General features: G+C 44.0%; 5 protein-coding genes across 6 annotated transcripts; 1 reads left to right on the forward strand and 4 right to left on the reverse strand.

The window, feature by feature from the left end:
- Nucleotides 1-1,705: 1,705 nt before the first annotated feature.
- LOC128438892 (zinc finger and SCAN domain-containing protein 20) lies at nucleotides 1,706-3,730 on the reverse strand. Its single transcript, XM_053421653.1, has 2 exons — nucleotides 3,636-3,730; nucleotides 1,706-2,726 (listed from the first exon to the last, which is right to left on the reverse strand). Exons 1-2 carry the CDS (start codon nucleotides 3,682-3,684, stop codon nucleotides 2,170-2,172), a joined length of 606 nt encoding a protein of 201 aa, XP_053277628.1. The 5' UTR covers nucleotides 3,685-3,730; the 3' UTR covers nucleotides 1,706-2,169.
- Nucleotides 3,731-62,284: 58,554 nt separating this feature from the next.
- Nucleotides 62,285-68,360, forward strand: tmem175 (transmembrane protein 175). Of its 2 annotated transcripts, none has more exons than XM_053420190.1 (10): nucleotides 62,285-62,521; nucleotides 63,182-63,220; nucleotides 63,370-63,467; nucleotides 63,587-63,638; nucleotides 64,221-64,256; nucleotides 64,342-64,425; nucleotides 64,518-64,682; nucleotides 64,810-64,888; nucleotides 65,186-65,321; nucleotides 65,511-68,360. In XM_053420190.1, exons 1-10 carry the CDS (start codon nucleotides 62,321-62,323, stop codon nucleotides 66,181-66,183), a joined length of 1,563 nt encoding a protein of 520 aa, XP_053276165.1. In that variant the 5' UTR covers nucleotides 62,285-62,320; the 3' UTR covers nucleotides 66,184-68,360. The 2 variants fall into 2 exon arrangements, with proteins under 2 accessions (XP_053276165.1, XP_053276166.1); XM_053420191.1 differs by lacking the exon at nucleotides 62,285-62,521 and adding an exon at nucleotides 62,637-62,657.
- Nucleotides 68,361-68,429: 69 nt separating this feature from the next.
- On the reverse strand, nucleotides 68,430-88,504 carry cds1 (CDP-diacylglycerol synthase (phosphatidate cytidylyltransferase) 1). The gene is made up of 13 exons (XM_053420192.1): nucleotides 88,198-88,504; nucleotides 80,468-80,625; nucleotides 78,765-78,861; nucleotides 78,571-78,668; nucleotides 77,332-77,471; nucleotides 75,630-75,688; nucleotides 74,624-74,706; nucleotides 74,176-74,263; nucleotides 73,983-74,051; nucleotides 72,852-73,004; nucleotides 72,248-72,367; nucleotides 71,606-71,709; nucleotides 68,430-71,469 (listed from the first exon to the last, which is right to left on the reverse strand). The coding sequence occupies exons 1-13, from the start codon at nucleotides 88,264-88,266 to the stop codon at nucleotides 71,334-71,336; spliced, it is 1,374 nt and encodes a 457-aa protein (XP_053276167.1). The 5' UTR covers nucleotides 88,267-88,504; the 3' UTR covers nucleotides 68,430-71,333.
- A 5,237-nt stretch (nucleotides 88,505-93,741) lies between these two features.
- LOC128438906 (tripartite motif-containing protein 16-like) lies at nucleotides 93,742-96,174 on the reverse strand. Its single transcript, XM_053421671.1, has one exon. It carries the CDS (start codon nucleotides 96,083-96,085, stop codon nucleotides 94,412-94,414), a length of 1,674 nt encoding a protein of 557 aa, XP_053277646.1. The 5' UTR covers nucleotides 96,086-96,174; the 3' UTR covers nucleotides 93,742-94,411.
- Nucleotides 96,175-109,751: 13,577 nt separating this feature from the next.
- LOC128439039 (stathmin-like) lies at nucleotides 109,752-110,421 on the reverse strand. The gene is given in 2 exon segments (XM_053421860.1): nucleotides 109,752-110,200; nucleotides 110,203-110,421. Coding segments are annotated over 2 exon segments (456 nt in total). The 5' UTR covers nucleotides 110,302-110,421; the 3' UTR covers nucleotides 109,752-109,843.
- Nucleotides 110,422-111,448: the final 1,027 nt, after the last annotated feature.

Below are 111,448 nucleotides of genomic sequence, written 5' to 3' on the forward strand. Positions count from 1 at the left end.
CTGCCATCACATTCAAAGAGGCTCAGTCAGAAGTCACAGAGCAAAATGTCTCTGCATGAAACTGGAGAGACGACAACAACCAGGGCAACGAAATGCGAATCAACAAACACTATAAAGTTTGTTGTTAGTTAAATACTTTCTCAGTAGAATATTCAACAGACCTGTTAACATAAGAAGCAGCCATCTTTGTTTTTAACTGAAATGCTTTAGCAGCACAATGAGTGATGTCTGTCAGGCATCATAGATAAATAGTAGTGATTGGTCCAACCCGACTCAGGACGAATGGAACTCTGGCTGAACGAGGAGCATGGGGGGGGGGGGGGTGGGGGGGCAGGAGAGAGTGAATAAACATGAGTTTGCTGACTGGTCTGGTTTCCAGGCTTATAACACAATACCACCCTGACCAGTGTAGATTACTATCTGGTTTCAGAATTTCCAAAGTTAATGGAAGTGGGGGGCTGTTCCATTTCAGCTCGTTCACACTTGGCACCTCGGGGGGGGGGGGGGGGGCTCATGTTGAATAGTCGAGTGATAGATTCCAGTTTGTCTGTTCAGGGAACTATCAGCACGGAGCAGCCATGGCCCGGAGGTTTAATAAACTGCATTTAAAATGTGAGGGCAACACAGAAAGGGAGGTGGGGGGGGGGGGTATTCCTGTGTAGCTTGTTTTGTTTATATCACTGAAGCTTTAACAGCTCACATCACGCAGTGTGGGCTCGTCAACATGCGACGGGACTTGAAGCCTCAGCTGTTCACTCGTCTGGAACCAGAGCCCGGCTGGAATGTGAGGAGTGTGTTTCAGGACCCTGACGTAACCGTGACATGGATTTGAAATGTTCCTGTAACGGACATAAACAAGGTTTGTGCTATATTCCCAAAATAGCACCTGCAATGCTGTAATGCTGCATGTTTAATGAGTGTGCCACCAGGGTCACAGCCCAGTGTCGGTGTTCCAGTTGGAGAGCAAAGAACCATTCAAACAGACGCCACTGGAGAGCAAACAGTTGAAAAATATCGAGGTTTTAATTTCTCTTAAAGTGCATTGAAAATCAACACAGATGAATCCCAGAACACATGTGGTTCCAGGGTCCAGGGAGACAAACCAACCACCTGCTGTCAGCTGGTGTGAGGGTCTCTGTTCTGTTTCTGGTCCTGTGTAGATCTCAGTCCGAACAACACAGAGTTCACCTGGTTCATGGGAGTGTTGCCGTCGTTGTGAGTTCAGTGCAGGTTTTGGGGGTTTTGCTAAAACTATTCAGCAACTGGCGGAGCTTCCTGGAGTGTGAACCAATCTGCCTCAACGTGGTGGTCTCCATGATCAGAGCCGTTATTTGGTTCCACCTGATCTCACCTCTTCCACTCTTTGGGTCAAACATTAAAATAAATCCTCAACAACCTAGTTTCTGTTTCTGTCCGAGTTGTGACTGGGACCAGTCGCTGCCTCTGGTGCAGTCTGGCTGCCTCCACATTTACAGCCACGCTCTCTGCCCAGACTGGTGAGGAGCTCCAGGACTCGGATCTCGTGCTCCATGCGAGCCTTCTCCCTCCTCTCCTCCCTCTCCGCCGCCTCCCTCTGCCGACGCTCCTCTCGCTCCAGCCACTGGGTCAGGAGCTCCTGGTGCCAGCGGGCCTGCTCCTGCCGCTGGCTCTCCAGCTGCACCAGCAGGCCCCGGGTGTCCGACACCAGCCGCTGGAAGCTCTCCAGCAGGTGCTTGAGGACGGGTTCCAGGCGGGGGGTCTCAAGGTGGTGGCGGCCAGAAGTGGGGAGGGTGTTTGGATCTGGTGGAGCAGGAAGTGGAGAGGCGGCGGGCTGGATAAGAGGAGGAGGGGGGGGAGATGGCGGAGGGAGCACCACAGGTGGGGAAGGAGGGCTAAAGCCAGTTTCCACTGGAGGAGCTGACACAGGGAAATAAAAACCAGATCAGGGTGTGAGACTAGTAATGAGAAGAATATCTTAAAACACACTTCCTTGCATAAAATAATATTAATAGTAGAAATCAATACTTTGTCGTGAGTAAGCAAACAATTCTAACAACGTAATAAAATGGGTGTTAATATACTTAATAGGATAGTCACTACATACCACTATATACAAAATGAACAGGTGATTCCAGACAAACTGGTCGGGCTCTCTCTCTCGGACATTGTGAGAATCCTGCGTCCGTGAACTCAAAGTCGTCTTCTGAATCCTCTCTCTCCTCCAACTTGACGTCGGAGCTGAGCTGCCAGGACTGACGAGCGCCTCTCAGCTCCAGAGAGCTCGAGCGCTGTCGCCCCGTCCGCCCCAGAGGACCAAAATGGTGCCCCCCCCATCTCAGTGCTAGAGTTAAAATCGTGTGGGACGCTTCCTGTCCTGTCGATGCCGTCCGCCGTCTGTTCCGATGAGGCAAACAACAACGACCCCCCCTCCCCTCCCGCCGACCTCCGTCCCAACACGGCGTCCATCTCCGCAAAGTATTTAAAAGTGCACTGCTGCGGGCTGTGGACACCCCTCTGGAGTTTGGCCCTCACGTAATTGGCCTTGAGAGTCTTCACCCGCAGCCGGCATTGGTGCGGACTCCGGGCGAAACCCATTTCACTCATGCGGGCCGAGAGGTGTTTGAAGACATGGCGGTTGCGGAGGTTCTCTGCCAGGCTCTTCTGGACGCGCTCGTCGCTCCAGGCGCAGAGCAGCACCTGAGTCTCCTCCACCGTCCAGTTCACAGAGCGCTCCGCCTCGCGCTTCCCTGCACAGAGAGGTTTCAATGGGTCCTTTAAATGCTCTTAACACTTAAACACATGTTATTTACAGCAAGGAAGTGGATACGCAGTAAGTCCTGACTTTATCAGGGTTAGGGTTTTTAGTTTTTATTATAAGTATAAGGTGTTAATACTACCTTAAGGACCGTTTGAGGCAATCCTTTAATTCCTAATCGTAATAATGAGGTGGACAATACAACTTTCATCTCACTTCTATTACTCTTATGCTCTTGTGTTCGACTATTTTATATAAAACTTGATGCCTACATTTCCCTCAGGGTCCATTAAGTATCTGTCTATTAGATTGTATTAACTTAAGCCGGGTGTATTAATAAACTGGTGTATTTAGAATAGTTTGAACTCTGAGGATCTAACTCCAGCAGTGACACATAAACAGGCATCTGCAGTCTTATATTATTCTACTGTCTTATAATGACAGTTCTATGAGCATGAACCTGTCAGGATTCACCAGTTCACTGACCCCAGAGCTGCTCTGCAGGTTTGTGGGCTCACAGTTGGATTTCATGTGCATCTTTAGCAGAAGTCAAATCCTGACAGTAACATCAGAGAGAGGGTGGTAGCTCACATCTCCACCTGAGAGGCAGACATGCTAGCTAACATGCTAACTCAGACACATCCAGTATAACTCTAGCATCGCACCACAACAAGGGGCTCGTGTGTTACTGGGAAGTTAATATTGATATAAACTAGAATTATACAGATCAATAAACTATTCGCCGGCTGTAAAAGCCCAGAACCTGAGGCATTTCCGCCTTCTGCAAACAACATCCGGAAGCTACCGTTAGCATCTAGCAGCTAGCAGCCCTAGCTACATGACCCCCTGCTGTGTGACGAGCAGCAGGAAACAACATGTCGGCGGCTCGTGCTCCTCTTACTTCTCGTGGTCGACACGGAGTTTGTGGAGTTGATCATCGGAGGATTCATCTCGACGCGCTGCAACCATGTAAACAAACGCTCCTCACTTCCGGGTGACGCAGCACGACGCGTGACGTACTTCCGATTGGGCGAGCCCAGCCAAAATTCATCAAATAAAGGAAAAATTCTAAAAATAGATAATAATACAAAAAACACCGTTTAAAGTCTGAAAGCAGAATTATAATTTTTTTTAAAGAGTGGAATAAAGGAGATTGTAGAGGCAAAATTAATAAAAAGGAAAATCTGTATAAAATAATGAAAGAAAAATAGAATAAACAATTGTATGAGCTGCTAAAATCAAATGTACCTGTCAATACAAAGACTTCAACCTGGTCAGTCCATAATGAGTTGAGTTATTGATGTATTGCCATTAGGGGTAAATGCTGGACAACAGTGGAAACCATTAACAGACCACTCCCCGGAGGTCTCAGGGGTCTCACAGGGTTATACTGGACTAACACATCCTTTATGTATGTGGGAGGAGCTCCATTAAGAGATATTTAGAAATATCATAGTAATCTATTGCCAAGGAGGTATTTCAGCCGGGAAAGTGAAGTGCCAGGAGGTCGTGGGTTTGATCCCCGGCTCCTTCAGTCTGCATTCCTACTAGATAGCCCAGACTGTGCTGTATGAATGTGTATATGATCAGGTGAATGCAGTTATGACTTGAAAAGCTCTATATGAATACAGTCCACTGCGTTTTTCAAAAGAAAATGACCCATAGAGAATCAGAGTGTCAGTTTCAAACGTCACAGAAACAGCATGACACTGTGGGACGGGTTAAGGGAGTGGGGGGGGGGGGGGGGGGGGTAGGTATAAGTCAAATACTAATGAGGTGTAATCACTGAGACAAAAGCACTGCATGGAAAAAAATGCGGCCGCCTCATTCATTTCCATGAAACAGCAGTTGGCTCAGTGGGATCCCACCACAGGGACCTCGGGCAAAGAACTGGGCTCAACCTTCACCACAGGAAAATCCCAGTATCTGTGAGGGGGTCAGGTGACGGACTGGGATTCCAATGGAAACAGAGTCAAAACGCTCACGTGGACAAATTTCAGTTTGAAAAACACTTCTTTCAAACCAAATCGTAGAAACATGGACGTAGATGCATCTCTGTGGATCACTACTGTTTTAAAATTTAAAATGTATTCGTGTGGATGTAGCCCAAGGTGCATCCCCCCCCCCCCCCCCCCCCCGAGTGAGAACAGTGAGAAACTCATCTGCACTCTGAATAACAAGAGGAGCCGTCAGGAGGAAACTGCTCCTGAATGAGGTGATAATGGTTTGTGTCTCTGCTGAGAGCATCGAGACCTCTGGAGCCTCTTCTTCTATTTCACGTCTTTCATCCACAATCACAGCGATTACTGGGGGAGGGCTGGTGGGGCGGGGGGGGGGGGGGGGGTGAGGTTAAAGTGCTGTTAATGATTCAGTCTGCTCCCGTGCATCACATTTGCATGTTGAGCTTTCAGCCTTTGTTCCCTGACACAGTGACTTTAACAGTAATGTCTTTGTCGTCTTGTCTCTCAGCCCCGTTTCCTCTGTCTTCTCATTGTGTTGCACTGAATCATCACATCATACATATATATAAAAAATGAAATTCTCTCTCTTGTCATTTATCATATTTAAATGCAAAGATTCAAAATCTCCTGAGTTTAATGAGCCATTTTCTCACGTGAGAAAAACCATAATTTCACATTTCTGTTCACAGCGACGCTCTTGAATCTCTGGACAACAACACGTCTCACTCCGGTCGATACTCTGAGACATTTTGCACAACAGGCCTGAAAAGGTTTGATTCTGTAGTTTCCCTCCTGGGACCAGCGTCAGGCCCTGAAGCGGCAGGTTCACGACACATCACAGCATTAGGTAATTACAGAGGGAGACGGGAGACGAGACAGTCGACTGGACATTCGTCTCTTTACTCACATGCACCTCTGGGCTGTTCCTCACTGGCACATCACACACTCCTATCTGACACGCACAATATGAGGCTCACACACACACACACACACACAAACACACACACACGATGGCAAAGTCTACGACAAGCACACGACACACATCTGGACAGCCAGGGTGAAGAGCTCCATGCAGCTTTTCTAATTCCATCACTACAAACAGAAAGCCGTGAGTTATAATTCATAAAGAAGCAGTGAGCACTGGGCAGCGTCAATGGGAATCACATTCAAGTTGACCTCATGAAGGGAAATGATGGAGGGAGAATTCCTGAACATTAATTTTTTTGCAGGAGAACCTGGTTCACACCTGAGATGTTTCTATCACAGGAGGAGCTCGAATCAGTTGTCTGCGTTCTCTTTGACTCTAAAGGACGAAGAGTTACCAAAATAATGAATATATGACCCCAGTAAATGACACAGCACAGAGCCGGCACTGCTCCTCAGAGGGAAGCGACAGCCTCTACATCTTGTGTGATCTGTGGAGCAGAAAACCAGGTCAGCGAGCACAGCGAGGTGAGATGAGGGCGGCTCGGAGAGGTTTGCGTCAGGCTGGAGCAGAAGCAAAGTGTCCTGCTGCTCTGGAGGCTCTGGATCGCTGCCTGCACGCTGCTCTCTGGCGCGGCTCCATCTTCAGCCCTTTCATGTCTCCTGACAGCCAGCAGCAGCCGCCTTGTTTAGATCAGACACTCGCAAAACTTTCACACCGCATGCAAACAAAGACCCGACGTGGGAGCTGTGCAGCGATTCCCGGAATCTGTGTTTTCTCTTTCTCGAGCTTTTAGCCTCCCAAGAATCAAAGTGATGTCAACCGGAGCCCTCGTTGCAAAGTGGTGCTCCTGCAGAGCGACAGGCTGTGTAGAAATATTTTATTGATAAGAATTCTATGTTCTACAGTTCTACACAAGTCTTGCATAACTCTGGTACTGTGTATATTTTGTTCGATTTTGTTCAATATTGTTGTTTTATGTTGTTTTTATATTGTTGCTTTTATATTGTTGTTTTTATATTGTTGTTTTATGTTCAGTGCACCAATGAACGACACCCAGGCAATTGCCTGTATGTGCAATCATACTTGGCAATAAAAATAATTCTGATTCTGATTCTGAAGATTCAAAGTATCGACCAAACCTGAACATTTGCAGAACTACAATGTCACTCAAAAGCGCACAAGCCCCGACAACTTGAATTCAATACACCAAATTACACACCCTCATACCCTCACCCTAAAAGTGCCAGATTTTATTTTCATGAAGATCAATGAATTATTCCTGGGAATAATCATGAAAATGTCAACAACACATCATATCTCCTGCAATCTGAGACAAGTGATGATGTAATTCTTAGATTGTGGCTCAGGTCACATCCTTCCACCAGGTTTCATGGAAATCCATTCTGTAGTTTTTGCAATAGAGGGTATTTTTTGTGTAGTTTTTTCAGTTTTGCGCGTCAGAAACATAATCATCTTTTTTAGTTTACTGGAAATGTTTCTTCTGTATTCTTAACTGAACTCATTTTACCAGGGGGCTGCAGGGAAAGTTCTAGAAAATGTCCAGAGCAGCTGACTTGAGTGAAGTTCTGAACTACTTCTGACTTTTGTCGTAAATAGAAATGAAACCAGGTCCACTTCTGTTGTCTTGTTATGTTGCAGTTTCATAAATGAGGTCATTCATGTGCAGGACAATATTTCCCCCAAAACATCTTAACCCTTAATTTATGAATTCACTGCCACACAGCGCTCACCATCACAGCTGGTGGCCTCACACACGGCCCATTTCCAACCCTGCTAAAAAACTTGACAGCGCTCGTTAGCAGAAGAAAAACAAAGCTCACATGTCTGTGGGTGGTGATCACCAGCTTATTATGGTCTGTGGACCCGTGGCTTTGATTTGCAGCTGTGCAGCACCGGCCTCTGCAACAGGGCGGGCCACCGAGCCACAGGATCTCCACCGCGGCAGGTCCCTGATCAGCCAGGAGCGTGGGCTCTGTTGTGATGTGGAGCTCCGAGCTTCACTCTCTCAAGTGAATCACAGAACTCCTGGTCCTGCGCCCGGACGCCCTCTAATTTGCTCGCATTTTTATAGCAGCCACCAATTTGCAGAGGCCACTTTGACCAGCAGCGAACTTATGGCAGAGCATCTGCGCTTCAAAACATTTCCTATGGACACCAGATGCCTGCATGTGAAAAACATCCCGCCCGCTGTAATGTGTTCAGCAGCACAGATCCATTAGAGATGAAGTGCCGGGGAGCATCTGGGGAAGTGTGTGGTGAAGGTTTGGCTGGAAACACCATGTGAACGCAGATCACTCCACAGCTTCTGTGTGAGTGTCCAGAGGTCACAGAGCGTCTTTCTGTTTATCACAACACGGAGCTAATATTAACTCGGGCCACGCCTCACACGTCCTGTACTGTACGTCTCATTTGAGTCACAGTCATCTGACGGGTGTGGGGGACTCTCCATCCATTTCCACCTCGAGCTCCTTCTTCCTGTTTGCACAAGCTGAAACTTCAAACAGGAACCGAGGAGCTGACAGTGGAACAAAGACTTGAAAGGCTCCTAAATATAGTCGCGCTCGGTTGTTGCACATATTTTGAGCTCGTGGAAAAATAGCAGCATTACTCCCGGTTGTATTTTTAACAAACTAAATAGGAAATAGTTACGTAAGAAGCAAATGCCAGAATGGACTGGTGACATCACAGGGTCTGAAGGACTGAACCAGTAAATAACTGAATGAGTGATTCACCTGTCGTGCCTCCACCCCCCCCCCCCCCCCCCCACCTGCTGTGGTCTGAGGCTCAATGACACAGTGGATACAAACTAGTGTTCGTGTTGATATCTTCAGATATTCACTGGGACCTGGGTGGAATGTTAATGGTTTTGATTTGCAGGTCAGGACGTTTAGATTCTGGTTCTGGAACCTGAAGCCTTTTAACATCCAATAAGAGAATGACTCTTCTTCTCATTTGATTAAAACGCCAGTGAACAAAAAGGAGTTTATGTCTCAATCTCTACTTTCAAGTCTTCTCAAAGTAAATTATAGTCCAGTTAAAGACCAATTGACCAAAAAGCAATTGGTGACGAAAGCGTGGATTTCATTCTATGACAGCTCTTCTCCACTGGTTCGTTGATTTGCTTCCAAAGACATTAGATGAGTTATTCTTTTATCAGTTCCACTTTCCTGGGAAATGGGCAAAATTATCCCATTAGCAGAGGATGGTTTCGACCCATTGACCTCTGGGTTATGGGCCCAGCACGCTTCCGCTGCGCCACTCTGCTGACACTAACACACACACACACACACAGACACACACACACACACAGACACACTTCCTCTGGGACTTAAACCAACAATAACTGGTGGACGGAGCCTTATCCATTAGGCCACTAGGGCTTTGATTACAACACAAAACACAACTTAATATATAATTTACCTTGAAAAATCTAATTTTTCTATATATTTTTTATGTTTCCTTCCCCTTAAGTATTGCATGTTACTTATTATTACTTACTGAAACCTATTTTCTGACTCTTACTGATGTAATATCGCAAATTTCCACATAGTGGGACTAACACAGGATTATCTTATCTTGAGAGGAGAATATTATAATTTTTAATTAACCATTTATCTGATGGTTAACGTTTCAGATTCACTTCTTACACTATAAAACCACTATAGCTCAGTATCCACCAGCTACAAGATAAAAGATGCTGCTTAGTCATTAAAACAGTGATAAAATCCTTCATGTAACAAACAATATGATGATATTATTCTGCATTATGATTATGATTGTATTTGAGTGGACACACGAACAGTTTGTGTGTGACAAATGTTTGTGCTCGTGTAGCTCAAGCACAAACATTTGTCTAAACATGAAAATATTCTTGAGACAGACAATGAAACCAATAAAGGTTTTTTTCATTCAGTGATCCAGACTCCAGCTCCAGACCCCCCCCCACACAGCATCTCTGGATTCCAGGCACTGAGTGGAATGCGTCCCCCATAAGTCACCAGGGCGACCCCCCCCCCCCCCACCCCCCCCTCCTGGCGTCCGAGGAATTCCCGGCGTTCGGCTGCTCAGACTGTTTTCACAGCACAGACAAGTGTCCACGCTCCCTCTGGTAAACAGATCCCGACCACACAGGAGGAGCCCCCCCCCCCCCCCCCCCCCCCCCCCCCACCGAACCACCGTCACTCAACACCTAATACTCAGGCCACAGCTGATCGAAGCCACGTGGAGGAAACGCTGCTTCCAATTCGACCAAGAATGTGCTCATATAACTGGAAGAAGAAGAAGAAGAAGAAGGAGAAGTGGATCACTGCCATGGCTGTGGGCCTCCTGTGGATCTGAGTGTACAGGAAGCAGAGTGCGATCAAAGACGGGGGAAACGAGGGCAAGAGGTAACGGAGAGCATGAAATAACACGACGCGTTAAGTGGAACCAGATCTTCGCTGTTAGCTTCTGCAGTGAGGAGTCGTTTGAAATCTCCGGCACCGTTAACCAGCGATATCATCTTCTGCTCTGAGGCAGTTTCACGAGGTCACACTCGATGTTTTCTTTCTGCTTCTTGGTGCTGAGTGTTAAAAGACGATCTGTCAGCTCTCGTCACATCAACGTCTCGGAATCTCACACAAACACTTTATCACTTTCCTTTTCTCATGCAAACATTCTGTCTATTAGTTATTTATGATGTTTTCAGGGTCATTGTTGACATGAGGAGAGAACGATTGTGTTCTGCATGTGGCGGAAGAAGAGGAGGATGGGTTGAGCAACAAATACAACAAAAATACTGTTTAAACTATAGACTGGATATAAAGATGGACGACATGACAGTTCTCCAAAAGTGAAGCCAAAACGTCTTGTTTGCCCCCTTGTGGCTGGCTGTGGTATAGGTCATAAACCCAACTCCTCAGTGTCCAAAAAAGCCAAAATACATCATAATTTTCATCTCACAGACCAGGTCAGACTCTGAGGTTTCAGGGGCTTTGCTGCATTGTTCTCACCAGACAGAACAAACACTTGAACCAAAGAGAACCAACATGAAGTTCTGCTCCAAACCTGCTTGATGGGAACTCTCTGTGTAAGAGTGTTGTGAGTCAGGGATGATAAATCCTGCAACAGAGATACAACATAATCCAGATGAGCAAAGACAACAGTAAGCAATAGAGTCTAAATGAGTTTCCATTCCTATATTGTATATGTCCACAAAGAGGTATGTATGTACTTATTTTACAAGTATTATACCATATACTTGTAATATAAGATATACAGGTGCTAATATTCTAAGTATCTCCTACAAAATCTCAAGAAAAGAAGAAACTAAGTTTTGGGTAAACATGTTTTCTACATGGTTCAGAATTATGGGGCTCACATGCATCTTGGTTTTAATAACACCTTAAAATCAATATCATGTAACATGTGTAAATAAATCTATGTGGCTAATTTTCTGTGATGATTATTGATTCCACATGTCAGCACCACATTTCCATCCTGGTTCATTTTATAATAGAAGAAACATTTGTACGTTCCCGTCGTGAAACACCTCCTGCTCCTCATCAGGTCTCGATTAAAAAATAAAAAGCTCCTGATCCTGAGTGGCTGGAGAACAAAGGTGCTGTGGCATGAAGACGAGCGAGGAAGACGAGCGATGAAGACGAGCGATGAAGACGAGCGATGAAGACGAGCGATGAAGACGCAGCAACGTCGCCAAACACTAATATCATTAACTCCATAAAAACACAGAGGAGCACGGCTGGGGGAGCAGAGGTGACTGGTTAATTAGCCTGAGCAGCTGGTAGACTGATGTGTGTGTGTGGGTGTGTGTGTCTGTGTGTGTGTGTGTGTGTGTGCGTGTCTGTGTGTTTGTTTTATAGGTTTGACACAATGATCTAATACATTGTCAGAGCAGAGGGTGATAAATGACTCATTCACAAAAATCATAAAAATTCAACCCATTCGCCTCCTTTTATATTAATATAGATTTTTGCCTTTGACGCCTTTTCAGATGTAAATATTGAATGTTTTTATTTCCCAGCCACCGACAATAGAAGAATAAGAATAATCATAATTTCTTTGAACATTCGATTTGTTTTAGTTCTTATAGATGTAAAGGGGGCTACACTCAATAAATGAAATGTAAATTAAAAATAAACCACCAATAGCATTAATTGTTTATTGAATAAATTAACTCATGGCCTTTAAATTTGGTGTCTGAGAATAGAATAAAAACACATTTCACATTCAGTGCACACAACAAAGCAAACAAAGCTTATCATCGACTTCCATCCTAAAATATATGTATATATATATGGAACAAAGGTGTTTAACTCCTCCCACGTCCAAACAGAGCGAGTCACATTTTCCCTGAATCTCTATTTATTTCATGTGTTTGCGTTGTGGAGGAAGTGACTTGAGGAAACCAGGGAAACAATGAGACGCCACCAAAACAAACCGCCCCACCCAACAAGACCCAGAGCGACCCCTCCTCCTCCTCCTCCTCCTCCTCCTCCTCCTCCCTTTCTCTCTCCCCTCATCCCGTCATCAGGATGACATCAGCGGGGGGGGGGGAGGCGGCCCCGCCCTGGATCAATAGAAACAGTCAGCGAGTGTTTATGTGCACAAAAGAATAACGAAAAGCAGAAACTGTGTTTACATGAACTGAACTAATGTGAAATCAATGTTCACATGCAAATATAAGTAATCAGATTACTGAGGTGACATATTAAAATATTAGAAAAGGTTTGATTTCAAGAGACAAATAGAAAAAAGGCTGTTTTTGGAGATTTAAGAGTATTTGGAGTGAAATACAGCCGAGGTTCCACCATCTTGTTGCCACCGGTTAAGTCTAATGTTAACTAAGCACATGTGGAGATGTTTATGTTGCCTGTGAGTCAGTTCAGAGCTCAGAGTCTGAGTTGTGTTTCATTCCATTAGTTTCCTGATTGCTTCTGGATATCAGAACCAATCCATCTCTTATTTTCTCTTGGATGAAAACTGAAAAGTGTGAAGCTCTGGACCAAACCCAGTCGATGTGAAACGTCCCGGAGACTCAGAGAATCCAGTTGGACGTCAGTGACAGAGGGTTCCTTATTGAAAAATGAGTTTTTTGGCGGCTGACAGAAGATGGAAGTGTTTCTGTTCCATTCCCCGAACCTTCCGTCCGGGTATCAGAAGAATGGATTTTTCAATTTTCGTCCAATTTTTGAGAGACACATATTTTGTCTCTGAGCTGAACGAGCTGCACGACGCCTCCATCGTGAGTCTGACCTGCTCTTCATGTTGAGGCGCTCACAGCACATATAGAGTTGGGTAAAGAAAATGGTTGTGTTTTAAAAAGAGATAGAAAATGTGGACTTTACCGACTTATAACTGAAAAACATTACATATTTCATGCTTTGTTTTTAAACCCTCCTTCCCAGCCTGTCCACCAGTGGGATGATAAATCATTGTACCTATTGCAAAATGGTTTTAATCACTTATGGGCTCTGCAGATGTTTATCAGTTTATATTTCTGGTCACAGCCGAGATCAAAAACACACTACATGAGGAGCTATACCTCATTTAGAGAGTATTTATTTTTGACCAGATGTGTGTTTCACATTGTTTTTCAACAGACAGTTTAATTTAAGGGAAGAAATAATGGGAACGGTGGAAGAGAAAGGCGTCAGAACCAGTTGCTCTACTTTCACTGGTCACTGATAAATGTCACAAACCTCAGAACATGTCACGTTATCTGAGGTTTCCTCCGGTGGAGCCGCCCTCGTCTGTGAATCACTCATCTGGTGACGCACACACGGAAAAGACGGATAAACAGTCGGATGGAGGGATTCTTCTGCATGGTCACGTCCCCAGTGTGTGTACGCAAGTGTGTAGCGACGTGTAGCGACCTCTGTGTGTGTGTGTGTGTGTGTGTTCATCAGCATTGTGACTAATGAGTCTCAGGCCCAGTAGGTTAGGATTCAAACAACCTCACGACAAACACACACACTCACATGCATGAATTCTCCCGCTCACTCCCTCACTCACTCAGTCACATGCAGACAGTAGGAACGTGATCTGCAGGAGAAGCTCTGGGCCGATGGCTCTTCAGCAAAGTGCCACAGGGAAGCTGGTGGCTGCCGTCGTGAGCTGCAGCTGCACAGGAACACTACAAACCCCGAAAAACACAACAAGCGCAACACTAATCTGCGGATACACAACCTGCACACGGCTCCTCTCATCCACCGGTCCGCCCCGGAGAGATGGAACCACCCACACAAAGAAGATGGAAGAATGTCCAGGATTACATAATCTGTGGGGCTTTATGTAAGAGCAAGGGCGAGTCGGTCAGTTGGAACAGTCCTTTTTAGGGCTCCCCACTCGTTCTCTCTCTCTCTCTCTCTCTCTCCGACTGGGTGACTGGATGGGTGGATGGTTTGTGTGCCACTGGCGATGCCCCAGACCAGTACCCTCTGTGACAAAGAATGGCGCAGATGGCGGCCCAGGGCTGGCTGCCGTTCAGGAAACCAAATGGCATGCCACAACAGGTCCAGATGGACTCGGGCTCTCGGTTTTTTATTATCTTTTGCCTCTGAATAGATGGAGGACAAACAGCGAGACAGACACAGGGGTGAGGGAATAGGAGAGAAAGAAAGAACAGGGGTGGCGGTGGGGGGGGGGGGGGGGGCACGTTGGTGAGGACAGGGGAAAAAATAGACACACGGAAAAAAGGATCTGGTGGAGAAGTGGAAGGGTGAAAAAGACACGAGAGAACCAGATCGATCCGGCTCTCTTCCATCTTATTCTTCACCAGATTCACCAGCTGCATCTTTCACCAACTTCCCAGCATCAGAGCATCTTTCACCAACTTCCCAGCATCAGAGCTGAATCACACAAGTGAAAGATTATCTGACTGAATGAGAAATAGTGTGCCACTTTATATTACTATTAAATATCCTCCTCTCCTTGGATATGGTTATTATAGAAACTACTGTATGATTTGTCTCTGTACATACGAAGGTGAGAAAGGAAAGTACATTTTCCAGAAATAGCCGCAGGTGGTTCTCGCACATTTCTGCTTGTTTCTGATTGGTCCAGTCGAGACGTTTGATTGGATGGATTCAGACCTGAGAACAGGAACAGCATGAGCGAGGGGGGCGAAAGGAAAAGTACTAATTTGAGAAATGAAAGAAAGTCCTCCAGGTTCTTTGTGTGGATTCTAGGTGGAGTGTTGTTCCACAGATCAGCCTTCGAGGCAGCTTCAGACTCATGTGCTAACAAATTACTTTCTCCTGCAGGATATTACATTTTCTATAAAACATACAAGCCACAGGAAATTCTCCAGTGCACTGAACTTAACCTTGGACGACCTTTGAGCTGCTGTATCCAGGTTAACGTTAAATCTGAGGATAGGAGGGTTTTGAAAGACACGTCTGTCCAGAGTGGACATTGGACGTGAGACAACCTTTGTGAACCAGCTCCATGGTCTCATTCACCCGGGGAGGAGGGGAACCCGCTGCTCCCTCATGAACGTCCACACATCACGGAGCAGCTCATTCTATTTTTAGATCAGAGTTTTTTCTCCCTCACAATTAGAGTCAATTGGTTCAGATTCTTTTTAATAATCTCTGCAGCATCATTACAGAATGGATTTCTATTCTGAGGGCAGCAACTGGGTCCAGAAATAAATCCAAAGAGACAGAATAATGGTCGTGAACAACCACAGAGCAGCTGAAGCTTGGACGTCACAGGTCTTGATGGGACTTTTACTGGATATTTAATTACCTTAATTTATGATCAGGATAAAAACAGTCCGTGTCTATGGAAGATGATTGTTTGGTGAAGCAATCCTGGATCTGCACCAACATTTAATAGGTTTTTCCTCCAGCCATTCCGCACTCTTCCACTAAGTTTTGTAGTAATCCATTGGATAGTTTTTGTGTGATGCTGCTATCAGCTAACAACTCGAGGCAGATTTAACGCTAACAGCCTTAAAGCAACATCAAGAAAAGGTTAACGAGCAACAGCGCCCTCTGCAGGTACAGGTAATACTTCATTCTGTTCAGTTCTGAGCGGTTAAACGTTTCTTTGATATGCAGAAAGCTAAATCCTATCAAAGCCCATCAATCAATTAACTTTTATATTGCTCGTAGCACCAGGCTTGTTGGAACCAGCTTTAACAAACATTTAAAAGTTAAGTTGATGAATATTGGAGATAAACTCTGGTTTTTAATGACGTCTCAGTCTTTTCAAAGGATCTACTGTTTTGCATTATACTTAAACTTGCTGGATTAGAAGACGCTTCTCACAGGAGATCAGGTTTAGGTAGAATAGTTTGGAACTTGATGTTATTATAGGACCCGGCATCTCTCTCCCAGGTTAATCTGTCTCGTGTGTCTGAGACCACAGGGATCATCTGCCTCCTCCGAACCAGCAACCTACTGAATACCAGTTCCTAATAGTAATTGGTTCTTATTAATTTGCTCAATGATACGTTTGTGTTGCTCCCCCAGTCGTCAGGTGTGAGACCAGCAGCGGCTCCAGGTACAAAGTCAAAATGACCCAGTAACAACATGCAGCTGCAGCTTGACGGCATCGAACTCACGTCTCCGCTGCAGGACTGCGGAGCGGCGTGATCATGTTCAGAACGTAGACCACACGGAACGAGCCATGAATTATTAAGCTGCAGTAGTTTATCACAGATGAGGCAGAACTAGGGCACATTCCAGCTCAGAGATGGAATGTGTCGTCGGCTGCAGCGGGACAAACTGTACTGTGGCCCAGTGTACCCGTCTGCACTGTGACACGCTGCCTCCTCTTCCTCCTCTTCCTCCTCTTCCTCCGCATCCTGTGTCAACCCTGCTCGAGTTAAGTGTGTTTGTATTGTGTGTTCCAGGCGATGTGGGTCACTGACGTGGTGTTCGGCCCCGTGGAGGGAAAAGGACATGAGTATATATGACATGTGTATTTTCACGATGCCAAAACAAATAATTAAACATGTAAAATAACCTGCAAGAGGCTGATAATTAGTATTTTCTGTTTAGTTTTGAAAACGTTACAAATATTAAGTTTTTTTTCCGAAAAATAAAATTACTGAGAAGAGCATTAATTAAAGATAAAGCTCCGTCATTAACTCCAGGGACGCCTCAGTGTTTGGAAGCAGATGGATACAGGAGACAAAATTACAATAAAGTTGAATATAGAGGACGAGTAAAATGATTCTGGCTGCGACTCAGCTGTAAACTCCTGACTCAGTATTTTTAAACCGCTCCCTCAGTGTGATGATGAAATATTATAAGAACTGTGCTCGTAGCCAAATTCTTAATATTAAAAAAGTTACTTCAAACCCAACTCTGATTCTCTGCCACAGACATCTTCCTCAGAGTTTTATAATAAAAACAATAAAAACTTATAACAACTGTACCAGTTTGTGTGGTTCCCATTCATCCATCTTTATATCCTGCTGCTTCTCTCCTGAGAAAGATGTTTGGATGCAACAGGATGAAATCGGTGCAGAAGGTGAATTCAAACAACCTCCTGTAATTGTGCTTTGTGCAAAATGAAACTTCCATTGTGTGTTTGAACTCTTTCTCAAATGGAGTGTGACTGTGAGACACAATGTAAACAAGCTCCCCGAGGACACGAGATGTTCTCTGCAGTAGGTTAATCCCCAGTAACTTATATAACCGTCAGCCGGAGCACTTTAAAGAAAGAGCAGAGAGGATGATCCTTATGGATTACTGGAGACTCACAATCTGTCGGTGCACAAGCTGTGTGTGTGTGTGTGTGTGTGTGTGTGTGTGCTGGATGAGTTTTAATGTAAAGAAAGGAAACACAAAGCGGGAGTAACACAAATGATCCCATCACCTCAAACTGAGACATTCACCCCGTTTGCCTGCGTGAACTTCCAGGCAGGATTATCTCATCCCAGACGGGGGAGTCGATACTCGTGTCCTTGAGGGGGAAGTTTGTGAGAAGATGCTTCAAAGAGAACAAACTTCCTCATGAAAGAAGCTTCTCTGCTCCCGGAGCAACGTGCACGTCCATTCAGAAGCTGCTCAGACGTGATGATGCATCTCGGTCACAGAACCTCAGGGCTTCACGATATCAAGCCTCCGTATGATGCGTCTTTATTTGGAGATTAATCTCCCCACGATCTTTCATCCTGTCATGTATGAGTCAAGTCTTCTGTTACATTACAGAGACCGTGAGAAGGGGGGGCCAAAGTTCTGTCCCTGCAGAGCTTTGTAGATAATATCCCTCCTAATTAAAAAGACCTTTCAATATGTTGTTTATCTATTTTAGGAAAGATAACAATGATCTATGCATTTTATAATAACATTATAAAAGAATCAGGATCTGGACCATAGTCTTTGTTTTCTTACGTCTTGGACCAAGAAGAAACTAGAATCACCGCTCTGCAGTTTTCTGCCAATCAGGGCAGGTTCCACCCACTTTAACAGAATCATATGAGGTCACCGCGACCTTTGACCTTTGACAACTGAAATCCAAAATCTGGAAAAGCTCCTGAAAATGACTCATTTGCATTTTTCACATCCAGCCCCATTCTGGAGAATCTCAGGAAACGTCTGGACTTCAGATCGTGGAAGCCGAGAAAAGACTGAAGTGAAACGTGCGTTGAGCGACGCCACAGGAAGATCAGATCCTTTCATGAGAAGCAAAGCACCTGATATATATTTTCTGTTTTCCATTTCTCCAGCACGATGGCAGACCCATAATACCCATATCCAGACTCGTTCTGGGGACGAGTCTCCAAAGAGGAGCCGTGACGAGCTGCTAATTGAGAATCCGTATTCTACTTTGTGCTTTATGTCACTTTTCTCCTCATCTCCTCATCTCCTCAGCGTTTCTTCTCTGCTCACCAGGGAATCCCATCCTGACAAGCCCCCCCCCCCCTACAAAGCCAGGGGAAGTTTGTTCTTCACCACAGGGAGAATAATTAGCCTCATCTTCCTCCGCTCGCCGTCTCCTCTCCACCCTCCTTCATGCCTGTGGCGATGTGTGTAAATGAGCTCAAACCTCGCTGCTAGAAAAAGCTCGTGCACGCTTCCGGCTGCATAACAAAGAGTTCAGCTTCTGCTCTGGAGGTGAGAGACGCAGTTTCCCAAACGCCTCAATGTCATTCGGAAAGAAAAACCAACAACTCTCAGAAGTAATCAGACGTTTGAAGCAGCCGAGAGGAGACGAGGATCAGGTCGGAGAGATTGAGCTTGAACATTATCTTTAAATATTCAGTCACATCCAGCGGCTAGGTTTTTTTGATGATGACATGTGATCACATTTAAATATTTCCGTAGCAGCCAAATAAATAGATTTTAATAAAAACAACGATATAAAATATGTAAATATAAAAATAAGGTGTCAGGTCAAGACGAAAATGTGTTTGAGCGAAAACAAAGCTGCAGCTGTGATCTCATGTGAGGTGTATGATGGAGGTTTAACATCCTCATCCTCATCTTCATCATCACCATCTTCACTATCATCATCTTCCTCATCATCATGATCATCTCGATGGAAACTATGGCTGAAGGTTGATATCTGAAAGCTGCTATGTTTGCAATATGGGCTACTGGTTTCAGCAAATCATGGAATAACACACAATGCACTCATACAAATATGTAAATATATCCAAACAGCCTGAAACCACAGGTCACTGTATCTGGTTTGCATACTTAAAATTTTAAGAAATCTAGATTTTTTGAATTACCAATTATTCTCTCGTCAGGATCTTAAAGACGTTAAGAATCTCGACCGTCTGCAGTGATCCACATTTCCCTCCTGCTCCCTGAACCGGCTCTTAGAGTCTTATCCACACTGAGCACACAGAGCAGAGCGCTCCTCTGGCAGAGCGGCAGCTGTGGTCAGCTCTTCAAAAGCAGCATCGTGGAATGATTGTGCTCAAAGCCGACAGCAGGAGGTTCAGATGTGGCCTTTGCAGATCAAACGGCTCCTGTCGCCTCGGGGGGGCCGGGACCCGGCTCGCTGGACCGTGGCATTCGGAGCTCGCACACTGAGATATGAATATGAAGCTGTGAGTTTCTTAAAGAACAAAAAAAAAAAGTCCTTGACTTCCTGTGTGGATATAAGACAAACCAGGACGGGGGAGGTTGCAGAAGGGACAGAGGACGCCTGAAGTCAGAGAGACACACCGGTGACCGGAGGGCCGCTGCTCCCCGAGTCCCAGACCCGACAGAGGAAACTAACTGGGGATTCAGAGTGAGGCTGTCACGCTGCCCTTGAGCAAGGAACTCAATCCTCAACTGGCCGGCTGCAGCTTCAGTAATTGTTGCTCAGCAGTTTCCAGTGCAGCAGGAACATCTAATATGGAGCGAAGGTGCAGGAAAGAGCACAAGCATCACTTCACTAGTTCTGATTGTCATTACCACTGAGCTTCATTAACCCCGCCTCCTCCGTGTTAGGAGACAGGACACGGACCAAACTGAAAACTCAAATATATAAACATTTAGATAATTTTAGGTCATTATCAAACTGATGTATATAATTTTTTCCAGGGTTGAATGCCATGACTGACAGCTGGGACATACTCACGATTGGTCGAGCGAATGTATGGGCGGGGCCATAATACCAAAGCTCTAGCCCCTGATCTCTAGCTCGCAAATTATGGCTCAAAATAACGTCATCAAGATGGCAGCGTTAGTATCTATGATATTTTGGTTTCATTTTCGGATGTGGGAGACGCGTCATCCATGGTTATATACAGTATATGGACTGATATAGACTCTATGGAAGTTATATAGAAACATCCTTAAAATTTAATTTTGTTTTTCCCCCCTGTTAAAAGTCTTTTGATGGTTTTATTCTTGAGGATGTTGCCCCTCGTTATGATCTATAAGTGATTTGTGAATATGGGCTATATGAATATAATTAGTATGATTGATTGACTGATTGAAATGTGCTTAATTGATAAACAGCTGTTAATGCTAATATTAGCTATGAAGCAATAGCAAAAAGCAACATAAAGCTACTTTAAAACACACAAACGCTCGAGTAAAGCAGCACATTTATCAAATTCGCTCCCTGGATCCTCACAACTACATCCTGGCTCCTGTTGTACGATATCTTGGTTTCACTTCTGGACAAATGGAGGAAGTGGAGACACGTCGTCCATCTTTATTGTCCGTCCACGATGCCGCTGGGCGTCTTCTCATTGCATCACGATGCTCCATATCAGGAAAGATCTCTTGATGTCACATCCTGTATCAAACTCTAATCTGTAGATGTGAGGGGTCGAGTGTCTGAGGGTCCGAGGAGGAGCTGCCTCCGGTTCTCTCTGATCCTCACCAGCATCAAGGCTCCGTTAAATAACCCGTGTTTGGAATCTGCACAGCGTGACCCACAACTGTTTGTGTAACTCTGGTTCCAGGGCCTGAGCTCTGAGGCTTCACAGCTCGGTGACATGTTTAAATCTCAGAGCGGCTCGCTGTACGATGGAAAGTCGCCGGGCCTGATATCAGTCTCACCCTTTAGTTCCACCACAGAGAGCAGTTCACAGTGTCACAGGTTCAACAGAGCAGCACTGAGCAGATCTGGAGTCTGGTCTCCAGGAAACACTGCAGGTCTGGGATCTGTTTCGCCCCCTGTCTCAAAGACCAGGATCAACCTGAGATCCATAAACATGTTGTTACCTGGAGAAACCACAACACAACCGAACCGACACACACACACACACACACACACACACACTGTGTCCTGTTTGAATCCTCAGCACCGTGTCTATTAGTTCTGATCAAAGTGAACTCGGAGCTCTGTCCAGGATTTGGTCAGATTTTCAGGCCCGTTCACTTTTTCCTTTGATCAGTTTGATCCCGATTTTAAATAGAAAAAAAAATCTCCCATAAATTATTAAGTGAAAGTTCTATCACGACTGACTGTGCAAACATCACAGTCGCTCAGCGTCACCCACAGCACGGAGAACTCTGGCCTCCTTTGATAAATGAAGACGAGAAGTTTAGTGAAGTTTGAAAATCATGTAATATTCCTCATATATCAACACACTTTATATTGTGTTGTATCTGCACTGCATCCAAACAACACTAACCCTGTGTAGCCCTGACTGAACAACAGTCCATACAAACATGACGAGGTATTTAAATATATTTACGCTTTGTCACGAGGTGCGTTTGGAATACATATTGTAGAATCTTGGGTCGATTCCCTTTTCAGAGGACAATAAGGAAATCAGCATTGACTGGATCCTCGTCTCTCTGGTCGAGCCCCAGGTGTTTATGCTGCTCGCCGCCATCTAATTGGTCAATTATCATGATTGTGTGGTGGGCTGCAGACGCAAACACACATACACACACACACACACACAGACACACACAAAACCCTTCCATTATTCATTCTGCTGTGGAGGCAGACTCTCACCACAGCCCACCTAAGGGAGTTGGCAGAGAAGTGGGAAATGAGTCGATTCCTGATTCCTCTCTCTGTGTTTGAACCCGACCTCCATGTTTCTCACACACACACACACACACACACACACACACACACACACACACACACACACACACGTGCACAGTTCACTTCCAGATCAAATCCATCTGAAGTAAAGAATGGAAACAAGTGACTGTATCTGAAATCTGGTATTTAAAGAGGAAGCTATTTGGGAGTAAAACGTGGAAACAGGTTTTTATTTCTAGTGCGTCTTCGTGAAATAAAACAAATATATTTACTGATCAGAATAAAATCACATGACCATGGAACCAGCCTGTTGAAGAAGCTGTGACCCTCTGATGTGAAGTATGTTCAGAATGTTCTCTGACAGACGAGGGTCAGGAATTCTCCAAAATGAGAGCGAGCATATTTTATTTCTGTGGATAACTAACAGGTCCGACAGATACAGAATCTAATCTGAAGCTTTTTAAACTGTTTGGGTGTCATTTACTAAAAAGACCTCAGCAGCCGCTCGTCCCCCTCTGAGGATTAATAAAGAGGATTAATAAACGGTGGATTAATAAAGACATGAGGCTCCTGTTTGTCCAAACTGTCTCTTTCTGTTCTGTGACTGAGTTTAACATCAGACTGTAAATAAAGAAGAACGACTCGTCTCCACTTCCTCCCACTGTACAAACATGAGGCCAAGTCATCATGGATACAGGAGGCGGATCACGGAGAGGAGCCGAGGTCGAGGACAGAAACCATCTTTGAAAACATCTCCTGGTTCTTGCTCGGCCCATGTCCCATCTGTTAACATGGAGGAGGCTCCTCTTCAGCCCTGATGTGATCATGTGCAGCAGCTGCAGGTCACATTCCAGAGGATGCTTACATACCAGACATACATGGACCCTGACCTCCGGAGAACATGAGCATCCTTCACGCATTGGCCTCAGTGGAAGTGGAGTCAAGTCCTTCACGTGAGAATGTGAAGGGAATTCATCGTTTGCAGGTTATTTTGGGATTTGAAAACACTGAGGCCTCTTCGCACCTTCTCCAGCATGAACGCTTGTGTGTTTTATTTATTAATAATTAGCAGTTCATTGTTTTAACTCGATTAGGCACTGATTTATTTACGTGTGACTCATGATAAACATAAAGAATAATGGCTACAGGTTTAGGTTTTAACGTCACGGCCTTACACCATCACTGAGGTGGAAGCAGCTCTGCAGCTCAACCCTCTCGTTAACATTCACAGGATTCAAGATTTGGTTTGCAAATTAGGACACACACACACACACACACACACACACACACACACACACACACACACACACACACACACAGACACACACACAGACAAACACACACTGTAAAAACCCTGTCAATCATTCCACAGGAAGCAGGAGCAGTGAACCTGAAGCTCCACGATGGACGAAAAACAAATGAACCTGCTTATTAATCAGTTATTAATTATGTGGCAGCTTTACGACGAGGGAAACTGAAAACAATCGTTGTTATTACACCTCAGCAACCGATCGGCACGCTGACCTTTACAAATCAATGACAGCAGCCGGGGGCGGGGGGGGGGGCATTATGCAGATGTGCTGAGAAAAACAGAGCCACACCCACACCTCTGGGAAACGTGATGTTGTAATATATGGTTTTATATCTACAAGATTAAAAACATAAACTGGAATAAAGAATATATCTGATGGAGGCAGCGGATTCGTCTGAAATATATTTGATTTGTACATTTGTGTGGTTGTGAAAAAATGACTTTATTTATCGTATGATGAGCGTCACACAACAGTTCTTCTGCTTCATTATGATTTATCACCAAACAAACATTGAAACGTGGAGCTGGTGACATCATGACCTGATGTTGATCTCGGTGCTGTGACATCATCACGTCATGGATTTCCAAGCATTTCAGTGACTCAGCGTTCACACTGTGTTTACAACAGGGAATGCATTGTCTGATTTTATTTATTTGATTTGAACTGACTCTGTGAAGCAGCCTTGGGTTCTTTGAAAAGAGCTTCATAAATTCAAGTCATTATGATTATTATATAATGTCTTGTTTGTTTCTGTAGAATCTCCAGGGTTCAACAATCTGACTCTTCACCTTATTATAAGATATGATTGATATTATAATGTTTATTTGCTTTGCTAATAGAATATTCCAGTCATGCCTGTTTACATGTTAAAGAGCAGAGTGTGATTATGAATCATATCAACATCATGCCCCACTTCCTGTTTACACTCATGTGTTGTCGAGCAGCGTGTAACTCCGTGAAAATCATAATTAGATCAAGACGTATTCATGTCCACACAATGTGACCAAGGTCAGAATAAACTGAATATCATATTTATACTCTGACTCTGTCACTTTGGGTTCTGACAGATTATAACAAGCAGTTTTTAATATCTCCTGACATTCGTCTGTCTGAGTCTGGTGTTTGCAGCCCTCATGTTTCCTGTCATTTCCTGAGCTGTGTGACAGACGTGACAACACAACCTGCTCGGGCCACACGCTGCGTGGAAATGTACACAATCTAACCCTGTCGCACAATTTAACAACTGACTTAACAAATGTAATCTCACTTAACTGAATAAAAGCAGCCCTTGGGGGCCACGGGCCACGATGTGCCGTGAATAAAACATGAACCCTTGATATTAAGAGAGAATGAAGAATCCCCTGCTCTGACGTGTGTCTCCTTACAGCCACAAACAAAGACTGTTTATTATCTGATATGAAAAATGTCCCGTTAGTTTCACAGCTGATGTGTGCACGCTGCGGCCTGGAGCATCTTGAATTTAAAACACACAGTTTTCTGAGGCTTTGTGCTCGGACTCGATAAGAGGAGCTGCTGTTCCCCTGTTAACCCCCCCCCCCCCCCCCCCCCCCCCCCCGCGGGCGTCCGTCCCACTGCTTCTGAGACTGAAGGACAATTTGAGAGAGGGGACATAGAGACGTTTGCAGGACGCACACACCACACAATCTACATAGGAAATACATATAACTGAGACGTCTGTATGTTCTACACCTATCCTTATTATGTGAATTTCTAATTAAAAGCAATGCAGCAGTTTTTATGATACTTGTAAAGTCAAGAAACCTTTTGATAAATATTAAGTATATTTATTTGAATTGCTCTGCAGCAGAAACCTTCTTCTTGGTTTGTTTCTCCTCCTTTATCTCTTATGTTAAAGGTGATTTATTCCTTTGTTTTTCATCATAATTACACAGAAACCACTGAAGGGATTTCCACCAAACTCGCTGGAAGGATTGGACGTGAACCAAGAAAAGAATTTGGCGTAGATCCGGACGAAGGGCAAAGGGGCGGATCGAGTGTTTCACCCCCTTTTCATTCGGGTGTTTTCAGAGAATCATTTGCGGATCTCGATGAAAGAAAACAGGGAAAATTAGAAGACTGATATTTATGAGCTGGTGCACATCCAAGTAAAAATATGGATCTAGCAGATTGAAGCATGGTTTGATAAGGGGACTGCTGTGCAAAAATCTCTCATTTCTTTGTTTCTTCTCATGTATTTCTATAATTTCTTCATTCAATCATCACTGGCTCGGAGCTGTTATCTCACAAACTGCAGGAACAATCACTCTAATCCCTGTTTGTCTTTCTGAATCCCTCCTGTGCACGACATCACATCCAAAAAACAAAAAAACAAACATATTTAATGGAACGTCTCTGATTGTCTGATTTTCCATCGCAGTGAAAGAAGCAGGAGGTGAAGCTTGACTCTTCCTCTCGTGATGTCAGCTGAGTAATGTGAGCGCACACGGATCACCGGCTAAACTCATTATCCGCACTGATTCCACCGCAGCACGCTGACTGCTCATAATGAGACTGATGCTTTCATCGATGATCAGAGGGAGTCTGGTCTCAGGGCGGTGGTACAGTGTGTCGTACGACCAGGTGCTAATATCTATTTACATATACTTATTAAAACACATTGGCACAGTGATGACACGCTATATATATTGAATTGAATTTGCATAATAACCAGGATTTATTACTTTTTATGTTAATCATGGCTCCTTTTTACTGTTAACATACATGTTAAGGTTTCATTTATTCACACTTCCTCTACGTTGGTGTTTCTGACAACGACAAACATGGCCACGGTTTTTTATCTTTGGGAAAACAGGAAGAAAATGAATTGATATTCTCTCAAGATAAGAATAAATTAATACAAATAAATCAAACCCTGATCTGCATCATCTCAACAATCCCACAAATGCGACACTTATCAGCGTCTGCTTTATTTATCCAATTAGCTGAACAATGCACCATCAGTTTGACTCTGTTGATCAACTAATATATTTCTTATATTTAACAACACAGGATTTCTATCATAAACACAAACAAATATTTAATTTCACACATACTATAATTGGTATGTGTCCCATTTGCTACCATGGAGGAGGCAGGGCTTGAGACCTGTACTGCAGACAGCCTCCAGGGGGCGATCAAAACATTCTGATTTCATATTCCGGGTCTGTCTTGTTGTGAAACTTCACATAAAGTCTACGATCGATATCAATAAGTGTGAGAACGTGTGTCTGTGTCGAACGTACGAATGATGACAGACGTTAGCTGAAAGTGTCGGAACCGTCAGATCCAATAATCTGATATCCGGAGGAGGAGGTGGCGTGAGCTGAAAACACAAGTCGGTGCAACGTAAGCTTTCCAGAGTCAAACGATGTTAATCAGAGCGACTGTATTCACTCATATTCATACGCGCCGCAGAGCCGCGCCTCTGAAGTCGAGCTTTAACGAGATAAACCGACTTATTGGGGTTAATCAGCTTAAACTGTTCACTGCCGTCCTTTGTGACGTGCGCTCCACAGACAGGTCGCACAGTCACTAAGCCAATTTCATCTCCTCGTGGATTACTGCATTAATCGGGGGGGGGGTGCTTGGTCACGTCAACAGGAGCGGAGGTGAGCTACGATTGGTCCAGTGTGAGAGGTGTGTTATTGTTCAGAGATGTTGTTTGTTATTAGTTTAGATTCGGCCGGTTAATGTGAGATAAAGATTTTTTTTGTATTTGAAGTGTTTCTGATCTCTTCTGGTACTTTAATCCTCAGATTCATCTTCAGACTCATCAGACCCCAGGTCAGCAAACATCTTAAAGCTTGTTAGTTATTGTGAAAACCTCAAACTACATCACAGTCACTCAGTAGAGCTCAGACGTCCATCAAGGCCCAACAGTTCAATCGAGTATTTAACATCCGTGGATCTGCACCAGAATGGGATGAGCTCTTCTCTGAACCGTCTTCCATCCTTCCACTGAGTTGTGTTGATATCTGTCCAGCAGTTTTTGTGTAATGATGCAAACTAACACACAAACAGACACAGATTGAACATGATGGCCGTACACTCTGAACCCTAGAGGGTCATGTGGGGGCCGGAGCCAATCCCAGCTGACATTGGCCGAGGGGAGGCGGAGCTCCACCCTGGACAGGTCGCCAGTCCATCACCGAGTTTCTCTTCTACCATCTGCACATCAGAGATAGGACTCTGAAGGTCAAAGGTCAGAGAGCGAGCCTGCCTTTGTGTTCAGGTCCGGAGGTTAAGTGGAGGGAGCTGGTTCAGAGACGTGAAGGTCCAAACGTCAGCTTTTCAACAGAGACACGGACTTCTCAGGACTCAGGACAAATAATTACAGAGGAAAACAACTTAATGGATCTTCTCTGATCTTCTCATGAGGAAAGCTGTTTAAAAACTAATGTGGCTAATAAACTTCTGACTCATGAATGAGAGTTTGTTCACCAGTTGCAGCACGAAAATCGCTCGCTCTCTGTGCAGAAGCAGCAGGTTGGAGCAGAGAGCTGGAGGCCGGCACCCGGGCTCTGACTCAGAATCACAAGACCAGCAGCCGGTCCTGAGACCAGCCGACCCTTTCAAAATAAACTCCTCAGAACAGATCCACCCGATATTCCCCCTGCTCCTCAGACGGCTAATTTCATCACTGTGGCTCAGTGTTTATATCCGTGTCTGTGTGTGTGTGTGTGTGTGTGTGTGTGTGTGTGTGTGTGTGTGTGTGTGTGCGTGTGTGTGTGTGTTTCAGCAGCAGCCTGGTATGACAGGGTTACATAAGACGTGTGTGTGTGTGTGTGTGTGTCCAGTCTGATGCCAACAGAAGGTTACTTTAGACCACACATACACACACATGCACGTCTCTCTATCGTTGTGAGGACACTCATTGACACAATGCAGTCCCTAACCCCCCCCCCCCCCCCCTAACCTTAACCTAGGTCTTGACCCTCAAATGACCTCACTCTTTAGGGTCTATGCCTGAAATGGAAACTCAGGACGATAATGGCCGCTCTGGGGAATCGGAGCGAACCCGATGACATCACAGCGTCTTCACGAACATCTTCCATTAATATAATTGATTCACTGGTGGTCTCTTAGGCGCCATGTGGGTGGGGGGGGGCGTTCACTATCGCAGCCTGGGTCAGGGGTTTAAGTCCCACCGGGGCCACGCAGGTCAGAAGGTCAGCAGTGGTGTTACTGTACTGGGCTGTGGACTAATCCCATCTCCAACTGGTGCTGGTCACACGTGGCCTCTAACGGGATTACATGTTCAATTAGACAAAGATGTCAGTGTCAGACGTCTGTCTCCGTCTGTGAGGCTCACGAGCAGAGAGAGGACAGAAGTGTACAACAACACACGTGGAACCAGGACTTCTGGGCCTCTGGTTCTTCACCTTCACTGAGCGTTAATGAACCTTCGGCCTGAGGGAGAAATGCTGCACTTTGGTTTTGGCCGACGTCCACGGCTCCCACCACTGATTTGCTGATGTTGAAGAAAAATCTGGTCTCTAAAGAAACACATCTTGTTTTTTTTTTTAAACACATTTACACAACCAGTGTCCTTATATCAGTGTTATGCAACCAGCCTGGATTGTGAAGAACGTTCCTGTGCCACATGCTCATCATTCCTCTCTGGGCCTGGTTTATATTTGTGTCAGGGACGTTTCTGGCTCTGTGAGCAAAGAGCAAATGTTAAACACGAACTATGAGCGCGAGCGTGTACATGTACTTTGGCAGCAGCCTCACGGACCGACCGCTCTCAAGTTCAATTCCCTGCAAAGGACAAGGACGTGTCCATCAACAGGCAAGTGCACTTGAAAACAATATGTACAGAGACATTTGAAAAACACAGATCAGATTCCCACCTGGTTTGTTAGGAGCCACTCAAGCTGCAACAAAGTTAGAGTCTGATGTGTGAGTGTGAACGAGGAGACTCTGGTGAGTGGGTTCCATCTCCTGTGAGCAGAACTGACTGAGAGTCACTGACTGTCACAACCAGCTCCAGCAAGTTGAAGAGTGAAGCTGATTGTGGATCAGTTAAAAAGACTCAGAAGTTATTAAAAACCAGATTTATCTCAGCAGGAAAATGATGCCTTCAAGATGGGACGGCCCACTTGTCCCCGGGCTCTGATTCAATCTGAGTTTTATTCGTTTATTCATCAGAATGTTTTTGTAATCGTCAACAAAAGGCTGAAGTTAATTATCCTCATCCTAATGGAAACTGCTCTAATGACTGATGACTGGAATCTACGATCAGTGAATGAATCTTCTTCTACGTCTCAGAATGTACAGACACGAGTCCTCGGCCTGGTCGTGAGCTGCGAGTCGGATTCATCCACTTTTCAAACACAGTTCAACGTCCACATGGGAGAAAAAAATCAATTAGGATTTCGGCACAACTCTTCACTCTGAGATTAATCCCACAAAGAGCTGTGATGCGTTAAGAGAGTTAAGAGGTCGGCGGAGACATCGGGGCGACTCGTCTTCTCCGGCTGCCGGTCCCACCGAGATTCTTTTGTTCACGATCCATAACATTAGCATAATCTTCGTCCAGAGTCTGCCGCCACCTCCACCTGGGCCTCGTGAGCCCAAAGGCAAAAACATCCAGAGGAGGCGTGAAGTCAGGGAGGAGGAGAAAACCTCACCTGAACTCCCTCTGCTCTGGAGAGAGAGAGGGGGGGAGGGGTGAACGATGGGTGGATCGTCTGAAAGACTGAAACCAGCTGGAGAGAAATGAAGCTGGGTTTTATGTGAGGTGGTGTTTTTCTACAGCTTTTAGCCCCTTAACCCTAAAAACCCTGACCTCTGACCCCCGGATACACAGACACAGAGCGAGCTGACGAGTGACAGGGATGAATTTAAGATCCGTGTTGTCTGCACCACTTCAGGAGAACGGCTGCAAATAAAATCAGTTTTCTTTTCTTAGATTAAAAACCTCCTTTAGGTACATGAGGCAGGAACAAGTCGGACCATGTTTGAAGTATCTGTACAGAGATGAAGCAGTGGTAGAATGTGTGAGGAGATTATATTGTATATCCAAATAATCTAGTTCTCTTCATAATCCACGATCACCCTCCAATAAGCTTCTGGCTACAGGCTCAAATGCATGAAATACTAAACTGAAATGATTTAATTTTTTATCAGAAAGAATAAGTCACTATATACAGAGGTTTGCATTCTGACCATTATACGATTATTAAATCTGTCAATATGTTTCTCCCACGTTTTTAAAAAGGGTCAAGAGTTGAAAATCCTCTAATTGTGCAGGAGAGATTCAAATGAGGTGATAACTCAAATATCAAGCTTCTAATGAAAATCATTTATCGGTCTCATTATGAATTGAACCTGGTTTGGTTGAATTAAGGTTTTCATGCTCACGTCACATTAACATGAAGTCAAACCTGAATAAAGAGCGACTCCCTCGACTCGGAGCAGCTGAAGAACCTGGACACATTCCACCAGAGCATCTTTACATCCTCAAAGGCTTTTAAACGTCTTTCATGATCCGCTCCATCAGATGTTATGTGTGTGGATCACCAGTGGTCCCCCCCCCCACCTGCTGCCTTGCTTTACTGGGACCTGACTGAATGAAGCCAGGGGCCGGCGGTCAGAGCTCAGAGAGGCTGCTGAGCGGACCCGGGGCCCTTCGGTGCTTTGTGGACGGAGCATAAAGAGACACGTTCATTGTTTTCTGATCAATGGGAAATGGACGAAACCATAAATCTGCCGGCCCCACTCTGTGCCGCTGGGCTAAGTGATTAAACAAGTGGTGCCAGTTGGCACAAGCTCACCGGGGACTCGCCTGCTCCCCCAGTTGCAGCCACGTAAACAAGAAGCCAGCTTAATAATTTCCTTTCTAGCTGGTTAATTGGCTTTCTGTGGCGTCTGCCATCCTCGTCTGTAGTTCACAGCAGCAGAGACACAAGAGGAAATCCACAGAACCTGGTGTCATCCACAAAGACACAAGATCTCTGCCATCTGTCGAGCAGAGGAAGCTGGAAACGCAGCTGAGACCACGTTCTGTTCATAGTGTGGCAATATTCACAAAGAGGTACATTCAATCATAACACACACACACACACACAGCATGGTGGACATCTGTTGCTGCTTCTGGGAATATATATCCTCAGGAATTTTAGGTTAATTAAAATTCCCACAACTTGCTGTTTTTCCATTAAAGCCGTCGTGAGCGTGACGCCCTCGGAACCCAAACGTCCTGACTCCGCCTGCGTCACGTCCCGGGAGCAGAAAGTTAAAATGGAGGTGACTCACCAGTCTGTTGTCACATCGCACTCGCTCGTTGTTCAACGTCCCAAAAATAGTCGTCTGCTGGAAAGAAAGACGAGAAACATTCAGTCACTTTCATGCAAAACACGGTGAGAAGATGAGATCAAATCAGAAACATCATACAGACATCGTACTGTGAGGTCATTGAATTTCAGGGCCTCAAAATGAATTAAGAATAATAAACACTGCACATGTGGCCTGTTACACAACAACAGGATTCTAAAGGACTTTATGAGGAATCTTTCAATATCTGTAGAAAAGTGACGGAGCTTCATGGATGAGAGGAAAACACAGTGAATCCTTTAAATGACTGGAATTATCAGCTTTCACACGGACATGAGACGAAGCAGCAGGAAGTCTGTGTTCACTTCTTTTATTATAATTTAAATGATCAATAAATAAACAAAAGGAACATGGAACAACTTAGGACAATTTAAAACTAGAGTTAAATATCTCTGCTGCAGGCCCCTCGTGCTGCTCAATTCATCACGTCCTCAGTCGAGTGTATCGGTCAAAACTAATCCAGCAGACCAAAGCAAATAAATCTCTTGGCAGCACAAAGCAGCGACCGAGCAGAAACCTGATGAGCTGTGGGCCGGTGGAGGTGGCAGCACTGACGGCCCGACGGGGGGGGAATTATGGGGCTAATAAAAACGTGTGATTCATTACAGCGGGACAGGAGCCTGCGCCCAGAGTAACGGCCGTCATCTGCGTTTAATGTGCAGCAGAATGTGGGCAGCACATCCGGGCTAATTAAAGTCGAAGCGTTGGACGGAGAACGAGCCGACGGAGCAGAATGAAAGAGCTTCTCTCCCCAGGTCACATGACCACCTGACGCCGACACAACAGACACAGATCAACAGACGAATACTGAGAAAACTGAGGGTCGTGAGGAAGAAGAGAAAGAAGCGAGTGATTCACAGTTTGTCCCGGGATTCAGAGACGATGAACACATATCTCCTTTATGTTTGTGCTGAGGGGAATTATGAGGTGCAGACACAAATGAGTGTGAGGTTTGCTGAGTCACTGGGGGGAGATTCATAACTCTGCAGAAAACTGCTGCTGCACGAGCAAGAGACATATTTTAATAGATGATACGTTTTTAACGAAGATGTTTTCATTAGCGAAACTAGATGGAACTATGGATTCAAGATTTTGTTTGAGTATAAATTGGATTTCTTGATCTTGAAGATGCAGGAATGTTTTTTAATCTGCCCAAAATTTCACAAAATTACTCAGAAAAGCTCAAATCTCTCAGAAAAGCTTCACATTCTAGTTCCATTTGTGAAATTTCCTGCAGATTCAAAAACATTTCTGCATCTTCAAGAGCACGAAATCAAATCTTTCCTCAAAACAAAGGTTTCCAGTCTGCTTCTCTTTATTCCAGCAGAGTATAAACTCGAGCGGCAGCGACGCCGCAGTCAGGGTGGGCATTCACTCAACTTTAATCTCCTCAAGTTGAGCACTGGCAGGGATTCATGAGCCCACAGCTGCATGCTGTTGCATAACTCAGCCTATTAGCCGACATGTTTCTCTGTGACACACAAACAGGAAATCAATGGGAAAGGCCACTTTGATGCTGCCACACTGGATGTTGTGTTCATTCTGCTTCTGGTCGAGTTGACGCGTTAACATGTGCTCGATGGCGTGTAGGTGTGTGTTTCCTTTCATGTGTGTCAAGCTCCTACATTATAAAATATGTTTTTTTTTTAATAATACAATCGAACATATGATTCAGAGAGAAAATGAATAATCTCTTCTGAGGAATTGATGCCATAATAACATATAGAGATAAATCCTCTTAAAGCATATTAGCAAAAAGAGGGATTATGCTGATTAAATCATGGAGGTTTGTATTATCAAGTCCGAGGATCAAGAGATCAACTCATATTTCACAAATTCCTAATAGAGCCTCCTTCTGCTGGACAGAGCAGCAACACGAGCGGCTGTCAGAGCTCCTCAGTCGACCACGTTGGTTCGAATCCTCTCCAAACCCCAAAGACACGTAATGACCGATATAATTTACGAGCTGTTTGGATTACGGTTCATTTCTGCTCTTTATCAGACGACCTCCTGCAGCGGGAGCGTGACCGGCCTAATCTCCGAGCTCTCTGACCCTCGGCTGTGCCAACGGACCGGCTGTTCCCCCCTGTCACTTAGTCCGTCTGGTTATTAATTCAGGCTCAGGCCGAGTTATGTGAGTCGTGTACTGGGCTAATTGAGAAGAAAGAACAGTGAAGGGTCATCAGATTTGTAGGAAGTATGAAGGAGAAGCAGAGAGAAGTCAAACTGCAGCTACTGTCGGTCGTGTCACTGCAGAGCAGCCTGCACTCGACCAATCACGAGCCAGTCTCAGCTGTCAATCACGACATTTTAACCTCTTAATATCATCAAATAACTGATTAAAAACACTTGAACATACATCTGTGTGATAAGAACGACCTGAAATGACAGAAACCATTTTTTACTTTGGTCCATGTCCCATCTGCTAACAAGGAGGAGCTAACTTGTGAGCTACACTGCATTCAGCCACCAGGGGGCGATCAAGACGGTTTGGCTTCACTTTTGTGGAGGTGTCATGTCGTCCATCTTTGTAAAATATGGTTATTAACACGTAACTTTTCATCATGAATAACTTTTATACTTGTTTTGATATGTTTTTATCTGCAGTCTTCAACTTTCTACAGACTTAACCCCTGAGGACCAGGTGGAGAGAATCTGCAGAACCTCCAGAGGTTCTCACTCTGAGGAGGATCTCCTGGAGTTCAGGTCACGTCTGGAAGCAGCTTCACATGACGACTGTAAACGAGTCGCTGTTCAAACGGCTCCAGGTTCAGGAACACATGAACAGAACTGCTGGGTGACAGAGTCAGGAAGCAGTGAACAGACGTCCAGCTTCTCTAACGTCCACTCGGCCTCTCAGCGTTTTTCATTTCCAGTCGTGAGATAATCGCTTTGGGGACTCGAGCCTCAAAGCGGCGCTTCTCCCTGTGACCTTTGACCTGTGACTTGTGACAACTAGAAAGCTGCTGATGGAGGCTGACCACCAGGAAGCCGCCGCCCTGCGACATCTGAGGGAAGCAGGATTGTTATCTTGATGAAGGCTGCTCTGAACTACAGCTGACCTGCTGGAGTTTACAATTTTTTACAGCTGAACGGAGACAGCAAGCCTCTGACCTCCATAACCCCTCCTCCTCCTCCTCCTCCTCCTCCTCCTCCTCATCCTCCTCCTCCTCCTCATCCTCCTCCTCCTGCAGTTGTATTCTGCTGCATAACACTACGTCTAATAAGTAATCAATGTTTTTCTTTTATGCATTTATTAGAAAAGATCCTCGTCTCTATCTGATCCCAGCGTCTGACTGATATTTTCCCTCCTGAGACGTCCAGTAAATCTCGTTTTGTCCTTTTCGAGCTTTGCACGGCCGTCACGTGACTCGGTCACAAAGCCCGGATCACAGTCTGTGTGGTTTCTGGACAGCCGCTGCCCCAGATTGAAAAGACTTCAGGATCATGTGACCCCGGTCCATCCGTCATGAACCAGGTCAGCGTATCAGGCCACGGCGCTGAGGAGCGACCGTGTAGTTTTGATATTTGTCGGAGATTGACTGCATGTTTCATTTGGCCTCTACACCGTTCTCTAAACGCTCACCGTGATTACAGGGACGGCTCAGAAGGAAAATGAATGACCTTTGAATTCAACATCAAATTACACACAGTCGGATTTATTTCATCAAGATACAGGAAGTATTCTCATTGGTTAAAATGTCAGAAATCTTCTGTTTCTTTCCAGACCCTTTTTTTAATTATTGTTTCTTCCTGCTGACAAACAAACCAATAAACAAACAAGGGTGAAAAAGTAAAATATGTAGAATGTCACTCTGCATAAAGTCCTAAGATCTCAGTCTCCTTCTGAAACCACATTTAAATTAATTTAAATGTATCTGCAACAAATTTCACACACACTTGGTTTCAGGGCCTGTTTGTGTTTTTCCATCAAGATCCATGAAAACGTTCTTCGACCAAGTTTTGTGGAAATCTGATTTATGCCCAGGAAATTGTTTATTTCTTTCAGTTTAACTCACAACCTGAAAGAGTTTTTGTTTCACCACCATTGTGAGACCATGATTTCCCAGAGAATAACTCCTGGATCAAGATGAAACATATTTAGAGGACTGATATCTAAGAGAGTGTGAGATTTGGTGAAGCCTGATTGAATCTAAGGGGCTGTTGGACCTGAGCTTTATTGTGAAATTACACTTTTCTATAATAAAAACGATCCAGTTTACCGTCTAACTAATGTTTGTCTAACGTCTGACGGATCAGATCCGTGCAGCTGAAAACTGCTCAGTCCATAAACACAGAAAAACTAAATGCAAACATCACTGAAATGAAACCATCCTCAGTCTAAAACCACCACGTCTGCATCCGGCCTCATCCTCATTAATAAACTGGTCCCTCGGTGAAGATTCAGACAATCAGCACATAAGTGTTTACCTCGTCCTATAAAAGGAAAACAGAGCCGACTACACCGTGTTTAGATTGGATAATAATCCCGTGGGCGTCATCGTGGAGATGGCATGCATGCTGTAGGTCTGCGGAAATTAAAATTGGAATATTCCTCTGGAGGACGGCTTCTAGGAAGTAGATTTGTTAGCTGACGTGGAGAAAAGGGGGGGTGGGGGGGGGGGGGGCATCCATGTCCTGATGCTACATTTTCTGTGCGTTGTGTGTCCAGAGGGAGAAGTGAAGCTGCATGAGCTGCAGTTTGTTTATTGTCCTGTAGGAGGCAGCGATACCTGGAGAAATCAATGTTTGACCCATGAATGACCTCATTTCAGCTTCTGTCACATGACATCTTATGACGGTGAATCATATTCTGACTTTTCTTTTATCACATGATTTCTGAACGATATTAGAGATCGAAGGTCTCTGTTTGCAGGGATAACTTCCCTGTTGACCTTGACCTTTGACCTTTAACCCATCAGCTTTATAAGTACATCACCTGGAGACAAACTCCATGATCATCTGTCCATCTGTTTCTGAGTTATTCTGCAACACACACACACACACACACACACACACACACACACACACACACACACACACACACACACACACACACACACACACACACACACACACACACACACACACAGACACACACACACACACACACCCACACACACACACACACAGACACACACCCTGCTGCCGTCATGCAGGATAATCCACTTCTTGTAATTGTACGACTTCATGTGATAATATGACACAACGTTTTTCCAGTGAACAAACAGACGCAGTCACAGTCTGAACCTGAGGATCTTGTGATATTGACTCAGGACATTACTGTGAAAGATGAAGTATCTGCTGCCTCTGCTGACTTGAGGTCTGTGGGTTTGTGGTGGTTTGTTGTCGTCTCCTCCAGTTTGTGTTTAGTCGCCTGAGGAACTTCTTAACACCCGTGAAACCACCGGTCCTGAGAGCTGAACAGAGTCGGTTCTGTCTCCACCGGCCCTCCGGTGTTCCCCTGGAGGTTCGGTTCATCGATACGTAACAGCTGGAGGTGGATCTAACACTCGTTTCTCTCTTTAACTCTGAGACTGTGACCCACTGACACACAAATGCCTCCTTCCACCCCCCCCCCTCCCACCAGGTGGAACCTTCCTGGCCCAACATATGTATCCCAGGATTCATTGCACTTCTGTCACTGCTTTTTTGATACTATAAGATACATAAGAATGGATTTAATGATGAAAAAGTTGAATATCAAGTTTTCTGTGACACCAGGAGCAGCTTCAGGCCGAGCTGCTCTATCACCACTGGTTCTCCAGGTGATAGAGCAGCAGATTCCTCTCCTGCCTCTCGGTGTCAGTGTCACTCCTCAGGCTTCAGAGGCTCCGACCGGGGAACAAAAGCCCGGCGCTGAGCTCAAGCTTCTCAGATGATCGGCGCCAGGCTCCTCGGATCCTGACGAGGTCACAGCCGGACGCACACAAACACAAACTGCCAGATTACACAATCGTCCGGGGCTTGTTTAATACTCGCAGACTGACAGAGGGAATCAGGAGCGAGATGAAAGACGAGTTCGACCGCGTCCTCAGACGGAGACGGACAATCAGCCCGAGTTCAAGAGGCAGGACGTGTTTTACAGAAATCCTCAGAGTTCTGTTCTCTTGTTCCAACAAAGGTTTCATGGATGAAGTAACAAGATATGATGGAGAGAGAGAGAGAGGACGACATTAAACAAGAAGAAAGTAAGAGGAGAGACAGGGGGGGGGGGGGGGGGGACAGGAGTCAAACAGAGGGAGAAGATCAAAGGGGTGGCCTCCAGCGTTCAGTCCTAAATGTGTGTGTGTGTGTGTGTGTGTGTGTGTGTGTGTGTGTGTGTGTGTGTGTGTGTGTGTGTTATACCATCTTCAAAGTCGTTCAGCAGTTGCCCTCAGCCCATTAACCACTAAAGCTGAAACCTGGTTCTCCATCACAGGACGACCTGGGATGGAGTCGAATCAGTGGTTCAGTCCGCCGCTGTGGTCATGTGATGTTTTGTGCACGCTGAACCAACTCCATGGTACATTCTGTACAGTCTGCTGTGTGTGTGTGTGTGTGTGTGTGTGTGTGAGTGTGTGTGTGTGTGTGTGAGTGTGTGTGTGTGTGCAGAATGTCTCTCAGAGGAACACACTGTTTCCCACACGTCTGTGTTCTAGAAGCATCACAAATTGGATCCAAACATTATTCCCTGAAAAACTCAAACTCACAGCGGATGTAGATCAGATGTTTGTGCGTTCGACTGACACACAAACAAACAAACAAACAAAGAGACCAACAGACGCTGGTTAACACAAAACGACTGACGGAGGTGAAGAGTCATTTCAGGTCTCAGAGGTTTACGTACCCTCGGTTTGGACGGAGGCCTCAGGCCCAGATGACACTGCAGAGAGGGAGAGGAGACATCATCACGTTAGTTATTAGAATGGTTCTTCTCATATTAAATATGAAGTTACATATTTCTTCACTTCTATAGGAACATATGAATGTGGATGTGGACTGGGACCATTATTAGGAACAGGAACTTGACTCCTTTCCAGAGAATTGCGAAATATATTTTTCCTCTCAATATTTTTGTTTACTTCAGCTGCCACAAAAGTTGATTTGAATTATGCAGTCCACCGCTTGATGTGGATCCAAGAAGGAGGAAGATTTATTCTGCTCCTTTAAAAAATAATTGCTCTTCCCCTGTCGCACATTCTCTGTTGCATTAATGCCTCGTCCTAAACGCTGCAAATGCAAAAATGCAAAACAGCTGAACTGCAGCCGTTAAGATGAATGGAGCCATTAGTGATTCTCAGAGACGAACGTGTTGAGTTTCTACACAGAGACGACGACAACCAATCCTAATGAATCTTAAAAAGAGACAAGAGTAACACATAAGATACACACTCAAATACAAACGCACACACACACACAGCTCTCCATGTACACGTCCACACATCAATCACATACATGCACACGTTCATACACACAGTTTGTTGCCCAGTGTAGAGCTATACTTTGATGTACACACACACACACACACACACACACATACACACACACACATACACAAACACACATACACACACACACGCACACACACATACACCCTAACACATATATTATTTGATCCACAGAGGAAGCAGCATTAAACCTCCAGGAGGAAATGGTGGATTTAATTTTACGAGCGGCAGCATCTGGAGATTTTTTGGGGGGTGTTTGGTGGTACAGGAGCGGGGGGGGGGGGGACAGAATCGTTTGACCTTTGACACAACATGTCTAGAATCTGATGTTCACTGCTGTGACTCGTGTTTTCCTTCATGAAAAGCTGAAGAACAAACCTCCAGGAACATGGAGGGTTTCTATTTGTTTAATAAACGGACTCAACACAGTTTCTACAAAGATCGTAAGATGATTATTTATAAACATTCAACAGCCTCAGCTCCCACGAGCCTCAGAGCTTTAATGTTCTAACGTCTTCATGTTCAAATAATTAATGTGTTTATAAATCCGTTGGAGGCTAAATGAAGAGGCTGCTGTTCATTCTTCTTTTAATTAAGGATTTTTCTGCTTAACGCCCGTGAGTAATCTATTAAATACAGTTTTTACAGACTCGTTTGTGTGTTTGTTTGTTTTAATAAAGACGTTTCGTCTCCTCGCTTCACGTGAGCCTTTTTAAATTTGAAAGAAAGAGCCGATGCAGAGATGTTGTAAAGAAAGTCTTGAATCCACCGGCAGAAGAAACGTCTCTGTGGAAATCAGATATCCGTCAAACAGGATTACTGCAGGAGCAAGGGGGGGGGGGGGGGGGGGTAGGTCAGCCACATGTACTGTAACACGCTGCCCCCCCTACAGGCCCACTGCTTCATGTTAGGTTCTCACTTTCTCCAACCAGGAGGACACATACCTGCAGTGAAGACCCACAACAGACCCTGTGAATTCATCCAAGCTGCACCACACTGCACCGACTAATATAAATCAGTTTCCTAATATTAGATATGAGTTATTTTCTTTAATATCCATGGATACACTTCTACGTGTAAGACACAATTTTTCCTGCAGTGAATTCTGTGGACAATATTCCTGCTTTATTCTCACAAGAGTTTTACTTTATCCAGAGTTTTAACTTTGACAGATGACACCTAAAGAGACATTTGTACCTGACATGAAGACAATTTATCACAATTTGATTCAGTAGATTATTACTTCAAATCAGCATTTAAAATTCTCTCTAAACTTTAGAGCAGCTTTTTATCTTTACATGAAAGGAAATAAAAAAGAAAAAATCAAATACTGGAAACAAATTGAGACTCAAACTGCACCGAGTTGGTTCAGAGTAGAATCTGAGTGGTTCTGCTTTCATCTGTCCTGAAGTGATGAAACAGCTGAACACAGATTATAAATCACTTGTGATTTCAGTACAGAGCAAAACAAAGGATTCACTTTATGACCTGGTTTTTAATGAATTGGGAAAAATATCAGAGAGGAAATGACGACTTGTCTCATTTCCACCTTCATCCGCCCAGAAAAGTTGAAATGTCAAACTCTCCCTCCTGACCTCTCTTCACCTCCACTGAGTCATCATCTCGTTAATTCCATTGAAACCAAAGAGCAAATATATCATCCATATCTTATGATGCCGCCTTCCGCCCAATCAGACTTCACAGGCGTCGCTTTGAGTCAACAAGCAGATCGTGTCCCCCGAGTGGGACGGAGACGATCTGATGGTTCCGTGGACGGAACAGACGAGATGCATTTCATTATTTTTGTCCTTTTTTGTTTTTTTACTGCTGCAGACAATGGCCGTGACCTTTAGAGGAGTCGTATACATAAGAGAGAGAGAGGGGAGAGCCTCACGGTGTCTGTGATTGAACACGTCTTTGATGGGGGGGGGGGGGGGGAGAGAATGGCCTGGTGTCTTTGCACATCTGATCATGAGCTCAGGACATTTTGGTTCCTGACATTTCAGACGTCTCATCCCTCTTTTGGAGGTTTCTGATATCTGATGTCTCTTTTCTGAGATTCAGGAGTAAAAACGATATGATCATAAACGGTGTTAATAAATTGTGTGCATGTCAGGATGGTGCAGTCGTTGCATTTAACTCAATATCTTTATAAGTTTTTGTGGTATCAAGAAGTAGAAGAAATGTGTGAATCTGCTGATTCTGTTCTTCAGGATGAATATTCCATGGAGACGTGAAGATGAAGAGAAACTGGAATCAAAACGTCTCTGATCACAAACACGTGAAAGATAAAGAGAGGATCTCAGTTCTGAGTTTACTGATAATTCATATATTTTTTACATTTAACTGCACATCTGCTTCACTTCAGCAGTTTACAGGAAGCTGCTGTGAACAAGAGGCAGTTTAATGTCCGTCCTCCTGAGTCCACCACTGTAATCTGCTAAATCTGTCCCAGTGGGCAGAGACCTCGGTGACCCGTCGCTGCTGGAGCCGCTCGCCCTCTGTGGAAGGTCAGACGTGTGTGTGTGTGTGTGTGTGTGTGTGTGTGTGTGTGTGTGTGTGTGAGTGTTTAAAGGTCACACGGGACCTGGGTGCATCAGTCGTCCTGGAGTAATGATGTATGAGGTGTCAGTGGGGCCGTGGTCTCTCTGTTGGGGGAGTCGCCCTCACAGGTCAAGGTCAACTCCGTGGTCACATGGTTTCACTGACACTAACAGGAAGTCGTAAAAGGCTGAACACTCACATCAGCCGAGCCGACGATGTTTACTGCACAATGACACAATGACTGATCAGAATAACACACAAAGGAAAAGCCGAGGAATATTAAATTCATGGTAAGGGGGACGATTTGAAAAACACACACACTGATCTTTACTGTGCACAACAGTAAGTGTGTGTTTGTGTGTGTTTGTGTGTATGCAAGTGTCCTGATTTTCTGCAGAGACGCAAGCTGCTATCAACAAGCACATATTGACCTGAGGCCCCCCCCCCCCCCTGGTTTGTGCTTATGTAGAATTTTACTTGTGCATATGCAGCGGTTGGCTCTGCAAATAACTGTGTGTGTGTGTGTGTGTCTGTGTGTGTGTCTGCCAATGAGCCGGTGTGTATGAGACACTGTTATGTGCATATGAATGGCGGGGGGGGGGTCTCCTCTTCCCGAATGCAGAGCGCCTCCAGAGCGTCTCATTGCTATTCATGTGAATGAGTCTCCTGGAATCAAACCACAGTCAAAAGCATATTTGCACAGAGTTAAAATGCTGGAAGAGAAATCCAGCAGAGTTTCCTCTCACATGAAATCGGCTTCACTCCATCAAGTCGCCTGATGTTCCCGGTGCAGCTGCACAGAGACGCTCTCCCACCCCCGCCTGTCGGGCTTCTTCAGTCCCACATCTGTACTTTTCTGCTTTGACCTTTTGACCTTAAGCTGCAGAACTGATTAAAAACATCAAAAGCTGTGTTTTTTGATGTTAAGTTGATTTTTCTTCTCATCTGAGAGTCAAAACTTTAGCAAACTTCTACTTATTCCACAAACGTCCTTCTGTATGTGGAACGCATAGAAGTGTTTCTAATGACGACTCAGTGACGGACTCCTTATATAATAACAATATCAAACATGAAGCTCCTTATCACTCGACTTATCACTCCTTATCACTCGACTCACTCCCAGCGTTCTCCTCCTCCTCCTCCTCCTCCTCCTCCTCCTCCTCCTCCTCCTCCTCCTCCTCGTCTTCCTCCTCTCCTCCTCCTCCTCCTCCTCCTCCCTCGTCACGATCACTCCAGGATCATCAGAGGATGTGAGATTTTAGCTCACTGAAGGACTGGATGTCTGTGTTCACACCTTTTTTTCTCAGAAGAGGATTTGCTTCCAGTGAAACTCAGCAGCTCTGAGCCCGAGAGCGACTTAAAGAGAAACCACATCCAGAGCAGATGATACGAACAATATCTGCTTGAAAGCACAGAGCGTCCTCTTCGTCTCCTCAGCGCTCGGCTGCTGTGACGTCCTGAATTCACCCACATTTTGTCAAAAACAACAAAACATGCAACATAAACAACACACGATCATTAGAGTGAGAGTTTAAAGGTTTTTAAATTCAGTAAAAATCATGCTTGTATGGTTATTTGTGTATTTAAACATTCTCAGCAGCAGTGGAGAAGAGTCCTCAACCTGCTGCTGAGAATGAACCTTTAAAAACCAGAAGGTATTTCAATGAGCAGATGTTTATTCTGTTGTTCTTCTTCACAAGATCAGGAATAAAGAAAAAAAATGATGTATTTAAACGTCTGTTTCCCAGAGAGTCGGTGGATTAAATCACTTTCTCTCTCTCTGGACTCCAGTCGACCAATGGGCTGCACGTGGATGTGTGTTGCACGCTGCCCCCTTGTGGTTATATCACATAGTAAATACATGAACTGGATAACTGACAGAAATCATGGAAAACTCCTCAGATTAACACTCATAGTAATAATAATAAAAAATAAACTTTATATAGCCGAGCACAGAATGCAGCTCAAGGTGCTTTATGTAAAACAGAATAGAACCAGCAACCTCTCAGTTGCCACCACACATATTTAAATCATTCATTGTATATAAAAGTTTACATAATAATAATTATTTGCAAGCAAAACAATAATAAAAACTAGTTATAGTTCAATCACATTTGTTTATTTACTTTACAAGTGGTAGAAATGTGAATCTATAAACCTGCAGGTTTCTGGTGAGAAGTTTATTCTCCACCTGGATTTTGTTTGACTTCATCTTTTGCCAATTTCTTCATCCAGAAACTCAGAATCTGATTTTGGATTTCATCCAGAGAGAATTACCCCAAAATAGGATTCTATTCAAGCCTTTAATATCAGTGTGACTGATCAATAATTATCAAAACTCTCAAAAGGAAGCGTTCTTATTAAAACTATTCAAAGTAGCTTTTGAAAGTTGATGAAGATGTAAAGTTCCGTTTTGCTGGCGCCGGTATCCGGCAGCCATTAGAGGACTCGTCCATGAGTCCTCCTTCAGTCACGGGGGGGGGGGGGGGGGGGGGGGGGGGGGGGCACTTGATGAGAAATCGCTGTGGATAATAGGAAATCTGCTCGCTCTTGTGTTTGGCACATTGTGGAGGAAGCGCAGCTGTTTGTCATGAAGGGAGAAGAAGAAGCTTCATCAACAGTCGATCCTCCGCCCGGCAGGAGGAGCCCTCTGTGACGAGCAGCTCTCTGTGACTGACAGCTCGCTCTGATGGGACCTTCCACCCAGTGGCTCTCCTCCTGCAGCTGCACGGCTCAGACTCAATGGTCCCAATTAAACCACTTCCCTGCATAGAAAACCAGTCCTGATGTCCATGTGGAGACGTCCGGACAAACCTAGTGTTTATTTATCTCCAGTGAAATGTTAGTGTGACAAAAAAGCAGCAGAGCATCTCCTCACCAGATTTCATGGTGGAATTGAAAACCGTGGATTAATATAACGCGTGTGAATCTAATCTGTGCCCCCCCGGTCGATCTGCTCCGAGCAGGTCATCGTTTAATTTCCCCAGAAGTTCCCGCGATGATCCTCTCCGACACATTTCTGAGATGATTTTAATACGCGGCCCTCGCCCAGTGTGTGTTCAGCAGATTGAGATGATGCTCGTGGATTAACGGTCCCGCGGCTGCAGTGGATTACGGCTCCTGTGTGTTTGGGGATGAATATAAAAATTTGAGCCTGTGTTACACAACAGGTCTCGATTTTCAACACTAAAATGAATCGTGTTTCCTTTTCCTTTTGTTCTTCCATCTCTGGGACAGTAGCCGGTGAATATGGATTTAATAAAAAATATATATAAATCTTTAGTGACTTGAAGAAGTGGCGTTTGCTGAGATGCTGAAGAAACTGGGTATAATCTAAGATCCTGTTGTTTTGGAGACATCTTCCCTCATTTACCTTCTCAACCCATGTTCTCTCTTTTGCCTTTCGTCAATTCAACAGACACCCATCTATTTTCTATTGATTCTCTGAGCTCAGGAAGCCCAGCCACACTTTCCACCTCCTGGGGGATCGTGAGCAGCTCCCAGTGAAGATGGGATCAGGTTTTATATTTCATTGCAATTTGTTTATTTTCTGCTACGTGCATAAAATAAAGAGAATCCACCCATCACATTTAAAACACAAAGACAAACCTTCAGGGCGACACATCAGACAAGGAGCCAAACAAGTTCAGCAGTTTCTATTTTTCAACAAAAACACATTTCACAGCAGATTTATCCATCAACCCGTGAAGAGTTGAATGAAAGTGAACAGTCCTGAGGCAGAAGAACAAGCAGGTGCAGAGTGTGTGTGTGTGTGTGTGTGTCTGTCTGTGTGTGTGTGTGTGTGTGTGTGTGTGTAGCAGTGTAAGTGTGGCACACTGACCCATATACTTGAGTGTTTCAGCTATTTATCCCCTGAGACTCTGCCTCCTGGCACCAAGTTCCCAGCTTACAATAAAAATCTCAACATAATCATCCTAAAATCATTCTTGGCAGGAAACTGCAAATATCATAAAATCAAATCTGCTCCACGTCGCAGGAGGAGAGAAGAACAAACCCACAAAGTGAAACCAGCTGGTCACAAACTCAGCAGAGAGGAAGCACACGCTCGTGTTACAGGAATATTACAGGTCATTTTTTTCAAATGACCATGAATCCACAGCAACATGCAGGAGAAACATCCTGTGATGTGAGCTCCTGGCAGCTGTCAATCACAGGGAGCTGCCTCAGCCTCCCGGTACCCTGGAGAAGTGATGCAGTGAACATGCGACCTGGTGATGGATGAATAATTGGTGATAGATGACAGATAGATGATGAGAGAACTTCAGCTTCTTACCTCGAACAGAGGCGCAGCGCTCTTGTCTGGAAGCGTGCAGCCCAGGAGCTCAGACAGGAACTTTGCCATCGAGATGAGAGGAAGTGTTCCTGAAGTATTTCCTGAAATCTTCGGTGTGAGCAGAATCAACAGGTGAACTTCTCTGATGCGTTCAAGGACCCTGCGCACATTCCCCTTCTCCTTCTTCTTCTTCTTCTTCTGCTTCTTTTATTCCACTTCTCCTGCAGCTGCTCCAGTAAACCCTGCAGAGAGGAGGAGGAAGAGGAAGAGGAGGAGGAGATGTGCAGCTGGATGCAGGATGAAGGTGTGAGTCCAGCGCAGTGAAGCTCAGTGTTCAAATCCTCTGAGCAGCGAGGTGGTGGTGGTGGTGGGGGGGTGGTGGTGTGTGGAGAAACAGGAAGCAGGTGGGGCCAATGGGAGGGGCCGAGCAGAGGAGGAGTGGGCGGGACCTCTGGTGTCAGGTGGTTCCCTCATCCTCCTGATTCATAGAGAGAATAAAGAAGAAACCAGGAATCACATCAACATGATTAATCCTCACATTCATTCTGTGTCACACGTTTTTTAATAATTTATTTTGTACGGTTCAACACACGTGCAAATCAAGAAAACAATTTGATCAATTTGTTGACACACACAAAAAGTCACAACACGTGCAAATACAGAAACGTGCTGCACAAATCTAAACGACTCCGGAAAACCAACAAATCCATAAATGAGCCTTCAAGGATTTGTGTTTTACATGTGTTGTGACTTTTTGCAGCGCGTTGCTTTATTGTTGAATTATCACTTTTATTATGTGACCACATCTGACAGTGATGCATGTGTTTCTTCTCATGTTTTTAAATGTGTGATTTATTCATCAGAATCTCATAATTCATCTGCAGCCTCTGTGGTTTAGATGCTTCAGCAGGCGAGAGACGATTTTACTTTGTGTTCATTAGATTCAAACAAAAACAAAAGTGATTCATGCAGCGATTAATCTGAAAAAGCTTGTAAATCAGTTGTAAATCTAATTTTCACATTGTACATCAACACGAAGTCGGGGGGGGGGGGGGGGGGGGGGGGCTGCAAAGGGAAAAAGGAAATGATAAAGATTCCCAATAGGGAAGATGTAGCTACAGCATATTACAGTTGTAATTTCAAAATAAGACGTGTAGCATTTAGGAAAATAAGACACAAAAGGGATGAATATATTTAACTCATTAAATATTCATTTGTAATTGTGTTGCTGTGTCTGCTCTTGTCCTAAAGGCATCATATTGTAATCTATTACTTCATATATGTAATAAGGTCCTGTTCCCGGCATCATTCTTTCAAATTATATCGACTTTGTGTTCTCACTTCTTGTTTCTGCCTTCAGCCTCTATCCATCACACTGGTCCACTGGGAGTCTACTCCGCCCAGTAAAGGGTCCCAGACTCTGAGTCCGACTCTTCACACAAACACAAGGCCCCGGGTCAGAATCCTAATTTAATCCTACGCATCATATTAATCTGCTGGATAAAGAAGCAGGTTTCCACTCAGGGATTCGACATCAAAGGATCTGTTCACTTCATCATCTGAGGGAAAAAAACAAGTGATGAATCTGAAAAGGAAATTTATTTTGATGCTGGTTGTTCTTAAAAACCATCATAGTGGGTCAGAAAGAGATTATCAGGTCACGACCCTCTGGAAAAAATAAAACTGCCCCACAGAAATATTAAGTGTGTTAATCCACAGTTATTGTTGAACCCCCCCGTTTCATCACCATATTGCATGTTGTTCCGATCCTTTTTGTAGTTGTAGTTTTATCTTTATTGTATCTTCATCACAGCCTCGTGATGACCTGAGGAAGAAGAGTAAGAGAACATGAAGGGAAGCGGCTCAGGAGAGACGAGTCTGGATCTCCTGCTCTGAAGGTGACGTCCATGTTCCTCAGCCTTCGCTCCCTCGGCTGTGACGGTCACAGATCGGGAGGTGACGACCATCACACGCAGGATTCATCTTCATATTTCCAACGTCTCTGCAGCACTTTGATGTATGAATGTATGTGGGAGTGTAAGAAGTCTGTGTGATGTCACCTCTTTCATCAGGCTGCCTTGTGCCCCCCCCACCTCCCAACACACATCCAGTTGAAAAACTCTGAGAAGGAAAAAAGTTTTGAAGAAGTTTCCAGCACAAAGTACAAAGTAGTGAAGTTCGAAAAGTTGAAATTAAGATTAACCAAAAATATTCAGAACTCATGAAAAAGTCAGAGCGAGTTTCAATATTTAAGTTTGACTTCATGTTCTGAGGGTTAGAGCTGGAACACTTTCACCAGGAACCAGGAACGAAATAGTTACCCCCCCCCCCACCTCCCAACACACATCCAGTAAAAAACTCTGAGAAGGAAAAAAGTTTTGAAGAAGTTTCCAGCTCAAAGTAGAAAGGAGTGAAGTTCAAAAAGTTGAAATTAAGATTAAGTTTGACTTCATGTTCTGAGGGTTAGAGCTGGAACACTTTCACCAGGAACCAGGAACGAAATAGTTACCCCCCCCCCACACACCAAGTCTCAGTTCAGGGGCGTACCTTTGTGGGTGGGGCTTGCAGCTCTGACGATGCCTGATTGGTTGAAAATATTACAGCATTTAAATCCAGCTTTTAAACGTTTTCTTACAAACGAAGTCGAACATTTAGGATATTTTGCACGATTTGAATCTCCTCCATGTTAACTGTTGTTGTGTTTTGTTGAAAATATTCTTCATGTTTGTATTTTGACTTCAAGAGAAAGTGGAGAAGCTTCATTAATCTGTTTTTCTGACTCGACCTGCAGAGGAGCTCCAGAGGAATTCTGCAGAATTAATACGAGGGGGCTGCAGGCGGAGAAGCTCTGGAGAAACTGTGAAGGATCTCCGGAGTTCAGTGCAGGTCTGAGATCAGCTTAATTGAACTTTGTGGAAATCAAAAACCTGCAGCTTCTTCACTTCAACTCCTTCAATCCATTAGAGCTTCCTGTGGGTTTTGGCATGTTTACATTCAGGTGACACAAAATGACTTTGATGTTACCTCCTGCTGTTCCACCTGCTGCCTGGACTAAACACCACAGTACACACACAAACACACACACACACACACACAGACACACAATCATAATTAGATGAATAAACCACATTTATCTTATAACTTCCAACACATAAAAGACAAACTGACAGCGTGCAACAAATTGTCGGAAAAAAAAGAAAAGGAAAACACAATTAATGAAGCAATCAGCGAGCTCCAGCCGAGCCTCTCATCGCCCCCCCGCTGCTCTATGTGATTTTAATAATGCTGTTTAATGACGAGTCCGTGTTGGCTGGCGAACGCGGCTCCATATGTTGCTCCAGCTGTGGGGAGCAGCCTCTACATGGTCCTAGGCAGCTTCAGAGAGCGAGGCCCCCTGCTGGGATGTGAAGCTTCACATGTTTGTGTGTGCGAACCCGTCGGCTGCCAGGACATTTGATTTATCCCCCCGAGAGGATTCTGTTTCCCTCTTTCACTCCATCATGAATGTTTACGTGTTGATGAAGTAAACGCTGCAGACGTGTTAAGTTCACTTCAGAGATCATGATTCTCCTCCACACATCATCTCAGGGTCTGAGGGGCTTTTTCCATTTTACTTATCTCTGGTGCAACTGGAAGAGAATTCAGGTCCAGGCACAAGAAAAAAGATTATTTCTGTTTCGAGAATAAAGAGATAAAACGTGGATTTGAATCCAGCTTCATTCAATCCTGAAACCTGCAGATCCAAACATGTACTAGACGTGTTGTAATGTGCACGTGTGTTACTTACATGTGTTAAATGTGATATTGCAGCGCCTGTGGACACATTTCAAAACACTTTATTTTTCTTTAATAAAATATCAAAGACAGGATCAATAAACAGAGAAACTCACACATGCTCACACCCTGACACAGTGACATTACCCCCCCCCCACCCCCCCACCCCCCTACCCCCTGTTCACCACAGCAGCTGCCTAATGTTGCATCAAAGACCCAGACGCTCAGGAAACTCAGTGATGGAGAGTTTCTTCTTCCTTCTCATCCCTCTCTCCGTGTCTCTGATGGATATTCACAGCGTTGGAGCCACGACGCCCTCCATCATCAACCCCATCGACTCCACAGCAGAGAAGAGAGAGAGAGAGAGAGAGAGAGAGAGAGAAGAGAGAGAGAGAGAGAGAGAGATTCTCTGCACTGCAGCACAACAGAGGGTGTGATTTATCCTCCGCTCGGCTGCAGGGACATCACGTTTCACCATTTAGCAAATGAGCCCTAATTCACCCCGATGGCAGAGAACACACTTCCTCTCGTCTTTTGGTTCTCAGCCCGAGGCCGAGAGCCGGCGCCGCTCAGGAAGCTGAGTTCACTGCGGTGTCTCCGATCCCCCGAGTCCGTCCTCCCGTGCATAACAACACAATCAGCCGGTTGACCAGAACAACACGTTCACCTCCTAGTTGTGGTGTTTCCCTCAGTCGGAAGCAGGAAATGCTGATTTGATGTATTTGAGTTCTTGTCTGTTTCACTCTGAGGTTCACTGATGACACAACCAAAAATGTCAGTAACTTAAAATGCTGTTTGGGGCGTCAGAATCCCAGAGAAGTTTCCTGACAACCAGAGTTTGCAGAATAAGAACTGAGAGAAGATCCCTGAGTCGAATGCTTAACAGTTAAACTATGAAAGTTCTCTGGTGTGTTTTTGAAAGCAAAGTCTATAAGAAGCCCAGATTTCACAAACCTCATCCAGAGCTCCAGATATTTAACATAAGCACTAAACCGATGATGTTTTTCTCCTCTGCAGCTTCTCTCTGGTAAATGATGGATGAGGACGGATGTGTGGCTGAAAGCTTCTCACTCTATTAATAATGTACTTGGGAGCAGACGGCAGGTACGAGGAGTAAAAAGAGTTTCTTCACAATCTGTCCTCTGAGACGCTCGACTCACGTTACACAGGAAAGATGCTTAACATTCTCAGTCAGTGTAAATTGATTTGATGTTGGTTTCTGCACTTTTCAGTCTCTTATTTCCCTAAAATGTTTTTCAGAAATATTAACAATACGTCAGTTCACACTTTAATTGGCCCTGAAGTGACTCAGCTCGGTTGAGGTCTGCAACTCGTGCACCTTCTTTGAACTGTTTTACAATTAAAACCAAAAGTAAGCAAAGCTCTTGCAGGAGAGGTGTGATGTTTTCTGAATGTAATCGCTCCTCAAAGAGAGCTTCAAGCTTTTCAAGTTAACGCTCACATTATCGAAGCTAATTGCATAAATGTCCCCGTGACAGACAAAAGACAGAGAGACAAACAAACACCGATGAAAACCTAACCTCCTCTGCTGATTTAGAAAATGCATTAACTGAATATTTGTCCAGTCTCTTCTAGCAGACGACTCTGGACGTTTTAATTAAACACATTAGCTGCAGAGCTACAACCTCCTCAAACTCCCAGAGTCCCCGTCTGATAAAACGTGACCATCGGGTTTAAATCAACAAAAGAGGTGAAAGGAAACCGGCTTTCAAAGTAAAAGGTGTTTAAAGGTGTTGTAAAGATTAAAAAATGTCAAAGTCTGTGATGTCGTCTAATTTGATTGTCGTTGTTTGTCGTGTTTAACGTGAACTTGTATGATGTTTGTGTGTTAGAACTGAAGGGGGGGGGGGGGGGGGCTGATCGAGACCTCAGATGTTGTGTTGTGGGAGGTGAAATTATTCCCAACATCAGACAGCTGAGCCGACACACACACATACACACATACACACACACACACACTCACACAGACAGAAACGCAATTTCCCTTTCCGTGAAATCGAGAGGCGCTCGAGTCTCGTCCGTCGTCCACAAAAATGAGATACAGGCAATTTGTTGGGTGATGATGTGAATTTTACATTCATTCATGCATCGACTGAAACCAGATGCATCCTCCACCTCATCGTATTCCCCACTGGCTGAGTGACACACACATAAACACACACACACACACACACACACACACACACACACACACACACACACACACCAAGACATGTCAAACCAAGTCAGGATTTGCTGGATGAGAGAGGAGTATTATTAGAAAGCTCACTCTCACACACAGACACACACACACATCTGATATGTCAAAAAAGAAAAAATCTCAGGGGCTTGATGAAAATGTCAGATTCAGATGAGAAGGAGCAGAATCCATCACCTGTTTGTTTTCCTTCATCTCTTCACAGTCCAATGACGGATGAGTGAACTGTAACACAAACTTCAAATCCCCTCGGCCGCAGTGAATCACTCAGTCGGATGCAGGGAAACGTGCAGGAGGAAATCAATAAGAGACAAACGAGAGAAATGACCAACGAGCATCAATTCTCCACGATGAGAACGTGATGACACATCAGATCACAGAGTTGACTGCAAAGTGAGAGAGAGAGAATCAGATCGAGATTTCTGCTGAAGTACACTTAATCAACATCCATCCATCATCCAACCATCATCCATTATCCATCATCCATCCATCATCCATCATCCATCATCAATCATCCATCATCAATCCATCCATCATCCATTATCCATCATCCATCCATCCACCCTAACCCCGATCTGCCTCGAACCTTCTACCTTAAACAACATCCATCCATCATCCATCCACCATCATCCATCATCCATCATCCATCATCCATCATCCATCATCCATCATCCATCATCCATCATCCAAGATCCATCATCCATCATCCATCATCAAACCATCATCCAACCATCATCAATCATCCATCATCCATCATCCAAGATCCATCATCCATCATCCATCATCAAACCATCATCCAACCATCATCAATCATCCATTATCCATCATCCATCCATCCACCCTAACCCCGATCTGCCTCGAACCTTCTACCTTAAACAACATCCATCCATCATCCATCCACCATCATCCATCATCCATCATCCATCATCCAAGATCCATCATCCATCATCCATCATCAAACCATCATCCAACCATCATCAATCATCCATCATCCATCATCCAAGATCCATCATCCATCATTCATCATCCATCATCCATCATCCAAGATCCATCATCCATCATCCATCATCAAACCATCATCCAACCATCATTAATCATCCATCATCCATCATCCATCATCCAAGATCCATCATCCATCATCCATCATCCATCATCCAAGATCCATCATCCATCATCCATCATCCATCATCCATCATCAAACCATCATCCAACCATCATCAATCATCCATCATCCAAGATCCATCATCCATCATCCATCATCAAACCATCATCCAACCATCATCCAAACATCATCCAACCATCATCCATCATCCATCATCCATCATCCAAGATCCACCATCCATCATCCATCATCAAACCATCATCCAACCATCATCCATCATCCATCAACCATCATCCAACCATCATCCATCCAACCTAACCCCGGCCTTAAACAACCATATTTACCTAAATTGTTAAGCTAGGTCCATGACCCATCCACTAACATGGAGTTGGCTTCACTTTTGGGAGCTGCTGTGTCGTCCATCTTTATCAACCCTGTATAAATTGAATAATTCTCTCCAGTTGGATGAAGTTGACTCTCTGAGTGTTTGGCTCTTTCCACCCTCTCAACACCTCTGCTTTGAAAACAGTCGACCAATTAACTCCGCCTCCCTCCCTCCGTTATCTCCGTGTTCCTGTAGATAATAAATCATCCTGTGGTTTCCCCTCTGGAACGAGCGGGGAGTTTATTTCCTACCGGGCCTCTCGCTGTGAAGCAGGTTTAACGTCAAGGACTCGGATGAGTTTAAGACCCGGGAGTCATTTGTTCAGCAGTTCTTACAATCTACCTAAAAGCAGCAGGGGCAGTTTAATAAGTCCCAGACGGAGGAGGTGACGGAGGAGAAGACCCAGACGGATCCTGGAGTCGGTTTTATAGACAAAGTGCTGCACAGGATCTGCTGAGGCGTAGATTTCTTACTTCCTGCGAGGCAGTTTCATACGACTGTACGTTCAGACCTGTCACCTGGAATTGATCCGAGCAAATTGTTCAATCTCCCGAGTCTCAAGACAATTTAAGATCGTCTCATAAAAGAGATGTTTGTTTACTATCACTGGATTTGTCCCAACAAATTACTGCTGCACCGAACATGCAGGAACATCATCTTTCACTTTTATGACTGTTTTATAAAAGATACGCTCACGTCTCACAAATCGGACTCACACGGGCATTTAGAATTTTAGTTTTCAGCCCTTTTAGTTTGTTTGTTTGTTTGTTTGTTAGTTTGTTTGTTTGTTTGTTTGTCAGCAGGATTCGATTGGATCTCGACGCAGAAGCAATAATTCTTATCACTTCCATAAAATTGTGAGATTATTTGACATTTTCACCATTTTCCTAGAGCAAAATTCATGGATCTTGACAAAACAAATCATGACACAATGCGATTATTATACAATATGATACAATATGATGATCCTTTATTTGTCCCACAGCAGATTTACTGTTTCCTTTTCCTCTTCTCTCCTTTCCTCTTTATCTTCTCTGTCCTCCTCTTCTCCTAAAATCGTTTCCTCTCCTCCTCTCTCTTAGAAGTGGGTCAGCATCACATCGACTCCTCTTCCAGTCCATCACTGGTGAAGTAGCTTGTAATTGCTGTTTAATCTCGACACCGCTCGAGTAACTGGTCGAATAGCAGATGTGCACTGGTGTGTGTGTGTGTGTGTGTGTGTGTTTGTGTGTGGTAAAGGCTCAGCGATTTAGCAGAGGCACCCTCGATGGAAGGTAAACCCCTGACCCCGCCCCTAATATCTCCGACCTTTCACTCTCCTCTGACCGATAAGATGCGATCATCTGGAGGGCGAGGACCAGCCGGGGAACAGGATGTGGAAAGAGCAGCGGCAGCAGGGTAAGACAGGATCAACCACCGCAGGATGTTATCATTAAAGAGCATCAGGGGAAGGGTTTTAGCGTCGCGCAGAGTGACTGTCTGTGGCGCTCTAGAAGTGCAAAAGGACCTCGGAGCTAAGAGGATAGAGCGACATCTGATGTCTGGGTTCAGACTCAGGGTAAAGCTGCAGAGATTGTTTGGAAAGAAGAGGAAAATGTGACGTTTACTCTGATTAAGAAAAAACAAGATTATTTAAATATGAAATCTGTGAAATTGTCAGAGATGCCTGATCTCACATTGTTTACAAAATCCTAGATCCGCCTCCGGGATCTGCACCAAAATTCTGAAGTTTCTTTCCCGTCTCGTTCTACCTTCTGTAGTAGTTTTGCATCATCGTGTTTTACCGATGGTAAAAACATAACCTCGGCGGAGATGATAAAGATGGACGATGCATCTCCACTACCCCAGTGTTTTGATTCTGGAAGACGTCACCTCTGACCTCTACAAGGTCAATCAGCCTCGTACTCATTCTGAATGACTTTTCAAATGTGGGTCTTACTTTGACTCAGAAACAAGCTGGGTCCTGAGATCGAAGTCCCCCCCCACGATTGGGTTCTCATGCATCTGGACGCAGAGCTGTCGACTGTTGAGTCCACGTGATCTGGTCAGACCTGTTTGTTAAACCTCCTGAACCGAGTGAAAAGCTTTCAGGTGTTGAACGTGAGTTGATGACTTCTGTATGTTCATCACTGGGATTATCAGCACTTCACTTAATGTCACACAGTGTCACAAATCTGATTTAATCTCTGAACGCCACAACTGTTTTTAGTCAATGAGTCGTGATTTGATGGAGGTGAGCTAAACACACACACAGACACACACACACACACACACACACACACATGCCCACACACACAGAGAGACACACACACACACACACAGATAAGCTACAGTCGTTTCATCCCCTTGAAGAGCAGTAAAGCTCCGTGCTGGGGATAGACGTGAGCGTCATTAAGGCAGAGTTAATGGATTTATGGTTGTGTTAATTGCTACAGATGGAAAAGCTGTGACCTTGTGTGTGGCTTGTTCAGGTCGGTCTGCCTTCAGCCCATGAGCAGGGATGAGAACACTCACCGGAGTCGTCCATCAACAAGCCGTCAGGAGCGAGTCCTACTTCTGCCTCTGATGTCACAACTGGGTGAACTCCTGCTATAGAGAGATGATGTGAGTGATGCTGAGGAGAAGTGTGTGTACTGTTGTGTCTCTGAATGATGGATCACAGTGTAGACAACGTGGGAACAAGCAGAGAGCTCGGGGGCCACTCCCGGTTTTCAGTTCACCTCAATGCAGGAGAGCAAATGTTGCAAATGCTACAACATGACGATAACCACCAGTAACAGTAATGATTGAGATCTAATAAGTTTATCTTTGACTTCACAAACAGGATTTGTGAGGCCGCTGTGACCTTGACCTTTAACCCCTGACCACCAAAATCGAATCAGGTCATTCTTGAGTCCAATTGAACATTTGCACCTAATTTGAAGAAATTCCATCAAGACGCTCTTGAGAAATCGTGTTCACAAGACAGACGGGCCACCTGAAAACACGACGCCTCCTGCTGGCACGGAGGAATAACAAGCTAACGTGAGCCTGACTACAACATCCCAGTGACATTACGTAGTTTTGTGCAGTTGTGTGTGGATCTGTGCCTCATTCAATATAAATAGCTTAATAAATGTCACTGTGCATTGTTTATGAATGTTTGTAGAAGTATCTCTAGTCTCTCTCCCATTTCACACTTACTGTCCCATCAATAAAGACGAACTGCACAAACATATTCAAAAAGTTTGATGACGTTAAATGTTGAACGTTTTTATTTATCTGACAGACGGTTTGAATCCATAACATTAAATTCAGAATTGTTAGTGTCAGCGCCTCCGTATTAGCTCCGACTATCTAGGCCACACAAAGCTTTAGCTCCAATCACATAAACTGCCAGTAAGCCCGAGCGCTGGAGCATCAGAGCCAACATCCAGTGTGTGTCACAATCTGGAAGTGATGGGAAATATTTAAATTTTAAGGTTTTCAGGCTGGAAAACAAAAACTAATCACTAAAACGTGTTATTCTATTTTTCTTCAAAGGCGTAAACACCAGTTATCAAATATCATAACCAGATTATTTTCTCCTGTCTCCTCTTCTCTCGCTCACACATCACAGAACAACATCATTAATTCTGCCCTCCACAGATCATGGAACCGTCTCTTCAGGAAACCGAACATTTGATCTCATTATCACAAATTAATCGTTTTCTCGGTGGAGTTGTTTTAACCAGCGAACGAGGGAGAATATCTCATCCGTCATTCTCCATTTCACCAAACTGTGGCCACGCCTGGCCGGGCGGGGTCACAGCAAAGGCTCCTGGGTAATCGGGTTTGAAGTGAAGGCTCATTACCTCCTTTATTTCCTTCTGACCGGCTATCCCCTCACCACAGGCCTTCTGGGTAATTCTGAGGCACAGAGTGGGTCCAGATGTTGGAGCTGACGTCCACGTTTTCTGCTTTAATTCTGCAGGAAGCGGAAAAAGACAAGATTTTATCAAATGAAAAACGTTAAAGTAATCGTCTGAGGTGCATCCTGCTGCAGATATGATCAGATATGAACAGTTTCATCAGATTTACTCAATTTAACTGAGTGCTACATTTAAAGAAAAATATATTTCCAGTCAATTAATTGAATGTATTTCTTCTGAATTCTACTTTTCAGATTTGATTATTAAGTCATTATTCAATTTGACATTTTAGTTTCTCTCGTCAGAGGATTTGATTTTGCTTGACTGTACGTGTTTCTGCGGCTTATAAACAATGTGTTCAATAATCAATAATCAATAATCAATAGTCAATAATCACGATGTCGATATCAAAAACATGAAAACACATCAGTGTAACAAAAACAACCTAAGATGACAGAAACCATCTTTGAGAACATTTATTTAGAGGGTTCTTTCTCTTTATATTGGTCCATGTCCAATCCATTAACATGGAGGAGGCCAGATTAATCACCTATGCTGCAGCCAACCACCAGGTGGCAATCAAGACGCTTTGGCTTCACTTTTGGGGGCCTGTCCTGTCGTCCATCTTTATTTACCGATCGTCTCTGGCAAGTAAAATCTACTCTGTGTGAAGCTCAAGTGAGAAAATACATGTTTTGCTTGTTTGTGTTGTTCTTTTGTGTCTTTGTTTGTTTATTTATAATTTGGTGAGTGAGACTGTTTTCTAAAGAAAATATAAACCAGCAGAAGAAAGGCAGAAATTCTTCTCTGAGCTTTAAGTCGTGTGTTGAAAACCTGACAGAACATCAGAGACTGGTCCCGACTGTGACTCTTCATCTGTGTGAATGTGAAGTATCGTGTCGATGAAGAAGAAGAAGCTTCACGAGCTCAGGTCAAACCTCTCGTGAGCCTGTTGGTCCATGAAGCTGCCGTCACAGCGTCGAGCTGCAGAATCACAAGTTCTGATCAAGAGAGACTTTCTCTCCTCCGCTCCACACAATCTCCCTGAGAGCCTCAGGCTGAGGCGTGTTGACACTACACGAGCCAGGTGTAATGGAATTGACCTCCACCGCCAATCCTCCGCCACTCGGCAAATAGACCCATCAATAATATGTGCAGCGCTGGGCCGGGCGCAGCACGAACTGTACACTCAGCAGATTGTAAATAAAGGTTGGACAGCAGCAGGGACGAGGCCGCTCTCTCTCTCTCCAGACGTCTGCAGGACGAGCGACCTTCCACAGGTAGGTAAGTTGTGTTTACGTTCAGTAGCCGTCGTTGAGCGGCTCCGGGATTTAAAGGCTCGGTGGTCATTTCTCCAAACGTCATTTTTAATTCTCATCTAACCACTTTTCACCACTTATCCAAGGTCGAGTCACTGAGGAAGGAAAAACACCCTCGGGTATCAAACCACCGGGACGTCACCCGTTTGGTTTGTGAGCTGCAGTTTGAAACCTTGATTTTGGTATTCTGTCCGGCGCCATCTTGTTTTCTTTAAACCACAAGTACCCATATTTGGAAGAGCAGGGGGTGGAGCCTGACTGAGAGCTCGAGGACTCTGCACGCCCACCTCCATCCATTGGACGGTACTAGCTGTCAATCACAAGGTCAAGAGGAAGAAGTTTCCTTGTTTAAGAGACAAGAAGTTTACATCTAGTGATTCTGCATCAATTCAAAAGTGACACAGGAGCACGGGGCAAAGAAATACAAAATATAAATATTACATACAATATTGGGCTGTTTTAGAAACTGTCAATATAAAGATAAATGTTGTTTTAGTGTGTGATTTGTGGATATATATAAATTTATGATTTACAATAGGTGCAATATTGTCGGAGATTATTTATCTTTTGAGACATTGAATAAGAGACATGAATGTAAATGATCATTTGAATCTGATGGTTTTGCAGTTGGACGGCTTCGCTCTGTGAGGAATTTAAAAAAAGATCAAACTTATTTACAAAAGAGCTGCAAGAAGAAATCTGCTGAATGAGCTTCAACAAGATTGAATCTGTTTGTAAACTCGACTGTGACTGTAAATAAAGATCAACGATGATGCATCCTCACTCTGTCATTGACACCATCATGTGCAGGTATGTAAATCTTTCAAAACACATGTTTGAGAAGTTGAGTCTCTTAAATAGATCTTCATTTTATGAAGGAATAATCAAACGTCTCTGTTGACAGTTGACCCTAGAAACCATATGTCCTGTAGACCCGTCCTTCAGTGCGTCGTGTGATGAACTGTGGTCGCAGCCGTCAGCTCCTCCGTTACATCTGAGTTCATTAAGTCAGGGTGATGAGCTGTAGATCCAGACAGCAGAGATGTGATGGCAGCCACTTCTCCTGCCAACGCTGATTAAGGTATCAGGGCTCATACCTGGGGAAGAGGGGGGGGGGGGGGGGGCTGGTTCACAGTCTGACAACAACAACATCCCAGACTAAGTAATGTCTCTATAATGGGATGTGAACACTGGAGATCCAGAGATGGCACAAGGAGGAGAGGAGAAAGGAGGAGAAAGGAGGAGAGGGGTCAGGAGGACAGGAAACGAGCAGAGAAGACTGATGTGCTGTCACGGAGACGAGTCCCCGACAGATGGGCGTCCACCTGGACGTCTCTCCGGGGAAATAGATTTTGATGTGGTGTCAGAACCCGGTGAAGGAGCAGTGGGCTGGAGATCCCTCCTGCTAATGTTCCTGAGGTAGAAGTGTTTGTTGTCTGTTTGTGTGTTTGTGTGTTTGGGTGTTGGCAGATTTACACAACAATCTAATTGAGGGATTTAAGAATGAAACTTGATATGTGTCAATGGAGAAACCTTTTCTATTTGATGTGGATGTAGATCAGTAAAATAAAAGTAAAATGGTGTTTTTCCACATTGTCGCTCTTCAAAAGTGAAGCCACATCCTCCTGATCGCCATCTGGTGGCTGGCTGCTGCAAAGATCACAAACCACCACCTCCTCCATGTTAGCAGACGGGACATGACGGGAACTAAAAGTCACTAAATGCATCAAATAAATCACTCTATGTTCAAGTGTTCACATTTCTGTTAAGTTGTGGTTTAAATTAAATATCTGGCGTTGTAAAAACAGAGCGAAACGATTGACTGTTTATAAAAAGGTTCTGCACACAAATAATAAAAAGTGACATTGCTGTATATCGTAAAAAGGTTTGAAGACGACTCACTAATGACAAGGAATAATTGTGAAGCATCGACGCAGGACAAACATGTTTAAACTCAAAGCATGAAATGATTGTATCAGCCCAGTTTCATGCATCAGAATAAACGATGCTGTGATTCTGCAGCAGTTTGTTCTGAACATGTAAAAGGAGCTCAGGCTGAGACGAGAGGCTTCATGTTCCCCTCCGGTGTTACACGGCAGCTGGCGCCCAGCAGAATAATCCCATCATGCAACACGTCGTGGTGACGGACAGGAGGAGAGAGGAGTGCTCCTTTTGTGAGGTTTAATTTGTATATTTTGGTTTCTCATATGAGCAGAGACACAAAATATTGTGATATTACAGATGTTTTTTTGTTTTTTTTCAGCTGCTCCAGATGTGTGGCGCCACCACATGTTGGGGAAATGAGATTGAATTAATCTGCTGTCTGGTAGTAGGAGTTAAGCCATGAAATCCACAGTCTGCACCGTGTGATGTAATCGTCTGCTCTCTGATGGAGGTCTGTGTTACGCTGCTCTTTAATAAGAATAACCACTCATCACATAATACCATATCTCAACAATAGTGTCAGGAACTTCTTGTATTCTGGTAAAAACGTTCTGTTGCACTCAAAGGTGAACAGACTAGAGTTTGGTGGTTGAGGGTCAAAGGTCACTGTGACCTCACAAATCCCTGTTTTACCTCATGAAGTTGTTTTCTTAAGAATCCTTTCAAATCTGTCACAAAATTCAGAATATAAGAAAAAGTATAAGATACAAGTGTCTATAACTTTATCTATCAGCTGTAAAAAGACAGAGATGTTGTGGTTTTTAGATGTTAATACAGTGTCACATTTAATATAGATTTGTTATCATGTGTTCATGTGGAGTCTCCTGTTCACACCACTACTGCCCCCTGGTGGAAATATGAAGGTAACACTTCAGTTTGCAATATTCTTTATTTTTTTATTGCATCTCATTCTTGTATCTATTTTTCTTTCTTTCTTTCTTTCTTTCTTTCTTTCTTTCTTCATAGTGACTTATAGTCTTTTACACTTTGCTGCTTCTGGATCTTCTAATAAACTACAGAAATATAAATTGAAATGAGACACGTGACTTTTTACATCTTTATTTTTAACGATTCATCAGTTATCTTCTTTCAGGTTTTTATTCTCTGCATGTTTCTTTGTTTTTAAACCTCTGTATAATTTCCGACTTCTTCCATTAACTGCGTTTATTCAATTTTACATTTTAACAACTGACTGTACACAGAATACATCATATTAAATTCATAATAAAACACAAAATATGTATTATTTCAAATTATCATTTGTTTATCTTCTTTTCTATTCATTACTTATTGTGTCTTTATTTAAGTCCTCTCTACTAAAAAAAACAGAGCGGTTGATCTCCCTCAGTAGACGATCTTTGCACGGAACAGGAAGTGGAGCTGCTTCCGGTTTCCCCGCCCTCTGTCAGCTGATTCCCGTCTGTTTGCAAACAAACCGGGGCCCCGTGGATTCTGTCTGTGGCTCCTCCGAGCTCCGTGTGGCTCATTGTGGCTCCTGCTAGCTCCGTGTGGCTCCCCTGGGCTCCTGCAGGCTCCGTGTGGCTCCTCTAAGCTCCTGCAAGCTCCGTGTGGCTCTTGTGGCTCCTCCTGAGCTCCGTGTGGCTCCTCCTGAGCTCCGTGTGGCTCCTTGTGGCTCCCCTGAGCTCCGTGTGGCTCCTCCTGAGCTCCGTGTGGCTCCTCTGAGGCTCCTCCACCATGGAGGGACATGAAGACATCATCGAGCAGCAGGTCGAGGAGCCGCTGGAGGGGAAGGAGATGAGGAGCCACGCCGCCTCCTCCACCTCCTTCCCTGGAAGCGTCAGTCCGTCCGAGGGGGAGGAGCCGAGCAGCACCCAGTCCTCCCACAGACTGCTGGCCTACAGCGATGCTCTCATCTCCATCATCGCCACTGTCATGGTGAGATCCCATCAGAAGATAGAAGATATAATATGAGATAAACTTAAGATAAGGTAAAAGATAGAGTAGATCAACTTAAGATAAGAAACCCAGTCCTCCCACAGATGTTCTCATCTCCATCATCGCCACTGTCATGGTGAGATCCCATCAGAAGATAGAAGATATAATATGAGATAAACTTAAGTTAAGGTAAAAGATAGAGTAGATAAACTTAAGATAAGTTAAAAGATAGAGTAGATAAACTTAAGATAAGAAACCCAGTCCTCCCACAGATGTTCTCATCTCCATCACTGCTACTGTCATGGTGAGACTCCATCATAAGATAAGATACAAGATAAGATAAACTTAAGATAAGATAAAAGATGGAGTAGATCAACTTAAGATAAGTTGGTGAGGCAGAGGAGGTGCAGCACATCATCATCCTCACCCTCTTCATCACAAGTTACAGCCTCCTCTATGTTAGTGGATGGGACATGAACCAAATCAAAGATCAAGGTTAAACTCAAATCAATGTTTCAGAATAAATGTGTTGGTCGATGCGTGGGCGGGGCCTCAGTACAGAGACTCCTCCCCCTCATCAGTTATTAGGATTCAGATGAAAATCAGATTTCATCATCAGATGTAATAAAGCTCACTTACATTTGATTTCCTGTTTTCCAGATTCTACCCGTCGCCCACACGAAGGTGGAAGATGACGAGGTTCGTTGTGACTTCAGTGATTCATGTGTTGTAGCATTAAAAACCCTGGAGTCAGGAAGTAACCACAGATATTATGTTTCAGAATATTCACCATGTTGATATTAAAACATCTTCAATGTGACCCTGTTGTAAATCTGTGTGTGTTGCAGGAGCTGAGACAAAGTGTTCAGCTGCTGCTCAGCACAAAGATCGCTGTTTACCTCATGACCTTCCTGATCGTGACGGTGGCGTGGGCGGCTCACATCCGGTGAGTCGGTGAAGTGATGATCACAGCAGCTGATTTCAGTCACTTATTAATTATTCATCACTTGTTTATTATTCATCCCTTGTTTGTTATTCATCACTTGTTTGTTTTTCCATTCCCAGGTTGTTTCAGGTGATTGTGCGCATTGACGACTGCCTCGCCTTGTTGAACCTCGTAAGTTTATTTTTACCATCTTAGATATTTACTTAAACATTCAACATTAATATTAGTCCTGAATATAAATAAACAAGAGGTTAGTGTGAACAATAGTTCTGTCAAGTTTTTAAGTGTGACATAAAGGAAACAAGTTTTTTAAAACTCTGTAAAACAGATTCATTTATTCGTCATATTTACACATAATTAAATTAATTAATGATTACATTTATATTGGAGTTGAACACAAAGCTACGTAGAGAAGTGTTAAATTAAACAGTAAATTAGAAAACCCCCCTGAGGGAAGTATGAGTCATCACATTTTACAGGACAGAGATTTAGATGTAAAAATTCTATGATATTGTATTTTGCCATATACTTGTAAATTGTATTTTTCATTTCATTGGGTTTTTAAATATTCAAAAAACTACTTTGTCATATGAATTAAAGTATTTATCTTAGATAAATGTTTCTTCCTTCTCTCTTCTTCCTTCTCTCTTCTTCCTTCTTTTCTTCCTTCTCTCTTCTTCCTTCTCTCTTCTTCCTTCTCTCTTCTTCCTTCTCTCTTCTTCCCTCTCTTTTCTTCCTTCTCTCTTCTTCCAGGCCTGCATGATGGTGATCACCTTTCTACCGTACACGGTGAGTACGAGTCAGTGGAAGTTAAATTAGATCAGTTCCTCAGTTCAAACTCCTCATTCTGTGCTCGTGATCTTTTCTTTTGCAGTTTTCTTTAATGGCGACGTTCCCAGAGAAGATCCTGGGGATTCTCCTGTTCTGTGCTTGTGTGATGGTGACCGGCGTCCTTCAGGTGAGCCTAGAAACAAAGTGTTGATCCGTTTTGTTTCTTATTCTCACTCGGTGTGAACACGTCACGACTTCCTGTCTCTCTTGTCTCTGCAGTCGGTGATCGTGTTGTACGCCTTCAGTCGCCCGTTCCTCCTGAACGAACAGATCCAGATCTCAGAGAACCGGACGTTCTATAAACACCACATCCTGAAGGTCATCATGAGAGTTCCCCTCATGTGCCTCTTCGCCAGCATCTTCTCCGTCATCTTCTTCCAGCTGGTTGGTGACTTCTGGTGTTTCCAGTCGTATTTTTCATCAGAGGACAATCGTCTTCCTCAGGATTCCATTTGTCTTGTACCTTGTTGTTGTGTTGTGACGGTTGATTATATTTGTTGTGTTTTTTCAGTCCTACGTGCTGTTAGCCATCGTTATCTTCCTGCCTTACATCTCCCGGGGTCTGAAGTGGTGTCGCAGCAAAGCAATGGGTGAGTACCAGAGTTTAACCGGACATCAAAGTTCTTCTTTTCAACTGGTCCCAAAAGAATTGTGATGGGAACATGGGTGAAGGCGCCAATTTGGCAAACCAGCGAGATGAGAGCACCGAAGTATTCAGGACCTTTGTGACGTTGAATATGAAAAACGACTTCTCTACTGGTGATGGTAACGAAGTCAATCGTCTCTTTGTAGAAGGTTTAACCTACGTTTACTCATTATGGAGTATAAGAGGTTTTACAAAGCACTCACATGTGTTGAAGTTCTAACCAGTTGTGTGTCTGTTCCAGGTCCCGTGGACGAGTCTCCGGACTCCTTGATGTTCTACACCTTCCTGCCTGATGAACCGCTCACTAAAGAACGGGTGGAGGCTTTCAGTGACGGAGTTTACGCCATCGTAGCAACGCTCCTCATCCTGGACATTTGGTTTGTTTCTCTTCATTACCTTGAATGGGAAAAGACAGATAACTATCAGATAGCTAAAAGAATCATTGTGTTTTCATTAGCGTGAACCCTTTATATCTCTATTTAGTTTGAGATGCTACAGCGGCATCTTTCTACAGTAGCCCCAAATGGACAAAACAAACGTTTCTACCTTCTGGTTCCTTCCTTCAGCGAGGACAACGTTCCAGACCCGGCGGTTGTACGGGACCAGTTTGGCGGCAGCCTGGTGGCGGCTCTGCAGGCCTACGGTCCCGAGTACCTCGCCTACTTCGGCTCCTTCGCCACCGTCGGCCTCCTGTGGTTCGTCCACCACTCGCTCTTCCTCCACGTCACCAAGACCACGCGCTTCATGGGCCTGCTGAACACCTTCTCCCTGGCGTTTGTCGGAGGGTTACCTTTAGCCTACCAGCTAACGCAAGAATTCCCGCCCAACTCCCGAAATGAACTAGAAGCCATTCAGATCAGCTGCGTGATCATTTTCTTCGCAGGTATTTTCCAGCTGACCATTTGGGTGGTCGCTCTCTACAACGAGCGGGAAACTCTGCACCCGTACGTGCGCTATGGTGGACGGGAGCATGTGTTCATGCTAGCTAAGCTATCTCTGTACCCCTGCGTAGCCTTAGGGACATTTTTCCTGACGTGTATTCTAAGTAAATTCAGCGCTTCCATTTTCCACCTGATGGAGATCACGGTGCCTTTTGCCTTTCTGGTGTTGAGGCTGTTGGTGCGTGTCGGGCTCGCGCTCATGAGGCAGGTCTTCTGTCCCGATCGGGCCGACCTGAGGATCGTTGTAGAGGAGGAGGTTGACGAGGCCAGAGTGCCGTTCAACACGGTGGTGGCCTAACGAGCTGCTGAAACAGTTTGTTTCTGAAAGTGTTAGAAACGACCTCTCGTCAGGAGCCTGTTGGGGTTTGAACCAGGAACTAAATGAAAAATAGATTCTTCTCTGTTTAGCATTTAAAGAGGTTCAAATCTTGAGAGGCAATCGATCAGAGCAGGTGTCGAAGGTGAGTTATGGACCTGTAGAGGTGAAGGAAACTCGTGGTGGACCAGAGTAGTGAAGGATCCTGACAGACAAAGCCTCTCCACTCATTTAGTCCTCGTAACTGAAGATACAACAACGCTATCGTCTCAAAGCACCAAAAGCCTTTTATCAAGTAACCCTCACTAACGCTTCCAGCTTTGGTTTTATCACTCATCCAAATCAGACAGTTCACAAAATAGATGGAAGACGCGTATCCATTTCCACCCGAGGGCAGGAGTGATGTGGAGTGAGTCATGATGTTCCACCCTTTTCAATTTAACTTAAAATTACTTATTTAAAACAAACTTGAAGGAACCTATACTTGAACCGGCCACCAGGGGGGGCAATCTAAATGTTCCGGCTTTCCTTTCATTGAGCTGTCATGTCGTCCATTTTTATTTACAGCTGATTCGGGGAAATGGCTTCAAATCATGTAGCTAACACACAAGTTTGTAATTATTCAACACATGCCGCAACACACAAATTCAACGGCGCAGGAAAAAATACAGGTTTCTATAATTATGGTTCAGTTTCTGTGTCAATCAAACTGCTGCGGTTTGAAATCAGTTCGTGTTCAGACACGTTCACACATGAGCGCTGAGGGCAGAAGAATTTCTAAATGCTTTGCTCAAGGGCACGTTGGTTTTCCCAGACTTTGGCTCAAACACTAGAGTGAGTTAGGATTGGGTTGTCGGGCACTTTAAACGTTACACCGAGCGGGCGGCGCCATCTCAAATTGCACTATTCTCAAAATATAACGATGTTTGTGTGTCATAACAAGAGGAATGTTAATCTCACCTTTTCAAATACGTCCCGCAGTCGTATTCCCTCCATTCTTATCTTTTAATAAGAAATGTATTGAAATGAGAAATCTGTTGGATTATGATGCAGGGCTGTTGTTGCTTTTAGCTTCAGACGTTCAGTTGTTTAAAAAACTTTAAATGTTGCGTCTTTTCAGCGTAAGATTATTTCAATCCTCTGAACATTTTCAGTTTCTGCTTGTGCGCCGATGTTTCACCAGGAGGTGTCGCTGTTGTGTGTCCTGAGCTACCGCTGTGATGATGTCACTCGCTCTGAAGTACTGATGAGTTTTATATATCGGCTCAAACCTGAAATGCACTTTAATGGAAATCTGTCACGTGATGGAGGAGAGTTCGTTTTCCTCAGAGTTTGGATGAGTGACGACAAGAAAACGTTGAATTGTCAAATTTTGTCAAATGCTCGAATGTGATTAGACTGAAAACTGATGTGTTATTGTTTTTTAACTCAGCTGCAGATCAGCTGTAACTCTGGTTTGTTTTGATGTGTGTAGGATGGATTCAGTTTGATGAAGTACTTTTGTTTCCAGGACTCTATGGAGGAACGAAAGCCAGAACTTGTCTGATATTTATTGTGAAAGTCTTAGGATCCAAAATAATGAACCCAAAATGTCGTCAGTTTGACATTTGAACATATACATATGACATAATGTATTTTAAGCCATATTTTTAGAGTTTAGAGACATAAAGCGTCTTTTAAGTCCCAACCGTAGCACTATAATCTTTTATTTTTTGTAATGATCTTTCTCTTGGCATCCCTCTTTGCTTTGTTGTTGAATTGAAAGCTTATTGATATAATTTTGGTGTTTGTGTATCTTTTGTTTTTATTAGGTAAATCTAGGAATTTATGTGAGAATATTTATTTTGTCATTCATCAGCCATCGGCAGCTTGCTTCAGGTCGTCCGTCCACAATGACATGTGATTTGTTTCAGTTGTCCTTTGTTTTAGTGACCTTTAAATGAAGAAGTTTGTAGAAATATATACAAATATACAACCAGTGATGTAATTCTAGTTTCTCTTGTCACTCCTCCAACAATGTTCAGTGTTGATTGAGACAGATTTCTATTGTCAAAGCGTCAATGTCTATTTATTGTGTTATTGCTTCACCAGTTCAAACTCTGAATCTGCCTTTTCACACATCTTTGTTTTGTGAATAAATCTGAAATTGTTAATTTTAACTCAAAATTCAATCACTTGTGATTTTTAGAAAACACATGAAACACGATGAACAAACAGGTTTCAGAACATTTTAAAGAAAAACAACTTTATTCACCTCCATACAGTAAACAGCTGCAATATCCCTAACAAGATATCAACACGTGGTTTATACAGAACCTTCTACCGCCCCTATATTAACAGCATACCTCCTCAGTATAACCTTTAAATATTATCCACTCCAAAAAGCTATAGATTTTCATTAGAAAACATTTCTCATCAAAGCAAATCAAACAAAATATACAGAGAAAGAATCAATTAAAAGGACGAGCGACCAAACATCAGCAGTGCATCATCCTCACCTGACGTTTCAGCTTCTAGGACTCGTTTCTCTTCCTTTACCGTTTCATTCACCTTAAATGACATTTAAAATAGTCGACACTTAAATCCTAATTTCAACCATAGCTGTAAAACTGGAGTCTCAAGCGTGTCAATGTTAATATTCTTATAATACTTCATTAATGCTTATGGTTGAAAGTTAATTTCGCTTGCATTTGTTATGGTAAAGTTAACTATAGCTTAATGTTGTTGTTTCTAAATTAATAAGATGATTACTAAAATAGTTGCAGGAGGAATAAGTCAATCAATTAAAAAAAAGCTCTGTTTTAACCTGTTAAACATCATAAAAATTATTTAAATATCTTTGGGTTTGGAGAATTCCATCAACCTGGAACTTTAACGGAACATTTTTCAACATTTCTGACATTTTTCAGACAAAGAAATAAATGAACAAATCAAACATTAAATTGGAACCAAAGAAATAAACACGGAATTTAACAATTATAACTTGTGCGCCGACACACTCCAGACAACAGTTTCAAAACTTCCAAATAGTTTCACTGTTTTCAGTTTGAGTAGATTTGTTTTGCTTCCTGTTTTTGGTCAGATTTCAGTGACAGAGATGTGTCACTCGTGTTCGGCTTCATCTTGTTCAGTGTGTTACATTGGACAGTGAAGAGCAGTTGTGTAGTAGTACTAGTGTGTGTTTTGATGAGGTTTTGTTATAGTGCGACACAGCTGGTCCCAAAAAATCCCCCCCCCCCCACACCACATTCACCTTCGAAAGGACGAACTGGACAAATAAATGAAGACTTCCTGTTCGTCCCACATGTGGAGGAAGTGGACAGAATAAAATGCATTGCACGGGCCTCAGAGGAAACTGTTAGAGCTCCAGCTCCAGACTCTCTCTCCCCGACCGACCTCACTGAGGAGAAGAAGTCTGGACCGGACGGAGTCGAGCGTCCGGGTCGGGACCTGGAGCTGCTCCAGTAACCGAGGGAAGTCGGTGTTAATCACACATTCATCTCTTCAGAGCTCCGGAGAATCAATGCAGATCCTCTGTAGAATGAAATCCTCCAATCAAAATTCTCAAGACTTTCATAAGATGAAAATATTGCCAATAAAACCACCGCCCTAAATATACTTCAGATATGTGTAAATACAGTACTGCACATACTGTATACACGCACATGTCATACAGCAGGTTGTTATCATCGATAACATCTCAGATTGTAAACTACATTCAGAACTGAATCCGTACGACAGGGATTTAAAGCATAAGGAGAGAAGAAGAGTAAAGAGTGAGGACGTGGGACCGGTCAGAGTCAACCCCCCCCCCCCCCCAGTACCTCCACTGCTACAGTGCAACTGAAGTCGTCGGTTAAATCAATAAAGCAGGAAGCACGAGTCTTATATAAAGGAATAGTTCCACATCTCCAATAACACACATCTTATTTACTTTCAGAGAGGAAGAGGAGGAGGAGGAGGAGGAGGAGGAGGAGGAAGAGGAGGAGGAGGAAGAGGAGGAGGAGGGACTATGAAATCAATCATCTCATCTAATTCTCAGAAAGAAAAACAGATGTGTTACAAATTTTAGAACTATTCCCTTAAATTATTTATCACATTCTCTAGTTAAAGTTCACACCCTCTAAATAAACAGCAACCTCAGAACGACTCTACGTCCCTACTTTTAAAAATCTAATTTGTTCATGCTATTATTATTTCTCTTAGTTTAAAAGTGATCTTTTTACCCCAGCAGGTCACATAAGTAGTTATATATTAAGTATTTGATTAGCTAAATATCTTCAAAATGTATTTATGTACAATACATGAGTGTGAGGCTGATGCTCTAGTTTCTGCGTTAACATGCCTACAGTCAAACACTGTTGACTTTTTGTGCGACTTATTTAGATTCGGACAGAAACCTAAAAGCTGACAAGTTCACGCTGTGGAGGAACAACAAGCAACATGGCTTGTTCAAGCAGAAGCCTGACACGGGACTCAGGAACATGCTACACGAGGTTAAGATCCTTAAATAGAGCAAACACCATGAAAAACAGTGTTTACAGTTTAACGACCCTGCTGCATCATGACCTCACCCCGAGCCCCAGAGAGACGAGCGGCGCCGGGCGCTCGGCGGCAGCTCAGGTCCACGTGTCCGAGGCTCTGGGCCCAGTTCATGCTGGTAAAAGCTTCTTAAAATCCATTTGTTCTGCTCAGGTCAGTGCAATATTTGCCGTGCGCAAGGGAAACCGCACGTCCACCGTCCACCTGCGCCGGGAAAGCTGTGTGCTTTGAAGTCTGTGTTGTGTGAGGAGACATTTTATCTTCTGTCCGCGGGTCTTCAGGATGTGGACTTCCTGTTTGCTGTTGTAGTTGATGTGCCGCTCCAAGTGGAAAAGCAACAAAGCCACTTGTGTTTTGTTATTTTTTTTTTAATGAGAGTCGCTTCAGGTGGGATTTGGCGCTGGTCTGTGGTCGAGTGAAGAGGCAGCAGGATGACGACAGAAGCAGGGAGGGGCCCGGGATCAAACACCAAACAGGCATACGTGCGAGTGTGTGTGTGTGTCTGTGTGTGTCTGCCTTTGTACATGCCTACACAAACTATCCACACCATCACACACACACACTCCCCCGTCATCCCACCGTGGAGTCGTTCACTCGGCCTGGGCGACAGCGGGGGGGAGCATGCCCCTCTCTCTCAGCTGGGAGTGCAGTGTGTGGAAGATGCTGAGCTGCTGCTCGGGCTGAAGCATCAGCAGCTGCTGCAGCACCTTGCTCGGGTTCGGACCCCTGCAACACAACAGTCACAAATAACACAACAAGCGACAAAAGCGTCACAAAGTATCTGGATCTGCAGCTGCGTTTAACCAACTGGGACGTGTGTGATCAGCGTCTTTAAAGTTCCATCAGCAGCCGAGCTTCTCACCTGATGAAGCTGGCGATGTAGACGTGTGTGAAGGTGGCCATCAGGTACTGGCAGTCGAAGCGATCCATGATGCCACCGTGTCCGGGGATGGTGCTGGCAAAGTCCTGCAGGAGGACAGAGACCAGGGTGAGGACAGCATGAGGACATTTCAGGATCAACAGAGACGGTGTCTGATGGCAGGAGGCTGCAGTTCACCTCCACAACCTCCGTGTGTGCTGCTGAGTCACTTCAAGGGACACAACACAAGTGGTCCGTCCAGTTTCTAGATTATTTGAATGTCGCCCTTAAACAAATCTCTGTCTGTGAGCTCGAGGCCTGAGGTGGAGTCACTATGACGACTTTAGAAAACTGACTGACTGGATTTGAAGCATCAGAGGAGTCGACTTTTCTCAGATGTGTTTAGACATTGAAATTCACACTTTATTCTCAAAATGCAAACAAAATGAATCCTGCTCCTCAAATTTGTATTCTCACGTCTGGTTCTAATACTCGTCAGTGTGAAAAACTGATTTACAAAGGAAAACTGTGTCGACTTTTAAAAATGAGAAATGAAAACAAGACTAGGACAATATGTCAGATGTAGGAAAGCAAATCTTAGATGATGTTGTCTTGTTGGTGAAGGGCAGAGACTGAGATGCGTACTTTGATTTTGAAGGCTCGCTTGAAGCCGCTGGCAAAGAAGCCGCCGAACGGCCCGATGAGCGACGCGAAGGACGAGAGGAAGATGCTGTGGATCTGGAACGGATAGAGGTTCACTGTTTTCTGAAAGAGAGAGAGAGAAAGAGAGAGAGATCTCATTAGATCAACAGCTAACTTTCTGTTTTGAATCTCCTCGATAGTGGAATCTTTACAAAGAAGAAGTGTGATGAGAATTTACACTACATTATCAGGAAATCTAAAAAAATATGTAAGAATTTTCTTTCCCAAATGAAAAATAACAAACTAATAATAACAACAATGATAAGATGTATTTGTGTAGCACTTTTCTATAAAAAGCTACAAAGTGTTTAATTTGAGAATAAAACAACAACAAAATCTAAATAAATTAAGTAATTTCAAGTTCACACAGAAATATCTCGGTAAGAGTCATTTCAGAAATGAATTTAGTCAACAATCAGATTCTGGGAACGACCAGAAAATAGTTTCACAATAATATGACACTAAACAAATACAGTAAAGATATTAACAACATAGAAAAATCTTATTTCCAAAGGTCTTAGTAGATGCCAAAGGGACAGAGGCTTACCCAAGTCACAAGGTTTTGTACGACGGCAGGAAGTGTGTACTCCTGCATCACGAAGATATCCGAGGGCTCACACTCGACTGTGAAGCCGTTGGTCTCACTGTTGAATCCCACAGGACACACGAAGTACTGGAACCGAGCCAGCAGGTAGGCCAGCTGAGAGTAGAACCAAGAACAACAGCAGTTAGTAGAGATCAACGTCTGAGTCCAGGTCCATCGATGTGTCGCCTCATCGGGATCATCACACTCCTGGAAACACTTTCTCTCAAAGATGGAGTGAAAGTTTTGTGTCCTGATTAAAATCCTGGGAGATCATGTGACTTGAAGTCATGAAAACAGTGACTGGCAGTTGAAGGCATGATGGGAAACTGCCAGCAGCTGTTCTGATCCCCGGCAGCCGGCTGTGATAAGCAGCTACAGTTTACACGTCTCATTCTTTTTAGTTGGAATGTTTATCTTTACTAGTGAGAGTTTTACTATGGAAAACACTCTCCACCCAAAGTCTGGGATGTAACAAAGTACATCCACTTGTACTTCTGTACATTTTTCATGTATATGTACTTTACTTGAGTATTTATTTTCACTTTTACTCCACTACATATATCAGCAAATATTTGTACTTACTTTTATTAAGCATTATGTTTTCAAGTATATTTTATGCAAGGATTTACTTACTTTGACTTGAGTAAAAAAGTAAATGTGGTACTTTTACTTATATACTCACTTTACATCTTTGTCTATCTATTTGTACTTTTACTTCAAACTTGAAGTATTCCTTGTGCTTTTGAGATTTAAAATAATATAAAAAAAAATAACTTCCTCCAACACCATCAATAACTGGAGTTACAGAGAGAGAGGAAACGGCTTCATCTGTTCTCTTCCAGGATGAATCCATTCTCTCCACGGGGGGAGGAACAGGGAAAGTGTTTGATATTCACTGAGGCTTCACTCAGAGTCGTATCTAAACTAATCGACACTGCGTCAAAGGCGGCGTCAGTGCGCTGCGATTGGATGTGATCACAAAGTCGAGTGTGAACTCTGCCAACAGCGTTCAGCCCTGTAGGATTTTCTCTGGTCGACTTCAGGCCTCAAACACGAGAGCATGTGAGGCAGCAGCGAATGTACTGTACTCACGATGAAGCCGAAAACCACCGTGGAGAAGTAACCGCCGATGAAGCCCTCCCAGGTCTTCTTGGGCGAGAGCTGCAGGGGGGGGGGGGGGTTGAGACAGAAACAGCGTCGGTCTTTCATATCAGCATGACGTGGTTCTTACTCGCCGACATGTGATTTAAATAATCAGCGTCTCTGAGATGGCGTTTGGATTTACCTTGATGAGAGGCGTCCTCCCGAAGAAGAATCCAAACAGATAGGCCCCGATGTCGTTACAGATCACGATGGAGATCGGGACAATGAACCTGGGAAACAGGATGTAACAGAGAAGTTTAGACGTGAAGGAGAAATGAAACCAACCAGAAGAGAAACTCTGATCTGGTCTCTGTGGCTGGAAAATATTTGATCTACTCTATAAACAGATAAAAGGCAGACAGGGAAAATACATACTTATGGTTTTTCTACTGTGGCAATATGCTTTTTTTTATTGTGAAATTCAATGATTAGTTATCTTCGGAGAAGTTAATTAAAACAGAATACGCTTGTGTTTGAACTTTAACAGAATGACGAGCTACACAACAGTGAACACGGGTGCAAGGACACATATGTGGTGATAATCAGAGATAACAGGGCCGGTTGCTCTGCTCGGTCTGTGTCCTGCTTACCAGATCATTCCTTCAAACAGGTTCTGAATGACAAGGTGGGACTGAGTTACCACAATCAACAGGGTCACATGGGTCCAAGCAAACTGGAATGGCAAACACAAACACAAACAGGACAGTGTCACTGCACTGGAATGTAGCCGCGCCTGCTCAGAAGTTGGCCCGTGTCAGAAATAGTGCAATCGTACAAACAAACAGGCGAATGAGGTGAAGGACAGTGACGGAGCCGCAGAGTGAGATGATAAACAGCAACTGTGATATGCATCAAAACAATTCAATATATATATGAAGAAGAGCAGGCAGCAGGTGGAGCAAATTCTGTGTAGACGCATGCAAATAACAAGGAAGCAGCTTTTTGAAATCTAACTCATATACAAGATTAATTATGAGAAAAGGGCAAAATTGTTCTAGAAAGGTTTAACTTGAAAGGATCATGATTCAATAGGTGGTTATGAAAACACTCTATGAATGTCTGCAATGAAAGCATTTGCATAGATTTGCCTGCACAATGAAAACACATCGACTCAATAAAAGCTAAATGGGCAATAAAGTCAGTCCAGGCCAATACACTGTGTTGCACTAGAGCGGCCTTCAGATGTCAGAGGAAGCTCGACAGATGCATGAGAAGTGAAATGAAGCTGAAGCCATTGCAGAAGTCCGGCAGTTATGTGGAGCTGCTCTCACACATGCACTGTTAACATCAGCTGTTTGACTGAACTTTTCCAGAGGGGCTGCGTGTGAGTCAGTTGCTGCAGACGTCTTCGCCTGCAGCCCCTCCAGAGAACGCCAGGGGATTACCCACAGTTCAGTGCGTGTCTGAGAGCAGCCAACACGTGTGATATGTGATGCACAGTAACAGAAGGGCCACAGCATTTAAAAGAGACTTCTCCAATGGCAAACAGCAAAGCAGGAAGCGGTGGAGGGAGGTGGAAAGGAAGGTGAGTGGTGTAGTAGAGGAGGAGGAGGAGGAGGAGGAGGAGGAGGAGGAGGTTACTGGGCTGATACACACCATATAAAACTGCAGGCGGTAATGTTTCTTCACTAAACTCAGCACAAACATGCAGAAACCTGTGAAAGAGTAGACAACATGCTGTCAGTTATTACTTCAACATTACAGAGGTTTAAAAATCTATGGATCACAACAACAGTAACACATCATATGTAATGTACAGGGAGGGGTGTGTCTGGGTGTGCGAGTGTGTGTAGCAGGATTATTCTTTACATGAAGCATTGAGGAGTTTGATCTTGTGACTGTTTGGATTTTGCACAGATTTGAATCCACTTGAGCCTGGGCCGCCCCTCAGCAGATTGAGAACTCGCTCTCTGCTGCAGGGCGTCCTTGGGGTTTGAATGTGAAACTTAACCACTGAGCGATCAGCAAACAGAACCTTTATTCATCCAACAGGGAATCTCTGTAAATCTAACTGCTGCTGCTGTGATCGCACCGTGGTTTAGGACTAATTTACCCAAAGCCTCTGGAAATGCTTGATTTACATTCAGATGGATGCTGTTTTTTTTTTTTATTCCATTTAATTTGGACTTTTCAACAAGTTGGTCTTAAATCTTTTTACTTGTCAAAGCCTTCTTTAGCTTTGTCTCCAATGCAAGAAAATCCATGTGTGAAGACTTGTTTTCAGAATTTACTTTGTTCTTGTCGATGTTAAAACTAAAGCAGCAACGGACTAATTTGAAAAGTCGTCTGTGTGTAAACACTAAATAATAAGACTCCCTGTTAGTCGTCTAACTAGAATGTCTGAGTATAATGGAGCTGGCAACAGTCCCCTTCAATCAAGCTGCACCGAGTTACACACACTGCTAGATTTCACTTCCTCTCAATGTGCCTCATCCTCTAGATCCATGAATTACTCCCTCAGAAAACCTCAGAGAGAAAAACAAATTCCTGGATGTGCACCAAGATGTAATGGGTTCTTCTCTGACCCGTCTCGTGGAAATTCATTAGGTCGTTTTTGCGTAACCCTGCAGACTATCAGCGTTGTACTGCTCACAGTAAAGTAAAAGGCAGTAATAACCAGAGCTCTGCACTCTGCTCTCTGCTCTATGAAAAGGCCTGAGTGAAGATCTGAGTTTACTGTCATCAACACATGCAATAGTATGGAATGTGATGATATAACTTTTCAACTCTTTTGACTTTTGTTTCCTCTTTGGTGTGTAATTTGTGTTCCTCCCTTTTCTCCACGTTGTATAAATGTGGAACCAGAAGAAGAAGAAGCATGTGTTTGTAAATCAGTGTCATATGATGCAGAGAAGGAGAAAAAAGCACAACAGTACAATGCATTCAGTAAAATCCAGGATATAAGCTATCAGATATTTATATGATATTTATATAATATTTATATATCACTGGTTAACTGCTACGTGATGATAAAAGCTCAGCTCAGTGTTTTATGAAGCATCCTGCTGCTGATTAGCGGAGCAATAAAAACCTCCTGCTGCAGGAACATGAAAAGATTCAATATGTCATAATGTAAATCACTTTAAAAACTCAAAGGTTTATATTGAATGTCTTCCTGCGGATTTTTGTTTTTGTTTTATTTCCTCCTCAGTAATGTGACTTGTAACTCTGCTACAGACTGTTTATGGTGAAATCTATTCCATAAAGAAAAGGGGGGGGGGGGGGTGCGAGGGGGCAAAGAGCATGTTTTTCTTTTCTTTTCTGAGATAAGGAGTCTGGAGGGGGGGGGGGGAGTCACCTGCGAGGTACAGAGCAAAGGAGATGAAGCGGTGATAGCGAGCCAGGAACTGCAGCGGCTCCTCCCTCTGCACCAGAGCCCCGAAGTAGTCCGCCACCGTCTCACCGTAGAAGAAGTAGTTGACGCAGATCAGGAAGTACCTGAGGCGGAGAAACAGACGGGACTCGTTTCACTTTACATGTTGTTTGAGTTGGCCTCAAGTCTGTCTGAGTGCTTCTTGGTTTGATCATACATGTAGAACAGTTTCTGTCTTTTAGAAGAAATGAGCTACTGCATGAAAAACCTCTTGTGTGGGTCACTCGGTTTAAACGTCTGACAGTGTCACACTGGCTGTACATTGACCTGCTGTATGTGTGTGTGTGTGTGTGTTTGTTTGTGTGTTTGTGTATGATGGGTGGCCTTGGGGAAAAGGGCAAGTTTCAATTAGCCTTCACTTGTTTCCAGCACGGCAGTGATCTTTGCTCCGGGCTGAGCGCTGCTGCCACATGCTGCGGGGGGGGGGGGGGGGGGGGTCTGTGTATGCAAAGGTGACACTGCAACAGGAACGGGAGCAAACAAAGGAGGATGTGGCTGCAGACGAAGTCGAGTCAATGTTTCACAGAAGGAAGAGCTGAGTTAAGGGACTTCTTCCCCCTGCTTACATTCCAATACACTACTCATACTGATATGAGCAAGTTAGAAATCAATATATCAGCTAATATGGACGAAAAATACATTTCTTGATAAGATTGATCTCAGGACAGAGAAGTTTGATGGAGGTTTAATATTTTACAGTTCAACCAAAAACGTTATTTTAAACACCTCTAAATAAATAGAATAAACACAAAAGGTATAGAACTTGAATTAAGAGAATTCACTTTTTTTGATAAATAGAAACAGTAAATGCACATTGCTTATTCTGTAAAATGTCTGTGTTCCATGTCTGTGAAGGGCCCATATAGGACGTTTTAGATATGTGAACCAATAAAGCTTTGCTATTTTCCAGAACAGTCTGTACAATTCCCTGGAACATCCTTGTGGACTTGAAATCGACATGTTTTGAGTCTGAAGTACAAATCTTCCCTTCTCTGAATCATCTCCGACCACACAGACGCTGGACTGATTCTCAAACCACTTCCTGTTTGTCTGTTAACACACATCCTGTGCTGCTGAATGAGAGATTGGTCAGATAACTGCACTAATCTCTGTTAATAATGTTTCTAGAGCATATCTGCTGCTATTGTCACATCCTGTACTCACCAGCTCAGAGTCCTGAACCAGGGCAGCTCGTAGGAACGGTAAACTCTGTATCCGATGTCGATGATTTCTTGAAAACACTTGATCTGGACGGTCATGACCTAGATCAGAAGACAGGAGCAGAGCAGAAGGGTGACTCGTGAACGGATGCATTGACGACTCAAACACCAGCCATGGTATCGATTGCTGCCACTTACCACTAATAAAAGAGCGATAGGTCCCATGTAGATGATGAGGAAGAAGCCTGATATCATGGCTACTGACAGGACCCCTCGTATCCAGTAGTTCTTCCATCTGTGGAGAAAGGAAACTTTGAATTTGAGTGATTTATTTCCCCCTGAACATTTATTTCAATAATTTATACTCCATATGGCGAGAGAGGCCAGTATAAAGTATATTATTCACTGTCCAAAGCTCCAGTTAGAATGCCATCACATTCATCGATAATTTGTCTGTGACGTCTTTGGAGTCAGCAAAGTCATTAGACACATCCACCCACCCCCTCCCCCCTGGTGGCTGGCTGCAGTATAGGTCTCAAACACGGCCCCCTCCATGTCAAAGAGGGAATCCTTTCAGTTCCTTGAAAAAGTTCCTGGGTCTAATGGTAGGGGCGTCTGTAGCTCAGGAGGCAGAGCGGCTTGGCCACTAACCAGAAGTGTGACCAGGTGCTGAGGTGTCCTTGAGCAAGACACTGAACCCCAAATGGCCCCTGGCGGCTGTGCAATGATGTATGATAGAGAAGGTATGAATGGGGGAAATGGCAAAAACTGTAATAATACTGTAAAAGGGCTTTGAGGGGTCATCAAGACTAGAGAAGTGCTAGATGAGTGTAATCTAAAGAAATGCTGTGGCTGCAGCCACCGGGCTCATTATCACCATCTGCACCTCTCACCAGGACGAGCTGGGCCGTGACGCTAGCGTGGATAAAAGTGTGGAATGTGTTTTTCACAACACGTCAGCCGGTCCGTGTTGCTGTGAGACAAACTGACGCATGGCCGCCGCCTGCCAGCAAAACAAAAGAGAGGGACGAGCTCACAGCTGCACAGGAGCATGAATGGAGGAAAACAGCTGCGTCATCAGAAAAGCTGCTGCTCAACGCTCACTCTCTCTCCAACTCCCTCCCTCCCACCATCATCATTCAATCACTTGCACTCAAAGCACCACCCTTCCTCCTCCCTCCCTCTTTATTTTTACTACAGCTTCTCCATATGTTTCTCTCCCCCTCTCCCCCTCCCTCTCTCTCTCTCTGCAGTCTATTCATCCACAGCTCTCTCTCTGCAGCACACCACCTCCAATGCCGTTCAAGCCAGCGGGGATTAGTGCTTCCCTCCTCGTGAGCCTTTAAGCCCTGTAACCTGGCCGTCGCTCATTGGTCACACCCCCCACAATATATATATGACCCCATGTGTCACAGACCTGCAGTGAACCTCCGGGTCGATGGGATGTGTGCAGTGTATTAACACAGAGTTACTGTATTTCCTGCACTACATTGATAAGGGCGTGCTCATGCACCTCTGCAGACTTCGTTCTACTTCTGGTCCAATTAACCTACGTGGTGCAGGGGAGGGGATCGATCACTCTGTCAGGCTCTTTCTATAAAGGATGAATGAGAATCTGCTCGTTACAGCAGAATAATGGTTGAAATCACAGCAGAGAAGTGGTGGGAAACTGATCCCTGGCGGCGGGGACATTTGCTCCTCGTCTAACTTTCCTACAGATTATTTCAGTTTCTGAATATGGGCTGATTATTGTCCCATAGTCCTGTGGCAGGGTCGAGCGGTGAGGATGCACTTCCGGAACAAACAGCAGCTGCTAGCATCTGTCTCCCGAGAGTGTGAGTGTGAGTGTGTGTGTGTGTGTGTGTGTGTGTGTGTGTGTGTGTGTGTGTGTGTGTGTGTACCTGGGCGGCAGGCCCTCCAGAGCTTTGTTCAGGCATTGTGGAGTGTTGTCTGTGTCTGCTGTGGAGAGAGGAACATCTGGAGTGTCTGCTTTGGAGTCAGCGTCACATTCTCCGTCTGCGTCACCGTGCAGACCAAGCCTGTCATCACCGTCGCCCTCCTGTCAGAACACACACACACACACACACACATATTCAAACAGTGTTTGTAAGATCACCTGAAACACAGGTTAGTGTAGAAAGCTCAGACTGCAGAGACGTGCACATGAGGTGACAACAGAGAAGGAAAACATGAAAGTCGTTGGAGGTCAGACAATGAGAGCTGCTGAGATGCAAACGACAAGTAAATGTTGAGGTCGTCATGAGTCTGAGCCGAGGAGAGAAACACACGACTCAGCAGATGGTGCTTTAATTGGGTATTGCTTTTACCCGTGTGTGTGTGTGTGTGTTAGTGTGTGTGTGTGCCAAATAACTCAATAAAGCATTGACAGGTTTTCACCAAATTTACTAATTAATTTTTTGGGAGTTTATCTCTAGATGATCGATTAAAGGTCAAGGCTGCTAATAATAGAGCTACGGAGAAAAAGTTAATAAATATTGATCAGAAAATTATGCGATGCTCATTTAAAAAAATCATCAAAAAATTCATCAATCATAATAAATGTATTATTTCATGAAGATTGTTGTTTATTTAATGATTAATACTTTATATTTAAATCCATCTTTAATATCTGGTGCCGACCTGAAGTGAATTTCATTTCTATCATTGACACTAATCTGAACGGAATAATTCCAACATGAAAATGTACACAAGGAGAAAATGTTGGACTGGAGGCCGGTGAGGAAACGTGAGGATGACGGAGCTGAAAGTCTAAACCGAGTGTCGCCAGGTTAACCGGCTGCTGCCCGGGAGGCAAACCTCTTTATTGGTGTTGATGAATCTTTAATCTGGATTTAAACCCAGTAGACAGACACAGTGTGTGTGTGTTTGTGCGTTTGTGTGTGTGTATTTTGTTTTTTAAATTGGCGATGATCCCTAAAATGTGATTATCAAACCCTTACTTCGGTGAGATGGATTATTTGAAACTTGATATTTAACAGTTTAACCGAAGCAGTTGCAATAAGTACTTTGGACGTGGTAACTTCAATAAAAATTAAATTAAGTTACATAAACCCAGCACTTTTGTTCTCAATTTAACCAAAAATGGTCTGGGAGGTAACAAAGTAGTGAGAGGAGACGCTTCTTCTTCTTCTTCTTCCTTAGGGAGTCTGTTTTTAAACCAAAAACACACACACACACACACACACAGAGACAGACACACACACACTAGCAGATTAGGTTTCTCTCTGCACTTGGCGTCCTCGCTGATGCTCCTGGACATTTCTTCCCTTTCATGGTTGCTTTTACTCAAACGTGGCTAAATACGGTGAGCGGAGGGCGCCGGGGTTAACTCAGACAGATTTTCATTTAGAAAGAAGGTCTGTGATCTTGTCCAGATTTTGTGATTAGCCTGGGGTCGCTTCAGGTGGCATTAGTGCTCAGGAGAGAAGATGAAGTGTGGATTTCTACTCAGGTTTTAATGAGGAAACGTTTTTCAGGCCCGCAGACTGAAACCGTGGAAAGCTTCAGGGTCCTTTCAGGAGGAGCTGCTGACACACAGTGTCCCAACTGAAACAGGAAAATAATAATTCACACGGCACTGAAGTCAAAGAGAGACAGAGCGCTTAGCTGCAAGTTTAATTCGCAGTCATGGTCACCACATGAACAAGTTTAGCTGTAGCTGTTTACACAGAGCGACCATTTAACCAGCTGATCAGAATAACTAGAAAAGTTGGCTACTGTTTATATTTTACTATAATAATGTTTTACATTTAAAACTTCTTAATTCAAGTTCGATATAGTTGATGACAAAATCTCTTTTTTTCGAGCCAAAATTAAAATGTGATGATTTGCTGAAGTACTTTGCCGTATTTGAATATTAAGTGTCGGTTGAATAAAGTAAGAATTCTGACGACATCACATCAGGCTTTGGGAAATTATAACAGGCACCTCGTGATTTTCCAGCCCCCTCCCCCCACGACCTGCAGAGACGTTAAGATTATAGATGATGGATGAAGAGATGGATGGAAATCTACGATGATGATGATGATGATAATGTTCCTGGATATGACAAGTGATGGTGTTTCTCACCCGCTTGTCATTGACGACGTTAGTCAGCAAATTAATAAAAGATTCTGTGACGAGAAACAAGCCTCTGGTCAGTTCATTACTTCAACCACACGAATATGTTACATGCAGAGCTACGTTATTAAAGCTTAATCTGCGTGAACGTTCATAATCTTTTTAATCAAATTGGCCAACAGTTAATCTTTTGTTTATTGAGTGAAGTTTGGTACCTGCTGTGTAATCACAGTCAAACAAAGCTGCAAATCTGTAAGATATCAACCTGAGTAGTGACACCCTGAGCAACTCATCAACACCGGCTGATACAGACAGAAAACACAGTGAACAGAGGTTTGATTGAAACACCATAGCCGGTGGTGCATCCAAGAATCCACCTTCTACCAGACGCCCATGTTTTCCTACAATCTGTGAGCTGCAGAGCCTGAGAGGTGGAGGTGGCAGCAGCAGCAGATGCAGCAGCAGCAGCAGCATTGCGACTGTCCTTGCAGCTCATCTCACCTCCCCTGTCGTCTTTGTCCTCCTCACTTGGCTATTAATGCCTTCTCTGCAGAGCTAGAGGGAGGAGGAGGAGGAGGAGGAGGAGGAGGAGGAGGAGGAGGAGGAGGAGGAGGAGGAGGAGGAGGGAGTCGGGGTCACAGAAGAGAGAGGAGGGCGAAGAGTCGCTAATAAAGTAGTGACAACCCCGGTGTTACCAACTGCCTCCGTTCGTTTTGCCTCCAGATACCAGCACCGTCATTATTATTATTATTATTGTGTCATTTGTTGTGACACGACATCCCGACGACATCAAGAAAACACACTTCCTTTTAGCCTTTGGGATGTATCAGAAATTTGACCTAATACACAGATCTGCTGTTTGACACCTGATCCTCTGCCTCAACTTTACCATGAGAACAAATCTCTGCAGCTCATTTCATTTGGAGGAAACAACGATGACTTTGTAGAAACAGCACGAGGGAAAACAACTAAAACCACGTGAGAGTTGTCGCAGTTTAATGCAAACAAAAGAATCAGTTACATTTTTTGGTAAATTTGTGGGATGTTTAAATTTGACCAACTACAAACAGAAACCATCACACTTTTATAATGTGTCAGTATTTCAGACCCTCAGAGGAAAGAGATTCTGAAATAATGAAGACATGCATTGAGGAAAACTTATCTCAGTGCAAACGTGCCTTAAATTCTTTACCATGAGATAAACTCCTAATTTAATTATGTTTCCGCTCTCTTCCAAGCTCAGCTATGATTTACCGACTGATACTGACAGTTACTTTTGTGAAAATCTTTTCCAAGAATTTGTTTCTGCAAGAATTCAGGGACAAATGTGTCATTGTGCAAATGGAGGGTTTGAAACCAGATCATCAAACCAGTGGAGAATCTCTGCTTCTTTACTTTTACACCCGTGAGATGGATTTCAGACTTTTAAGAAATCTGAGATCGATTCACTGAACCCATGACTTTGGGACAGTCTGAGACATAACAGCACAACTGATGACGTTCACTCTTTGAGAGAACTTGGACTCACTGGTTTTGCTGCTGTGCCCTGCAGATAAAAAGCCGTTTCCTGCTCGGGTGCATGTCCCAGTGTGTTTGCGAGTCTGTGGATGTGCAAGGTTATCCCAGAATGTCCAAAGCATGACTGACAATATAAATGGGCACAGTTAACACCACTGTCTGCAGCGCTGACAGGACAAACGAAACCTTTTATGGTGACAAATTTCCCACCAGTGACAGGGGAGGTGAAATGTTTTTTTACTTAAAAAGGTCCAGTGAATCAGGCTCATTGAGTCTCACATGTACACTCACAGATGGTATTTTGTATTTCAAGCATACACTGACAAACACTGGTCCTGAGCGGACAATCAGGACAAGTGGATGTGAGTCACAAAGTCTGTTTGACTTCTTTGTTTCACCCGACTACATGTGGGACACATTCAAATACAAAGAATTCATTCAAACTTATTATTACTCCAGTACAATATCACCTTTTAGGAAACAGCAGAGCCTCTAAACCAACTGACTATCACCAGACACAACAAAACCTGCCAACATTCATGAATAAACCCTGAGTCATCACAAACTCAACCAAAATAAGTAGTGTCGTGAGTTGAGCAGCAAACAGCATCCCAAAGAATCTACGACCATTTAGTTTTAATCCCCCCCCCCCCCCCCCCCCCCCCCCCCGGCACACCAAACACGTCTTTCCACCTGTGAGGTGCAGACCTGCAGCAGTGCCCGGCTCACTGAGGATCAATGAGTAAGCTACAGCATGCATTGGTTCACTCATGCTGCAAGGAAGGATTTAGGCTAATCAGCAGTGAACATTGCCCTGAAGTAGCACTGCTGCAACTTCCAACTCTCTGAGGTGCAGCACCAAGCAAAGAGGGACATGTTCCAGGACACACAAGAGGGACGCCTACCAGGTGGCGCTCAAACCGGAAATCAATACAGCTGGATGCATAAGTAATGGGAAAGCAATGTCTTCAGACATTTAGCATATTGGCACGCTACCATACCATCTTTCTAATAAGGTCCTCCACAAATGCTACCATGACAGCCAACATATAATACATTCGAATGTCAGCATGTTATGTTAGCATTATGTGGTATCTCGAATTGGTTCCTGAGTTGTGTATTTGATGAATGCTTTATTATATAATGCTTTTGTATTTGTTATTATAATATATATTTACATCTGTATGTGCGTGTGTTTTAGTTTTTAGGTATTTTCTCAATTGAAGTAGATTGAGGTTCTTCTGATAAAATTGCCGTTGGCAAGTAACCTTGTTCAAGATCTCTGATTTTAACAGCCATTTAGAGAAGTCTGGTGCTGGGGGGGGGGGGGGGGGGTTCTCATCCGAGCTAATCAGAGCTTTGTCGGTAAGAACATGAAGACGCACGTTATCCTCCAGTGTCAGAGAAACAATGGTGACACACGTGGGTAAGAGCCAAGAGGTTTAAGAAGCAACATAAAGAACAATCTATCTAGATTTAGAAAACTCATGTTAATATTCCAAGAACCATACAAGACTCAGAAAAAACAATATCTACAGTATCTGTGTTGTAACTTTACTGAGCTTGCAAACACAACATAATGGAATCTATACACAGAGCCACAACATGAATACCAGTCCTCTGCTGTCCCACAACATTTCTAACTAGGTCTGTGTGGAATGAAGCTGTGACCATCAGAGCGTTTAAGTGCCTGCTGCCACCATCACTGCTGCTGCTGCTGCTGCTGGAGGCTTCCGTTACGCCCAGCCAACCAGCAGCCAGCCCACCAAGGTCAACTGTCGTGTCGGGGTCTCGAACAGCCGCTAATTGTCCCGACAACGGAGTTAGAGCCGTGACTGGAGAGAAGCTGTGTGAAGGACGCGGGCTCGATATGTAAGTCGAGCACACACTGCATACGGCTGTCGAATAAATGGAAGTAAGCAGAAGCAGCATCGCAATTCAGGGGACGCATCACCGACTGGACGGATGAAGAATCTCCTCACGATCCACAAATGAAGCCAAAGTATCACAGGAACGATCGCTGCCATTTTGCACCGCCGACGTCATTTGGAGCCAGAGTCTAAGCAGAAGAGATCGTGGGACGACGCCACGGTTTCACGGTCCTGTCGATTCACGCTCTCGACCATTAGGGGAGTCACTATCAGCTGTCAATCATGACGTGGCCCCCATTTTTATAGCAACAGATAACTAATTAAAGCCCCTAAATAAATAGCACTTGAACATACATCAGCATGATAAGAACTCACTCTTCTTAGCAAAAAATTGTGTCTGATGTATTTGACTGTTTCATTTGGCCTGTGTCCCATTAGCCAATAGGGAGGAGGCAGGGCGTGAGTCTATTACGCAGCCGACTTCAACGCCCAACAGGTTTTTCCTCTTCCCTCTCTCCAGATCTGTTCTGCTTTCACAAGACACTGACAGGATTGGCAGTTACAACAACAGGGCCACAACCTAGAAAACGAGTTGCCCAACCCTGCTCTCTTCAACTCTGGGTTTGGACCCTGTCTTCAGTTTATTCCTTCTGATCTGAATCACAATGGAATAAGTCATGTTGCTGCTTTGTTGTGTTGTGTTGTGTTTTCACAACATTTAAGGACAAGCCAGTCAGGGCGTGGAAGCCAGAGTCACATGGACCCACAGGAAGCTAATAAATCAAACTGAGGTTTGGTGACTCGATGCCACAGAAATGAAAATGATAAAACCCTGATGAAGAATATTTCACAATTTGTTAGGAAAGTTTAATTAACCATTGAAAAGAGTGTTATACTCGTCTATAAATGTAAAACAAGGGTTAAAAAACAGTCTGTATCCCTGCTTGACCCCTGTCGAGTCATGCCCCTCACATATCTCTGGTGTTGGGGGGCGGGGGTTCAGTGCCAGAATGTAAACACGGCCAAGCAACAGTAACCACCGGGGACGAATGCATTTAGATGTACAGCACATGTGAATGATGTGTTGGATCTGTTTTTAGCACCAGAGGCTCCAGAGAGAGGTGAACTCCACACAGCGAGAATCAGAAGCTGCATGAAGGCCACATTGAGGGATTTGAACAAGACGACCCATGAACATCCCATCCTTCCACCAAGTTTCCTGATGTAACAGTTAACAAACAAACCAATGGACAGCAGTGAAAACATAACATCCCTGGTGGAGGTGAGAGCCTTCAGAGCAGGAGGGTTGAGTCCACAGCAGCAACTACTTAGTGAGAACCCTCTCTGACTATATGATCATCTCATGTACAGGAGACAGTGTTAAATACCAATGTAAAGGACCCAAGCCACGAAAAGACATATGGACAATTCAGAGTCTCCAGGTCTTTGGACGGGGGGAGGAAGCCGTAGGTAAAACTCACGCAGACACTGGGAGAACCTGTTCAGATCAGGATTCTAACCAGAAACCTCTTTACTGGTTTGAGTTTATGCAGGGACAAGCAAGGAGAGGGGGGGCCTTGAAACGCCCCTGTTTGACTGGAGATTGTTTGGTCAACAGCTGATTAAAAAGTCAAGACTGACAGGTCCAGATCAGTCAATGCTATCGATCGTTTTCTTCTATTTGCAGAATCTCACTTAAAACTCAGGTAAATTAAAAAACTGTCAGGATTGAATCCACGTTTCAAATATATCTGGTCATTTTACATAACTTGCACTGCGGCTTAGTATGACGTCAGGTCCTTGATGTTTTTGTTGACGTCATCATCACAATACATTATTATTATCATTATTCTGTTGTTGTTGTTGTGGTTGACTCTGTGTCATTGATGACAGGATTAAAACATGGGGGGACATCTTCAGCCATGATCACATGAACGGCTCACTAAATAATGTCATTATTTCGTCAGCGTGTTGTTGCGGGAGCTTGTTGCGGGATTACCGGAGGCTAACTCATTAGCTCATGTAGCAAAGATTGCTAACGAACCGGTAACCGCAGCTACACTGGCCGGCTGACCGCAGCCACAAACCGGCCCAACCCGTTCCCCAGGCCGGGGCCTCGGCGGGGGAAGCCGGCCTCTGTTCTCCGGCTTCACGTCGTTTACCTTGTCGCTGATGTTGTCGGTGCTGTCGGTGTCTGCTCCGCCGCCGCCTCGCTTCCTCAGCTCCGTCATGTCTCGCTCGGTTCTCCGCCGGGACGCGAGTCACATAAAGCGCCCGCCTCCGGGGGGTGAAGAGGAGGGAGGAAGAGGAGGGTATCCCGGGTTATTCTCTCTGTCTCTGGCTGTGTGGACCCGGGTCGGACGTGGAGCAGCGGCAGCAGGTGAGTGGTGAGTCCGCAGCAGGTGAGTGAAGAGCCCAATGCGTGTGTTTGTTTATCTCCGCAGTCTCCGGTCCTCCCTCCACCGTCAGCTTCCGCCAACCGACACTAACAACTTCCGATGGACTCTTTCACATTAAAAGGCTTCATACGCTTCATTTCCCTTCATCTTTACTTCTCCGATAAATTAAAAAATGTTAATGATCAACACTATCAAAGTGTTTAATTATGAATTCGTCTGCTAATTATGTATCTTAGAAAGTAGTACAGGTCCCTGCCACAACCCAGCAGTGTGGGAAAAATCAAACTTAATGCTTTAATCTACATATTCGAAAAGGAGTGAGAAGTACAAACTTTTGTCTTGTATGTTGACATATTCAACAATCCCTCTCTCTCTCTCTGTCGGAGTGCATGCTGGGAGTGTGGTGAGTGACCTGAGTGACCTGGAAAGTGTGTTCAGTCTGTGATTGTTCTACCTTTTCTTTGCGCTGACAGGGGATCCCTGGACCTCATTGAGTAACGATAACTACCTGGTGTAACTGCACATCTAATGGCTAAGAAGCCATTAGATGTTTAAAAAGTAAAGAAAAATGTTTTATTTATCATACAATGGCTAAGAAGCTTGAATTCTGTTTAGGATGAAGACTATATTAATGTTCCATATGGAATAGCAAAGAGAACTGCTAAAGAACTGCTGAGTTGCAGCACCATTGTTGTTGTTTTTTGTGAATAAAAAAAGAAAACATGTTAAATGTATATGTGTCTTTTGTCATGTACTTTTTGTTCTCACAAAAATATACAGAGAAAATCGGTAATATGTGATTAATCATGATTAATCCACAGACAACTGTTATTAATTTTATTCAAATTTTTAATTATTTCACAGCCCTAATAAAAACAAAAACAGAATAAACAAATATTGTTGTCGGCTAGATTGTTGTTTTAAACATCGGTATCGGCCAAGAATTTCCATATCGATGCATCCCTAGCTGTCGCTTGAAAGTATCCGCTCTTCCGGCTTAAATTCAATTTAGAGATTGTTGTGTGTCCTACTCTTGTACATGGTCTTGGACCTTCAAGGCGGTTTGGAAGCCTACGCTCCCGCTTGATCAATAATCTGCTTTCCTTGACCATAGTACCCTTAACCTGAGGACATGTACTTCTTGTGGTACTTTCTTTTTCAAGAGCAGAACCAATTTGAGCAGCTCTCTTTGTTTCTTTTCCAAAATCAGATGCAGTGTGTTTGCTTTGCTCCTCCAAGACAACCCTTTGTATATTTTCCTGTTTTAGGGTATCTTCAGGTTGGGCCTTTCTTGTCTTGTTCTCTGACTGTTCTACTTTGAACGTATCGACCGTATGTTGGCGCTTAGCAATCGTAGCTGGATTCTTGGATGTGATATCATCTTTCTGTTCCCTGATTTCTTCATGTCGCTGACAGGGAGCTCTGATGGGTTTGCTCTCCATCCTTGGCATCATCTCCTCTGCATCTGATGAGGCGTCTTTTAGCCTCAAGTATTTTCGATATAGTCGCAAGTTCTGGTCTTTAGCGTTCTTCACTTCTTCCTCGAGTCTGATGCGAGCTTCTCTGTCTCTGTGGCCGTACCTTTGAGCGAGCTGACTCTCACCTAGAGCATCCTGAAGTTCATATTGTAGCTTCTTGTTTTCAGAATCCAGTTGGTGATTTTCCAGAGTCAGCTGGTCCAGTTTATCTGTGTCCTTGTGGTGCTGGGCAACCTGATGAGCAAGGATTATCTCATGTAAAGCACCCTGAAGTTCATCTTGTAGCTCCTTGTTCTCAGAAGCCAGATGGTGTTCTTTCAGTTTCAGCTGGTCCAGTTTATCTGTATCCTGCTCCAGGGAGATGATAGCCTCATGAGCGAGGTGCAGAGCCTCCTCAAGGTCATCCTGTAGCCTCTTCTTCTCAGAAGCTAGTTTGTGCCAGTTCTCCCCTCGTGCCTTCATGTGCTGACTCTTCTCTCGCAGACGAGCTATTTCTGCTCGTGCTTGTTCTTGCATCCAGTCCATCTTCAGTGCAGCTCTGGCTTCGCTTTCTCCCCACGGGGCTTTTCGCAGACGAGCTATTTGAGCTTTTTCTTGCTTCAAGTTCATCTCCAGTGCAGCTCTGGCTTCTCTTTCTCTTTGTGGGGCTTCTTGCAGACCACCTGCACTCGCCTGCTTTGATTTACTTTCCTGTGAAACAAAACAGTTATTACTCATGTGCTTGGAAGTTGAACCAATTTAACAAAATTGGGGGGGAATTATCTTATACATTTCGCACGGAATTATTAAAATAGAGTCAATAATTGAAATGGAATCAATAATACCTCAAGCTTTATAATCGTCTCCATTTTCTCCTCTTTTTCTCCAGTCTCCTCAAATTCCTCTTCACTCTCCTCTATAATAACTTCTAGTATATCGATATTCCAATGTTTGGTCATAGCGACATACAGCATTTATTGTCTACCTTACTGATACTTCTTCATTTCTATGGTTTATTATTGACAAGTGGAAACCAACATCATAGGTGACCAACATCATCCTTTAAGATCTTTAGTTCTTAGATTCCTATTTCCTATGAAGTTGACCTCTTTATTAAGCATCACATCTGAGGCCAATGAAGGGTCATTATAGAGTTCCTAAAGGCTTAATTACGTTTCAGCTTTAAAAACAACAATATTATATCGGGGGTTGAATAATTGCGTGATGGCTATCTTAACAAAGTATACTGTTACACACAAATACTACATCATGCAATTACTGTGTTGATTTTCTGTTTCACTCAACCCAAAGCAGAATCTTGCTCTTTGAAGTAACTATAATTGAAAAATCCTTACAATCTTTGGGGGGGGGGGGGGGGGGGGGGGGTTGAACATTTCTGATTACAACTATACATACATCTTACTCTCACGGCTGTAAAGTGAAAGTGAAAATGACCTTGGTATTAAATTGAGCATGGCTTCAGTGTAACAAGTAATCAACATGCTAGGTAATGACAAAGACGTTAAACAACACAAAGTCATAGGTTTACTTTTCTGTCAGACTCTGTTCCCAACCAGCTGCATCCAGGGTCCAGCTGAGCTCGGCTCGCCTCCTCTTGTTTTTCAAATTCCTTTAAGTTCCCTGTTATAGGCTAACTTTTGCAAAAAAAAAGAGTCAACATGCCATCTGTCCATCTGTCTGTCTGTCTGGACCTTTTCTTTGCTCTTTCCCTCTTTACTTATAGTTGAGGTGATTTGTTCCTGTGTGAGTAATAGTGTCAGTAGCAGCAGTTTAGTTGGTAGCTGCCGGTGTCTGTGGAAGAGGTCAGTCTGGCTGTAGGTGAGGTTGTTGTGTATGACAGTGTGTTCATGATGCTAAAAAAGAGTGAGGAAGAATTAAACTTGGTCTTTAGATTTAAAATTCAGGAATTTAATTACACCGTTCATGTTGAATCAGGTAAAATGATGTGTTTTGGCTGTGGGAAAGAGGGACATCTGATCCGATGCAGCCACAAAGCGACACACAAGGTTCACAGGAGGAGAACATTTTCTCAAATTGTCAACGAAAAGAAAAAGAAAACCAAACAAATAGTGAACAAACAAAAAAAGTTTCAAAGATAAACCCACCGTGTTCTTCCTCTCAGTCAGAGGACAGTTTGATGAACACACAGGAGAACCTGCAGGTGCATGAAGAGAGTCTTTACTACTTCACCAGAACCAGACTTGTCTACACAACGTTAAGGGCACCAGACTGGTGAGAGTAGAGGACTTCTTCCCCGATTTAAAACTGTTCCTCAACTCAGTGAGAGTTTCCATGAGAAACACAGAAGGTACCGACAAAGCGACCTTCACTGATCAGGAAGTTTTCCGCCTCAGGAAACTAATGTCTGAAGTCAGAGCCCAAATTGCAGTTTGATGGTTAAACCCTGTCTGTTCTCCTTAACTTCAGCCTCATCCTCAACATGTGTGACATAAAGCTCTTTAAATGTAAATGGTGCCAGAGGAGATGTGAAGAGAGCTGCTCTGTTCAGCCTGTGTAGGATCAGGAAGCTAAATGTTGTCTTTCTCCAGGAAACACACAGCACAGCTGAGAGCGAAGCTGAGTGGAGGAAGGAGTGGGATTGGCAGGTGTTCTTCAGCTATAAGAGCAGTAACAGTGGTGAGGTCGCCATCTTGTTTTCCAGAGACTTTCTTCCTGTTTCCTCTGTTACAGAGGAAATTGTAGAAGGCCGCTTGTTTAAATACAAGCTGTGTTTGAAAATATAAAAAATAACCTTTATTAATGTTTATGCTCCGACTGTAGGCACAGAAAGAGTAACTCTGCTAAACACTCTAAACTCTGTTGTTAACTCGTGTAGTGGTGAAGGGCACATGTTCCTGGGTGGTGACTTTAACTGCACAGCTAATGCAACTCTGGACAGAAACCACGCAGAGCCTCATGGAGCGTCCAGGAGGTGTCTTGTCAAGCTGATTGAATAAAATGATCCATGTGACACCTGGAGGCTCCTTCATCAAACTCAGCGTCCGTACACTTGGGTCCATACTAGTGACAACACACTATCTATGGCTCGGCTGGACAGATTTTACTGTTTCAAACATCAGGCCAATGCACTTTTTCAAAAATGTTTGTTCAGTTTGTTTTGGAACAACTATTCAAAACTAAATCTGACTACACCTCATTACAACAGTGGTGGGATATAGGAAAGGGTCAAATTAAGCATCTGTGCTTACTGTACACTCTGAATGTCTCAAGGGACATGACCTATGAAAGCTCTGAAAGCTCTGGAGAGAGAAATAGTGGATCTGTAAGATCTAGCAGAATCCACCGGAGACAGAGAACACATGTTTGGGTTCAGCCCTGGTCTCATAGCTATGATCCGGACATTGAACAATGACATTGAGAGTGTTTTAAAGATTAATGGTGGTTTAAGCTCTCCTTTTAAAGTCCAGAGGGAAATCAGACAGACATGTCTCTTTTTGGAAATCTTCTTTTACCCAAGGCCCTTCAGGTGTGATGAAATCATCTCCTCTCCCAGCTCTGGTGGAAGCTCCTTTGTCTTTCCCATGATGCAACTTGAATACCTTCATGGGTGGGGTTTATATACGCATCACAGCTGAAGCCAGTGAAGGATCATTACAGAGTTCCCAAAGGCTTAATTATGTTTCAACTCCACTCTAGGCCATAAAAACTGTCAGACAGCTTTAAAAACAACAATATTTTATCAGGGTTGAATAATTGTGACATGGCTATCTTACCAAAATATACTGTTACACACAAATACTACATCATGCATTTTCTGTGTTGATTTCTGTTTCACTCAACTCATAAAGAAATCATCGGAAGCAGAATCTTGCTCTTTGAAAAACTTTAATTGAAAAATCCTTACAATCTTTGGAGGGGTTGAATATTTCTGATTGCAGTTGTACATACATCGTACTCTCATGGCTGTAAAAAGTTAGCCTACTGTATACAAATGAACTTGGTGTTAACATGAACATGGCTTCAGTGTAACAAGTAATCAACATGCTAGGTAGTGACAAAGACGTTCAACAACAACACAAAGTCATAGGTTTACTTTTCTGGCAGACAATATTCCCAACCAGCTGCATCCAGGCAGCTGGTTGGGCATTTCCAAAGCATTTCCAGGCATTTCCCAAATTCCTGAATTTAACTTCCACTGGAAAGTTTCCAGAAAGTTTCCAGTAATGTTCCGCCCCTTTGCAACACTCATCAGGATCGATACAGGTTCTAAAACATCACACAACCTGATTTCTACATTGATTTAGAAAACAACAGCAACATTAGTTCTTTCAAACACATGTCAGTGTAATTATAGATTTCTGTCTTTACAAAGTGAGAACTGAATATGTGTGATAAAGGAAGGTCAGTGTTTGATTGACAGCTGATCTCTGTGCGGAGCAGAAACGTCACCACGAAGAACTTTGATCAACAAACATGGAGACAAAAGAAGTTAAAGATTTAAACACGGAATCTAAATCACTGCTTTTAATGACTCGAGTCTATTTGAGTTCCCAGAACTCAGCTGTGGATTCATGCTTACCAACATAAACTCCAGCATAGAGAGGCCGAGTGAATGTGGTCTGGACTCTGTGGAGGAGAGTCATGGTGACAGAGACGCTGTAGAAGGACAGAACACCTGCACTGTGATCCAGGTACAATCCTACTCTGGAGGACACAGGACCTGACACTGGAGTCCTGATGCTGTTGTAATGAAATACATTCCGGTTTCTGTCACAAGATAATGACCAAGATTTATTATTGAATCCAAATCTACTTTCATCTGAGCTTTCTGCTCTGCTGATATTCTTGTATGTCACTGCTACATAAACTTCTCTCCCTTCCACCTCCACCTCCCAGTAACAACGTCCAGTCAGACTCTCTCTACTCAGGACCTGAGGCCATCTAGTGAATCTGTCTGGATGCTTAGAATAAGACTGTTCTGTACTCACACGTGTTACTTTTCTGTTTCCCTCAGTTAATAACAGATGTCTGTATGATGTGTTTGGATCCACTGTGATTTCCTGTGAATATTTTAAGAAGTCAGCTCTGGTCTCTGGCTCTGGTTGTGGCAGTAAAACATCCACTTGAGACATAATATGTAAAATCTCTGTCTCAGTCTCACTCAGAATGTCCTGTAGTCGACCTCTGACCCGGGACACAGCTGCTGTCACGTCCATAAAGTGCATCAGAGGAAGGATCCTGAAGCTGAATGAGTGTGTAGATCCACTATGTGGTGACAGTGAGGGGTAGTTGTGTAGAAACTGGTTGTGATCCTCTGTGTCTGAGAGCTGCTTCAGTTCATGGTCTTTCCTCTTCAGCTCAGTGATCTCCTGCTCCAGTCTCTCCTGAAGCTCTCTGACTCGACTCACTTCAGTTTGCTGCTGGGATCTGATCTGCTGCTTCACATCAGAGCTTCTTTTCTGCAGCAGACGGGTCAGCGCAGTGAAGATCCTCTCACTGTCGTCCACTGCTTCATCAGCAGAGCCATTGACGGCCTCCTCCTCCTGTTGAAGCAGCTTCACGTCTTTCTCTGTGTCCTGGACTCTCTGCTGGATGGTTTGTCTCCTCAGCCCGAGCTCTCTCTGCCTCTCAGTCCTTTCTGCTGCAGCTGACACTGTGTCGTGGTCTTTATGTTCCTCCACAGAGCAGAGATAACAGATACACTGCTGATCAGTGCGGCAGAACATCTTCATCACCTCGTGGTGACGAGAGCAGATGTTTTCCTGGAGCTTCTCCGAGGGCTCCACCAGCTTGTGCTTCATAAATGCAGCTGACTGAAAATGAGGCTGGAGGTGTTTTTCACAATAAGAGGCCAAACAATTCAAACAGGACTTGAGAGCTTTCAGTTTTCTCCCAGTGCAGAAATCACAGGCCACATCTTCAGGTCCAGCATAGCAGTGATCAGCAGGAGCAGCTTGGAGTCCAGTCTTCTTCAGCTCCTCCACTAAATCAGCTAACATGGTGTTTTTCTCCAGGACAGGCCTCGGTGTGAAGGTCTGTCTACACTGAGGACAGCTGTAGCTTCCTCTCTCCTCCCCTTTGTCCCAGTGGGTGTTAATACAGCTCTTACAGTAGCTGTGTCCACAGACAGTAGTCACCGGATCCTTCAGTAGATCCAGACAGATCGAACAGGAGAATCTTTCTCTGTCCAGGTGAATTTCTTGCTGCGCCATTTCAGCTGCTTCCAGAGACAGTTTCACTTCCTCTGAGCAGAAACAGATATCTGCTCCTCCCTCTCTCGTTCACTCCCTGCATTGACTCATCTCCCACAGTTACCAGCTTGTTGTTCACTGGCTCTTACACTGACACACCTCTGAAGGGAGGAGACACAGACATGTCCTGACTGGGGGGAGCTGGTTGTGTTTGAGGAAGAAGTTGTTGGTGTTTCAGGATTTCCTGCATTTCACAACTGGTGTTAAGAGGAGATTCAGTGAGAGTGTGTTTTACGAAGAATGAAAAACTAACAAAGTAGAATAAAGGTTAAGTTAAGGTTAAGGTCGTCTTTACTGTCCCTGAGGGGCCAGCTGGTTTGTAAACAGTTATGACACACAACCCATACACATCATAACAATACATACATACACAAAAAGAGCATTAAGAAACCATTAGTCATTTGTCAAAATACTCAAATATATTAAAAAGTGTGTGTGCCAAACACCAGGGCTATAGCTGGTATAAAAGTCCGGCCGCTGAGGGGACAACAATCTTGTCTGTCTGTCTGTTCTGTTCTCTCTCTCTCTCTCTCTCTCTCTCTCTCTCTCTCTCTCTCTCTCTCTCTCTGACACGGCATCAAACTGTGTCCGGCTGTGGACTGCTCGGAAAAGGAGGTCAGTCTGGCTGTAGGTGAGGTTGTTGGGTATGACAGTGTGAAGTCTGCCTCACGAATGAACAGCGATGTGATGGTTTTCTAGACAGCCCAGACAAGCTAACCAGCTACTGGAGAGTGGAGTTGTGATTCCGGGCTCCTTCACACCTGTGTTGTCCCCGGCTGATCCTGTCAAAAAAGTCCTTATGTCTAATGTGTCCCCGTTTCTGAAAAATGAGCTCTTAGAGAAAGAGCTGGCAAGACATGGACAGTTCATGTCCCCGATAAAGATGATCCCCATATATTGTAAATCTCAACATCTCAAACATGTCGTGTCTTTCAGGAGACACGTGTTCATGGTGCAAAAACAGAGTGAGGATGAATTAATCCTGGTCTTCAGGTTTAAAATATAGGAATTTAATTACACAGTGCATGGTACATCAGGTAACATGAAGTGTTTTGGCTGTGGGAAAGAGGGACATCTGATCCGATGGAGCCACAGAGCGACAGACAAGGTTCACAGGAGGAGAACAGTGAGGACAATTTTTTGATTGAGGAAGATTTTCTCAAACTGTCAACCAAAAGAAAAAGCCCAGAAAACAAAACAGATAGTAAACAAGCAAACAAAGTTTCAAAGATAAACCCACCGTGTTCTTCCTCTCAGTCAGAGGACAGTTTGATGAACACATAGGAGAACCTGAAGGAGGATGAAGACAGTCTTTACTGGGGGGGATGACCTGGAATAAAGAAGGTCTGAGATAGCTGGGCATTCATCTTGGGGATACAACCTTCATGAGCAAAAATTGGGACAATGTTTAAGAGAAGGTAGAAGGATGTCTTACAAAATGGAAGTGGCTTCCCAACACATGTCTTTTAAAGGCTGCACCCTTATCATTAACAACCTGGTTTCCTCCATGCTATGGCACCGACTGGCATGTGTGGACCCCCCAGCACATCTGCTGGCCAAAATACAGGCTGTGATGGTGGATTTCTTCTGGGACCGTCTGCACTGGGTCCCAAAGAGTGTCCTCTTGCTGCCTAAGGAGGAGGGGGAACATGGACTTGTCCACTTGGCGAGCAGGGGGGCCGTTGTCAGGCTCCAGTTTGTCCAAAGACTCTTGACTGGACCTGGCGACCTGGTCTGGAGACCCGTAGACCGTGCCTTACTAGAGCGATGTGGTGGGCTGGGCCTGGCTGAGTCGTTGTTTCTAATGGATGTAAATGGATCTAAGTTGGACAACCTTCCAGTTTTTTACAAAGGACTGCTCAAAATGTGGTGAATGCTCCATAAGGACAGACTGAAGAACTGTGACTCTCTGCTCTGGCTCCTCAAAGAGCCAGTGGTTCACAGGACTCGGATCCGACATGATGTAGAACCAGGCCTATCTCAGAAACTGTGCCAGGCCAAAGTCCTCACACTGGGCCATGTGGTGGAGGTGTGTGGCCCTCGCCTAGCCAACCCTGCAGGAGTACGCCACTTCTCACGCAAACGTTGGGATTTATAAAAACAGTCTTTTCCACACAAACTCTGACCCATGCATACGAACGTTTTGGAGACGGGAAAGTGGCGATGCAGACGTGAGGTGGTGAACTGTTCCACACAAACCTTTTAATTTAAAAATAAAAAAAAAGACTTAAAGCAAATTACGTTTAGAATCTATTAACAGCAAAGTTACAGAGCCAAGTCATTAATAGGTTTATAATATCCTCCAACACTGTGTGTATCATCAAATCACTGCAGTGAACGTGACTGGGCTGGAAGCAAACGCTGCAGCCTCTTCAATGTTTTTCCTTCCTTGATTATAACTCCCTTGAGCTGAAGACATGTACTTATTGTGGCACTGGTTTATCTCCGCAGTCTCCGGTCCTCCCTCCACCGTCAGTTTCCGTCAACCGACACTAACGACTTCCGCTGGACTCTTTCACACTAAAAGGCTTCATACGCTTCATTTCCTTTCATCGTAAATTAAAAATGTTAATGATCAACACTATCAAAGTGTTTTATTATAAGTTCATCTGCTAATTATGTATCTTAGAAAGTAGTACGAGTCGCTGCCACAACCCAGCATTGTGGGAAAAAATCTAAACTTATGATTTAATCTACATATTTGAAAAAGGAGTGAGAAGTACAAAGTTTTGTCTTGTATTTTCATTCGATCTGTTAATACGAGATGAGGAGAGCTTTATTCTTAAGGGAAAGTCATTGACATATATCGGCCAAGAATTTCCATATCGGTGCACCTGAGTTAGACGGATCAGTTCTTCTCTGTCTCTCTGCTGCTGGGAGCCTCCAGTCTCATCACCCCTCTGGATGTATATATGTGTCTTTTGTCATGAATCTTTTTGTTCTCACAAAAATATATAGAGATAATCGGTAATATGTGATTAATCATGATTAATCCACAGACAACTGTTATTAATTTGATTCAAATTTTTTATTATTTCACAGCCCTAATAAAAACAAAAACAGAATAAACAAATATCGTTATCGGCTAGATTGTTGTTTTAAACATCGGTATCGGGCAACAATTTCCATATCGGTGCATCCCTAGCTGTTGCTTGAAAGTATCCGCTCTTCCGGCTTAAATTCAATTTAGAGATTGTTGTGTACACTACTCTTTCACCTGGTCTTGGACCTTCAAGGCGGTTTGGAAGCCTACGCTCCCGCTTGATCACAAATTTGCCTTCATTGACCATAGCACCCTTAACCTGAGGACATGTTCTTGTGGTACTTTCTTTTTCAAGAGCAGAACCAATTTGAGCAGCTCTCTTTGTTTCTTTTCCAAAATCAGATGCAGTGTGTTTGCTTTGCTCCTCACAGACAACCCTTTGTATCTTTTCCTGTTTTAGGGCACCTTCAGGTTGGGCCTGTCTTGTCTTGTTCTCTGACTGTTCTACTTTGAACGTATCGACCGTATGTTGGCGCTTAGCAATCGTAGCTGGATTCTTTGATGTGATATCATCTTTCTGTTCCCTGATTTCTTCATGTCGTTGACAGGGAGCTCTGATGGGTTTGCTCTCCATACTTAGCATCATCTCCTCTGCATCTGATGAGGCGTCTTTTAGCCTCAAGTATTTTCGATATAGTCGAAAGTTCAGGTCTCTAGCGTTCTTCATGTCTTCATCGAGTCTGATGCGAGCTTCTCTTTCTTTCTGGCCGTAACTTCGAGCGAGCTGACTCTCACCTAGAGCATCCTGAAGCTCATATTGTAGCTTCTTGTTCTCAGAAGCCAGCTGGTGATTTTCCTGAGTAAGCTGGTCCAGTTTAGCTGTGTCCTCCTGGTGCTGGGAGATGAAAGCCTGATGAGCAAGGTCCTTCTCATGGAGCGCGTCATCAAGTTCACTCTGTAGACTCTTCCTCTCAGAAGCAATTTTGTTAACTTTCCGACACAGGCGGTTCGCTTTATCTGTGTCCTCCTGGTACTGGGAGATGACAGCCTGATGAGCAAGGTCTTTCTCACATACAGCATTCTCAAGTTCACCTTGTAGCCTCCGGATCTCAGAAGCAAGTTGATGATTTTCTTGGGTCAGCTGGTCCAGTTTAGCTGTGTCCTCCTGGTGCTGGGAGATGACCGCCTGATGAGCAAGGTCCTTCTCACGTAGAGCGTCATCAAGTTCACTCTGTAGACTCTTCCTCTCAGAAGCAATTTTGTTAACTTTCCGACACAGGCGGTTCACTTTATCTGTGTCCTCCTGGTGCTGGGAGATGACAGCCTGATGAGCAAGGTCTTTCTCACATACAGCATTCTCAAGTTCACCTTGTAGCCTCCGGATCTCAGAAGCAAGTTGATGATTTTCTTGGGTCAGCTGGTCCAGTTTAGCTGTGTCCTCCTGCTGCTGGGAGATGACAGCCTGATGAGCAATGTCTTTCTCACATACAGCACTCTCAAGTTCACCTTGTAGCCTCCAAATCTCAGAAGCAAGTTGATGATTTTCTTGGGTCAGCTGGTCCAGTTTAGCTGTGTCCTCCTGGTGCTGGGAGATGACCGCCTGATGAGCAAGGTCCTTCTCACGTAGAGCGTCATCAAGTTCACTCTGTAGACTCTTCCTCTCAGAAGCAATTTTGTTAACTTTCCGACACAGGCGGTTCACTTTATCTGTGTCCTCCTGCTGCTGGGAGATGACAGCCTGATGAGCAATGTCTTTCTCACATACAGCACTCTCAAGTTCACCTTGTAGCCTCCGGATCTCAGAAGCAAGTTGATGATTTTCTTGGGTCAGCTGGTCCAGTTTAGCTGTGTCCTCCTGGTGCTGGGAGATGAAAGCCTGATGAGCAAGGTCCTTCTCACGGAGCGCGTCATCAAGTTCACTCTGTAGACTCTTCCTCTCAGAAGCAATTTTGTTAACTTTCCGACACAGGCGGTTCGCTTTATCTGTGTCCTCCTGGTGCTGGGAGATGACAGCCTGATGAGCAAGGTCTTTCTCACATACAGCATTCTCAAGTTCACCTTGTAGCCTCCGGATCTCAGAAGCAAGTTGATGATTTTCTTGGGTCAGCTGGTCCAGTTTAGCTGTGTCCCCCTGCTGCTGGGAGATGACAGCCTGATGAGCAAGGTCCTTCTCACGGAGCGCGTCATCAAGTTCACTTTGTAGACTCTTCCTCTCAGAAGCAATTTTGTTAACTTTCTGACACAGGTGGTTCAGTTTATCTGTGTCCTCCTGCTGCTGGGAGATGACAGCCTGATGAGCAAGGTCTTTCTCACATACAGCACCCTCAAGTTCACCTTGTAGCGTCTTCTTCTCAGAAGCCAATCTGTAAATTGTCCGTCTCAGGCGGATCACTTCATCGGTTTCCTTATGCTGCTTGGAGATGACCGCCTGATGAGCAAGGTCCTTCTCACGTAGAGCGTCATCAAGTTCACTTTGTAGCGTCTTCTTCTCAGAAGCTAATCTGTAAATTGTCCGTCTCAGGCGGATCACTTCATCGGTTTCCTTATGCTGCTTGGAGATGACAGCCTGATGAGCAATCATTATCTCATGTAAAGCACCCTGAAGTTCGTCTTGTAGCTCCTTGTTCTCAGAAGCCAGTTGGTGTTCTTTCAGTTTCAGCTGGTCCAGTTTATCTGTGTCCTGCTCCAGGGAGATGATAGCCTCATGAGCAAGGTGCAGAGCCTCCTCAAGGTCATCCTGTAGCCTCTTCTTCTCAGAAGCTAGTTTGTGATCTTGATCCTTTTTCTGATTCCGAAGGATGATGACAGTGTCCTCACTAAACTCCAGAGCACTCTGAACTTCACATTTTAGCTTCTTGTTCTCAAAAGCCAGACGTTGGTTTTCCTGAGTTAGACGGATCACTTCTTCTCTGTCTCTCTGCTGCTGGGAGCCTCCAGTCTCATCACCCCTCTGGAGTTTGCAGTTCTCCCCTCGTGCCTTCATGTGCTGACTCTTCTCTCGCATACGAGCTATTTCTGCTCGTGCTTGTTCTTGCATCCAGTCCATCTTCAGTGCAGCTCTGGCTTCTCTTTCTCTTTGTGGGGCTTCTTGCAGACCACCTGCAGTCGCCTGCTTTGATTTACTTTCCTGTGAAACAAAACAGTTATTACTCATGTGCTTTGAAGCTGAACCAATTTAACAAAATTGGGGGTGAATTATCTTATACATTTCGCACGGAATTATTAAAATAGAGTCAATAACTGAAATGGAATCAATAATACCTCAAGCTTTATAATCGTCTCCATTTTCTCCTCTTTGTCTTCGGTCTCCTCAAATTCCTCTTCACTCTCCTCTATAATAACTTCTAGTAAATCGATATTCCAATGTTTGGTCATAGCGACATACAGCATTTATTGTCTACCTTACTGATACTACTTCATTTCTACGGATTATTCTTGACAAGTGGTAACCAACATCATAGGAGACCAACATCATCCTTTAAGATCTTTAGTTCTTAGATTCCTATTTCCTATGAAGTTGACCTCTTTATTAAGCATCACATCTGAGGCCAATGAAGGGTCATTATAGAGTTCCTAAAGGCTTAATTATGTTTCAGCTTTAAAAACAACAATATTATATCGGTGCTGAATAATTGCGTCATGGCCATCTTAACAAAGTATACTGTTACACACAAATACTACATTATGCAATTACCGTGTTGATTTTCTCTTTCACTCAACTCATAAAGAAGTCATCCAAAGCAGAATCTTGCTCTTTGAAGTAACTATAAATGATAAATTCTTAAAATCTTTGGGGGGGGTAATTCTGATTGCAACTGTACATACATCGTACTCTCACGGCTGTAAAAGGTTAGCCTACTGTATACAAATGAACTTGGTATTAAAATGAACATGGCTTCAGTGAAACAAGTAATCAACATGCTAGGTAATGACAAAGACGTTCAACAACACAAAGTCATAGGTTTACTTTTCTGGCAGACAATGTTCCCGACCAGCTGCATCCAGGGTCCAGCTGAGCTCGGCTCGCCTCCTCTTGTTTTCAACTTCCTTTAAGTTCTCTGTTATAGACTTACGTCTGCAAAAAAGAGTCAACATGCTGTCTGTCCGTCTGTCTGTCCGTCTTGACCTCTTTGCTCTTTCATTCTTTACTTATATTAGAGGTGTTTTGTTCCTTTGTGAGTAATAGTGTCAGTAGCAGCAGGTAAGTCGGTAGCTGCCGGTGTATGTGTCCGGCAATGGACTGCTCGGTGGAAGAGGTCAGTCTGGCTATAGGTGAGGTTGTTGGGTATGACAGTGTGTTCATGATGCTAAAAAAGAGTGAGGAAGAATTAAACTTGGTCTTTAGATTAAAAATTGAGGAATTTTATTACACGGTGCATGTTACATCAGGTAAAATGATGTGTTTTGGCTATGGGAAAGAGGGACATCTGATCCGATGCAGCCACAGAGCGACACACAGTTCACAGGAGGAGAACAGTGTGGACAATTTTTTGATTGAAGAAGATTTTCTCAAATTGTCAACGAAAAGCAGAGATTTGCAGATATGCTGTAAGTTTCTATGAGGAACTCTTCAAGATGGAGTTCCAAGAGAGACCAGAGGTGGGACAGACATTCTTTGAGGGTCTACCCAAGGTTCCTGCAGAGGTCAGTGCAGAGCTCTACAAACAGCTCTCTGCTGAAGAACTACATGCTGCGCTGCAGAGGATAAAGAACGGCAATGCTCCGGGCATCGACAGACTTCCTGCAGATTTTTACAAGGTTTTCTGGCCTGTGATTGGAGGAGATCTGCTGTTGGTCCTCAGAGACAGCACAACAAAGGACAGCTTCCTTTGAGCTGCAGGATGGCGGTCCTCACCCTTCTCCCCAAAAAAGATCTTCAGGAGATAAAGAACTGGCGACCAGTAGCTCTGCTCTGCACTGATTATAAACTTTTGTCCAAAGTGTTGGCCACGAGGCTGAGAAACAGTGTTAATTTTGGCAGCAATTTTTGATTTTGTCTTAGTCTTTATATGAAAATGCATATAAGTTTTAATCACATTTAGTCATTTTTATCCTTTTTGGTTAAGTCTAGTTTTCTTCGACAAAAACTCAGAACATTTGAGTCTAGTTTTAGTCACATTTAATAGCCACATTAAACTCATTTTCTTTCCTTCTCAGGCCCAGGGACCCCCTGTGTTGTGTCTACAGCTGCATAATAGTCTAGCTTGCAGTACTAAGGTCACTGATAGATAGATAGATGATAGATAGATTACTTTATTCATCCCCGAAGGGAAATTAAGTCGTCATAGCAGCCGGTACATTTGAATACAATGAAATACAATAAAATAAAATTAAAAAAAATAAAATAAAATATAAAAATATTGCGCTAGAAACAATAAAAACAGAAACACAAGATAAATGGGTAGATAAGGTGCAGTGGCAGATGATGGTAAGTACTGATGATATGATGGTAATGTTATTGTTACAGTATATATATAAAAAATAGTACAGTATATATAGTATATAATATATATTTATATATGAAAGTAATTATACCAATATAATAATAGCAGTATATAGTAATAATAGCAGCAACAGTATATATAATAATAATAATAGTAAAATATAACTTCTTCACTTCAATTATTAATTTATTGTCATCCCTGTTGAAGAACTTCTCCGCTGTTTCCTCCGTTAAATGTCGGGTGTCAAGGGTAAATTACGTATTCTCCACTCAAGCCTATGTGTCTCTCACTCTGCTGAATCACCGTGGTGCAGAGTTCATACGTATTTTTCAGATCAGGGTTAGGGTTAGAGGGATGACCGCCATGTTTTTTGTTTTCACGAAGAGATAGAAGCACATGTCAGGTGTCCCCAGCCTCCTGACTCATTATTACGTGGAATTCTTACGAATTCTAGTGCATTACTTTGAGTAAGAGTTTCTACGAAATTTTGATGAGACCAGCTCAAAATGTGGGGAATGTTCCATAAGGACAGACTGAAGAACTGTGACTCTCTGCTCTGGCTCCTCAAAGAGCCAGTGGTTCACGGGACTCGGCTCCGATATGATGTAGAACCAGGCCTATCTCAGAAACTGTGCCAGGCCAAAGTCCTCACACTGGGCCATGTGGTGGAGGTGTGTGGCCCTCGCCTAGCCTACCCTGCAGGAGTCACATTTAGAACCGTTACGTACGCACAGAACGGGGCCTGAAACGTGCGTACGCCACTTCTCACGCAAACGTTGGGATTTATAAAAACAGTCTTTTCCACACAAACTCTGACCCATGCGTACGAACGTTTTGGAGACGGGAAAGTGGCGATGCAGACGTGAGGTGGTGAACTGTTCCACAAAAACCTTTTAATTAAAAAATCTTAAAAAAAACTTAAAGTCACTTACGTTTAGAATCTATTAACAGCAAAGTTACAGAGTGTCGTCGCCAGGCACTAAACTTGACCTCGCCACCGGCGATTGGACAAGCGTGTTTGTTGATCCAGGATTTGAGAAGGAATAATTAGACACTTATACATGAAGTTCTGGAAATTGAACATTTATTGTAAAACAATGAAATACTTACAGAGAGTCTCTGGGGTTCTGCCGGACACGTCACCAGGTTCACTGGATCATGTCGAGAAGAAGCTCACACACATCCTAAGTCCACAGTATTTATACAGACACAGGGGGCAGCACAGAGGCGGTTCTTTTTCTTTGAGGGAATTCAGTTATTGGCCAGATGTCTACTGTTTCCTCAAAGTGCAGTTTTTTGCAAGCACATCACTTTCAACTGACCAGGTGTCCCACTACTGTGGCCTTGGCCAACAGGGAGCCTGCTACATCGGAGAGAGACAGATTAGACAGAGAGGAGGATTTCATATCTTTTTCTCACCACGTTTCATGAAACACCTCTTTGTATTAATTATGGCATGACCTCTCTCTTCCTGAGAACCTGTGCTTGTTGTGCAAACCCTGTGTCTGAGTCAAAAAGATAGACATCATCCCAAGAAAAGAAACAGTTGTAGCATAAGCATTATTGATTATCTAGATTATGCAGCTAATATTTATTCACAGGATATAGGTAAAATATAGTCACAAGATACAGAGAAACATAGATATCTCAACAAGAGCCAAGTCATTAATAGGTTTATTATATCCTCCAACACTGTGTGTATCATCAAATCACTGCAGTGAACGTGACTGGGCTGGAAGCAAACGCTGCAGCCTCTTCAATGTGTTTCCTTCCTTGATTATAACTCCCTTGAGCTGAAGACATGTACTTCTTGTGGCACTTGTTTATCTCCGCAGTCTCCGGTCCTCCCTCCACCGTCAGTTTCCGTCAACCGACACTTATGACTTCCGCTGGACTCTTTCACACTAAAAGGCTTCATACGCTTCATTTCCTTTCATTGTAAATTAAAAATTTTAATGATCAACACTATCAAAGTGTTTTATTATAAGTTCATCTGCTAATTATGTATCTCAGGAAGTAGTACGAGTCGCTGCCACAACCCAGCATTGTGGGAAAAAATCTAAACTTAATGATTTAATCTACATATTTGAAAAAGGAGTGAGAAGAAGTACAAACTTTTGTATTATATTTTCATTCGATCTGTTAATAAGAGATGAGGAGAGCTTTATTCTTAAGGGAAAGTCATTGACATGTATCGGCCAAGAATTTCCATATTGGTGCACCTGAGTTAGACGGATCAGTTCTTCTCTGTCTCTCTGCTGCTGGGAGCCTCCAGTCTCATCACCCCTCTGGACTTTGCAGTTCTCCCCTTGTGCTTTCATGTGCTGACTCTTCTCTCGCAGACGGGTTATTTGTGCTTGTGCTTGTTCTTGCATCCAGTCCATCTTCAGTGCAGCTCTGGCTTCGCTGTCTCTCCACGGGGCTTTTCGCAGACGGGCTATTTGAGCTTTTTCTTGCTTCGAGTTCATCTCCAGTTCAGCTCTGGCTTCTCTTTCTCTCTGTGGGGCTTTTGCAGACCACCTGCACTCGCCTGCTTTGATTTACTTTCCTGTGAAACAAAACAGTTATTACTCATGTGCTTTTGAAGCTGAACCAATTTAACTGTGTCCTCGTGGTGCTAGGAGATGACAGCCTGATGAGCAAGGTTTTTCTCACACAGAGCATCCTGAAGTTCACCTTGTAGCGTCTTCTTCTCAGAAGCCAATCTGTAAATTGCCCATTTCAGGCGGATCACTTCATCGGTTTCCTTATGCTGCTTGGAGATGACAGCCTGATCAGCAAGGTCTTTCTCACCTAGAGCATCCTGAAGTTCATATTGTAGCTGTCTTTTGCAGGTTGTGTACACCGTTTGTGAACTCATGTGAAAGTATCCGCTCTTCCGGCTTGAATTCAATTTAGAGATTGTTGTGTGCACTACTCTTGTACCTGGTCTTGGACCTTCAAGGAGGTTTGGAAGCCTACGCTCCCGCTTGTTCAATAATCTGCCTTCCTTGACCATAACTCCCTTAACCTGAAGACATGTTCTTGTGTTACTTTCTTTATAAAGAGCAGAACCAATTTAAGCAGCTCTCTTCGTTTCTTTTTCAAAAGCAGATGCAGTGTGTTTGCTTTGCTCCTCCAAGACAGCCCTTTGTATCTTTTCCTGTTTTAGGGAACCTTCAGGTTGGGCCTGTCTTGTCTTGCTCACTGACTGTTCTACTTTGAACTTATCGACCGTATGTTGGCGCTTAGCAATCATAGCAGGATTCTTGGATGTGATATCATCTTTCTGTTCCCTGATTTCTTCATGTTGCTGACAGGGAGCTCTGATGGGTTTGCTCTCCATACTTAGCATCATCTCCTCTGCATCTGATGATGCTTCCTTTAGCCTCAAGCATTTTTGATATAGTCGCAAGTTCTGCTCTTTAGCGTTCTTCACTTCTTCATCGAGTCTGCTGCGAGCTTCTTTGTCTTTCTGGCCGTACCTTCGAGCGAGCTGACTCTCACCTAGAGCATCTTGAAGTTCATATTGTAGCTTCTGGATCTCAGAAGCAAGTTGATGATTTTCTTTGGTCAGCTGGTCCAGTTTAGTTGTGTCCTCCTGGTGCTGGGAGATGACAGCCTGATGAGCAAGGTCCTTCTCACGGAGCGCGTCATCAAGTTCACTTTGTAGACTCTTCCTCTCAGAAGCAATTTTGTTAACTTTCCGACACAGGCGGTTCCCTTTATCTGTGTCCTCCTGGTGCTGGGAGATGACAGCCTGATGAGCAAGGTCTTTCTCACATACAGCATCCTCAAGTTCACCTTGTAGCCTCCTGATCTCAGAAGCAAGTTGATGATTTTCTTCAGTCAGCTGGTCCAGTTTAGCTGTGTCCTCCTGGTGCTTGGAGATGACACTCTGAACTTCATATTTTAGCTTCTTGTTCTCAAAAGCCAGACGTTGGTTTTCCTGAGTTAGACGGATCAGTTCTTCTCTGTCTCTATGCTGCTGGGAGCCTCCAGTCTCATCACCCCTCTGGACTTTGCAGTTCTCCCCTTGTGCCTTCATGTGCTGACTCTTCTCTCGCAGATGAGCTATTTGTGCTCGTGCTTGTTCTTGCATCCAGTCCATCTTCAGTGCAGCTCTGGCTTCGCTTTCTCTCCACGGGTCTTTTCGAGGACGGGTTATTTTAGCTTTTTCTTGCTTCAAGTTCATTTTGTGACGACCCTCATTCTACCTGTCTGTGTGCCTTGCTCAGTGCTGGTAGGTGGAGCTTCAGCCACTTACCTGCCCACCTGGGTGGGCCATCCCAGAGAGTATAAACTGCTCTTCTGGGAGTCTCTCTCTCTCTCTCAGCAGGGCCTGCTGCAACAGCCTGATCCTTTATCCTTTTGTCTCAGTAAAATAAATTATATTTGATTCAAAGCTTCTTTTTTTTTTCTTTCAGTATTTTATTCCCTGTCTGCACACTTCAGATAAAAGCAGATTAAGTTTAGTGCCATTTTATTGAGGTCTGCTAGACACAGGTCAGATGTACCAGTGCAGTCTTAGTGTAAACTTGCATGGTTGGAAGAAGCTGCATTGGAATTGTATTCTAGTTCCATCTTCAATCATAAAGCCAGACAGATTAGTTATTTTTTTTAAATTTGTTTTAGTACAACAGTTCAAGTCAACTAGCCACTGTATCTCTTGAGATGCCAGTGTATTGCTCTTTCGCATTCTACGTGTAGACCCCTCTTCAGTGATGTTCAAGATGGCATCCATTTTCATGTCTGGCATGTTCATTCACAGCTATACAGCAAGAAGTCATGTGCTTTAGAAGAACAAACCCATAGTTTTACAAGAGCCAAACCAGTGGCACAAAAACAGGACCTGCAAGAACAAATGAGTAGCTGCACTAACACCTGCATGAATAACAGCCAACGCCTTGCTCAAACCTTGTGCTACTTTTTTTTTTTTTATATACAGTAAGTGCCGGGAACAGGTGTGATTCACAGGGACATTTTCAAAACGCATGAAGTAAGCAGGGATTAAAGACCTATGCATAGAAACATGCTTCCTCAAAAAGGTTAAGTACACTGCTTAGTTAAAAAAGGGCTGAAGCGGCATCAACTAGCTACATATCAAATGGATTAGACTCAAGGGGAGGAAACAAGCCACATGTAAAACCAGCGCAAGAACACTTATAGCAGGAGGATTGATCAATTCACAATGTGGGACTATGTTATTTCAAAAAGGTGGGAAATGAACACAAAGAAATACTGACCAAACTAAAAATAAATCAATCTTTGGATACGTAAAAAACCCTATACACACAATCCACTTCGTAACTTTCATTTTTGCGAAGTGCCTTCTTCAGAGGAGGGATCTTTGGTCTCTTTGTTCTTCCGCACTTCCTCCAACTTCTTGTCCTTCTCCTTGAATTTCTCATTCATTGCTGCCATAATTGCTGTGCGGTTCTCCTTGTTGGCCTCCATCTTCTGATTAAGCTTCTCCTCTGCCCTCTTACTGTAGTTGTTGTTCTCCTCCTGAGCTTTCTTTAGCACTTCCTTTTCATGCTCACGCTTCTCAGCTAATTGCTTCAGAACCTCTGCCTCATGGTTCTTACGTCTCTCCTCTGCAGCATATAGCTTCCTCTGTATCTCCTCTAGTGAGAGATCCTTCTTCTTGGGAGGAGGCAGGGGGAACTCACACTTGGCATCGGGACAGCATCTGCCAGGATGACCTCAAAGGCCTGGCCAGAAGACCGCTTGTCAATCTCCTTGATTTTGATTTCTTCAGCGGCTGCCATCTTTAAGAGTGCTGCAGGTCAATTTACCTCGCTTGTTGTGTGTTACCAGCTGCGTGGACTCCCGGAGCACAGAGGACCTGTTGGGGATGATGAAGTCTGGCACACCCTCCTTCTGCTTCTTCTTCTGTAAGATGCTGATCCAACACCAGCCGGAATTACGGTTAGTTCTTAGTTTAATGAAAAGGACCCTGACATTTTCTTTGTGTTGTTTTAGCATTTAGCAGCGGCACGAAATTGGTCTGATGCGGAGCGAACCCTATTACTTCAATGTGTGCTCACTGGCAAGGCCCAGGAGGCTTTCTCAGCCTTGACTGTGTTGGTCCTTTGCCACGATCCAAAGTCGGCAGTAACTTTTTGTTCACAGTGATGTGTCAGGCTACGCGCTATCCTGCGGCCTATCCCCTCAGAAACATTACCACCAAGTCTGTTTTGAAAGCTCAGACACAGTTTATGTCTATTTTTGGTATCCCAAAAACGATTCAATCTGATCAGGGGTCTAACTTCACTTCAAAGCTATTTGTAGAAGTGCTGAACCAGTTAAATGTCAAACATTCTCTGTCCAGCGCATACCATGCCCAGAGCCAGGGAGCTCTAGAAAGGTTTCATGAAACGTTGAAGTCCCTCCTCCGTGCATTTTGCACTGAATTGGACCGTGGTTGGGAGAAAGGATTACCTTGGCTGATGTTAGCTGCCAGGGAGGTGTCCCAAGAGAGCTTGGGTTTTAGTCCCAATGACCTTGTCTTTGGTCACACAGTGCGAGGCCCTTTAGCCTCCCTGCACAGCGACTGGCAAGCCAAGGAGGCCCAAAAAAATGTAATAGATCACGTTGCTGCCGCGGTTCCAGTGGGTCCTTCAGCTCCACCTCTTGATCCAATAGGGGAATTGGAGGAAGAGTGTTATACACCAGATGATGTAATGTTGAAAGGGTGTCTTAAAAATTCAGAGTCACTTTCCAATCTTGATGTAATATTGAATAATTTACCTGAACCAAAGCGAACAGAGTTGGTGAATGTTATTAAAGGTTATCCCTGCCTTTTCGCAGATACACCTTCTCGTACTCATCTTCTTGAGCATGATATTGACGTGGGAGAAGCCCAGCCAGTAAGATAACGCTTTTATCGTATGTCTCCAGATAAAAGAGAGCATT

This window comes from Pleuronectes platessa, chromosome 4 (genome assembly GCF_947347685.1).
Source record: "Pleuronectes platessa chromosome 4, fPlePla1.1, whole genome shotgun sequence".
Taxonomy (NCBI): domain Eukaryota; kingdom Metazoa; phylum Chordata; class Actinopteri; order Pleuronectiformes; family Pleuronectidae; genus Pleuronectes; species Pleuronectes platessa.

Excerpts from the sequence above, each read along its gene's own strand:
- LOC128438892 (XM_053421653.1), bottom strand. The coding sequence starts at position 3,684 with ATGAATCCTCCGATGATCAACTCCACAAACTCCGTGTCGACCACGAGA. Across the intron at positions 2,727-3,635 it reads CTCCGTGTCGACCACGAGAA|GGAAGCGCGAGGCGGAGCGC; the intron begins GTAAGAGGAGCA and ends CTCTCTGTGCAG.
- tmem175 (XM_053420190.1), top strand. The coding sequence starts at position 62,321 with ATGGAGGGACATGAAGACATCATCGAGCAGCAGGTCGAGGAGCCGCTG. Across the intron at positions 63,468-63,586 it reads GCGTGGGCGGCTCACATCCG|GTTGTTTCAGGTGATTGTGC; the intron begins GTGAGTCGGTGA and ends TTCCATTCCCAG. Across the intron at positions 65,322-65,510 it reads CTCCTCATCCTGGACATTTG|CGAGGACAACGTTCCAGACC; the intron begins GTTTGTTTCTCT and ends TCCTTCCTTCAG.
- cds1 (XM_053420192.1), bottom strand. The coding sequence starts at position 88,266 with ATGACGGAGCTGAGGAAGCGAGGCGGCGGCGGAGCAGACACCGACAGC. Across the intron at positions 78,669-78,764 it reads CTATCGCTCTTTTATTAGTG|GTCATGACCGTCCAGATCAA; the intron begins GTAAGTGGCAGC and ends CTTCTGATCTAG. Across the intron at positions 73,005-73,982 it reads CGGTGGTTTTCGGCTTCATC|CTGGCCTACCTGCTGGCTCG; the intron begins GTGAGTACAGTA and ends TTCTACTCTCAG.
- LOC128438906 (XM_053421671.1), bottom strand. The coding sequence starts at position 96,085 with ATGGCGCAGCAAGAAATTCACCTGGACAGAGAAAGATTCTCCTGTTCG.